This window comes from Chanos chanos, chromosome 9, assembly GCF_902362185.1.
Source record: "Chanos chanos chromosome 9, fChaCha1.1, whole genome shotgun sequence".
NCBI classification, from domain to species: domain Eukaryota; kingdom Metazoa; phylum Chordata; class Actinopteri; order Gonorynchiformes; family Chanidae; genus Chanos; species Chanos chanos.
In genome coordinates, this window is record NC_044503.1 from 22281048 (window position 1) to 22424210 (window position 143163).

Genomic DNA, 143163 nt, shown 5'->3' on the forward strand with positions numbered 1-143163 from the left:
AAGAAATTACAAGTGTTTTTTGAAGAGATAACATACAACGGTAATACTGATATTACTGAATATTTGCAATATCATCAATACACCCTGCGTATTTAAAACAATATAACTAGTAAAACTCATAGAAGGCTCAAAGAAAAATAAACTGGAGCTATTAAATCTATTTCATAAGACAGACCCATTGCTGAGCAAATGATACTCAACAACCAGATAATTCAATTTAAGAGGTAGCCTAGTCTCACAAGTCTTCAAATCTGACACCATGTGGTTTTATTTTTGTTGTGGTTTGTATATGAAAAGTTAACCAAACAGTCAGACTTGGATCATTTTTATATGCCCAGCACTGAACAACAGAAAAAAAAAATCATTAATGTGAATTTCATCGAGTGATTAAAAAAAAAAGAAAAAAATCTTCTAACAAATTCCAGACCTCCCTTCCTCCTCTTTCAATTCAAATCAATTCAGTTCAATTCAATTCAATTCATTTCAGTTTTTCGAAAACAAAATTCCAGTGACATTTACTGATGTAGCAACATGTCAACGAGAGAAAAAAAAGGACTTGGTAAAAATGTTTTACCAAGTCAATCTTGTCTCTCGCTCTCTCTCTCGCTCTCTCTCTTTTTTTTTTTTTTTTTAGACTTTTTTGAAATCTTATTGTGTCGCCATCAGAGAGGCAGGACTCACTGAAAAGAATGCAATGAATTTCCTGTTAGTGCTTGAGGGATATGCTTTGTTTTTCCTGTCTCTGGGAGTCTAGATTTTTTTTTTTCTTTTCTTCTCTTTTTGACCCCGCTGACTTCCCGTCTGAGTAGCTGCAGTGGTGTAAGTTAAAAGTCCTGATTCTGACTATGAAGTCTCCTCTCCCACCCTTCCCCAGTCTTGCCCCCCCCCCCCCCCCCCCCACCCCCCCCCCCCCCCCCCCCCCCCCCCCCCCCCCCCCGCCCAAAAACCTCAGAGGTCTAGGCTTGGGCACACGACCAGGGAAGTGTGCTGGTTTGTGTGTGTATTTGTGTGTGTGTGTGTGTGTGTGTGTTAGTGTGTGTGTCTGTCTCTCTGGGCTGAAGGAGAAGAGGATGGTTGGAGTTGTGACGGGATCATGCCATGCTGCTGGTGGGCGTGCTCTGTGTGCTGCCAATGCTAGCGTTGGCACTGCTGTTCTCTGATTGAGAGGGGTTGGTAGGCACTGGCTGGCGCTTTGTGAGACAGCAAGGGCAACCTAAAAGAGAGAGAGAGAGAGAGAGAGAGAGAGAAAATGTCAGCTTATTGCCATCTATACATTTTAATGTACAATAAAGAAGGTAATGGCACCATTTGCATTTCAGACTGGAATAAATCACAGATATAACATAAGGCAGAGCAGTTTAGCGTTCAGTTACAGAAAGAAGGAACGATGAAAGAAAGAGAGAAAGAAAGAGAGAGAGAGAGAGAGAGAGAGAGAGAGAGAGAGAGAGAGAGAAAGAAAGAGAGAGAGAGAGAGAGAGAGAGAGAAAGAAAGAGAGAGAGAGAGAGAGAGAGAGAGAGAGAGAGAGAGAGAGAGAGAGAGAAAGACCTGAAACATGAAAAAGTTTTCATTTCATTTCAGGATTTTTCCCTTTACATATTTCCTATTGAAAAAGATTCAGGATTTATCCTGATATGTATTTCCTGTTAAAAAGTCCCTGGATGTATTCCTATCCGTATTTCCTGTTGATAAAGGTTTCTGTAGAGTTGTAGACACTTTTGGAGAGTATTTACGGGGAGAGAGTTGTACCTGATAGATGAGCGGCAGTAGTGCCCATGTCTAGTGCCACCGGGTATCCTAAAAAAGCCAAACAACCTGTCAGTAAAGACACCTTACACACAAATTCCCCTCACAAAAGCTCAGATTCACAACACCTTTAACCTGCTTTATTGATTAATTTATCTATTTATCATTTTTGGGGTGATTTTCTTTCCGACACAAATTAATACAATAAGAAAGTGAATAAATTGACACCAGTGGTTGGGCTGTGTTAAGTCTTCACCTGTGTGGATATTTTAATCTGTAATAAAGTGAATAAATTGACACCAGTGGTTGGGCTGTGTTAAGTCTTCACCTGTGTGGATATTTTAATCTGTAATAAAGTGAATAAATTGACACCAGTGGTTGGGCTGTGTTAAGTCTTCACCTGTGTGGATATTTTAATCTGTAATAAAGTGAATAAATTGACACCAGTGGTTGGGCTGTGTTAAGTCTTCACCTGTGTGGATATTTTAATCTGTAATAAAGTGAATAAATTGACACCAGTGGTTGGGCTGTGTTAAATCCTCACCTGTGTGGATATTTTAATCTGTAATAAAGTGAATAAATTGACACCCGTGGTTGGGCTGTGTTAAATCCTCACCTGTGCGGATATTTCAATCTGTAATAAAGTGAATAAATTGATACTATTGGTTGGGCTGTGTTAAGTTCTCACCTGTGCGGATTTTAATAAACCACAGTGCTCCCATGAGAAGGACGCCGATGAGAAAGCCTCCAAAGGCGATGCCAAGGACAGCTGTTACACTATCAGTAGTACACTGCTCTGAAACACAAACAGTCAAACACATACACACACACACACACACACACACAAACACAGGCACACACACACAAACACAGGCACACATGCACACATATTAGCACAGCCCACAACAGTAAATACACTAGACAGAATAGGATAACTGTAAATGTTTTTTATGCACTGGGTCAGTACAAATACTGCATATATATATACTGTAATACACACAAGTACATCCCATATATGACTCTTTTAGCGTATCCATATAAAGGTCAATTCAACATATCAATACTTTCTACATAGCAAATATCGGTTTATATGTAAAGTCTTACATTCTATTCGCCCTAATAATACAAATCTATGTAATATTATATATTTATGAATATTTACTCAATTCTGTGTTATATAGATAAATTCATTAAAATTATCTATATGTATTTTTCAATATAACCATCATGCTTCGAAGAGTTAAATGATGAGGTCTGAAAGGTTTACACTGGAGTCTGTTTACATGCAGGTTAACTCTTCCAACAAGTGTGTTTCGATCTTTCACCTCCTCTTACTACGTTTTCTCTTGTGTTAACCACTGTGCTGTAAGGCCATTAGTTAGTATTGACATGCAGACACACACACATATACACACACACAAACAAAAACACAAACACATACACACACGCACCCTTTCAAAGGGCCTTTGTTTTACAAAGCACTGTCCAACTCACGCTAGCAATTACCCACTCACATGAAAACAAAACACTGCCAAGAGACTCTGGCAAACGTGGAGCCTGTGTCCCTGACACAACGCTTTTTCAACCCTGACACAACGCTTTTTCAACCCTGACAACAAGTTACAAAACGGGCCTCTGCACCACTCTGACGCAGAAGGCATACATAAACACATGCATGCACGCACACGCACGCACACACACATACACAAGGTTATGCTGAAACACAGGCTTGGCTGAAAACACGCAGAAGCACACACAAACAGCCTAATGGAGGAAAAACTACTCCATGGTTCCTGAGAAAGGATGAGGAAGCTAATCATCTGTCCCCTGGGCTGGATCCATCTTGAGACTTCCTGTCACCTGCCACTGCAACCAGCTGTCTCGCTGTCTAACTTGCCACTGCGACCAACTGTCTGCCTGTCTCTCTGTCTGTCCGTCTGTCCTGCTACTGCTACCAACTGTGTCTGACCTACCACTGCTACCAACAGTCTGCCTTACATGCCAATGCTACCAGCTGTCTGTCTGTCTGACCTGTCAATGTGACCAACTGTCTGCCTGTCCTGCCACTGCTACCAACTGTCTGTCTGTCCTGCCACTAAACCATGCATACAGTGACAGACTACAGAATGCACATCACAATACACACACCACATTACACATTACACAGAACACACACCACAGAACACACACCACAAATCATACTCCACAGAACACACTCCTAAATACACATTCCACAATATACACACCACAATATACACTCCACAAAACACACACAGCACACAACACACCACAGAACACACTCCACGATAAACATACCTCAGATCACACACCACAGAACACACTCCACAATACACACTTCACAAAACACACTCCGCAGTGCACACACCACAGAACGCACTTCACAGTACACACACCACAATACACACTCCACAATACACACACCACAATACAAACTCCATACACCCAATGCAAATCATGAACACGCAGAGACATCCCTGCATAACATTAATGTACATTGATTTACCATCAAAAATATTCTTTTCACAGTACACGCTCTGATATAACTGAGACACACACACACACATTTGTTTCCTCTTTGTTTCAGGGTCAGTAAACACAAGGCTCAGAAAGGCAAAATTTGCGATTTACCTATCTAATTTTACTCTCCTTCCTCATTTGATTTATATACATTTACATAATTTATTATCATAGTTGGAAAGTATTCCACTTGATGATGACAATGCAGACAAAGTATTGGGTTAACTTTGAGGTGAATTCTGAATTTGTAATCTACAGGAAATGGTTTGATTTGACTAAAAATGTGCTTTTCACTAACGATTTGAAAAATGTGGCCACCCACATAACAGTGTCCTCTGTTATTTCTGTTATATTCTAAATGTCAAGTAATAATCATGTTTTTCAGAATACCACACATGCACATATTTGTGTGATAATGAGCACCAGAAGGTTGTGGGGTTTTTTTTTTCTTTTTTTCTTTAGTATCTGGAACCAGATTCTGACTTACATCCACTTTGATGCTGTTTTCCCCCCAAAACAATCTTTATACTACCCAACAAAACGGCAGTTGTTATTTGAGTATCTCTGTTCTGTTTGAGAACTCCAAGCTGAGCAAACAGAAGCAGGAAGACAGACAACAGGTGTTAAGGAACACCATATCTAACCGACACCCCCCCCCCCCCCCCCCCCCCCCCCCCCCCCCCCCCCCCCCCCCCCCCCCCCCCCCCCCCCCCCGCCCCCCCCTCACCCCCCCCCCCCCCCCCCCCCCCCCCCCCCCCCCCCCCCCCCCCCATCACCACCATCACCGACACCCCCACCAAACAGGAAAGACAGCCCTGAAGAAGTTGCTTCCTGACTGGCCTCCCCACTGGCAACACAAATATGACCTCACAGATATCGTAACTTATCCATCTACTGTGAGAGAATTTGTAAATAAGCGTGGCCAATCAAAAAGACAACTGAGGTGACCAAAAAGCAGACCGTGTCCAACGGGAAAGAGACAGTTTCGCACGACTAACGGCGACCGTCGTCCAATCAGCGAGGTCTCTGCGTGCCTCAATTCACGTCATCTTTTTGTTAACGAGGAAAAACAAAACAAAACAAAACCAGAGAGAACAAGAACAAAAGAGAAAAAAAAGTTGTGACAGTGAGAATTCACAGAAGCTTTGTCTGTGTCTACTTCCAATATTACCTTATGGAGGGAAGAAGCAAGATTTCTTGGTGAGTTCCTAAAATGGTAGAACCAGCAGGAAACAATAACTTGTGGTCGCCAAGTTTGAGTTTTGTTTGCATAGCAGAAACCTGACTCTTCCTTTTTTTTTTTTTTTTTTTTCTTTTTTCTATTTTTTTGGGGGGGGTTTTTTCAGTTGTTGTTTTTTCCAGTAGCGTAAAAAGTAGGATAATGGACTTTCCTCCTGGCAGACGAAGAGGAATGCGTGATTTTTTTGTTCCTGACTCATCTGTCCTGTAACTGTCTTCCCCTTTGAAGAACAACACCTTCCCTCCTTTGTGTGAGGCTGACAATAGCGACCCAGGGCCTCGTGCTTGGACGGACCGCGCGCGCCAGGCTTCGGACACAATAAATCCCCTCCTGACTCATTATTTCTGATTGCAGTCACAAGGTCAACCAGCAGGCCTTCCTAAAGGAGAGGACCACACCCCAGCCCCCCGACCCAGCACAAACACACACACACACACACACACACACACATACACACACACATACACAAACATACACACGCACACACGCACACAAACACACACACACACACGCACTTCCCACTCCATATCCTGACATCATCTCAATGACAACGGCTGCCAGCAGTGACAGAGCTGCGTAGGAATGGTTTACATTTGGTAGAATACCATGGAACATTCCGGTTACAGAGAGGTATAATATTATTAGCAATGGTTTTACGAGAATGATGAGTTGTCTAATTGTCCCATTATCGTAAAAGTTTGGAGAACAAAGTTGAATTTCTATTTTTGGTTTTTAAATTTCATTCATGCCATGATATATTATTTTATGTTCTGAGTGTTCTGGAATTGCAGGTATCACACCATGGATAGCAAAGGGCTGAAGTTCAGAACCTAAACAAAAAAAGTTCATCGCCGTAGTCACACTAACGGATACACCAGTTTATAAATTGGGAGTCCAGAAGTTGAGTCCTAAAGCCATTTTTAATGAGTGAACTAATATACCAGTAAAACTAATCAACATTTTCCTATTTCCCTGCTGGCCAGGTCTTCTGCTGCAGCTCTTCTAGTGGTCAGCCCTGCCCAAAATCTGCCAAAGATGTCATCCTGAAAGGCTGACACAAGCAACACTGACATAATGCCCAGCCTCCGCATTCTTCCATATAGCTGTGTGTTTTCCCTGAGCACAGGACCCTGTACACATATTATATACACAAGTACACTCACTTTGTGAAGGGTTGTATGTCGGAATGATTTCCAGGCTTCTCCTTACTTTTCCAGCATCCCAACACAACTGACAGGGAAGAAATAGTAAGAGAGAGAGAGAGAGAGAGAGAGAGATACTGATTCAGCAACATTCAAGGCATTCTTTTATGAAGATGATGAGAGTATGTGAATGATTGCTATTAACCGTTGTCTGACCAGATCATTACCAGATCATGCAAAGAACACAACTGAGTTGATTTCTAACAGAGACTATTATATATCTATCAATCTGTAGGTTTACGATAGATTTAAGCTGTGTCTTATATCCAATGGATGGTCTGACATAAGAGGTGTCTAACTGTGGTTTTGAGAAACAGTTAGCCAAAACAGTTTTACATGTGACTTTCTTCCATTCATGGGCTGTTTACCAAAGCAGGTAGTTTAAATATATATGTGTATATATATATATATATATATATGTATGTATGTATGTATGTATGTATGTATGTATGTGTGTGTGTGTGCGTGTGTGCCGCACGTGCACGTGTATGTATGTATTTACACCCATCTTCCAGATCTGTACCTACCTCACCAAGGCACAGTGTAATGTCACATTCTAGGCTCCAGTTAGTAGGGCCCTGGTCCTGAAGATGCTGGAAGGAGAAGCTAAGGCGTGACCTGTTGTGACAGGATTTGACAAGGCAGGGCTCAAGCTTGAACGGCATGTTCTTCTCCACAGACAGAGAACCCTTGGAGCGGGCCGTGCAGTAACAGACTTTGACGGTCATCACCCACTCTCCATGAATCTCACTGGAAATCTTGAAGCAGGAAGAGTGAATGACAATGCCCACAGTGACTCAACTATACACTTATAATTCTGTTACTGACAAAATCTTTTTTTTTTCTATACAGTGTAACATTTACAGTACTCATAGAAGTGACAAATGTTTCTCTTTATTCATCTTTAAAACTAACAAGTGAAATTTGAAGCTTACTGACGAACTCCAAAACCAAGAATCGATCTTGTCAGACAGAACAGGTCAAACTATGCTCGTTTTTGTAAAAGTGTCATTTCATTTCAGAGCCCAGTATGTGAGTGAGTTCAGCTGTGAACAGACGGTTCAGTGAAGGGTGGAAGTGACCGCTTACCTCTGCGAAGAGTCTTTTGTCTGTCTGCACCTTTGCAGGGTCCAAAGGCGACTTGAAATCTGGAGAGGTGTACAGCTGCATCTTGAGATAGGATGGGGTAGGACTGGAAGATGCAGAGGTGGTCTGTGGAACTGTTGGCTTGACAGCTAATGTTACAGAAAACAAACAAATCAGCTTAGTTTAACAAAAACTATTAATCACTTTAAACTATAAACTATACCTGGAGTTAATAATGAATGAAGTAAATGAGATCGCACAAACTACAACAATGATATCAGATATTAGGAATAACTATTAGGCAACTGACCAACCAAATCATGTTCAAAGATTCCGCTCAACAAACAGTGTCTTTTTGATTTAGCCAAATGCATTAGTGAAACTGCTGAGAAACAAGCAATGTCCAGCGAAGGATATGTTTGACAATTGTTAAATCTTCACTGTCATTCTAATCTGCAAGCACATTACTTTAAAGTGACTTCTTCCATTTGTTTGAGAAATTTCCAAAAAAATAATGAACAGACATTCGTATAATTTAGTTATCTTTCTCCCTCATCACCCACTAAGTATTCTGGATGATTAGATGCATAACTTGGCATTTCTACAGTGGGGAAAGGAGGAGAACATGAAATCAGACAAAAACCTCCCTTTCTCTCTCTCTCTCTCTCTCTCTCTCTCTCTCTCTCTCTCTCGCCCTCTCTCTCACACTCACTATTTCTGACTAATGCATTCTAACTAACGCAGCAAACTTTTTGTAAAGCAAAATCTTTACAAAATTACCTGCAGTGCTATCTTGCTTCCCAATCACCACTCTAATTGCCTGACTCTCAGGCCGAATTTCGGAGTAAGTCGTGATGGCCTTGGTGCCGTAATACTCTTCCACTTGCTTCTTAATCTCCTCCGCACTGTCCGAAAGGTTCCTTCTTGGGGCAATCTCTAGGTCGTACAGCATCATTTTGTTGTTACTCTGGAGAAAAAAAAAAAGTCGAGTTCACGAAGTGATATAAGCGGAGATATAAGATCTTGTGTAATGCAGTGGAACAAGTTTTTTTTTTTTTCTTCTTCAAAACTCTACTGGTATTATAAGATATAAATTAGTGAGTAGATGCGGCTATAATGACACTGGAGCTTTTGGTTTTGCTGTAGCAATAATGCAGGCACTCAAATATGAATGTGTGAAATTTGATGATGGATGTGACACTTTATTATACATCCTTTTCCAATTAAGGAAAAAAAAATCAAGCTTTACGTTATTTAACACAAATTCTTTTCAGTATTCATTTCATGGTAAAAGTTTTCTTTAGGTCCCGTAGAACAGGCATCAGTCAGAGAAGACTGGAGAGAAAATGAGGGTAATCTTACCATTGGCTTTATATTAATGGCACTGATCTTCCACACAGTGCCCGGTGGTCCTCTTAGCACTAGTTTTGGTTCTTTTGAAAGAACATCCACGTAGACATACCTGAAAAAAAAATTAGACTCATTCCTTCCATTGATAAAACAAAGAAACAAACAAACAAACAAAAAAAACATATTTCCTGAAAAACATATTTCCTGAAAAAAAGAACAGATTTAAAAATAGATCCTTTAAAGGCTTTTCAGATTCAACATGTGGCTTTTTTCAGTTTGACTTCAGTTTCTCGATCTAAAAGACCATCTCTACAAACACACCATCAGCATGACTCTGAACACGACTCTGAATATGACTCTGAACATGACTGTTAACATGACTCTTAACACAACTCTGAACACTCATGAGACTTTCAGTCTTTTTAGCCAAAACAAGAGTTATTCCTCTGGAGAATTACTATGTCCTTCATATTCAACAGGCCTGTCACAATGTGTAATGTTCTGAAATAAACGGAATGGATCTATGTTAAAATGTAGCATTGTTTCTAAAGTATGTATTACCTATCTGAACATGGTTTGCGATCTGTACTATAAATGACACGAAAGGTATAAAGTGTCTTACCGAATGCTGACATCGTCCGGGATGTTAATAATATGCAGGTCTTCCCCTGGTTGACCGAAGCAGGACTTGACCTGCGACTTTGGTATGTCACGGTCCACATAATTTTTCTTAGGGGGCGAGGCAGCTGGTAGCTCACAGAGGGTAGAACCTGGCGTCCCTGCCAAATTATCAAAGATTACTAGACTTTTTCCAACATGCCCCAACTTCCTCACCCCAACACCCTACCCCACCCCGACCAGACTCCAATAATGCAGCATTTCCCACATAACAAAACTAGGCATAACAAAATGAAACCACAACATACAAAAAAAAAAAAAAACTCTCAATGGATAACCTATTGTCTCTCCATGCTTTATCACAGATCTTAAAAGGCAAGGTACATTCAAAGACCTAATATTAAAACAATATCGTGAGGGTTCTTACTGCGTCATTATTCTCATTTTTCTCCTTATTATTATTCTTCCCTTTAGGTCACACAGCAAACATGGTGCTGTTTCATGTTTAAAGGCTGTTTCATTCATACTTACATTAGTCACTATAACTGTTATATTTTTAATATCATTTGAGTCCATGTCCGGGACATCACATTAAAAAAAGAGAGAGAGAGAGAGAGAGAGAGAGAGAGAAGAGACTCACTATCTATTTCCGGGAAAAATATTGTTTTTGGTTCTCGTATTGTGGTAAACGATGTGATGCCACCAAATTCTGCTGTAGCCCATTGTAAAAGATCCTCAGTGTCTGTTGGCATGGTCAGGTTTTGTATCTTTTCCCCAGAATAAAATTTCCATCTAGAGTCCGCAGCTGTCTGTGAATTGAAGGACAATACATTTAAATGTAGATTTGACTGTTTAAATGTCTTTGTCTGGTATGCCAGTTAAATTATGAATCAGTTTGCTCACAAAGTCAAAATAAGAATTTCTACAATATGCAAATCCAAAAGAGAGCCACTGTACATTAATACACATAAGCAATGTGAATAAATCTATTTCTGTACCTTTTTTTCTACATTTTGATAATGCGATAACTTCTTGTTCTCATGGTTTTGTGTATTCACTGTCTGTGATGTCAGACCCTGTTTGTCTTTACATGTCACACTTCCTCAGCAAAGCCATAGACAGTTTTTGTTTGTTTTTCGGTTGCTGTCCATGGGCCCAGTAAGTTAAAATCATACTTCCATCACTTCAATCCAAGTTTGTCTGGCACAGTGGGTTTGACCTAATACCCGTTTCTCTGTTAGTGTATGCAGTGAAACAGAGTCCATTTGAAAAGGAATGTTTATTATGGTAGAGTGTCCATGAGCTGAGTTGCACAACCAGGTTGGAGCCAAAGTCTTTCCTCCGCTTCCTGACTGGGGACAGGAAATGAGACCTTTTTAACTTGTGTGCGTCAGCGGGGCCTGGCAGAGATCTGGCTTCCACAGCAAGCAGAAATGCATACTTACATCCAGCGGCATATTGCAAACCTACCTTTCTAGCCAGGAGCAAAACAGACCTACAGAATTCCATTCCGACAGACATGACGCTATGGTGCATGCATTGTTAAATTCAACACGATTTCATCGGTTTAAGAGCAGCAGGTTTATGATTCATTTTAGAAGAAGCAATGCTTTGCAGACTTATCAGAACAGCAATAAATCCTTGCCGGGTGACTTAGCACCACAAAATATGGAGTGTGGTGTGGATACCTTGGTTACAGAATCCAGTTCCACTCATAAATTAATGTCACTGGAATGTATGAAATGTTGCTGTGCACTTGAGTGGATAACTGTGATCCCACAAGGGAAAAAGAGGAGCGACCCACTGTCGGCAAAATTCAAGGAACTCAATATTTAATTAATCATTTTGAATCATTAATTTAGGAAACTGGGGAGAGGGGCATCTTGTAGAGACAAAGTCATATTTTAATGGTTAAGCAATTGATCTTATTGATCTCATCTCTACTCAGAGCAACCCAGAGCTTAAGACAGAGGACGAGAAGAAAACAATGAAGTCTGGGATAAAAGCTGAGAGAGGGTCAAGTAACTTCTGTTAAAACAAGGTGATGTCCCTTTCTGTGGAGATTTGTGCTGAGAACAAGGCAAAGCTCCGTGGTTGGTCAGTCCCTTTTATATGTGTGTGTATTTGGTCACAAGCAGAGCAAGAGGAAGCCTTGTCAATAGGGAAAGAAAAGCATCACAATGCTGGAGATAAGAAACAGAAGGAAGACAGAAGTCAGACAGTGGAGAAACAGACCTAAGGAGATGTTTGCGTCTAGAAGTTTAAGATGGTGATGGAACTCTAAAAGAGGATAAGCACACGCCAGGAAGTGGCTGGACAGGCCAGGCCAATTCACAGACAGATTCCGATTAGACTTCCTTCCCCAGACCTAATTCACAAGGTGATAAACGATCCAGTGATGGCAGAGTCCACGTGTCCTGTTGTCTAGAGTTGGCATTAACCCTACTGAAACCTCTCAGGGAACCCAAATTGAACATTGAACCGACAGCTATTGCCGAGAAAGGGGGTGGGGGTGGGGGTGTGTGGGGTTAAACAGAACGATTCTTTGACAAAACTTTCTGTGACATGTTTAGACAACAAACCAAACTCTGATAAGAGAGGGGGGTCAAGGTCATTGACCTCTCATTCTTTTCCACTTGGCTCTCTACATTTCCTGTCCTAGCCATTCAAGTCCCCAGCTGATGAGTTTGGAGAAGTGATAACAAACGGGAAACGTGTGTGGAAGACACTTGGACCATAAATCTGCGGCACATTTCGCACATTCGTCTACAAATGAACGGGGCCAGACGGCTGCACTGAGCAGACTAATAATAACAGCAACCTACCATTAGGTAAATGCAGATAAACTGAGCTGAACCCCCGACACCTGCCTGTCATAGCAGAGACCTCATCTTGAGTTCAGATCTCAGCACTACTATTGAGTGGGTTAGGAATGGCACAGAAAGCTATTGGCCATGTTTTGGGAGAGTCATTTACACAGTATTCTCCCTATCATCACACCTGATCAGGCTGCCTGTGCAGCTGCAGATGAATCTAACTGACACCATTGCCCCCCCCCCCCCCCCCTCCCCTCCCCAACTTAGTTATGTTACCATGGAGATGCCCGTAAGCTGAATGGTGAAAAGAGGTAATGGATGACTTGGTATGAGTCCCTCCAGGACTAGTGCACAGGTCATGTCATGCAGGGTAAAAACTGAGTAAACAACGGTTATACTTTAATATTTTTAATGCAAATCCAATGCATCTAAGATCGTTAACATACTGTCAGTGCCACAAAAATGTACAGGTCATAAGATTTACATATTTAGCATTAGATACTGAGTTCACTTTGTTTTCACATTATATAAATAAGTATCCACATAAGTAGATTTGTTCTAAGAACAAAATGTGTCTGCCAAACAATTAACTGCTAACTCGTCGATTTTTTGCTTGTTCGGAAAAATGGGAGGTTCGGTTACGGGAATGATAAAGGAATGAGTGCTTGAGTACGATAGGCATCATTGTTTTAAAGCTGAATTACTTTCACTGAATGTGTTGGACCTGTAGCTGAGTGTGATAGTACCCTAACCCTCACTCCAGGTCCCTCTGGGAATTTATGTGAGAGAAAGTGTTTCACAAGTGAAAGAACAGAACATTGTTTTCGATTACGGCTCATTTCCAACAACTGGCAACCGCATGTAAACAATGTCATTTATTTTGTGCTTTACTACTCTCAGTAATGCATAAGTAGGATTTCATAACTGCTGATGAAAAAGCATCACAACAAACACAACAGTGGAAAAAAAATATATTTGTGCCATAAATCCGTACTGTGAAAGAAACCAGAAAAAAAAAAAAAAAACCCAATGATAGCCCAAGTCTTAGCTGTACCTTAAATTTAACTTTGTATCCTATAATAACATCACAAATGTCCTGCTGAAGAACATGGAGTGGTGAGTATCGAAAACGTCATTAAGTACGTTTTTTTTTTTTTTTTTTCTGTTTTTATGCAAGAATATTGAAACTTTTAAATACACGCTCAGATTTTGCTTCTCCAGACAAAATTAAGGGGATGTAAATGAGGTTCTGTAAAGAAAAAAAAAAAAACCCTAATAAAATGCATCTCAATAAACGCTGCCACACTCACATTTTTTTTCCTCTGTCCTGTGCCAGATCTTTACTCCATGCCTGACAAATACCCATAACCATCCTTGTCCCCAGACTCCCAGGGGCCCATACACGCTAAAACAAGAAAGGTTAATTGCTTCTCCAAACTGGTCTCTAAGGTTGCACAGCTGGAGCTGGTCTCATTGTGAAACAGCTGGCACGGAATCCCATCTGGTCCATTTGAGAATAAATACGCTCCACTACTTAACATGGAGAGGCTCTAAACTACCCCTCCCCCCTTTTCTGAAGGATTTTTCTTCACATCACAGTAGGATTAAAGTAAAGCATCTAGATTATGGGGCTAATAATGGAAGCTGTCTTTTTCAATCTAGGTAGCCAATAATCAGTTACAATTACCTGTTAATTCTCTCCTTTTTTAAAAAACATTATCACATCATTTAACTTTTATGATCTGATTAAGTCTTATTAGCAGATTAAGATTTTTGCTCATTAACAGGCTCTATGTGTCTAAAATTGCCATAGTGAAATATTCTGATCAAATTTTACATATCTTTAATTGAGACCCATGACCCCATTTGCCTTTGGAACTTTAAATGTATTCAAATGTCACTGTATTCAAACCAAACCAAAATCTGTAAAAAATTATATTAACACAGACTCTGCATATTCTTAGCTGCCTGACTTTGTACTGCTGAAAAAATAAATTATTTCTATTGTTAAGAATATTAACTGATCCATATGTAAGGTAAGCTAATATTCTTTCAGTTCTCATCAGTACTCTAGTGCCAAACAGAGTGGACACAGCATCTCTCTGGAAGATGCACCTCAAAGTTTTGCGTTTATTGAATTTTCAGAACTTGCAGATCAGCAAGGCTAATGTCCATCATTCAAATACTGAGGTGCTTCTAGAGATAGACGATTTTTTTTTCTGATCAATTCCATTTTTGACTACGCAACAAATGCCTGTTCAAAGGTCCATCAAGTTTACCACTGTTTTTTAATGAAATACAAAAGGGTCCCCAGACTTCATTGCAAAGTTAGTGGCCCACTGCAAATCTCAGTCAGTCTGAGGGGTCTTTCTCTAACAACCCCAAATCAACTTAAACACAGAATCTACCACTTACCAAGACATTTGAAAGAGAGTAAAAAATTGTTGTGTATGAATAGTTTCGTTTTGTTAAGGCAATTGGTTTTCTGTGATGGTGTCAGAGCGCTAAATGCATGACAGAGAATGGTTTTTGCCTTACATAAATATTCACTGCAGGATCAGCCCCAATCACAGACACGTAGACATCCGTCTTTTTGCGGCTGGAGATGATCAGGTCAGATGGCCTGGCTGCTGTAAAGTTCATTTCAAATATACTGCTCCCCTGAAAAACAAAGAAAAAGAACAACAATAAAGTTATTGTTATCAGTAGCTTTTCCAAGTATCCCTCAAACAGGTCAAAAATTACATAAAATTCAATATATGACTGTATCAATAAATATTCATTCATTTTACAGTGATGTAACAAGTATCTCACATGCCTCTGGTTTTGTCTTAACTGTCTAGACATAAAAAATCCACATCCTTACAGTCCATATAGGTTGTTTTTACATTACATACAAGCTTAATCTGATCTGTAGCTTCAGCCAACACGCAATGTTCTGAGGGAGAAAGGAATAAGTGGCTATCTGGACATTGATCTTATCTTTGCTGGAACAATAAGCTGTTCTATGCATTATGTTTACAGTCTGGGGTAAACAACAAAACATACAGCTGGCAAAAACGAGCAGCTTCACTCAGTATGCAGAAGAAAATTCCCACAGGAGGTTATTTTTTTTCTTTTTTTCTTTTTTTTTTTTTTTTTTTACTTCCTGTGATTAGGAAGAAAAGAAACCAACAGCCATAAACATTTGGGGTTCTCTGGCGGCTTATTTTTGTTTTGTTTTGCTTTTCATTCGAGGCAGCCAGACATGCAGGTGCATTTTAGCCTGGACTCGATTAAGCTGTTCTGCTGCATCTCCATTCAAATACCCACTCATCCCTACGCTCTGACTCTTGACTCTGACCAAGAGTGTACACATTGTTTAGGATTCACCCGTGCAAACAGAGGAGACTGTTATCGATACATGGGAGGCCTTTATCAATAGAAAATAGAATTTAAAAGAATTTATCGGTCCAAAAACTGAGTTTACAAACAGCAACGACAACAAAAGCAAAAAACACATTATCCTACATCATTTTCATTGGTTAAGGGACTCAACAAAAATGATCATGTTTCATATTTATTGATGACGTGGTGAGTATTTGTTGACTGGTGGTGTGATCAGAATTACAAAAAATGCACAGCATTGAACACTGTAATTAGTGAATCTGCACAATAAACTACTCCTAAGATGAAAAGTCATACTGTTTTAATGAAGTTGTTTAGTCAGACCTTTTGACAGACCTTTTTACATTTTCGGTGTCAGACCGTTCTGTGTTACAAAACTTCTCATAAAAAGAACAAAGCTACTGTTCTTGGTGAAATTATCCAGTTTAGTGACATTTTGATGACTAATGGTCCATATTTCAAATGACAAATGGTTTTGGGTTGTTGTCTACATTTCTTAGAAATGATTTATTACCTGTTTTGCTAATATATTCCAACAACAGAGGAAAAAATGGTTTGGCCACATCATGCTAAAACACAGGAAGAAGTCATCTCCGAGGAGTCATTTGGACGTACGAATTACCCTCCCAAAAAAAGACGATGATGAATCTCCTCTACTAGCAAACCATATGACCATATGTGAGCTGGCAGAGTCACTATGACCTTCAACTATGATTATTATTTTTCTGATGTAACTATGCCACTAAACTGCCTTCCATTTTTATTTCAGCCCAGCCCAGCCCTTTTAGCAAGGATGAGCAACATATGGCCAAGACAAAGCGAGGATGCATCACTCATCTGGGGAAAAAAAAAAAATGAGGCAGACAACCCCATCCTGAGCTTCACGGACTGAGAGAGCGCTGTAGTGCCAGCTGCCTCAGTCCAGCCTTGCCCCATACCTACCCCTGGCATGGCACAGATATTTTTCCACTGGAAAAAAGTAAAAACAATTTACTCTCCAACAAAACACGCCTTCTAATAGCAATAGAGCACGTACTGAGTCCTAGGAGGATCTACTGGTACAGACGTGAAGTAGGTGCTCCACAAATCAAAATGTTGTTCATCAAAATTAAAAGATGAACTTTCAGAGAAAAAAAAATATCTGGTTCCTATTTTACACGTGTATAGATGTGTTTTCTCCTTTTTCAGCTGTAAGATTCTTGACTCAGCAAATGTCAGTAAGGACGTGTACATGACTACCATCTCTAAGAGCTGATATTTTTCCATACATTTCAATTTTGATTCTAGTTCTCATTAATTAAATGCTATATCAAACTCCATAGCAGCAAACCCATTTAATTCTACCAACACCACCAAGCAGTGTATGTCTTTTTAACATGTTCAGAAAGCAGTGACCAAAAGGAGATGAGGCAGGGGGGGGGAATGTAGTCCTGTATTTGTTGACAGAAGGTCTATCTAACAGTGAACAATGCTCTGAAAAGAAAAAAAAAGAACAATGGCAAGCAATGGCTGCAAAAGACACTTGAAATGTTGAGGATGACGTTGAGAAACGGTACAACGTGCTCTATTTTTGAAGGTAGAAGCAATTCAATACAACACCTTCACCTCTTTGAGAAAGCGCCTCAAGGCTAAACCTGCTGCATGACAACAGAAGCACAGAGAGTCCACGTAGCTCTTTCTTTCCAACCATGAATAAATTGACAAGCAGCAAAAAGTCCCTTATTCTCACCTCGTAATATCACTTCAGCTATACATTGTGAAGCAGACGGCTCACGATTTTAAACGTTTGTGAAATAACAAAAACTCAAATCTACTGGAGATTTCACTGAGATGAGATATGGAATGACTATGTTTTGTGGTGATCTTTGTCTCCTGATGGATTCTTTAAAAAGACATATACCAGTATATCATATGAGTGAGGCAAACATACTTGACAAGATAGTAATTTGGTAGAAAGACAGGAGACACATTTAATTTTTTTACCAGAGTTCACAAAGCCATTGCATGCCATTGGTTCACCAAATTAGGATGCATAAATTAAACATTTAGAGGCTAATAGGCTGTTGTTAAATTTATTCATTATTTGATGCCTTCCTTCAGAGGTTTCTGAGAGTGTTTGCTGACCAATATGTTCACCAGAGCTTAATTTGTAAACCACGAGGTTCCAGGACTTACTACAGTGTAGTGGGGGGTTTGGGGGCAACAGAGGTCTTGGGTACCAGAGCACAGTACAGTTAACTCTGAAATATGTGATAGGCTAAATAAATACATACAAGTACTACTTCACAAGCTTGCTCACACACTGTTTTTTCAATAGACTATAGGTCATTAACTCTTCCGAACTGTAATGAGAAAATAAGTTAGCATACTCATCCCCACCAGGCTAGACTGGTATTGGATCGCTCACTTTCCCCAACTTCATCTGAAGACTTTTCACCCCCACTGCGCCACCCTGGCTCCTTCTCTTTCATCCTCCATTTTAACATCTGCTACTGCTGCACCTGTACTGCTAGCATGGCCCTTTGCATGATCTGTGGCAAAATCAAACTGCTTGTGTTTGTTTCCGTTAGGTGCCACCAGGGGTTCCAAAGCTCTTGTGGCTTTTGTCAAAGACATTAAAAATATTACTTTGTTTCATGCTCGCTTTGTGGCTTTGTTTCAGCTAGCTAGCTAGGCAACTGACTTTTCTGGTGATAAAAACTCATTTCAATTTGTGTGGCTTCCCATGTTTTTGGTGCACATTCCTATTTTTCACATCAGTCAATGAAAATCCAGATATGCACAATGTTAATTAGGCTACTTTTGTTAAAATTTAAATAAACTCTGCATAATGAACTCTCTTTAGGTATGGTATGTTATATAGATTGCAGATCACAGGTCGCTAAAAATCAGAAGTACCAGAGCCAGGCTGTGCCCAGCTTTAGCATAAATTAAGCACTGACGATCACACGTTTGACGTTTGGCCTCAGTGAAACACTAACACAGTCACAGTATCAGACAGAGCAAAATATCCAGTAGTTCTGTCCTGCACGACACCATTAGATGCATTACGTACATGCTTGGAAAAGGCTGATTCATGGCTCAGGGTTTTGCAAGTAATGGCCTAGTCGCTAGTTTCTGGTTCTTAACCAAGAACATGATGAAACAGAATGTCTCAGTGGATCTGGACCAATGCGAGTTCGATGGAAGTCTCAGAATCAAAGTTCTGAGTCCAGGGATGTAACAAGAGTCTGTTGAGCTTATCCACTCCAAATCAACCCCTAATCTGTTTTCACTGCAGTGTGAACAGCTAAGATCATCACTATCTCAGATTTGCATGAATTCAAATTAAATACCAATGCTACTAGACAGGCAGCAAATTATTTTCACTTAAACAAAACACATCTTGAACTATGACAGCAGCATGAAAAGAAATCTTAAAAGAAATGTAGGACAAAAACAACCCAAAATAATTTACAACATTTTTTGGTTTTACAGAAGGTATTTCAAACGTCTTTGATAAAACAAGAAAGCTGATATAGTCAGCTATGTTTTGTTCATTTTTATGAGGGATGCTTGGGAGAAAAAAGTGATTTTGGAAAAGTGACCATCCAAAATTCTGCTTCAGATTTTGGAAAAGTGACCATCCAAAATTCTGCTTCAGATGTTTTATTTTTCTAAATATGAAATCACCACATGTTAAATTAAACTACAAGTGTTTATGTTATTTCACACTGGTCCAGATTAGGGAATATAAACACTATTGGACATAGTTTAACACTAGCCAATGTGCTGTGTAGGTTTAATATGAACTGTTGACTTGTTGGTCATGCAATAAAATGCAATATGATATTTCATATTGCATTTTATTATACTGAGTGGTCCACATAGTAAAAATTCATTTAAAAGGTCGTAACATTTACCAGTGATGTGTGAGTGATTTTCAGAGTAGAGATTTCACATCAGACATCATTTTGTCTGTTACAGAGCGCTTGTCTACGTGGTTTTTCACTGTTTATTTTTTTTTTGGGGGGGGCGGGGGGTGTCAGCTGAGGATAGAAGTGCATTTCTGCTCGGCTTTCATTAAATTGATCAACTGCTACCTGCTGCCACCAGCGTGCATCTGTAAGAAGTACCTGCAGAGTCGGAAGCGAGGGACTGCAGCGAGGTAGCGAGACCCCCCACCGAATTGCAAGCTACAACGCACACCCCGAGAACCATCCCCACCGCTGTGCTAATAAATCCCCACCACGGTCGCCCATGGTGATTCATGTTCAACAAACACACACTCCACTGAACAGACGGTTACGGAAGTCTATCCCAGTTAGTCGTCTACAGAGACATAAACGTCGACAGACACAGAGAGAAGGTGGGATGTTCTGTGTTTGTGAGGTGAGGTCCTATCAGCTAACATTTATTTACATTTATTAGTGATAATAATAAGTTATGAATGCTGGTATGACCACCACTGATGGCTTCCATGCATGCCTCATGAACTCTTTAATGAAAAATGATAACACCTGATGATTTGTGAAGCCCAAGAGAGCCAAAACAAGACTCTTTGTTTTTTTGTTTGTTTGTTTGTTTCCAACTCTTCTTTTATACAGTTCATAATATTATTGGTTTATAGTAATAATCAGAAATGCTATGATTACACAAACTCTCTATGCGGTGCAGTCGCAATGTAATGTGACACAGGGCAGAAACATGCAGAAAACTTTCTTTCTTGGGCCTTCATTGCTGAGGAAGTGAAGGATTAAGGTACTAAAGACCTATTAAAGAGGTCTTATAAAACATTAAATACAGGACTAGCAGGTGCAATTATTCTCCATTTCATTTTACATTATCTCTGAGATTGGCAATTTTAATCAGTAGAACACAGCTCTGAACCAAAAGTCATGCAGTGCCTTCACTTGTCTCTGCAATCACATGTGGAAGCATGACACTGAGGCAAACTTTTGGACTTTTCCTCAATGATGTTTATAGAGAAAAGCCCTCCCTCAGATTCAGTCACTCTTCATCCTTGCCCTCTCTACCTCCTCAACTCCTGTTTAGGGGCTAAACAATGTTCGTCGCAGTCTCCATCATTCGCCCATGCTATTTTTGTTCCTGTACTTTCAAGATACAATTGTTTTTCCTATACACATTTTCTGTGTGTGTGTGTGTGTGTGTGTGTTTCAGGGCTTTGCTGATGCATAGCAGCTTCCCGTCATTCACTGGCTCCTGCCCGCCCCTCATCCCCAGCCCCCCCAGACCAAGCTGGCTCCAGAGTTCCAGTCCAGGCTGGGAGCCAAGAGGTTGATGGGCCTGCCAAAAAGTGACATCAATGAAACCTGGAAATGCCTCCCCCCCTTTTTTTTTCTTTCAAATCTGAGTCCAACCCACCCCCCCACCCCCCCGCCCTCATGCCTACTTACCAAGTCTATCACTATCAAGACCAGAAACTCAAAAAGAAAAAAAAGAAAACACACACACACTCCAACTCCCCAACTCCACCTACCCTGTCACCCCCCCACACCACCTTGACCCCCACCCCTAACACCACTGTCACTTCCTAAGATGCCAGAAAACATACTCCACCATTTGTGTTTACAATCCTGAATGACCATTGTTGAGCACTATCAACATGCAGTTGTTTTGGAGTGAGTAATTCATCTTTATCACAAAGTAAGAACTTAAACCTGGAATGGAACAAAAATGCCACATATATCTGAAAAAAAAAAACTGTTTGATGATCCATCCTTTAAACATCAGAAAGTACTCAAATCACTCTTTTCGCTCTGTAAACAAAAATTTGTAATATCTCTCTTTTTTTTAATATATGAAAACAACACAAAAAAGAAGATTCATCTTGATAAATGATTTGACCTTTTTCTGGCTACTCAGAAGAACTCACAGACCTTCATCTGAGGGAACAGGATACGCTCTCTGTTTGGAATGCCCGAAAGCTTGCGTTACTTGCCAAACTCTTTTGTTCACTCAGAGTCTTACATGTTTCAATCTGGCACAGAGGGTACATTGGCTGACTACTTCTCTTAATCAAATTCAGATGACATGGAAAAAAAAATCATTTTCCCATTTAAATCTTTTGTTGTTTTGAGATTTAGGACAATGCATCACAGCCCAGCATGTTTTGAAATCTTTTCTGTGGGTAGTTATAAGCGTTCTCAGAGAAAGAGAAAGTTGGAGAACAAAAACTAGGTTTTTTTTTTTTTTTCTATGTGCTTGAGAAGTAGCTGACCTTGTCTCTCTCTCTCTCTCTGGGGCCCCTTTAGCGTTCATTAATCCAGTCATGGTGAAAAAGCCAGGCTCAGACACATACTGCATCATTCTGCAGATCTGTCCTCATCACCACACATAATACCAAGTCATTTACTCTCAGCTTGTCAGTCACCAATAATTAATTTTGCCCACTTTTTTTCCCCTTGAGTAAGAACCTTGTAATTCTCATTAAATTTGTACTGGTGGATTTGAATATGGATGCTACAGTCGTGATTAATACTTTTTAACCAAAAATCCTAACGCTGGTTTGCTGGCTACGCTGTCCAGTTTGGAAATAGCACCTTAATTTTTTTTCGGTCAGCTCTGGTGGTCCTCCTCTCACACTCCCTGTGTTCAGTAACCTGAGCGTGACTTGGGGGAGTCGTTTCTCGCCGCTTCCATGTCTGGCATGTGTTAGTACTTATCTGACCGGCCTTATGAGATGTCCCAACTGTTTACTCGCAGTCGCATGGGAAAGGCTGAGAGCTGGTCGTATGGTATCAATCTAACTCGAGCATACTTCCAGTCACCCAAGCTTTGTCCCTCAGGAACGTCTCGCTCACTTACAAAACATTCCAAGAACAAGTCAAGATTACGGTAGCTCACGGCAGCGTCCATAGGAGACATAAAAGAGGAGTCCTCTTGTAAGGATTATATGGTATTTTAACTCCTATACTGGGATGTTGCCACAGTAGGCAGCTTTTTGGTAATATAGCACTTAATTGCTTTGTGAAAGAAAAGCGAGTTAAAAAAGGTAAGTCATATCTCATAAAACTCATCTTAAGCATGTACAAAAGAGGGAACCAATTGTGAGTTCTGCCATAACTGGGAAATCAAACCTCTGACTGCATTTGAAAGAAATTACAAGTTTCCTTTATACTTTTCCTCTGACTGTAGTTGCTGCTGTCCTGTTTTATTTACTTATTTAGTTATTTTTATTTATTTTTTTTATTACTGAGTGCATACTAGAGGTTTTTGTTATGACAGAAACTGCAATAGTTTCAGCAACCAAAAAAAAAAAAAAACCAACACCATCTCACGTCATTTCATAGGGGAAGGAGATCCACTTACTGGTTTCAATTCCAAGCTAAAGATGTGTACTTCTCTTCCGTCTATGCTGAAGTTGGTCGAACAGCCGAGCGGCACTTCCTCCACAGTGATCCAATTTTGGTTCCCAGAAACATCCTTAGGCTCACAGATTGCATGGGGTTCTGTAGGACAGAAGAGATAATGTTAAAGAGACCAAACAACTTATCAGGGGCCGTGAGCAGCGGAGCATCTTGCAGTAAGCTATAGTGATTTCTGTTTCTTCTCCATACTCTATATGAGATCAGTTCAGTGTGAGTAGAGGGAAAAGAAAAAGGAAAGAATCCATTCGGTTAAATCACATGAACAGTCTGAATGAGTGATTTGTGAAGGGCAGTTTTCTCTCCTTAAGCCGGTTGCAGAGTCACATATGATCAAGAGCATTTGCCTGTTGTAAGGTATTACAGTTTTTTGTTTGGTTTTTTTTTTTTTTTCAATTGCTAACAAGCATCGGTCAGTACTGAAGCCACTTTTTCAAAACTCTTCATACAGTTTGCATTACCAACATGCATCTTGGCCAAACAGTTAATCTCACCTCCAAAACTCATACAACAAAACACTTCACACATGTCTCAAAATAAGCTCATTCGACCATAACACTGACAACAATTCTCACTCAGAAAGCATGCATTGGCACTCATAACACATTGACCTAAAAAATTAACAGGGAGCATTACAGAAATGATGAACTTTTATCTTTGAAGTCTGAATGATTTTTCAGATCAATCAGTATTTTATTATAGAATAAGAATAACACCTTTTCACTTTAATGGCTATAGAAAAGTATATGTAACAGGAATGAATCAGAAATGTGTAAATTTGCTTCAGTATCCTTTACTTTTTTTTCTATATCTCTGCATATAGTAATTTACAGTTTTTTACAATCGCTAACAAGCGGTGTACCTATACTTAAGATACTTTTTCTAAAAGGTTGAGTGTCAAATGTGTGAATTCATGGCAACATACTATCTAAAAGTGAATGAGTCATCTTTACTCTACAGAATTTATAGTAGAAAAAAATATAGTAAGTGACAGAATTGCTGCAGTAAAAGCTTGATTAGCAACATGAAACTGATGCCAGTGATCAACAAAACATCCAACATACATGACCTTTGGTCCCAAGTGTGTAAAAATCAAATACACAAATACAGTAAAAAACTCCTCTCCCTTGTTCAACTGTTCCTCTCCCTTGTTCAGACATTATTTTTTCTCTCTCTGCTCCTCTGTGTTGTTCTGTATCCACATTGAACAAAATCAATCCACAAAGTCCCCTTTTTGCTGTGTACGTACATGTAATTGAAAGAACTTCAACACCTGGCTATGTCTCCGCTTGAGACTGGAGTCAGCTGTGGTTGGTCTGTTTTACACAACTTACAGTAAATTAGCTATTTCTCAATGTTTCGGTGATCTTTTCATTCAAAAATGCTTATCAGCTGTTTCATTATAGTTTCTGAGCTGCTGTTGTTGCAGAAGTAAAGGCTTTATGCCATATTTAAGGTTTTGAACATTAGGTTTTCATCTCTTGCGTGCTGTGTGCAAGCATTTGAAAATAAGACAAGATCCATAAGTATTGGGTAAGCTTGTATGTAAAGAAAATTTAAGCATTTTAGAAATGTGTTAATTGACTGCATAGTCTGTGAAAACAACATAAATTGTGCTAATGGTATGGACCACAACAGACAGATGTTGTGCTAATTGTGTTTAGAGTTTTGAAAATGTGACTACACATTGGACAAAAGGATGTTAGTGACTGTAAAAAAACTGTATTGTGAATATTCTGCTAAAATTTTCTATACATTTCAATATGGTTACTGCAAAAATGCACGAAATTTGCCATCTTTCTGTTTTGAATGTGTTTTTAATAGTGTTGAACACAGCATGTTAGCATTTGAAAAATGTGCTGCAAATAATTAGCGTTTTGCAGGTGGTAGAGTATGAATGAGAGAAGAGTTCATGGATTTTGGAAAATGTGGTCATTGAATGCATTTTGTGTGACAGCAATGGAAAATGATTTACAGTCTGGTCCACATAGACTTCTGTTTCGCTGACTCTGTTTTGACAATGCAACTTTAGTTTTGACCAATGCATGTTCGCAATCGGAAAAAAAAAAACCTGTAAGTCAAAGGACAAACACCCTGGAGTTCCCTCCACCACTGATTCCTGTCAGAGTCACAAGGTCTCACGAAAGTGTCGACTCAAAATCCGACATAGACGCATGTTAGAGAATGCCAAGAATCATTTGGCAGTGTATTGTTCAAAAACCTCCAATGGAGACCTTCTGAAATTTATTTTCTTCATCTGCCCCTGTATTTTGTACCGACTCCCTGACCCCCACCCCTACCCCCCACCCCCCAAGGGAGTATCCTGGTCAATAAATACTCCAAGTAAACTGTGTCCTTCCTCAGGAAGAAATGGGTCAGGTGTCATTTCCTAGCCAATCGCCAGCAGGCTCCGATCCTGCCCTGACTGAATGCAGCCTGCCGAAAGATGGAGCGTCTGATTGGGCCTTTATCTGCTGTCGGTGGCGTCACTGGCTGGCCGGCGTCGTTGCTCGGGCGCGTTAAGATTTGGTCTGGATGTGCTGCCGCCTGGCCTGGGATTCTGTTCACTTAGACCCACTGTCTCCTGGCAACTTTTTTTTCTGTGTTTTTTTTTTTGGGGGGGGGGGGGGGGGGGCTTGTTTTCTTTCTTTTTTTTTCACACTATCACTGTGATCTCCAGACCGGCTCGTTTTCTCCATGACGACATATCAACGGATTTGTCACTCATTTACTCATGCAGACACTTCAAAATAAAAGTTCAATGATGCATCAAGGAAGTGACACTTTTTTGTTTGATTTTTTTATTCTATTGTAAGCACCTTTGTCTCAATATGACCAATTCAATGTGACCTAAGTGAAAAAATAAGCAACAACAAATGCCACAGATGCTATACATACACTCACAATACTATTCATTTGCCCCTTTGGCACAGTTCCTAAAACGTGTTGCTTTGTTTGAGCGATTAAAATGAGGACAGTCAGGAGATACTGCACAAGGTAGTAAATTTTCTCACATTTCTTGCCAGAGATGTTGTAGGGAGGAAAAAAATAAAGGATTAGCTGGTGGCTAGGACAACAGGAAGCAACACTGTTTGTGTTGACAAACGGTGGTCCTGGCAGAAGCTGTGATGTGATGAAAGGTGCATTAATAACACCTTCCTGTCGTGGTAAAGAAGTGAGCCTTGCATTTGTTTCATTTAGAGAATCTGATCCTCTTTGGTGAACTCTGTCCTCACGCACTTACTGTATGTAAACTCTCTCCGTCATGGACTTTCCTCTTCACTCTCTTTCTCAGGAGTCAGCTTCCTGTTGTGAGTGTGTGTGTATGTGTGTGTATGTGTGTGTGTGAGAGAGAGAGAGAGAGAGTGAGCGTGTGAGTGAGTGTATGTGTGAGTAATCAGATGTATTCTTTTGCCTCACTCTGAGGTTAAAGAAATTTGACTTATCTTAAGTTTGGTTTTTCCAGCTTGAAGTGTACTGATCACAATTAAGTCTAAAATCTGATTCTAGGTCCACAGAGGAGGTTATGTTTGAAGATAGAGCATATATAGAAAGAGATAAAGATATGAGATATATGGGTCAGACTGAGGCTATAACACATAACATATGTTGTGCAAAAGCCAGTTAACACATTGTCTCTGTCATATTTTAAATTACAGACATCACATTAGATATTTTCTCATTTTACGATAATTTGCACAGAATCTATTCTTATTAAACATTTAACCCTTCATCTTTGTTTGATTCATATCTGTGTTTTGCAGTCTGTGTGTTTGACATCTATACAATACAATACAACAGTCTGGAACTGTAGTGGAAGAGTCACTTTGATTGAAACATCAGCGTACCAAGAGGGTCTTCAATTTATCATGTGTATCAGTCCAAATATAACGACAAAGAAAAAAATAAACGTGTTTATCAGCAAACAGAATCAGTCACATCGAACATTAGTTGTGGTCACAGTGGACCCCCCGAGTCAGAGACGGAAATGCCGATGGCCCCTCTAAGTGTTTCTGTGTTAAATGAGGTATGAGCCCAGCTCTATTTTCCACAGCTCCATCTATTTTTTTTTTATCTATTTTTTATCTGCCCCTTCAATTTTCCTTTCCGCGCAAACAAAACGTTTAAGTCTGAGGATTCCCATCTGGTCCTGGTGGGACTTTATGAGGAGGATAAGTCAACCTCTATATCCATACATCATGCATTTTCTCAACAGTCTCTCTCTCTCTCTCTCTCTCTCTCTCTCTCTCCCTCCCTCTCTCTCCCTCTCTCTCTCTCGATGGTTTCATTTCTCACTGCCTCTGCGACTGCCTCTGTACTTTTTTTTTTTTGTACTGAAGTTGCGTGCATGTCTCAGCTCTTTCTCATCTCTGTCTCATTTTCCTGCTTGACCCCCAGAGCTGTCTGTGAGCCAAAGCAAATGTTCGGAGGACAACCATTCCCAAAGCTAATGTTACACTGGGAGGCAAAACTGTGCGTCACAAACGGATTGCTTAATGCTGAAAAGTCCGAAACACACACACACACACACACACACACACACACACACACACACACACACAAAGCACTCTGACACTATTCACCTCATGTTCTTAATAGTGACATGATTTTCACTGAAACTATTATGCCTGAATGAGATGTACAGACACAAGTCAGAAGCTGGTCACTGAGCTGTTTATTGTGTGTGAAAGTACTTCAGCGTTTTATGGAATAATTCTGCTCTGTGAACTCTCTCTCTTATGAAGCCTAGAACAGTTTAACTCCTTGCTCTGTTATGACAAATGGTCTAATTAGCAAGTCGGATAATCAATAATACATAAGCATTTGGCAGTCTGAACACTTAGGTTGTTTGATCAAGTTTGGCGAAACAGCACTGAATTCTTGCCATTACACAATGTTTACATCAGTTTTACCCCTTTGATCTGTCACCCTTTGGTTGATTCAACTGCTATGAAAAAAACAGCGCAGTCTTTCATATACAGTACGTTGCTGTGTACTACCCTAAACAGAATGGATGGTTCATATTGAATATCTCTCTTACGTTCAGAGAGGTTCTCTGGGGCCCATGTGCTCTTCCAGGAAGCATAAAATAAATGTGTTAGTTTAATCTTTGAGAATGAATCTCACATCCTCTTCTAAAAGGTCAAAGATAGTAATAAGAACATGGGGACTTATCAGCAAAACACAAACCACTGACTCACACCAAGACTCAAGAGAGGATTTAAACTAACCCTCTTCTTCTTCAATAAATACAGAAATAAATAAATGAATAAATAAATAAATATGAATCGTCTTGGCCTGCCAAAGCATGTCCATTTCTTTTCAGGAGTCTACTCAAAGTGAAAAAAAAAAAAAGAAAAAGTGAAGGAAACGGGCTAAGAACGGCCTTTTACAATCTGAACACAGCTGAGTGCAGTTTCTGTTGTTGTTGCTGTTGTTGTTGTTGTTGTTTTTGTTTCTTTGACGTGCAACACACTGGACAGTAAGGCTCACTCTTGTGATTAAATAAAGTGCCTTAAGAATGAAAAGTAGAGATGAACTGACAATAAACAGTAAACAGAGGAAAGATCAAAATCATGACATTGGGCTCACGTTGAGGCCCCATTAGATGTCATGTCATCAACAAATATCAGCTGATGTCATCAACAAATATCAGCTGATTCCAGCGAAGAGACAGACTTTCTGAGACCACCCTTACACTTCCTGTCCAAAAATAGCTTTTCTTAGCAATCACTCTGTCATGTAATTGGTGTCAAAGTTTCAACTAAGACACCCAATGTGAAGAAAAAATGTTGACTAAGAAAACTATTTCCTGTCTCGAAACAGTTTCACTATTATTCATTTTTTCTTCACTCTCATATGATTGGGTGTCTCTGTTGAAACCCTGATGCTAATAGGGAGCCCTAAGCTTGTGCTCAACTTTTGGAGACACATGTTAATATTTAGGTGTGTGTGTGTGTGTGTGTGTGTGTGTGTGTGTGTATGTGTGTGAGAGTATATTTCAGTCAGTTCAAGCTTCTGTTTCTGAGTAAAACATTGGCAGACTGAACTATGGAGGACCCCAAAGAGCTGAATTTGGCTCTCTCTCTCTCTCTCTCTCTCTCTCTCTCCTTCTTACTCCCTATCATCATTTAGACCAAATGGAAGATCCATCATGGGACTATACAGTTGGGCAACATTTCAAACTCAGCACTGTTGTTGTCTACAAAGGACAGCAGGGTGCAATCTGGATTCCAGGTTTCACAACACGTCCAAAAAAGACAGCCTTAAGACTCCATCACTCGACTTGGGGAGGGTTGTAGGCGGGCCAGCTGAAATGTTTGCCTCTAAGTTGAGGGTGGGGAGAGTCAGAGAGAGAGAGAGAGAGAGAGAGGCAGTCATGGAGCAGAGGGCTGGGGAGGGTCTTGGGCCGGCCTCAGCTCTGCACACCTATTGTCCCAGGGTTTCCGCGGCAGCAGACGGAGAGCTAACCATCCACAGGAAAACAAACAGTCTCTTATCAGTGGCGCACAGAGGCCTGCAGTGTCCCCTGGCCTCTAACCCTGGCGACTGCCTCTCTCTCTCTCTCTCTCTCTCTCTCTCTCTCTCTCTCTCTCTCTCTCTCGCTCTCTCTCTCTCTCTCTCTCTCTCTCTCTCTCTCTCTCTCTTTCTTGCTTTCTCTCTCTGTCTCTCTTTCTTTTTCTCTCCTTCATCATCAGAGTAATGTCACCCCCTCCAGACTCATCCTAGTCGTAATCAGAGTTATTGTCAGTGTCATCGCTGGCGCCGACCAAGTCCGGCCTGTCATGTCAGGATTAATCAGGACAGTCGTGAGAGATGTCTCTCACCATGCTGGTGTTTCAGCCTCTGGAAGCCAGTGGTGGAACATCTCACAGACAAACAGAGCAATGAAAGTCAGCAACGCAGGGAACTGGAATTTGGGACGCGAAACCTGTTCGTTTATCTTTCAAAGAAAGGAGACGGCTGGCTTTCGGTTTGGTGCCAGACTCCTGGCGCTTGTCTAGAAGTGTGTGATTCCACATGGCAAAGCTAAAAAGCCCCAATCTCAGGCCAATCTGCCGTCTACACACACTATTCAGAGTTTCTGTGAAGTTCTCCTATTTTTTTTTTTTTTTTAACCAGTACTTCTAATGAACTTCTAATGGGCACTACATCAGATCTCATGGGAATTTTCCTGCTAAAACATAGACTGCCTCTATTTTTTAAAGGCATGTCCAATTGGTTTAATAGTCTTTTATGTGCATATTTCTTAACATGTTAAGCATGTTATATCTTTACATGGAGATGCACTATATGTTATATATATATATATATATATAGAGAGAGAGAGAGAGAGAGAGAGAGAGAGAGAAAGCGAGAGAAAGAGAGAGAGAGATATTTTTTTACATATGCTGCTGCCTACATTGCTTTTTGCTTTCCATTTTCAGCTGTTTTTGGCCGTCTTTGAATTCCTCTGTGTCTTGAGAAACACATAGAGTCTAGACTATCACAATTTGACTGAATATAAACAATTTAAAAACAGACTGTCAAATGATGAGACATTTTCAGCACTCACCACCAAGAGCCCTATCTAACTTCCCCGGCATTAATTAGTGCAGAGGTTTGGGGAGGAAAGACCAATTTAGCGACGGCTGTTAGCCCGAGCAGATGGGCGCAGTCTTGATTCATTGCACAATGAGTGCTCACAATCATTCAAGTTTGATGTAGCTTCGCACAACATGTGCTTCATAGAATCAGCCTGAGACGATGCTGTCGTCCCCCAGCACACTTGGACTGCGTCTTAACGACAGCTGAAGCTATATAGCAAACAGATTCATCAGTAGATTTGGAAAACTGTTCAATTCCGAGCTGAGATTGACACCCATGGGTTTTTTTGTTTGTTTGTTCGTTTGTTTTTCACAGCAAGTTTTTATAGCTTGGAACTATTTTGTCTGTGTTTGAGTTAAGAGATACTGGAGTGATACACTGTCAAACAAGCATGTCTCATTAATGTGATAGCTAACAAACAACAGACAAATTATGCGCAAAAACCACTTCTGGGGGAGGTTTATGTTTGCCAATTAAAAAAAACAGCCCAAGTATTTTAGCTGTAACACTTAGTGCAAAACAACATGGGATAGGATCTACATTATGCTCAGCTCTTAGGAAGCACACATTAGTAATGAAATGAATATTTGGGTAGGTTATGAATAACACTTTCTTGGGCTGTGTACTGTTCTACAACCTGCGAGGGTTCCGTTCATCCGCTCGATTTTTTTCATAACCAGACAGAAGATATTTGTTTAAGGTTTTGTCCTGTAAATGTTTACTCTGTTAAAAAAAACTGCCATAAAAGGATGGCAGCCTTGAAATCGTTATAAAACTGTCACTGTTGTTTAATTACACACTTCATTACCACTTGTGTTGTTTATAACCTCACTCTAAGTGTGCAGTCCTTGCATAGTTTGTGTTATTGTAAGTCCTAGCCTTCCTGTGTTCTCCTGGTCTATCTTAAGCTTTAAAATAAAGGCATTTATGAGCTCTTAAAGGATTTTTTTTTCAATTCATTTGGATTAAGAGTCAGTTTAAGTGCTTATGGCTGTCAACAAACAACAAACACATTAACACATAAGCATCACTGTGCTAAGTGTCAAGTGGTAAATCACACACTGCACTCTTCTTAGGAAAACAAGTTGTGTCACAGCGCACTGATGGTAATCAACTCTGGAGCATCCACTTACATTTTAAAACAAGATGTGCTAAACACCAACATGGAGCCACTTACATAAATTTAAGAAATGCGTTCGTCGCTCGCAACCAGCATGTCTAGCCTCTGACTTCAAGCAAGCTTCAAGCTTTGGAAAGTTCTGTCAGGTTGAAAGGATCCTGTCAAAACTAGCGCATGTCATTTTGTGTTAACTGTAAACTGCATATAATAAATCAAAGATGAGGAACTGACAGTTAAATGCTGAATTTTGCTTTCACAAAGTCACATAAACTATTGCTTATAGCCAGCAAGTGTGGGCTTCAGTTAACGAAGTAAGCTCTTATTTCATAGGTTTATTTACAAACCTTTTAATTTTATTAAAGCTGTTTCCCAGAGCAACTTGAAATGATTATTATTTCTGTCAGAAGTCACACATATCTGGTGCAGCCTGCGGGTTGAGTATCTGGGTTAAGGGAACAGGAGCACAAAGCTGCCATGCTGTGTGGTTTGGCCATTTTCCTTATCATTACACTATTACCACTCATCTAGATATAACACTGTTAAACTATCAACAAAGACAAACAGTATCTATTGTGGCAAATAGCAACCAACTTATCTTGTGCCAGAAGCAGCCACGGAACTGTTCACAAGATACCACTGGCTGATATCTCAATATTAACTGTTATTATTAGAGTTCATTTGTATCTTAAGTATAATAAACCAAAACTGAGAACCTTATCTTAATCATCTTCACTCATCTGATTGTCTGAGAAGAAAAAAAAAAAAAAAACCTGAGGGAGGGGGAGAAAACCGTAACCCTGAAAAACATTGTTTTAGAAAAACCCTTATGCTGCTCAAAGTAAAGTTATAGTGAAATAATTAATGTCAGTCAAATAAAACCACAAACAAAGTCAATGACAAAGGCCGCTGTTACTCTGAACCACAGTCAGCGGCCAGAGATTTTAATCAAGCTGTTTCTGGACAAGAGTGAACAGATAAACAGTCATGGAGACTCTTCGAATATAGTTCTGTGATTGTCTGGCCTTAAAATAGTAAAAAAAAAAAAAAAAAAACACACATTATTCAAAACAAAGCAAAACAAAACAAACAAAAAAAAAGCTCTTTTAAACTTGGCGGTTTTCTAAGCAGACTGCTGAGCACTGGACTGCCCAGTGATAAGCCTGAGTAACACAGAGCCTTATCTGGCCGGGCAGCGGCCGCTGGCATGGACACTGGTGGGCTACGTTGGGCCTGAAGTTTTATCTCAGCCCACTGCTAATGAGGCATTCGGTGCTCACGCCACCACTGGCTGACTTGGAGAACATCCAGCTTCAGCCCCAGGGACGGAGGCACTGGTGAGAGGGGGGAAAAAAGACAGCCACCCACAGAGTAAAAGAAGACCGTGCTTGCTTAATTGTCTCGGTGTAAAGAGACGGGTGACAAACAAGATAAGCAAAGGTCTCCCGAATACATGGACATCTTTTAAAATGCCAGATAGGATGGTTTAAAGATTAAAAGCTACAGACGTAGGCAGGACAGCTTTGAACTGAAGTAATGTGGATTGTAAGGGATCTTATTTATCTATTATGGATGTTAAGTTATTACTATGATACAATTTACTTATGTAGTTCTTTAGTTTGAGGTCAAGTTTGAACAGACATAAGAGAATGAATGATGATGTCGAGCATGCATTCATGATGCAGGTGTATGCGTGTATGTGTGTCTGTGTTTGTGTGAGTGTGTGTGTGTGTGTGTGTGTGTGTGTGTGTGTGTGTGTGTGTGTGTGTGTGGGGTGCACACGCGCGCATGCTGGCTTCTGCTTTGATCCATGCCTTCTCACGTGAAAATGTTTTGTTAAGAAGTTATACCAAATATATATGTGTGTGTGTGTGTGTGTGTGTGTGTGTGTGTGTGTGTATATATATAAACTCTAAATGAAAAAATTCCATTGGGTCCTGTGTAAGCAAGCTGAGAAATCTACCATCTGTAAAATCACAGGAGAAATGGTGAGTCTGAAGACAGACTCAAAAAGAGGAAGGAGAGAGGGGAAAAAAAGAATGGCTGTCAAGGAAAAAAAATGGATTGTTAATTGCAGCGCTGAGATAGAAATCGGTCTCCAGGAGCGACAAGTGGTCGCGTCACTGGGTCTCCCTGCCACCCAGTCTGGCCGGCTGGTCGACCCCTTCAGCACAGTGGGAAGTGGCTTATTTAGGCTCTACACGCCATATTTAACACAAGGGGAATTTTTTTTTTCACTCATTCTGTTTTTTCCTCTCCCCATCGGTCTCAGAAGCCGTCTGTCATCTCTTCCTCTCCTCCAATCTCTCCTTCTTTCTTTCTTTTTCTTTCTCTCTCTCTCTCTCTCTCTCTCTCTCTCTCTTTCTCTCTCTCCCTCTCTCTCTCTCTCTCACTGTCTGACCCCTCCCCCATTTTTTTTTCTTAAGAACAGTACAGTTAGTTTGGTGCCACTGCTGTGCTATCAGGCAGTTACATAATGAACCTTCCCTGGGCACTCTTCCTGAGGATGTAAATCCCCAGCGATTTTCCCCGCAGAAGGCTTAGCAAAAAACCCTCCACCCGCCCACCGCCCGCCTTCCCTCCTCACGCTGTGCCTCTCCCTCCCACCCAGCGGTGGTCCTGCTTCCCTCAGAGCCAACTAACCAACTACCCCCCACCCAGCCATCCTCTATCCAGACTCTCTTTCCTCATCTCCACCAGCTTAATGACGGCATCGCCTTTCCCTCTGTCATCACACTGGCTGCCAAAGAGATGGAGGTGCTGCATTGGTCCCACTAGCAATAGCAATAGATAACCTAACAGCCATCTAACAACCAGCCTGGCCACAGAAATACTGAACTACTGCCAGCTACTGCCAACAGAGCCTCCGAAGGACCTCAAGAAAACCATAAAAACATCTTCCGAAAACCAAATTGAGAACCAATCACAACTTTTTTTTTTTTTTTTTTTCAACAAAGTGGATAAACCCTGAGGTTCAAATATGGAGGTCACATGGCAAAGTCTGGGGATGGTGGATATTAGCTTAAAGGCATGCAGTGGACATTGTTACAATATGATTTCACTTTATCCAAAAAGCGTCTCCTTCGCTCCAAATCAATTTTAATTTAGCTCAGCGATGGGTGTCTTAGCGAGTCATCTTGTCAAGAGTTTGATGATCAGCTCAGGTGAATCTGTGGAGCTTGTGTTGGATTGGTTTAAAAAAAAAAATGATGAGGGCAGCAGAGTGAATACGCTCAGTTCTAAAATCAATCCGAGCCCTGTACTTTTAAACCTGAATTTAAAGCTATTGATAGGAACGCTGTCAAGCCGAATAGATCCAGAGTAAGGAACGCCCTTTTTTTATTAATTGTTTATTGGGTCTCAAACCTGTCTGTTGAATTTCAATAATAGTACATCAGGTTCAATCATTGGGTAGCTGATTAGCTTAACTGGGTTCACTGATGGTGGAGAAGAGCCTATGGACTAGCGAATAATTTCATGAAGACTAAATGAAGAATTATTTTATCCCCATTATCACAGCTCTACTTGGGATCAAAATTTGGCTGAAAATATAAATAAGTAAACAACCAATACTCAAGCCATCAAAGTCACTGCATCAAATCCAATTACAGTCCCTATGAACTACACAGAACCAACCCGCAAATTCATACAAGAAGCCATCTTCCCCAGCTTATCAGTCTCTTAGGTAATTTTGAATCTTATCCTAATTTGGTGGCTTTGAATGAGTACACAGTAATGCACATCAGTGACACAGAGGAACAGATTGTGCTTTCAGATGGCAGATGTATTAATGGCAGAACCATTTCTTCACACCCATAACAGCAAAACTTCATTATAAATGCCAAATGAATGAGCAAATTACTGAGCAGTTTAAAATGAGATAGTTTCTCGTCCATCACTGCTCTAATACAGACATAACCAAAAAAATAAATAAAATAAGATACTAATTAAAACACTAATGATGCTCTCTATGATCTGTTTTTCATTAAAAATGAAGCAAGCTATTAAAGACTCTGATATTTCCACAGGTGTGCACTGAAATTTAAAGGTGTAAATTACTTTAATTGCTCACATTATGAAATCTTCAGACTAATTTTTCGAATATGCACCAGGGAAATGTGTTATGGGCCTTATCCTCCTCTAATTGAAAACCCATATTACAGCTTAACTCATTTGATTGTCAGTTATATTTGAATCATGATTACACTCTGTTCTCTTCGCAGTACAAACAGAAGCATGACAAGTACAACGTTTTTATATGTTACTGTCTGATACAGAAATGTCCATAAATTGTGTTAAATTGCAATCATACTTCTATTCAGTCTAATTGAATATATTTTAATATTTTAATGTAAAATAACTAAACTAACAATCAATGAGCAATCAGTCTGTTTCATAATCATACAGTACGAAAAATTGATTAGCTTGTCATAAATGCAGCTTAAAGGTCGCAAAAAAGCCATGTAAAACACACACACACACAAAGACATGTTGAATCTTCTGCTTAATCAAACTATTTAAAAGAAAGTGGCCTCACCTGAGATTGCTGTTCTGATACACAGCAGGAGCGGCAGAAGCAGAGAGATTCTCTCCATCTTTCGGTTGTATGTCCCTTCGTGCGAGGTGCGGGTTTTCTAGCCGGTGTCGAGATGGACACAGTGGGTTCCTGTCCGACAAAATGATAGCGAATGTCTGAATGGTTCTGTTTCAACGGGGGAGCCACAGCAATCCAGCCTTGACACTTCCTGAAAAAGCTAAAGAGGAGGAAAAAAAGAGAAAAGTAATGGGCAGTAGTTCAGTTTCATTGGCTTCTGTCACAGCTGTTCCAGGAACAGTTTTGATCTGCTTATGATGGTAAAGATTTGGACAGATGTTTGGGGCAATGATCCAGCTGGGAGGAGCATTTCTGAATGGTCACTTTGTACTCTATGTATGCAACTGTTTGTGACATCTAAGGTTTGCTAGAGAAACATAATTTCTACTCACTGAATCTTTGGTGAGTGGCCCACTTGGGGCTTATTCAAAGAACCTCACAAATCTTCAGCCTCTCTGTCATTGCACCTGAACAGCTCTCCCGCAGATGTATACGTAGGTACGTTATATGAAATATTCTCCCTTTTGTGGTCTACTAATTCTCGTTATGACAAGGTCCGGAGGGAGATAAGCCTGACTTCAACTAAGCGTTTCTGTTCCGAATCTCTTATCTCTGAAGGTTGCATAGTGTTTTATCCCTACTGATTCGTTGAAAAAGACAATTTCGTTTTTTTCTGCACTTTGTCGTGTCAATTACAAGCGGCACGATAACGCTGAGCTGCAAAGTGATCTTGGAATATATCCTCAGTCAGTGAAAAGTTGTCATGCAAATTCTGATTAGTTCTTTAACTTTAATTGGGCTTAATTACTACTTCACTCCAATTGGAATTGTGACACATGCTTAATGCGTACCGGTGTATGGTTTACTTTCATACAAAAACAATTCTCGAACGCGTGTGGACGGAGAACTCTGAGGTTATTCACTGGCCAGTGCCTCTGGCCGCCTCCATGCGGAAACGGTACGGCGTCTCGCTCTTTAAATAATATCACAATGCGGAGATCTGATAAGGGCGCAGACTGTTTGCCCTTATTGATGCATATATCTCGAAAGGAAAACAAGTCGTATAAACTATTTTCCGCACGCGAAGCAACAAAGTGCCATAGCCTACATCCTATGCACTTGATGATTTTGAATTGGAAAGTTTCAACGCTCTTTCAACCTTTGAAACGCACATATAATCAGGTAAAATGTCCATTCAACTTGGATAGATGGTAAACTATAACTGAAAAATATGTAAAACTGAAACCGTGAAAGAATATGAATATTGACATCCCGGACACATAAAACGGCAGTATATTTGAGTACACTGAAAGTTCAAGGCTAGTTAATTAACCTTAAAACACAATCTTCATATCGCCCGCAAAATAGGTATGAATGGCCTATTAAACCCGACCGCTACAGGGAAACAGATTTATATTAGCCGCAAGCACGTAAATTAACCTTGGCAATGAAGATTACCACCTCCGAGGTTACTGCCCCCCTATAGCACATTTTAAAGGAAACAATAAAGGTTTGCTCAACTGGCAATTTATCTAAACTGGCAATTTAGAGATATGTATCATGGCAAAATTAATATTTTTTGACAACAAAAACAGGAAACTCACATTTTAGAGTGGGATGTATCTCTCTTGATTTTGATAATCCGCACGGACAGTGGTCAATTTCGTAAACTCTGTTTAACTCTCAGATTTCGCCGCGCCGCTACAGATTTCCTCAACCACTCCCACAAGTTTCAACTGCCTGTGGTGTTCTTTAACGTCACCAGCGCCGATTGCCTGACCCTGGTCAACAAGAATAGTAAATCGTGCTGAAAGGGCGTCACAGACTAATGTCCGGCGAAATGCAGGGGAAAATGCTCAGAAATGTGGCTCATTTCCTAGTCATTTTCACTGACCTAAAAATAGAGTGTCTGATTGTACTGCCGTTCACTTTCTTATTTTTTTATAAAGTTATCGTAGTCACACATCCAGGCGTTTGCTTTTTTGATAATCGTATGCTGTTGGTCAGCGTTTTCACGGCTACTGGAAAATCTACATGTATTTTAGACGCTTCATAATCTGAGGTGATTTCAGTACAGTAGTTAGCTTATACAGTTTATATATGGTTGCTTCTGCTGCTGCTGTTATGATGGTGGCAGCAATGATGCTTGAAGTCATTCTCACGAAAAACAGTCTAACTTGTTAGAACTGTCGTTTAACATCGCCCCCCTACGGTCACACAGGGTATAATGGCGCAGATTGAACCCACGCATTGTTCGATCCAGAAAGCTTTTCCGCTAAGTCAGATTTTTCTTGCAAGACTTGTTGGTGTCAGTATACTTGGAAAACAATGCCCCGCAAATGGTCAGTAGCAACTGGGGCCAGGTAATAGATAAAGCGACGTTATATAGGTGTGCAAAAGAGGAACAGAAAAAATGGTCAAATATTGAACGAATATAAACGAATTATAAAGTAATAAAGTAAGTGAAGTAATAATAATATAACACACTGTATTAAGCATTATATAAGCATTTCGGTTTGTTCAGGACAGCACACGATGAGAGCGTGTAACAGGGCCTCCTGTCATAACTGTAAATTAGTGTAAGAATTTCGTAGTGCAATAATGGAATGAAATAATGTCCTTTACATTTGACTTGGCTTAATTTTACACAGTCGAGGGCATGTCAGTACACCGAAAATAAGACTGTCCCCAGTTACAGCCTTTTCTACATAAAGTATAAATTTCTAGATTCAAGATGTGCCCATTCATATTATATGCCAACCATATGGCAATCTGTGTATTTAATCAAACTCTTAAAGTTTAGGGGAAAAGAAGACACAAAAAAGTATCAGAAGTTCTCTCTGGGGCTTCCTCTAGGTGTTACAGAAATGTACGTGCGGAGAAGTCGACCGCTAATAAAACTTTAATCGTCCTTTAAGAGTTCGAAGATATTTGGAGGGGGGGGGGGCGACATACATAAGAGGTATGGAGAAAAAGTTATCCTTCTTCTGAGACAAAGTTATTCTTCTTCCATGAGTCAGTTTCCACTTCAGTTCGACATTGCTATACCATGACATAAAACCCGACCATATATGGCAAATCATCAAAGGCGTTACAGCCCTCGGTCTATAGGCTATAGGAAAACGACTAACACGTAGCACTAATCGCATTCCAGGCGGGTAAATCTGCACGTACCCACCAAGGCCCAAAGATGCGCGTGCCTCTATAGGCCTACATCAATGTCGCACTTCCTCTTCGGCTAGCGGAGAGAGATGTAGCTAGCGTTTGAATAACAGGAAACAATCCGCTGTCGGTGGTCTTCGTCTGTCATCGCGGTGGGACGTGGGTTCGAGCATGGTGCCACTTGTTACCATGTCATCAGCCGACAACGAATAAAACAAAGGGAAATGATCCGTGCGCCAGTTCTCAGGTTTCCTTATGGCTCTCTGTGGATCTTCTCAAGGGCACACAGTCATTCGTTGGAGATGCCGTAAGTTGTACTCATACTGTGCCTAAACAAACGGGCTTGACACACCAGGCGCTCTCATAACAATTACAAAACACAACATTTACTACAGCTGAAGAATATTCAAGTAAAACAGCTGATGAAACGCCAACAACATGAAAATTGTGGAGGTCAACGTTATAAAAAGGTATCTCTTAGACACCTTTTTGACACCTCAAAGGCTTTATCAACAGTCTTTAATTTACTTTCACCGCGAGGTAAATTTGGGTAATTTTCTCACATGTGAACATGTAACGAAGATCACCTCTTGGCCTCTCCTATCAGTATTGTACAGCTTCCTCTTTGGATGTCTCAAGCGGATTGTATTTCTTTTTCAAAGCTAAAGCTGCATGTTTTTTCTCCTGCTCTCTCATTGTTGTTACCTGATACGCTCCAGTCCAGGTTAACTCTGTGACATTCCAAGCATACGTGCTGTTCTAGGTTTTACCTCTGAAAGTGCTTACTGGCTTCTTTTCATAATTGAGACTCTTAGGGACACATCCTCTTGCCATAAGAAGGACTTTTCCTTTTCCTCATCCCAACAGGCAGGGAATAGCGAGTAGACTACTCCTTGGAGGATAACCCGGATACCTGTTGGAAAGTGTTTTTCAGCTGGTGGAAGTTTGTGTATACGTGTGTGTGTGTCTCTTTGTGTGTGTGTGTGCGTGTGTGAGGTGTGAAAAACAGGAAAGCAGCAACCTGTGATGATTTCAAGGGGACATTTTTTAATAACAAACATGATTTCAGCTTGTCTTTCTTGGTTGTTTAGTCTACGTTTTGTTGCCAAGGCGATGTTCTAACATCCACAGTTGTTTAAACATGAGAGCACACAGGGCCTTTGAAGACCCCTCACTACAGCTCTTTAGCTCACTTTGATCAAATTGGAGCAAACAAATTGTAATGCATAAAAACTGTGTGTGTGTGTGTGTGTGAGAGAGAGAGAGAGAGAGAGAGAGAGAGAGCTTCTGTATGTATAGGCATGTGTATTATTTGAAGGAATTACGAAACACATTTTGCACCAGAGATCTTAGAAGCTATCAGAGGAACAGTTCTTACATTATGGGATTTTTGGTTTGCTATCTGGAAAAAGATGTTAAAATGTCAAAGTCCTGCCAGCCTGTGGTAACATCAGTCATCTTGTTTGTTGTCAGGCCTAACACACACATAGAATTATTCAGCTGTACCACTGAAACTTACTGGACTTAAATTGCATGTCTGTTCAAAGGAGAAATGAGAGGGTGATTGTGTGTGTGTGTGTGTGTGTGTGTGTGTGTGTGTGTGTGTGTGTGTGTGTGTGTGTTTTATTTGTTTGTTTTGCTTTGTTTTTTTTCTGTTTTCTCATTTAAGTCATTGTTCCAGCTCAATGCCCTATCTTCTCCTTGGGCAGTTTTTTCAGGCCTAATTTAACTCCCCTGACCAGTGACTGAAGGTTACTGGGAGTAACTGAATATTAGTACCAGTTACCTGAGATTAGTAATGGAATAAATTCCCCAAAGGCTATGGATTCTTAATCTCTTTCTCAGTGACTTCAACTCCACAGGCTCTTTGTCCTGGCACATCTGAGTCCTTCTTTTCCACTCATTATCAAGTCTCTGAGTCGTTAAGTACCACTTGACAGTGCAAAGATTAATAAGAAAATATGCAAAGCTTTGAGGCCCCAAGAAAAACACAGAGAAACGCTGTTCCAGATGGCTGACTGTCAGAATATGCCCTCACTGCAGGTCACCTCAGCTCTCAGATGCCTCGTCTAAGCTGTCACTTAAACTTCAACTCTTGAATGCAGTAATGTTAATTAAAATGTATGACCATTTAAGCTCTTAATAGCTCAGAATGTTATGAAGACAGACAACAAGTTAAAATTATGTTTTAGAAATGGTACTGTTTATCTGTGTTATTGATTTTATGTTGCTTGTGTCTCACCATTGTGACACCTGTTAACAGTTTCTCCATTCATCCTTGACTCTTATGGCACTGAAAATTGTCACAGCTTTGCCAGTTATATAGATACAGAATTACAACAAAGATTAGGCGAATACTGCAGTTTAGTCAATAACATTAATTCTGGGAGGGATGAGTGGTCAATTCCAAAGAAAAAAAATATCAGCCCTCAGCATCTCTGTTGGTTTTTCTGAGGACAGGAAAAACGTGAGACGTGACAGGAGAAAGACTGTGTGATGAAGACAGGAAAAACCTGAGATGTGACAGTAGAAAGACTGTGTGATGAGGACAGGACAAACGTGAGATATGACAGTAGAAAGACTGTGTGATGAGGACAGGACAAACGTGAGACGTTACAGTAGAAGGACTGTGTGATGAGGACAGGACAAACGTGAGATATGACAGGAGAAAGACTGTGTGATGAGGACAGGACAAACGTGAGACGTGACAGTAGAAAGACTGTGTGATGAGGACAGGACAAACGTGAGACATGACAGGAGAAAGACTGTGTGATGAGGACAGGACGAACGTGAGACGTGACAGTAGAAAGACTGTGTGATGAAGACAGGACAAACGTGAGATATGACAGTAGAAAGACTGTGTGATGAAGACAGGACAAACGTGAGACGTGACAGTAGAAAGACTGTGTGATGAGGACAGGACAAACGTGAGACGTGACAGGAGAAAGACTGTGTGATGAGGACAGGACAAACGTGAGATATGACAGGAGAAAGACTGTGTGATGAGGACAGGACAAACGTGAGACGTGACAGTAGAAAGACTGTGTGATGAGGACAGGAAAAACCTGAGATATGACAGGAGAAAGACTGCGTGATGAAGACAGGACAAACGTGAGACGTGACAGTAGAAAGACTGTGTGATGAAGACAGGACAAACGTGAGACGTGACAGGAGAAGGACTGTGTGATGAAGACTGGACAAACGTGAGACGTGACAGTAGAAAGACTGTGTGATGAGGACAGGACAAACGTGAGACGTGACAGGAGAAGGACTGTGTGATGAAGACAGGACAAACGTGAGACGTGACAGGAGAAGGACTGTGTGACCTACCGCAAGCCTTTTAGACAGTTTGTGTTGAAAGGAGAAGGCAATTTGCTCAAAGCTCGGAAATCAGCACGTGGCAACTGCAGAAAGAGTTACATAAAAATTGGTTCTGTAACCACTTTGGTAATGTGCCTGTCAAAATGAAAAAGCAAAACTTAAAACTCCCTCTCTTTTTTGCCAAGGTCTGGAAACTATGTCTATTAAGTTCAATTTAACAATTAATTATCAAGACGGAAAGACTGATTCCAGTGCTCTTCAGAGTCAGTGTTCTTCAGAGACTATAAGTGAGATGCTCTTTCTGAAAAGCCACCAAAAATATTTTTGCAGTGGTTTAAGTTTTCAGTATGAAGAAATTCCTTGGTTAAAAGACTATTGGTACAGAAATGTTTATATTTTAAACATGCTTCAAGGTTTATAAAGGTTTATAAAGGAGTAATTTTTTGGATTTTTTTTTATGCACTCATTCAGTGTCTCATTCAGAGCACTGGAGTAGTATTTTGTTGTTATTGTTATTTTTATCTGAACATTACACAGACCCAGTCTAGGTTATCCTTTCATATAGAAGGTAATTGTAGGGAATGTACAATTTCTCAAAGGGAAGTGGCTTTTTAATGTTGGTATGTTGCTTATTTTTGTGCCTGTTTTTGTTTGTGCTAAACAAACAAAAGGTCAGCAAAGAGCAATGGGAAATTTATGAGATGTTACTTTTTGTATTTGGTCTTAGCAGTGAACACGGGCCATTTTAAATGCTCCCGTTCCATCTCAGGAAAAATGTCCTTTTCAAATGACACGCTCGCACTGATGTTCACAGACATGAAGCATTACACTTAAAGGTCAGCACATCACTCCAGTATAAGGCCCAGAGAATTACTCCACATTTTCCAGTAGGATCCAGTCCTTAATGCTTAATATACTGTGGATGATCAACCCAAAGCTGAAATATTCTACACACCAACTTCCAGGATTATAACCTTGAGTTACACACATGTATACCTGATGCAATTTCCTAAAAAACAACACAGTTCAGTCCCATGAAAGTCTAACACGCAATGTGAAAAAATGGTAAGATTTTGGGTATGTAAGTAAAACTAAAGCCTGCACATTCAGAAGACACTAGATTTGATGCAAACAACAAAACAGATTTGCAAACAGATTTGATGCCTACGTTCCTTATGTCTTCAAGGGTTTAGAGGCCATAGATGTTCAGACGGTGATCATAGATATCTTTCAGGCCTTTTACCCACCAGTAGGAGACAGATACTGCTGATTATGGTAAAGCAAAGTCACTCATTCTTTACTGGATAGAATAAAGAATGACTGACTTTGCTTCGTCCGTCAGCCAAGGCTCGCTTTACTTTTGTGCTTGTATTTGCCACGAAGAGGACCATGTGTGACACTTCCCACTGCATTATCGTCATATGTTCTGTCATGTGGTAGTCATGACAACACATGAGGTGTGTGTGTATGTGTGTGTGTGATAACATTCTTTTTTTGTTTCGTTTTGTTTTCTGTTTCTTAGAAAAAATAGAAAAATTTCAACACTTTTTGTAGTTTTTTTCCCCCTTTTGCCAGAGGCAAATTTGAAAGTGTTTCACAGTGAATTTGATTTTAATTTTAATTTAATCAAACTCAGGGCACAGACTGCACATTAAATCATTAAATTAGAAAGAAAATGGGTTTTCATAAAGGATTGTATCAGCGCCTGCTATCTGTATTAAAGCACTATTCTTCCTACAAATAATACACTCTCAATATGAGGCTTCCAAGAGAGTCAGAACTTCCTTTTTTTCAGAGAATTTATTTATATTTATTTTGGTTTAGACCTTCTGTCAGTGCTTTTGGTCTGATAACTCAGAATACCATCTGTTCATCTATTAGAAGGTTTATGAAATTATTTGATACCTAACACATGGTCTTGCTGAGATAATTAATGAAGCAACACAACTTTGTAAGTTGCTTATAATCAAAACACAGCCATTTTATAATCTAATGGTATTTACTGTATTTATACCTTTTATAAATGGCTATTTTTTTTCTATAAAACATTACAGCAAACTGCAATGGGGAAATTAGCAGTCCTAAAGGAAGTTGGGGCCACTAAGTATAGATACAGTTTAGAGATATTCACAGGTAGTAAAATGGAGAACGAGGGAAAAGGAGAGAAATTATACAAGAACTGTTTTTAAAACAGATTTTTGGATGTTTAATTTATGTTGAGATGAAAATGATTTTGACATTGTTTCTGGTAGATGATTTTTCTAGTGTCTTGTTTAGATTTACTAATGAAAAGCCAGAGACTAATTTCTGTTTTAAATTCATTATAATATGAAAGCAAGGTCTAAAATGAAGAATAAAGAAGTTGAAAAAGTGGACTAACAAACTAACTGACGCCTTTGTTTGCAGTGTACATAGATGAAACTGAAAGTAAGTTTAAGTGGACTAATAATGGAGTGATGAGTTTTAAACATGGTGCCTTAGAAGAATATTTGGTGCTGTGCATCCAATCAGCATCAAACTTTTGGAGCAAACTAAATCAAATGCACTTATGGATGTTTGTATTTAAACTCCACCTAAACCACATCATAATACCCTCCAGTGCTCATCTGGCAGTAGTTTTCTTAGTTATTGAATGAACCTTACCACAGTACCTGGAGGTTATTTCTGAACTGCAATTTGTCAGCAAAGTTTCGATTAGTGCCTGAAAAATACGTCAAATGTCATCAAAATTGTTTTTCTGTGACATCCGAGATGAGCAGAAAATGTTTAAAACATTTCCCTTGTGATAAATGTGTGACAGTGTTTACAGGAGACATTTTCTTTTGGCTTATTCAGCACATCATTATGCATCAGTTACGCTCAGGAAAAAAAAAAAACCTTTTTGTTCTTACTTTTGTTGAGCAGCAAAATCCAGAATTCGTCAGTCTTTTTGTGAAACGGTGCATTGTAAGAATGTAACTGGGAACTACATCTGCATGCACTAATGAAATTTCTGGGTCTACGAAGGTGCAACACTGTTATTTGGATAAAGAGAACATTATGACTATGTAACACATATTCTTTCCTAGTGTTTTTCTGTCCTTCAAACAAGATACACACTCTCATCTATTCTGTTCTCACTCATTAAAGGAGAACCCCAGTCCAAGAGGCAATTCTTTCAGCACTTACTCTTGCCTGATTTGAACATCATTTTTTTGTTTGTTTGTTTGTTTGTTTGTTTTAACTTACACAGCTATTTAACAAAGATGAAACTTTTGTGTCATGACCTCAATTTGTTATGTGCAATTGTGTACCCTTAAATATATCAACTAGTCAAGTACAATGACTTACTTTACCAGTCAGAGAAAAATAGGCACTGACTACACCTCTAAAACTACTTCCGTCTCAAAGCTTCCTCCACAATTTTTAAGCTCCAGGAACTTTCTCTCTGTCGTCGACACAGCTTTGCCCTATTCGTGTGGACTGTCAAGCCTGGGGTTTGTGTCAAGTTAAGACAGTTGACATTCAAGTTAAAAAAGTTTGAAAGTTGAATCACATTCATCTAGCCTGTGCTATTGGTGCTTTTCACTTCATAAGATCAAAGAGACATGTCTCAGCTGATTCATGGTGATGATAATATGAGCTTTGTCCTTGAGGTGATGGACATCTCCTCTTGGTTTGTCAGACACAGAAAAATGGTAAGCTTGCATAATGACACAGTATGTCATAAATCTAAGCCTGTCAACAACAAAAAAAAAGGTCTAGATTAAAACAGGTCTGAGCATGCTGGTGTTTCATCAAAGAGGTCTGAAGATGATGTTTAATGGTAGAGCAAAACCAATGTGGCCATCAATAACAAGGACACACAGGAAATACACACAAGCTTTGTCAGGTCACAAGACAAATATAATGGCACATGAGGACAGTGGTTAACTAGTTAACCCAGATGAATGAGGATGCTCAGACTGACAGTCTTGCTGGTGATAAGAGGGAAATGGCTGTAGCTGAGTTGGATGTGTAATCTGAAAGTCAGAATTTGTCTTTTAACGTCTTTAGAGTGTTTTTTTGGGGGGGGGGGGGGGGGGGATTAGACAGGAAAGTATTTGACAGGAAAGAAAGTATTTGACAGGAAAGAAAGACCAGAAATAAAGTTTGAGTCACATTAGCTTTACTTCAGGCCATCAATAGCTGCAGCAACGTGTTTGAACACCTCATCCACAGGAGGTTCAGAGTCAATCTAGAGACAGAAAGAGAAAACAAGTATTACACATAGACAGATAGATAGATAGATATTCTTTTTTGTCTCACAGGGAGTCTATGACGACACCATTTAAAATTTTGTTCATCAAACATGATATTTATGAAAAGATTTCACACCTCAAACTGATGCTTCTTTTCTGTGCTCACAAAATGTCCTATAGATTTACACTGAATCTCTTCTAGCTCACGTTAGCAGTTATCTAATATTCCCCTAGAGCTGGAATATCATTTCACTGTCTCTGGCAGCACTCAACAGTAATTCAAATTCTGTTCATCAAAAGAATAAAAAGAATAGAGAAACAGCTAGATCACAAGTGCCTCTATCAATTCCAAACCTCCTTCTGATTGAAATAAGCCTTTCAGAGATATCTCACTTACCGTTTATTATCCTGAACCAAAACCAAAGCTCTAAACTTTGCCTTAAACATGATCCTTCATGTTAAACAAGCTTTTTTTTAGACAGATTTTCAAGCAGGTGTGCAAGTACAGTTAAACGTTAAGTTTTTTTTTAATTGAGTTCAGTGTCAGGTGTAGATATTGGCACTTATTGCAGAGCCGATCCACCTTCCTCTGAAGTGCACTCACCTTTCTGACAATCCCGCGGCTCTCATAGTGAGCAATGACTGGCTCAGTAGCTTTGTAATAAAGGTCCAGTCGTTTTTTGATGGTTTCTTCATTGTCGTCAGCACGGCCACTAGTCTCACCACGCTTCATCAGCCTCTTGACCATGGTCTCACCCTTAGCGTCAATGTACAGCAGCAGGCTTGGGGCACCAATCTGGGTTTCAGAAACAACCAGGACAAAACCAAAGCCAAAGTCAAGACTTTAGAGCTCAGGAGAAAAAAATGGCTTTTAGTGAATGGTGTGACTGTTAGTGAATGTTGTGAACGGTGTGACTGTTAGTGAATGGTGTGACTGTTGGTGAATGGTGTGACTGTTAGTGAATGGTGTGACTGTTGGTGAATGGTGTGAATGGTCTGACTGTTAGTGAATGGTGTGAATGGTGTGTGGAGCTCAAAGATATAGATATTAATATAGATATATATATATGAAGACAGATATAGATATAGATACAGAGATATGAATATAGATATAGATATGAGGGTGTAGGTGTGTATGGAAGTTCAAATTTGCCTTATTGATCCATTGGCTTTCAGTGTGAGTAATACTTTTAACCTCATATTTGTCACCAAGCTCTGCACTAATATTTCCCATTGAGAGTAGAATATATGTGTGTATGGCTTATGTTATGTGTTTTTTTTATATACAGAATATATTGTATTTCTAATATTACCTATTAATATGGAGATATTTAACTGAGAATTTAGCATGTGGTACCACTGTTAAACTTCAAGAGGGGTCTAAATTAACACCAATAAGGACTGCATTTGAAAGCATTTTTCTACTGTTTTTCAGCTATCAGAACAGAGACAAGAGAAAGAGAGACATTTCATTGTAATACTCTATTTCGAGTGTCTGTGTGTGTATGTGTGTGTGTGTGTGTGTGTGTGTGTGTGTGTGTGTGTGTGTGTGTGTGTAGAAGTTCTACAGTTTGGTTCGTCATGCTTCCCACCTTCTTCTCAAATTCCTCGCCCTGTTTGACCTCCCTGGGGTAACCATCGATGAGGTAACCTTTGGATGTATCAGCCTTGGCAATCATGGCATCCTTAATCATGTCCAAGACTGTGTCCTGTCAAGAAAAAAAAAACAGACAGAAAGGTATGGTTCAAGACACTGGTTCGTTTTCACCATTCTCTCTCTCTCTCTCTCTCCCTCTCTCTCTCTCTCTCTCTCTCTATAAGTTATTTTTCCCCAGGCATCCCTGTTAGCAATCTGTCCATTTCTGCCTGCTCTTCTTCTCACTGTTCTCATTAGACCGCCCAGCAAGCAGATGTCAAAATTATGAAAAGGATTATCTGAGATGATTCGGAGAACTCTGAAATTAAGAAAAGTTCATTATTAACATTAAGTTCATTATTAACAGTAAGAAGTGTTTTAAATTAAAATTACGCAGACTGGAGCTATGTTAAATACTCAATCTCGATTGTTCATTTCAATTTCTAAGGGAGTTGATTAAATCTGCATAAACAGTCGACGAGCACTGTAATGAAGTCTTAATAATCACCACGTGTGCTGTGCTTCAAATTGCCAAAACAAACAAACAAACAAACAAAAAAACTCATCAGATTGCTCTCAGGCAGAGAGCAAATGGTGTTACCAGATCTTAAAAACTAAAATTCACAAGTGAAAAACCTACATATGTATGTGTGATATGAATGATACTTTCCAATGAGGATAAAAGAAAGGATGGAGAGGCAGAAAAAAGAGTGAATACACTGCTGATGCGCTGTGCCTTTAGGATATCCACAGATACACTCTACAGAACACTGAGACTGAAACTTTTATTTTGAAGCAGTTAGCTTTGTGTTATCTGTTGATATCATGTATCTTAAAAGATTAGCTAACTGCATAGTTAGCGATGTAATATTAGCCCACTAGCTAAAAATCTGACCAGTTATTTAATGGGGGGTGGCTCTAGTCCATAATCTAGCATATTTATGGCAAAGTTAAAAATCAGTTCTGCTAATATAGCTAAGCACAAAATATGCATGTCATTGTCATTTCAGTGATGTCTGGATTCTATCTTTCAAATCAGTGAAATAGGACTGGCTTGATGATTTGATGATATGGTGTACCTCATACGGTTCTTGGCTGACAGTAGTTTTATTACTATACTTAAACTCAGTATCTAAGGCCAGCAGAATGATTCAAACCAGAGTATACAAACATATTTTGAGGTAAAAAGACAATGGTGGGAAGAAAAAGAAAAATGGACAAACCTTTTCATTATGCCACAGGAAAACTGAATAATAACACAGATAGAGTTGATGAATAAACAGATATATCTATGGGCAGAAGTGTTGATAGTGTTAATTGATACTATAATGTATGTAGATGTAAAGTGGTGTGACAGAGTCTCTCAATGATATGACGACATTAATCTTCTTATCGAGCTCCAACCTCCCTGTAACACTCCTAATACTACTAAAATATTATGTATACCTGACAGACAGACAGACAGACAGACAGATAGATAGATAGATAGATAGATAGATAGATAGATAGATAGATAGACAGACTGGAATATAGATAAAGCCTAAGAAAAGTGTGGTGAAATTGAAATGCAGGTCTTATCAGTTTTGCAGAAGGCAGACTCACTAGAGGGACAAGTTCTCCTTTCTGCATGATGGCCTGAAGTTGTTTGCCTCTCTCAGAGCCGGAGGCCACTTCTGCACGGAGAAGGTCTCCTGAGGACAGGTGAGTGTAGCCATATTTGGCCACCACCTTCTCACACTGGGTGCCCTTGCCGGAGCCGGGTCCGCCTGAGGAAGGACGGGGAGTGGTGATTGGACAGTTGGACAAAGGTAGGGAAGCCATGTGAGCACTGCTTTGTTATATTGCTTTAGTTGAGTTCACTGGTAGATGAGTCTTGGTTTTCTGAACTTGGTGAATCAAGAGAACAAAGGAGTTGACTTTATTCTAAATTTTATTTGCTTCTTCTCAATTTGTCCAAATTTAAAAGTGTGTCAGACATCTGTGGAAAGATCTTGTCACCTCAAAACATTCTTCACACATAATTTCAAAGAGTTTTTTCACTTCACTGAAAGGACAAGAACTTGCTAGAATCATTTTAAGCTGAAACTGTGAAGCTTATTTTGAAAATTATTAATTATATTTAAGCAAATTTAGTCCATTTTAAGACTTAACAAGTATTGTATCCGTTTGTTTGTTAGTGAAGAACTTCCATTCTTTACACATTTGGAACGGTATAGTAGAATGTTTAAATAAATGCAAAATAGGAAAACAATCGATTTAAAGGAATTTTTAAAATTAGTTTGACCTGTGAAATTCTTTATACTTAAAACTCCTCCTGACACGTCATATTTATAATAGGCTAGACAAGTCTGTTAACGACTGCTCAGCATTGCTAATGTTTACAACCGACAACAAGGGTGAATGTGGAGGCAGAGGGGGACGGGCTCTCTATGAAAAGCCAGATTTGCAACTGTGCTTAACAAGCAAACAAGTGATGAATTTATTAATTTAACTTACCCACAACAAAGATGATCTTTTTGTCCTTGAGTTTGTCTGAAAGAAGACAACAAACGATTAAACAAACGATTGCAAACGACTGAAATGATGTCCTTAAATTCTTTAACTACAGAGTCCCTCGTTTGTTCCGTATAGTTCCAAAACAACGAAGCAAAGCATACCTTTTGGATCTGTTGAAGAACAAATCAGTGGTGCGGTTATACAAGTATTCCCCATTTTTGTTTCAGGGTCTCACTATCACGGCACTACATAATGTAGCTATAGCAAGTATGAAACTTTGTTCCGCTCACAATTAGCAAGTTCCACGGGCATGTTATTACTATAGTAACCGTTGGTAACCATAATGCAATGCCTTATCGGTTTTCGGTAGGCTTCTTCTCACTGAAAGCTGTGCGTAGTCAAGCACACACCAAATACCAATTCAAAGTTTGTGTTCAAATTTAGAGATTGTGACATGAGTGTTTTTGGACTGTGATCTTTAAAAGCAGACAGCGATACAAATTTGTTACATCATACGGTCGTGTCGTGCCCGCTTAAAGACGCCGAATTGTTAATATGCAGTCTGTCCAATATGCATCTGGGAATTCCCAGATCATCTATATATGAACACAGTGAACAAATCCGGCTGCATTTAACGCTACATTTCACTTCATTTTCCCGTTGTGGACTAAGTTTCGTAACTGACAAATAGCTTGTGCGCTGCAGCTGGGTCACTGCTTAGTTACCTGTTTTGTTAAAATTAGGAATGTGAAGTGATAACAACAGTTGAGGTTTGCAACTAACATTTTTGTCCATAGGCCTCGAAAGTTGACACTCCACCCAGTAACGGATCCTGAAGCACACCTCATGTCTTGCTCTTATTCGGTATTTTCAATCGGGCTGCTGTGAAAAATACCTCTCGGTTTTATCACTCAGAGTGCCACTCAGAGTTTGTCTTTTATAGCATTTAGCTGACAAGTCGCTTTACAAACCAGCCATCCGTAGAAACGCGCTCTGAGAAAAGGCAGTTGCAAAAGACCGTAATGTTTTACGTGTTACAGGGAATGCCAAATCTAGTGCTGCATCTGTTTTAATAATAACACTGACTCGCATAGCCTCTGGGCTTTTTTCCATTACAACTCGATAATGGAATTTTAAAAACAGCGTTATAGATTTTATTCTAACTGCAAAAGTCAACCCTCTGACACCCACATTATGATCCAAACGCGTGAAGTAATTACAATTGTTGTCCCTGCAACGGCTGCCTTACAGCTAATACTACCAGTTAAACCAGTTATGTAGAGAACAGTTTGATGTAATTATCAACTGTATTCACAATTTTAAACATGAAAATATCTATCTATCTATCTATCTATCTATCTATCTATCTATCTCACACATACACTCACTCACCCTAGAAATTGTTTTCATGCTACGTGCATGGAATGTCAGCTCACGTCTCTCATACCGTTGCAATATATTATATGACCAGTAGAGGTCAGCACAGACTGCAAAATTAATGCAAATTTCATTTGGGATCATGAACTACTTGCAATATAAACAGATGTTAAAAACCGATTTAGGCACAAATTAGTGACGGGGCATAATTTATAATTCTCTCTGCTCACGAAAGACAAGAAGATGATATTTGACCATGCACGTAATAATAGTTAATAAAATATGTTGTTCTAAACACGCATTAACAGTATCTCTTTTTACTTCAAGACCCTGAATAGTAAACTTAATTCAGCAAATGTCATTAACCAAAGTGTGAACGACAGCTGTGCACAGAGAATAAGAAACGCACTCACCTGCCATGACTGTATGTTACGTTAGGGGTATTTCTTCAACCTGTTAATGTAAGATGAAGAAAAATAAGAAGTTAGTCCTGAGTTAATTAAATAGATGAATGAGTTGGTATGATACTTCAAAAGATTTTATTCACCTATAGAAATTATTTGTTCAGACTGTAGTGCATTAAAATGTGTAAACATATAAGAGATTGGTAATGCAGAATGAAGATGTTTTCATGCTGCTAATTTCTGAGAATACTTGTAGTGTGGATGAATTTCTGTATTCCGTGGACCATGTTTATTAGTATGTAGATAAGGAGGTCATTTGAGTAAACATCATCTTAGAGCTAAAAGATGCACAATTGGCATGAAATACTGGATGGAGGTTTTTTTTTGGGGGGGGGGGGGGTTATAAAAATAAATAATTATTTTGCAGTCATTTACTTTTGTAAATGATCCTCTTATTATTTTAAAGTGACCATGAAGTTTGAGATAAAGTTCGTCAGCCAGGAACACTGTTGGACACTGAGGCAGTGTTTACTTGCTGTGCTGTGAACTGCTAGAACTGCTTCAGTTCCCCTTATCAGTCTATACCTAAACACAGCACAGTTCTCGCCTTGCTGCCTTGAGCTTTTGCCCCAGTGATAACTATCACAAAACATTTCACAACTCTACAGTGCGCATCCTGTGATGCCTCTACAACCACGGTATAGTTAACCAAAAATGCTCCTCACAGCAGTAAAAAAACTGCCCACAAAGCAACAATCTGCACCACAACTGGCCTGCACCACCTCAACTGTTCCAAAAACTTACTATACAGCATTAGGAATGAAAAGTACACTCTTAAAAGCAGACAGAATGTAAGTGTGTTGGTTTATTGTTATGCAGTAACAGTGCACATATACAACCTTCAGAATACATTTTGCCTTATACTAATAGTTTTGGGAACTATTTAGCTGTCAGTAGATCAGTTCTATAACAACGTATTACTTTAGTTCGGAGAGCACTGAAATGTACAACCAAGCCTTTTCCTATATATTTTGCCTGTCAGTATTGTCTTCATCTTTTGTTCCCTAAGCTGTTTCTAACAGTCCTCTGACAGCCGTGGTCACGCCGGTTTTGAAGTTTAAAGACACTCCCAAAGTGCCTTTATCCCAGTGTGAGATGCACAGTACCAGTACTGAGTGATTGGTGAGTGGACAGAAAGCTGAAATACACAGTACATGTGCATGTCATTGCCAGATGGGAAGAGGCGTTTGGGTGGACCAAAGACCTCTTAAACTTCACTCTACGTTCAGCGTGCCATTAATAGACAGATCTCTAAGACGTGGTCGTAGCAGACACACCCACCTGACGGCAACCAACTGTGCTGCGGTACATGACAACTACCACTACAACTCAAGTTATTTTACCATATGCTTAAATTCAGTTAGCCTGTCTTATTTTAGCCAAGAATAATTCCTCATATTAGCAAAAAGAAAGTTAAGTAAGGGAACCTTACTGTGGGTTGTTGTATTACACCTCTCTTTTCAGTGCTTCCTCAGAGACAAAAACAGTGAAAGAGTATCAGGGTGCGTCAGAGAGACATGTGAAAACACATCACTTCATGCATCTGAATGTACGAGTCATGTGACCGAAGTGACACCCATGCACCGTCTCTTTGACTGTGGAATGCAAATTCTGTGGTGGGGAGGCAGGTCTTAAACAAACTGGTTCTGCTTGTGCTGAACTTAGAGAAGTGAAATGACTACTGTGAGACACCAGAGGTAATAATGGACAGTGTCCTTCCGGAAACTGTGCCAGTCATCAGTTTCTTTACCACTAGACATTTATTGTCAAATTATGACATTTTGGTTCTCAGTGTGGGCTGGGTTTTTGTTCCTGTTGTTGGTTTTTTTTTTTTTTTTTTTTTTTTGAGCAATCAATAATTATTCCATGGGATATGTACTTTTAAAAAGAATACCTTGGTACGCACTGAAGGAAGGATTATTTATTCTTGAAGTGCTTCACCTGACAACACAACTTATTAGTGCTTGTCTCTAGTAAGTAGCTGAAGTTAGCTGGAGAAGGTCACAGTTACTTAAACATATTCATAGTTCTAGGCAAATGTGCAAACGGCTCTGGAGTGACATTTAGACCTCATGCCAACTATCTATGATCTCACTTCAAAGGATTCATTATCACTTTCCTAAACTGACTTATGGTCTGCGGCTCTGTAAATACAGTAAGCGCAGCAGTAGGTAAATGAATGATCTTGGCTGGCTGCCGTTTATTTTGTGTCCTCCTCCCTTTCCTCCCTTTGCAAAGTGTGAGAACATTTTCACCTCATTGTGAAATAAGAGAGGGCAGAGAACACAAGCTAAACAACAACTAATCAATCATTTAAAATAAATGTCTTGAATGAAAGTTAAGAGTTGTCAAAACGTAGATGCTGAAGTAGAAATTGGATTTAACTCAAACCCATAACTTGACACTACAGTGTGAGGGTCTCTCTCCCGGTCCAACATCAGTCATCCTGCATCCGTGCCATGATGCGCGAGGTGTAATATGACTTATGACTATGACTATGAATTATGACTATGAATATGAATATGACATGAAAGAGCATGCAGAAAGTGTACAACCTGAGGTCCTAACAGTGTACACAGTCAAGTTAAGAGCAATTGTGAAATTGCCTTTCTATCTCTCTACTTCCTTGCCTTTGACTCGCCGTTGACTAGATTCTTGGAATATAAAAAAATCTGGCTTTACTCTACACATGCAAAACATCATCAGACTATTACAAGCACCTGTGCACTGCATGGACTTACTGACAACACACAATATCATCAGAAATTTCAAAAAATATCTCCAATTGTAAGTTCTTCCTCATGACAGAAAATACATCCTTTAAAGTATGGCTTCAGATGTACGGTAAGATGTTTCTAAATACGAGTGTTTGTGTGGATTTTTTGAATGCATTTTAAAGAGTTTTGTTTTATTTTTGGTCAAGTTTGCGAGCAGCTGTGGGGCACTCACAGTTAATGTACCAACATTACAGTCGCTTCTGCAAAAATATGCCCTCAGTGGGTGAAAGGACTCGAGTCACATGACGTAAGTTTAACATTTGCATAATACCCATGGCATTGCCAAAGTGGTACAGCGGCTTGTCAAGAGAGCAGTTTTCACTTCTCTCACATGTGCATCTATGTGGAGGATACATAAGTCTCAAATAACTTCCAGCTCACCCACATGGGAAAGGGAGATCAGTTCCTGAGTGTGTCTGGTTTTATGTGTGTGCTGGTAGTCCCTTGGGTCACGTTAAATGTCACCCAGAAGGCCTGAATCATCACTGGCCACTTTGGGACCTTTCCCTGTCTGGCCAATTATGGTGACCACAACAACCTGTCTGGCGTGTGGGACCATCATCCTCATGGCTAGGTTATGTCAAATGACCATGTTTGAGGATTTGCATAACCACAGTGTGTGGTTGGATGGATGCATGCATGCGTATGTGCAACCGTTAGTGCTGCTGAGAGAGTGTTGCACAAATGAAGAAGGATACACTCAAACTAGTTCTCTGCTTTTAGAGTTTGTTTGCTAAACTGACTTAAGCACAATGTGTATACAATTTGCTGCAGCACAGAACAAAAAAAAAAACAAAAAAAAACTTGAAGATAAACTTCAAAAAATTACGTTTGTCATTCTTTATCTCTCAGAGAGATCAGATTGCCATCTAACAAAATGTTTGCTCTGAAAGCAAATGACCAAATAAGTGACAGTGAGACTGTGTGGAGAATGCAGTTTGTCATATAGTGTGTGTGCAGTGTGTGACCAATAAAGTCTTAATAATACTTACTTGGTTTTTGCTAGTTATAGTTAAAGGCTTCTAGGATAAAGTCACAATGCAGGATATACTAATGGAGTAAACCTGTATTAAATTTATTGGCAAAAGCAAGTCTAGTAACGCAATCAAGAAAGCTGCATTACCCAGCCGTGACAGTTTTTGCACATGGACACATGCACTAAATACAAGTGCTGTACTCAGCCTGTATTTAGCCACCCATGAATTCTATAAATTCTCTCACTTTTCACAAAGGGCCTTATTTTGTGTGAAATCTGTATGTTTCACCAGGGCGCAAAATTTGCCAACATTTACACGCAGTGTTACACCCTAGCTGACTGTACACCTGAGACGCATAACCACGACCTGGACCTTATAAAAGGTCTTTTTAAAACCCTTGTTGGACCAGTAGTCCAGAGTGTTGAGTTGCAGAGGGACTAGAGTGAGTTGCAGAAGGCTAGAGTGAGGGTCAGTTCTGAGTTTGGGGATAGCTTTCAAGAGAACTTCAGAAAGCAACTTGAGCTTTGAACGTAGTTAGGAATGTTTTCTATTAAAAGACTTTCCAAATAAGTCTCCAGATTTGTCAGCAGTCAAGAGGGCTTTCTCTGGTTACACTGGTGTTCTCCCTGTAAATTGAATTTTTACTTCTCCTTAATTACTTTTAATAATTGCTCTAAGCCAAACTCTACAGTATCACTTTAGCTATTGCCTTTATTAACAGTAAACTACTTGTCACAAGTATTTGCAACCTTCACATGATGTTTTATAATGAGCTCAGGAGCGAATTTGTAACTAGCTAATTTGTCTCTGAATACAGAGAAATTACATCTGAAATACCAAAAAAAGAAAAGGGAAACAAAAAGGCATGTAGGACATTATGTCTTCATTGTGATTGTTTGAGGTGAAGGGTTACTAAATCCACTGTACATCTAGTCAAAGCATGAGTGTAGTGTGTGAGTGTTGGATATCCTGTTTGTTTAAAAAATAAATGATGCTTTAACCACCAAGTATCTCTCCATTCAAATCAACCATGAGGGTCGGAAACTGCTCGGAACTTGCTTGCATGAGGACAGGACTCTGTGAGACACATGCTTATGTGCTCGTATCATAATGATAGTCATTTCTCTTTCTTTCTCGTATCTTCTTTCGTCCTGTCGTGGATAAACGTGTCTGGCCATTGACGGTGTGAAATGGCTCGATGTTCATTTACGAAAATCAATGAGAACTGACGTGATCGCTGTGGGGGGGGCTCTGTGTTATTGAACACACGTGGCACTGATGTCTGCCTGATCTGGAAAAGGGAAAGTTCTGTCACTGTCCCTTGTTCAAGATTGACTCAGAAACTATCTCGCTTGCTTCAGGGTTGTCTTCAATCATGCTGTTATTCTAAATAAAGAGTCAGGAACCTTTGCAGCTGTCCAGCAATGCTATGCTTACCATGACAGTGTGGGGGAGTGAGGGGGGGGGGTGAGAGAGAGAGAGAAAGAAACAGAGAGAGACAGAGAGAGAGAAACAGAGAAAGAAATCACTCGCTGCATTCTATGCACTCCCACTCGAAGCAAGTACTTGGAACACCACCTCTGGACATGTCTATGCTCTCTGTGTAGCGGGATAAGCGTTTAAGCTGTTGCTGTGGCAACGCCATCTGGGCTAAATGAGTTGTGTCCCTTTAAGAGAGTCAAGGAGCCCTCTCCCTCTGACGTCAGAATAGCTCGTGTGGAGAAATGGAACTGTCAATGTTTACAATGGTGCATGAAGCTACAACACAAGATGATTTAATTACGTACACAGTAAATTAGTACACCCAAAGGGTTTGGACCACGTGAAATTTTTCCTAACAATTCACAGTAAAGATTAATGTACACAAAGCCTCTTTAACCATTTGGCACTGTCCCTTCCGCTGTTGGACATAATGTCCTCATGAGCTGTAGTGATGCATTAAGGTGACAGTCACCAGCTTAAGAGGAACAGCTCATGTTTGATTCTCATATGAACACATATGGCCATTTGATTAAACAACATTTTATGTCATGTTCCAAAAACAAGGTCTTTACCATTGCCTGACTGACTGACTGACTGACTGTAGTATTGGTCTGTCACGTTGCTGCTGCAGCTGTCAAAACAAAGTATGAAATTGTCCCCATGTGACGCATAGACAAACAGCTGAACAAGAGACTGCTCTTATTCCATTCACAGTAGAGTCTCTGCCCCGTTTAAACTTCTCACCCCCAGATTATTCTGCTGCATCAGACAGACAACCAAGCAACTTAGAGAGGTTGTTCGCCCCTGCTGTCATTTAGCTTTATCCAATTACACTCTCTCTCTCCTCCCTCTTTCCTTCTTACACACACCATAAGCCCAATCTTATTTCCCCCAGTAGCTTCCTTTCCCCCTCGCGTCCCTCCTGCGCACTGACCTCTCTTGCGGTTACACGGCTAAGTCCGGTTTGCGTGGCTGTCAGTCCCTCTCCTGGCTCCTCTCTGTCTGAGCTGTGACCCTGCTACACGGCAGCCCTCCCCTCTCCTCCCTCGGCTTTATATAGAGTCCTGGCTGTTTGAGGAGCAGTGCATGCTGGGAGCTGAAGAGGGCGAGTGAGAGAGTGAGAGAGAGAGAGAGAGAGAGAGAGAGAGAGAGAGGGAGAGGGAGGAGGAGGAGGAGGAGGGAGGGAGGGAGAGATTGCGAAGGAATCCATGCCCATCCTAAACGATTCCTGAAGTAGAATGCTGTGGCATCTGTCTCAGCTGTTGCTTTTTGCTGTAATTTTCCAGGTGGCTGAGCGAAGCAGGGAACAGCTGGGAGGGGAAAGGGGAAAGGGGAAATTTGAGAGAAGGCGGGAGACTGATAAGGGGGCTCTGAATAAGAATGAGAGGTGAAGGGATGGGAGAAAACAAAGGACAGGGAGGGAGAGAGGGAAGACGAGAAATGAGAGAGGCAGAATCTGTGTTAGTGTGAAAGAGAGAGTGATGAGGGGAGGAGAATGGGAATGGGAGGAGAGAGGGAGAGAGGGAGGGAGGGAGGGAGGGAGGCAAAGAAAAGAGTAGAGTAAGAGAAAGATGCACCGTAGGTTCTGCTAGTGTGGAGGCTGTGTAACTTACGGCTCATCAGTTATTCAGAAAGCTCTAAACAGCATCCTCATTTACATGTAAGCAAATCCACATTTGGCTTTGGCCAGAATGAGTCAACGGTGATGTGCTGGAAGTTTTGATAAAACTGGTCCTAAGGAAGTGGTCATATCCGTGCATCTGCGCAGCCGTTTGAACTTTATCCTGCTGACAGATACCGCACTCTCATTTGGCTTTGTTCTTTATGCTATTCTATTCTTTCATATCTGTTTCTTTCAGTCTCAGAGAAACAGACATGAAAACTGCCATGTCTTCAGCAATGCCTACTACACTCTTTTTGTGAACAGTAATGTTTCATTTTACTTTCTTATAAAATTCAGTGTGCTAAGAACTGTGCTTTAACCCGGTTGCTCTGTAATTGTAAATGTTCTAATGTTTTGGTCATTTGTTATTGGTATAATAGTAGCGTATTATGATTTAATAGTATAGTTAATATCTGGGAAGTGGAGTAAGTGGTTAGCCAGTGGCTAATCATGAATCCAGCTTGAAACTCAGCACAAAAGTTCTCTTTGTTTGCTTCCTGCTTAATATTTACTCTGTTTTACAAGGCAACCACAAAAATGTTAACAGATATGTTTTCATATTCCCACAGGCCTTGCCCTGCCAAAGTCAATGGGACTGAAGGCAGCCGTTCCCGACTTTAACTTCCCTCACACAGACAAGTGTAAAATTAAATGCAACGTTTATGATCCAGACTTTGACTTAGAACAAAAGAGATGCCAAGGAGTCAATGCTTTCATTTCACAAGACACGAAACTATGAACATTTTAATCAACATTTTATTAAAAGCAAAGGGGGATAACCCCTAAAAACAAACAAACAAACAAATAAATATAAAAACATATGTACATTGTGGCAGTGACATTTAGAATTGTACCTTATGATTCTGGACTACATCTTTCCTGATTTCAAAGGTCAAGGACGGAACTTCTTTCAGTCTTGGTAAGCCATTTGTTGGAAATTCACAGGCAGGAAATTCAGAGACCATTTATTCTGTCAAATCTCCCTCAGTGTTTGCGAGGCGAGTTTAAGGATGTTGCAATCTGCATAATTTCTTCTTTTTTCCCCCCCTGCAGTTTAACACCTTTTAGGATTATAAATACCAAAGGGCAATTATAATCCCCCAAAACCTTCATTCCTCTACATTTCATATTCATTCTCTCTCTCTCTCTCTCTCTCTCTCTCTCTCTCTCTTTCTCTCTCTCTCTCTCAAAAAAAAACAAAAAAACAACCTCAGTTATGTGTTCATGGATTCAATACTAACCAAAAACAGTTCCTTAAAAAGGATCGTCTCAGCGAGGCAGTCAAATAGCACATTAATTATCACAGAAGCATGGACTTCATCGCTTGTTCCCACAGGTAAATGTCTTTTCGACTGGTATTACATTTGCTCTTTTCCCTCTCGCTTTTGTTATTTCCATACAGTGCTCCTGCACGTCTGTTTCCACCAATGGGAAAGCTGCTAGAGGCAAAACAGGAAGATAATGAAGAGAGAACACAAAGAGGCAAGCACAGCCGTCAGGCACTAATATTATCCCAGGACACACTCACCTTTACAAAACAACTCAAAGGAAACAGATAAGATTACATATTTTATGTATAGCCTTTTTTTCTTTTCTTTTCTTTTTTTTTCTATGCCAAACCTTTAAAAAAAAGTGCTTGAAATATTCAAATCTCATTCCCCCTCCCGCCCCCCTTGTGAAATCTGACCAGTAGATTACAATTTCAGTAACCTTAACCCACACTACCACAAGATGGCATTGCATCAGCAAAACTTCATTCTTCTCTTTGCAATTGGCAGACAGCTCTTGGTACTTTTTCCATCTTAAACAGATTTACACTCATCTAAATCCCAACCTCAATCGGCAGTTCTGATAAACAAAACTGCACAGGATCGGCACGAGAAAGTTTGTCAATACTATAGGGAAAAAAAAGTTTGTTTTTTAGTCACTGTTGGACTGCAGCTCCCATTTAGAGGCAAAAAGCACTACTGATCAAGCAGCAATGATCCATTTAAAACAAAGATCAATTTTTTAGCTTAAAAAAAAACACAATTTCTCATTCCTGTTCAAAGCTTGATTTAAAACCGTTTTAAATGTTCCTCTGTTAACATTACAACTTTAATATTTTGTTTCGCCATCATGGCCAAACAGATCTTTTCCTTTAGAAATAAAAATCAATAAATAAACATAGCGTACTGCACACGAAAATTTAAACAATCAAATGCTGGGAAAAAAAATGAATAGATCAGCCCTCTAGTTAGCGGAGTGAAACTGCACTGTGAGGTTTTTAACAACGAAAAGTCAAAGCTATGTTGTAGCGCTGACAAGGCTACACTGCAACTGCTAATGACACAGCTGATTACTAATACTGTTGTCCAAGAAAAAACAAAAAAAGTCTTTCAAAATGGATCACTCCTTCAGAACACTGGAAAATACTCAAGTTTTGAAGAGGATACAATCGGAGTCTGTAAAAAATAAGGCAGAAGACAGGAGGAATTTAGTGAAAGTTCTGCTATGGCACTCCCAAACTAAAACAAAAAAACATGTACCGTTTACATTTATTTGGATGTTTGGCAAGGGGAAAAACAAAATTAAAAAAAAGAAAGGAAAAAAAAACATTGAACCAGAGTTAATTTATCCCCTGTTGCAGTATATAACAAATCATGTCCACAGTACATGATCAAGTATCTGTAAGTTCTGATCAATGATTACTGATCATTCACGGCAAATGGGGCCAGAATAGTACTAAAATGTGCCCCTTGATCAGAGATAAGACTGGCATGACTCAAGCTCAGTCCCACTGCCACGTGGGCATCTAGAAATCTAGAGTTATCAATCGGTCAGATACAGTTGTAATGTTATGTAGATGATCCGTCTCCTCCAACACTGGTCAGATTTGTTCCTTTTCCTCCTGTAAATCTATAATGTACAAAACAAAAAAAAAGAGTAGAATGCTGCGTTTAGCTCGAGTCTCTAGAGCGGCGTTCAGCCTCTGCCTCAGGGTCGTCCTGTTCATCTGAGGGAAGCTGCACGCGTTGTTCGTCCATGCGCTTGGCCTGGACCCTCTGGATCAAGCTGAAAAAATCTTCATCAGGCACCGTCGGGGCTCTGTGACCCCCCTCAGGAGGGGAGCAACGCTGGTCATCGATTCTAGACGACTAGAGAGACAGACAGTCAGAGAGAGAGAGAGAGAGAGACAGACAGTCAGAGAGAGAGAGAGAGAGAGAGCAGGCAGAAGGTGAGGGAGAGAGAGAGAAGCAGAGAGAGAGGGGGAGAGAGAGAGAGAGAGAGAGAGAGAGAGAGGCAGACAGACATACAGATATAGAGATAGGGATAGAGACAGACACACAGACAGAGAGGCAGAGAGAGAGAGAGAGGGAGGGAGGAATACTGTCTCAGTTTCTTTGCTAGGTGTTTCAAAAGTTGTGCCAGCAAGGGATCTTCAGCAACTAGATGACTTGTTCAGTTGCCAAGATACGGGAAGATATTGGCTTGTGAAAAAATAATCTTAGATGCTGCTCCCAGCATACCATGTTGTGATAATTCCATAATCCATGACATTGTATTAACCTAACTGACACTCTGAGAAGCATAGAAACGTCACACCAATCATCTGGATGGCAAATTGAGAGGTTTCTGGGATTAAATTTGAAATTAAAAGGTGAGGAGAATACTTGGGCTCTACTTAGACAGTTGAGAATAATGATCCAACAGTGGAGCGCAGAGAATGGGTTTCCTCTTCACTGAGGTCTCACCTGGCACTTAATGAGCATGTTGAAGAAGTCATCGCTTGGTTCCTGAGGATCCGTGTCCCCACACAGGTGGCCCAGGTTGTTGTGCGTGATTCTCAGACCGGGCAGGTTACTAACACTGACCCTCTGGTCATCAAGGCGCCGGCTTTGGGAGCTGGCAATGAGGTCAAAGAGTTCCTCAGTCTGAGGAGACGCCATCAGGCTTGGGTCTATAAACAAGCAGACAAAAAGAGCATCTGTTTTACCTCAAAGTGTGATTCCATTATGACCACCGAGCAATTTGGAATATTTGTCATCTACTTGTGTTTCTAACAATATAAAAGTAGCAATATAATGTTTGGGAATGCTTATTATAATGCTTTATAAAGGGAAAGAATTGATATATTCATTAAACTATATTGTATTTTACAGCATGTTGATGATAGTTATTAAGAGCTACAGGAGAATGTAAGTGCATTGTCTGCAATTAAAGTCCTCAAACTTAAATGATCTTACTTAAAGCAGCTATTGTCAAGCATTAGGAAATTGTTTATGAATGTTAATAACTACCAGACTTTGTCCAGGGGAACTGAAACATGGTTGATAAAAGTCACTAACCTAGCATGTCGTTGAGCGGAGATTCTTCCGCACTCCTTCCGTTTTCGCCGTTGGCGGGCTCGTCTAGGTGGCAGCGCTGGTCGTCCATGCGGCTGCTCTGGATTTTGCTGAGGAGGTCGAAGAAGCAGTCCTCATCAGATGGGTCACGACCTAACTTCTGTAAATAACAAAAAAAACCAAAAAACAAACAAACAGAGGGGTCATGACCTTGCTTCTGTAATACACATAAAACAAGCTAAGCAGAGCTAGCACATGGGTTCTCTGCTTTTTAGCACATAATTCCACATGCTAACTAGCGGGTCTCTCATTTCCTGTTCGCTTCTTGTATCTTCAGGATGAGGCTTACATAAGATGTATGTTTATGGGTATGTTATGTACTCAGCATGAAAGTACGTGTTACATGTGGGAGAGGTTTTTTTTTTTTTTCACCCTTCAGATGTGTATGAATTCAGCAATAGTAACCCCCCCCCCCCCCCCCCCCCCCCCAAAAAAAGAGCGAAAAACAGTTTGGAAAAATTTCACAATAACAGTTACAGAAATAAGTTGTGTATTTGCTATAGTTAAAATATCATAACTGTCCATACAGACCATTTCTCCACACAGCCCCTCCCTCTCTCTTTCTCTCTCTGATCTTGAACACTCTTCAAACACTAGCTTATCTAAATCAGGGCAGTCCACCGTGCCCTGTATTTTATCTGACTGACCTTTAAATGAGCAGCTGGCTAATACACAAAGCACAGAGTGTGTGCTGCCTCTACATGACTGATTACTACCTTTTTATCACCACTAATATGCCACTGGCACAAGGACTCCACTGTGTCACATTCAGGTGTTTTTGTTTGCTTTTGTTTTTTATTGCTGTTGTTGTTGTCTTTTTTTTGACACAGCTGAGTTTTCAAACAGACACATTAAAGAGTGCTGATGAAATATGTCAAAGCTGTAACATTTATGTGAAGTAAATCATCTATAATGAGAGCACATGTTCTGTGAGCAAAAGATAAACACGCCTGATTCCAAAACATGACTGAGTGATAAGTAGATGATCTGTAGGTCCTCCGTTCGTCCTTTCTATGTGGTAGCTTAACAGAGCGATAAAGTGAGAAACCCCCGTATTACTTTTCAATGCTAATAAAACGGCAGATGTGTCAGTAACAGTCTGTGTGATGAACTGTGTACCATCTCCATCTGATCTGCACAAGCCCGTTAATCACTGGGGGTGGGCGGTGGTTAGGGGAGCAAATAGAGACCAGAGGCCAAGAGACACAAAAGTGCCAGAAAATCAATATTGCCTGCTAATCTGGAATTAGCCCCTGAACAAACCCCTCCCAACAACTGAACCCATGAATAAAATAACGTCATCGGACAAGGTGTATCGAGAAGAGCATTCCAGTGGAATAAAACATGAAAAACAATGCTGTCAGAGCAAACACGCTATAGCAAACATTAGAGGAAGACTCAAACTGTAGGTAAATTATATGCAAGCTAGTTTACCAAGAACAGTCGAGCTGATAACGAAGTTGTTCGCAATGAACAACATTTTATCTTTAACACAGTGGCCTAAAAATGACATACTTTTGAGCAAATGTGTTCTCCCGTCAATTACACTGACATTACATTGCAATTAAAAGAATATAGATTCAATTGTAATTAGGAAAAACATTTTGGAAAGGTGATCATAACAAATACATGGCAAATCATTGTCAAAACAGTCAGTAACAAACGAGCAATGAGCAATAAGCGGTACTTAGTCTGCTTATGTCCAGAGATCAGGCGAAGTCTCCACTGGAGCAGTGCCACTGACCAGTGGCTCCTCTCTCTCTCTCTCTCTCTCTCTCTATTCCAATAACTCTGTCTTTCCTTCTCTGTATCCTCCTTTTCCCTCTTTCACCCCTCTCCTGTCTGCCGTTTCCTTTCCCTCTCTCTCTCTCTCTCTCTCTCTCTCTCCCCCCCCCCTCTCTCTCTCCCCTCCCTCTGGCTGACTCTCTCTCTCTCTCATTCTCTTTCTCCTGCAGGCCATCTTTGTCCCACTGTGGGAAAACAACTCATTATGGATAGAGGGGGTTCCTCTGATGAAGGTCACATTGTGGAGAGAGAGAGAGAGAGAGAGAGAGAGAGAGAGAGAGAGAGAGAAGGGGGAAGGGAAAGGCTATAAAATGCTGGCACAAATAGGTAGCCAAAGCCACCACACATCAGAGTCCATGTATCCACCACTCACAGGGAGTCAGTCAAATGAATTAACCTTCGGTGACACATACGACAAGGAAAGACAGCTAGATAGCATTCAGAAACTGTCTTTTAAATATACCCAGAAGTATCATGCATAACAAATGTACTTACATACCTGGGGAATAATCACTCAGTCTCTAATTAGTCAATATAGTCACGTTATGCAGGTGAACAGATCATAGCCTTAGTGGGCTGAGGTCCATATAACATACTGTGTCCATATCAAAATGATTCTCCTCTCCACCTTTATGTACCTCTATATACTGTAGTGTGTAGTTCTCTCTCTCTCTCTCTCTCTCTCTCTCTCTCTCTCCTTCACGCCTGTCTAACTTTAAAGCTGCTTGGTCCAATTATTCAATTATCTTGTGATACAGTGTAGGGTGAGACACATAGAAAGGGGGAGTGAAAGAAAAGAGAGAGAGAGAGTGAGAGAGAGAAGGAGAAGGAATAGGCAGAGAAAGGTCTTTGTCAGAAAGACATCACAGTTGCTATAGAAACCTCAACCCCAAATTATAGCCAGTGCTCTGTGCACACACACACAAACAAACACGCATACACACATTCCCCTGCACAGCTCATCCCTGCTGTACATGAGTGTGTGTGTTTGGAATAGGGTCACAGAAAAAAAAGATGAGGTGGGGGGGGGGTGTTGGCGTGAGTCTCAGTTATGACAAATAATATCATAAAAATAGAGTTGAAGTCAGGGCAGGAACACACTCTTACACTCAGATACTATAATGTAATAATGTAATAATTCAGAGAAACAAAAGCAAAGAAAGAACAAAAGCGCAATAAAGACCAGTCCTTATTAAAGGGAAAAATTAATCACATTTAGTAAACAAATTCAATGTCACTGCTAGAAACCAATTTAAGAATCTAAGCTATCCTGTCAAAACATTCAAAAAATAATAGCATCAGATCTACCATCTTTCTTGCTGTGTTCAGTTCTATTTAACAATATTGTAAAGAGTCCCAGATCACTGAGCAGAACTGATTAAAATGTTTAATAAGACTAATATCAAGCAAAGACACAGTGAGAGAGAGAGAGAGAGAGAGAGAGAGAGAGAGAAAGAGAGAGAGAGACTCCACTTCATATACATACCTTAATTTACATACCATTAGACATTATATGTAAGTATAACTTGCAGATTAACATTATTTGTACATGGAAACTAACATCACATCCAAGAATTAATACATCAGAAAGAACAGTGACTCTTTCCCCATTACTGACTAACTTCCATGAATGTCCACATGACAGAAACCACAGTAAATCAGGCCCTTTGTCTTCACTTCACACAAGGTGGTGACTCAGACCAAAACATGTTCATGCCATTAAGCAGACGTCTGTTGTAGTCCTGCTGCTCTCGGAGGTCTATTCTCTATTGATTTTTGGGAAGCTTGTATTCTTAAAGCATAAAAGCCAAATGCTTGAGCTTGCAGGTAATGCTTTTCAGCAAAGCACTAGCACTTTAGGACTTAGATGATACCATGAGAAACAATTGTAGTCTCGAGAGCAAATCGTTTCTTAGGCCATATAAGCATTATCCGCAGAACATGCCATCCGTGGCCGCCGTCTACCAAGCACGATGGAGACGCCATGGCAACGCTAGGCCAAGTTGGTCAGAATGTATCGATTGCTCAATCGATCGTGTCAGCTTTCACAACACACACAATTTGACACACTACAGCCAAGGGTTGATGGACTGCTGTGCAAAAATTTTGACAACACAGTTTTTAACATATCTGAGAAAGAGTGAACATTAACTGAGACTAAATTTGCTAAAATTTGTAAGATCCTGTTGTTTCCTCCGAAATAATTTAGTTATTTTATAACTCTATATTATAACTCTATATATCATCGAGTTATGTTATAGAGTAACAGAATGTAAAAATTGAACTTATCATTAATGTGGATATAATACTTAGTTGAATAGTTAATTGTGTCATTTGTTGTCAAATGTTTATGAAGCCTTCATTAGCACATATGAAAATAGCCACTCTCGATTCTAGAAACTAAAGATAAGACTAATAAGCATCTGCTTACCGGAGGTGGTACTTGGACTGTGATGTCATCTGTGTCCACTGGAGAATCCATCCATTGTCTCTCATCTGATGATTGGCTGTCAGCGTAGCCCCTCCTCCTGCTGCTGGACTGAGACAACTGACTCTTGGACCTCCTTGAAATACTGTCCAGGTCATGGCCATCACCATTCTGTAGTATTCAAACAAATCACTCCACTCAGTGCATGACAACAACAGACGACACAGACAGTATACGATATCAAGGGACCTTTAAGTTAACAAACATCTTTTATCGTATCAGTACTTTTAATGTTTGTAATACCGAAGTTCATTTCTCATTATATTTAGACACCTTTACCTTTAATTGCCTAAACATGCTTGTCACAATTTTACCACTAGATGTCACTCTAGTAACTCTTTGGTGCATTTAATTTGGCTCCTGTATTTCTTCTTGACATTGTGCTTTTTCAAAGGCATTATTTGTTCATTTAGATGAAAAAGAACCTTGTTACTTAATCTGTAGTGTGTAAGCCCTGAAAAAGTTCCTTTGACAGTCATCTATTTTATAATTTACATAAGAAGTATCGAACAGATTTCACACAAAAAAACGTGCCAGGTGAAACGATGCTGTGTTAATAAAATTTTACCTTCCACAGCTCCACACTGTCCATGCTGTTTCTCTTGGTGAATTTTGGTCTGGCTCCTACACAGACGGAGAAATTGTGCAAATCATTTTAATGGTCTGTGTAAGGGAACTCATGCTTTTTAATGATAAAACCAAACTGGTGGCAATATGTCTGCACCAGCAGAAACAGCTACAGCAAACAGTCCTGATTACCGATAAGATCTAGTCACCAAGTGAATGTTGTTCAAGGTCTTGCTTATACTTAGACTTTTAGTTTCAGGTTCATTTGATACCAAAAGCAGTGAAGCACGTGGAATGAAAACTGTCATGAGAAGAAATATTTAGAGATGGACCATAGTGCTAAAAATGAGACCCAGGGTTGTTTGTTGGTCTGTAGCTATGCTTAAAATAGCTAAAAACTAGAGGACGTCACTGCACCCTCATGAAGACTTCTGTATATTACAGCAAAACTGAAACACAACATATGAGGCACACAAAGTAAAGCCAGTCAGATTAGTAAAGAGGAAAAAAAACCCTGCAAATGTGTGTGCTTCACATTCAAGTTTCAGTTATTTAATTATTGTTTTGCTGAAGTCATGGTGAAGCTTGACAGTCACATTTCAGGTATATCATTTCTTTATAGAAAGTATACTTCTAAACCAAATGAGTGAAGTTATTTGATATGTCGTCATGTATACAGATGTACCAGTCATTTGGCTGTGCTACTGCTGGCATTGCTCTTTCATTTATTAACAATGGGTCTCTGACTTCAGAGTGAAGACATGCTGAAAACAATATGCATAAGGATGTTAAGGTGGCTTTTGGGATTTGAGTTCAGGGAACCGTTTAGAAAAGTGAATGACTGTAATATCGCTCTCAGCTGTAAATTGCTTCAGGTCTTCTCAGATATCAATGTTTACATTCACACTGACTTTCTCTGAATAATAGTAATACTACTACTATGACTACTGCTACTACTACTACTACTACTAAAAATAATAATACAAATAATAATACAAATAATAATGTCTCTTGTCTCTCTATGAATGATTTTTTTTTATTATTTAAATGTGAGGCCTCAGAAGCATTATGAGAATACTTTATCATTAAATCCAAAGAGCCTTTGTGTTAGAAAAAAAAAAAAAAAAAGTTAAATGAAGCAAGAACAACACGAAAATGAACTGCATCTTGGATATACTGATAAGTTCTGTCCTTGGAAACTGATTCAACATTTCTGACCACGTCAGAAAAATACGAAAGCAGTTTTTATATTTAAAATGAACGCAGAATCCATAATAGTTTTTGCTGAATCCATAAAGTCAAATTATCCATGTGAAAAAGTGCATAGCTGAACAAACATCAGTCCTGTTTCGCTTTGCGTCTGCAGTTCCAGAGAACGACACATTAATGTATAACAGCACCATGGATATGCTGACAACAGATTCTCTCCCTAAGTTGTTTACTACTCTCAGGAATTGATTAGGAAGAATGTTCAAAATGTGGGTAGACATTCCATATTGAATTTAAGTACTGGCTGAGAGTGCATTGAGAGTAAGCAAATTTTTACCCATTACAACTGAGTCAACATATTGCAGGAGGTGACCGTACAGTCTTTCAGCGTAGTGCCAAGTGTTTCTGAATTTACATCACAGAATTTTGTCAGAACACTTCATGATGTCCAGAATACTTCATGAGGTCCGTGTACACGTCTTCTAATGAACATCATGCAGTTGAACTTTTTGGAGTTTACTTTAAGGGGAAGTATCAGTGTACTTGCCCAGACAAGAGATTCTCTACAAAGCCAAAAGCTTAGCACATCTGTTTCCTTCAGTCAGTAAATAACAGAACTGGACAATATCTTCTTTTTACCATCCATACTTTTTGAATGTGGTCATTCAGTCATGGTAGATAATAATAATATAGCAGCAACAAGCACTAAACAAACGAAGCCTGTCTGTTCTGATGATGACAAGAAAAGGTCCCAACAAAGCCATCTAAGATTAAAAAATAATTACTCAGCGCAGTATAACGTCACAGATACAATATCTATTCCATTAGAATGATCTTTCTGTTAGAATGTTCTAGAAGACTAGAGTCAGTCTGATCGCATGCCAGGGCCAAAAAATTTCCCCAACCACAGACTAGTCAGAGCGAAACTGCCTCCAAACAGAGCCTCCCTGCTTCAAATAAACAGCCCTCCGAGACGTATTCACACACATACACATAGAGAGACACCATAGCCGTTCCACCTGACCCACCCTTCCCTTTGGCCCGCCAGGACTCCACACATAGCCTCAGATGACCCCCTCATAAAGCACCTGAGAGCTCTGTCTGTATCTGTTAGAACTGATCCAGAGATAGCATTGAAAATCCATGTGTGCTGTGCACGGAGAAGCCTTTGTATTGTCTCTCTGATGATTGATTGCATGTTCCAGAGAAAGGATATTGTCTGTTTGGATGGGTTTAACGGATCGGCATACTTGTCTTTTTCAGCTGGGATCTTGACTGCGTCATGCATTATACATTCAACAACAGCATCGGGGCTCAGCTCAGCACTGTTCAAAAAATGTGTACATGTCGAATAACTAAATAAATAAACAAGCAAACAAACAAACAAAAGGGATTTCAAACCAGGATGCGATTTCACTTGGGCACAGCTAGAAACTGTCTGCACATATCCTCCACATATTTGGTCTGTTTCAGTCCCTTTTTTTTCTCTCTCACTCTCTTCACAATGGCTGTTTTTGTTTATCATAAGAGAAAGGCTATTTTTATGTCTAATCGCTTAAGTTTAAAAAAAAAAAATCATCGGCATTTCTACATAGCAAGCACATTCTAACATTACTTTTAATAATAACTGCATTTGACTTTGCCTCAATCACGCAGACTTGACCCCTTCATATGACTGTGAACTATATGCCTCTCACATTCACAAAGAGGTGATGACTTTGAGGGACAGCACGTTGGTATAATTAGCATCGCGCGGCTTGGCTTTCTCTGGAGGCAGCTTTATTGACGGGTGCTGTACACATTCCTCTTCTAGTTATCAGAGAATTCCTAACTGCCAATGCTTACAGCTTCTCCTCAGCCTGGGCTGGTGTGGAGAAATAGACTGATGTTTGTGAGTGTGTGTTTGTTACCACAGAGACGAATCAAATGGGAGGAGAGAGGACATAGGTTGAAGTGCAGTGCGGTCTTGGTTGGCCACAGCAGGGTAACCTTGTTCAACTGAAATTTGATTGCATCTATGCAGTAACACAGTAATTCTGTATTGAGTAGAGTGGCTACTGTATGTTTGTGCCCTTAAGGTCTTCAGTTTTGTGTGTTGCATAACAGTTGAGATTTAGAAGATTGCCTTTGCTTAGTAAACTAGCATCATATCTTATCAGTGTCGACTCTTGTCAGTCATAAATCCTTACACAGTGTCCTATTGCTAACATAATCTGATTTAACACAGTTTTCTTTTCTGAATCTTTTTTTTATGTGAAGCCTTAAGTGAAAAATCGGTGGCCTTACCCTGCATCTCAAACTCAGAGCTGCAAGGAGAGAGATCTCCCTCCTTCACCCCCAGGGCCTCCATCAGCTGCTCCACGTTCATCCTGGCCGTCAGCTCCCCGTTCCTATCGCCGATCTGAAGGTGATAGAGAGAGGAGGTGGGTAAACATGAGTACGCTAACTCAACTCACAGACACTGCCATATGCACGTCTTGCTTGGTAGGTGCCAGGCAGAGGCAATGGGGTAAGATGCTTATTTAATTAAATCTGTATGGCTGGGGTGTCTTTCGATTACACTAAATATGCCTGTGGGAGTATAATTCGGTGTGAGGGCCTCCTTCAATAGCTTGCGTAAAGAAACAAGAGTATTTACATCTTTTACAATATTCACAACCAAACTATTCACAACAGATTTGTTCATTTCAAAAAAACAAAGCAACATCAGTTTCCTCTCCAGAGATCCTGTGTGTTGAAAATGGCTCAGACAAACAGCTGTGCGTGTGAGTGTGTCATAGCTGTGTTAGCTGTGCTACATCAGTGTGAGTTGAGCCACTGCCGGTCGGAGGACTGCGATTGGTTGTCGTTGGCCACAGTGGTTGGTTATACATTCCAACAGATTTAATTTGTTGGCATTACACTGCAGTGACAAAACACTCACCTCTTTGGAGATCTCGAGATGTTTCCGAGCGTAATGCAGGGCCTGGCGATTGTTTCCTAAGGAGACGTAGGCATTCCCAAGACTCCAGCATGCGCGTCCCTCGCCAACCCTACAAAAGCAGAACAGTTGTCTCCTAGTGACCAGATGTCCCTATTATTAATAAAGTAAACTCTAATGCACACTAACCTGATCCATAAATCACTGTAATAAAACAAGATAACGACAGTCAGTTAATCAAGTGGCTTCATTTAAATAGTCATTACAGTAGGAATTTAAATGGCGGCAGAAGTGGAACTATAGTTTTAATACCATGTTTAAATATGCTTCTGTGCAAGCTGCTGTGCATCTTTTGGCCTTTAAAGATCGAAAAGCCACTGTGACACAGTGATATATTTCCTGGTGTGAAAATCTGGATTACTTGAGTCAGAGGCTAATTTTTCTCTGAGAAACTAAGGAGAAAATGTTTCAGTTAAGTGGTTCAGTTTGCGCAAGCTCGCCATTGAAGCTAAACGATAGAGCCTAAGGAGGACTATGTCAAGCAATTTGACTGCGGCTGAATTTCACTGATTCATACACCACCGTTTTAAATGTGTTGCGCTTATTTACTTCATAATTGAATGAAGCAAACATGTCGTCTATGTTAACTTCAGACATTTTTTCGCTGGCTCAAAAGGCTATCATATTTTCTGAAGCCATTCAAAATGACACGGTACACAAAGCTCAGTTGTACAAGACCTGGTAAAAAAAAAAAAAGGAAAAAGTCGAGGAAGACTGAAATCTTGGGTTGCACAGCTGTAGGTGAACGTGAGCAGTCAGGCAGGCTGCAGGGGCAGGTGTATACCTGTCATTCAGCTCCTGGGCTATGAGCAGGTGTTTGAGATGGTAGTCAATGGCCCGTTCATACTGCTGTAACAGCGTGTAAGTGTTTCCCAGACTGTAACACGCCTGAGCCTCCATCACCTGGTCCTTCAGCTGGCGAGACAGATGCAGGGTTTTTCTGTGATTGATATGAGGGAGGGAGAGGGAGAGAGAGAGAGACGGGGGGGGGTATGAAGAGATGAAGTGTGGTGTGGTGAAGGGTGTAAGGTGGAAAAAGAGGTTGCAAAATGGCACAGTATTTTAAACCGGTATTATTTGAGGCATGTAGATATTGCTTAAGCTATACTGACAAATATTGTAAGCACTTATTCTCCAGTTCTTAAGTGGTCTTTGTAGAACTAAATATTGCCATAGATAATGATCTAACATTCCCCCATGATCTGTGCTCTGTTTATGGAAACCACAAACTGTTTATCTGAAGAGATACACTTTGCACTGTCATTTAGCAAAGAAGTTTTAAACATTACTGATACAGCATTCAAATATTGTCTTAAATTATCTCTGTAGAGTCTTCAGAGGACCAATACATGTGATGCCCTCTAGGTGTCACTGTGGTGTCTGTTTACCTGTAGTACTCTGTGGCTGTGTTAAACTGGCCCAGGAATATGAGTGCGTTGCCTAGGTTACTGTAAGCTCTCCTCTCTGCTGCCTTATCACCAAACTCTTTGGCAATGGAGAGACGCTGGAAGACATGGGAAAAGGAGAAAATCTGTCATATAAAGCTGAACCTCTATTTCACATGTCACAGTCTTTTCTCTGTCCATATATGTTACTGGATCTATTCAGGTAAAATCAAACAGAATTTCCCCAAGGGGAGAATGAGATCAGAGATATGTTCAGAACTGTCATAACATAAGTTCATAATAATAAGTTCATCACAACTCATTCACATTGTAACTACACATGTAAATACAGCTAAATGTGTGTACGTTTTTGGGACCTTTTTAATTTTTAATAATTTATTTTAGTATCTAAAGAAGCCATGTTTAATTAGCCATCGGAATACTGAAATTTTGTGTGTGTGTGTGTGTGTGTGTGTGTGTGTGTGTGTGTGTGTGTGTGTGTGTGTGTGTTAGGTAACTCTAGCTTACTGGGGCTAGGGATAGTTGCGACCAGACTGCACGCTCACGGTATGGGGCTCAGAATTGGTGTGGGGCACAAAATCCAGTTCCCCACTAAGTGAACAATGTGTTTTTCCAAAGTATATTGTTGTTATTGGTAAACCAAAAGTGTCAAAACATTTCTTTAGTGAAAGTTAAGGTTAGGGTGAGGGTTAGGGATAGGTTAGTATTCTTTAGTTACAGGAAACTGGGAGTCAGTGGGAATTCCCCACTTAGATATGAATACAAACTTGTGTTTGTGTATGTGTGTGTGTGTGTGCATGTGTGTGTGTGTGTGTGTGTGTGTGTGTGTGTGTGTGTGTTTGGGGGTATCAGGGTAGGGGTGTTACAGTATACTCCAGGAAGAACAGATTTGCAAGGGTCTCACCTCTCTGTGGAACTTGATGGCCTCAACAAAATTGCCCAGGAGGTAATGGGTGTTTCCAAGGTTACCAAATGCCCTTCCCTGTGCAGCTCGGTCTCCTAATTCTTTAACTAGAGACAGGTTCATCCTGAGAGAGAGAGAGCGAGAGAGAGGGAGAGAGAGAGAGAGAGAGAGAGAGAGAGAGAGAGAGAGAGAGAGAGAGGGCATCAGTAAAACACTGTTCTCTCTCTCACTCTTCATTTGAACAATCCGTTGATAGTAATAGAGACTGAAACTGTCTTTTTAGTTGTGTGTTTCACTGTCTTTGCATGCACAAACTACATCTGAATTCCAGAGAAAAAAAAATTGGATCAGAACTCTAAATGCAATATGTATGCATGATTATCAAGATTACTGGCACCTTAAACCCAGCAGCGGAAAAAGCTCTAAATGGACTATGCGATTACAGTTTCTCTGGGTTAATCGCCTCTTAAACCTGCCTGTGTCCACTAGCTGTGCTGAGTAAACAAGACAGGAGGTGTTAACACTGGTGGACATTGGTGATTTGAGTCTAAATCATGTTTAAGGCCATGAGGACCTTTCTGAAGGAGGTGGTTGTTATGGTGATCGGTTCCATTTTGGGCTGCGTCGAGAGCCGGTGGCTGAATATGGACATGAAATGCTACTTCTGTACAACGTCAGGCCGTCTGCCATTCCAGCTCTAAAACATGCAGTACTTTCAACAGTGTGGCTTGATTTCACATGATTTATATGAGCTATGCTCCAGGCACTGTATTCACCTTTCTGACGCATTTATGTCTGATTAACAAATTCCAGGCTAAAGCATGCAGTGTCAGCTCAGAATAAGAGCCAGTTGATGGCTGAAGCAGAGAATAAGTTTACTATAATCATGTTCAAAGCTCATCAATGCTTGTCAACATAGTTACATGTCACCTGTCACCTAACATGGCTTGACATTTCTTCAACCAAATGACAACTGACACATGCCACTACCAAGCTTGTGTTTGCTTATAGTTCTTTAGCAAGTGATTATTATAACTGTTGAATTTGATATTTTAAAAGATTGTATCACATAGATTTATCATTATGTTTTAATACATCTTTATATAATTGTCGTGCGTATGTATGTTTTGGTTTTGTCTTTTGGGGGTGGGGTGGGGGGGGGGGGGGGGTAATGCTGTCAAAGTGAAAGTGGAGAGTTTGGCCTTGTTGATCCTGTTGCCTTAGGCACGGGACTCTGCAATGTTTTCACATCAAACACATGGTGTCCTGTACTTAGTGGAAACTCACAGCCTTACAGCTTCTGCTGTTTTCTAGCAAATGGGTCTCAATGGGGTTTACCACACCAGGTTAGGAGATGTTGTCATTCCAAACAATAAGCCATGCAAGATGCTTGGAAAGTAGCTCTGGCTTTATTTCACATTAAACGGATATCAGCAGATCTGTGTGTGTGTGTGTAATTTATAGCTGTGTACTTGTGTGTATTTTCTAACATCGGCCCATCATTGCTCTGACCACAGATATCAGCAAATAGTCTCTTAAAATGAATGAGACAAAAGAATGCCCCTCCCTCCTGTTCTCTCCCAAATTCCAAATAACCTAGTAAACTCATTAAGACTGTCATTAATTCTTAAAGCTGTCTTTACACAATAAATTAATTAACCTGGCTGAAGAAAGCTTAACTCACAAACAAAACATCTAGTTCACATCAGAAAAACCACCATCACTGTATCTTTTCACTACAGACTAGAGTAAAGGAGCATAATAACCTTGACAACAGACTCATCTGTCAATCATCTGAGGGAAACTAATGGTCGCTGGTGTTCTGTGGCACTCCTGGTCACTCATGAAGTGTATGAGGAGGCTGAAGTCAGAGCATTCACACTCAGGGACAGGATGTGCCATTGAATTGCGGAGCAGGGCTTTCGCCAGCAGCGCCACTTGAGAGCCTCTAGCTTTGTGTTCTACATAATTCCCATTTTGCTTCCCAGCATTCTTACCAACAGAAAGAGCAAAAATCCAGTCTAACAGCAAACGTCAATGCTCATGCTAAAAGCAAATGTTTTTCATTCTTCTGGGCAGCATTTCTGATTTTTAAATGCAAATTAATTTTCGTTTCTTGAACTGAGCCCTTGACATGGTTGGATACTCACTCGTAGAAGGCAGTAGCTCGCTGCAGAGTGTCTCTGACGTCAAGGGGAAGGTCACCGGGCTCCTGAGAACAACCCCAGAGCTGCTGCTTGCCCTTAGCATGAAACACATTCCCAATGTTGTACAGCGCCCTGGCTTCTCCCACCTGGAATAACATACAGAAAAAATGAGAAGTTTTCTATTGAAAGATCCTTTCCTACGACTCCTCTTAGAGGACTCTTGTAAACAGCCAGAAGAATAGAAGTGTGTGCATTTGCAACTAGGTGTAAGGTGTGTTACCACATCTTTTATGACAGTGTCAAACTATACCACAGACACAATATGGGTCTTCACTTTGAAACAACCAAAAGCATTTGGGTGGCTTTCAAAAAAAAAAGGAAATAAATAAATAAAAGCCACATTCTGCCCAGGGGAGTGTTCCAGAAAGCAGGTTTAGTGAAAAGTAGTAAGTAGTAAGTAGTAAACCTCCTAATAGAAGAGCCCCATGGCTTCATTCTCCTAGCAAAACAAAGCCATGGGGCTCTTCTATTAGGAGATTTACTATTTGTTCTCACTAGAGTTTTCACTAAACCCACTCTCTGGAATACCCCCTGGTAATCCATAACATGGCTTGGTCATCAGCTCAAGGATTTTCTGTCACCAAGAAAGCTCAGTAAGATATCCCTTAGCAGATATCCCAAATTAATTCATCTTCAGATGTAGATTCTACATATTACATATGATAGACAGCAAAACGTCTGTTATTTCAGGTATTATGGGGTTCAGGTATTCAGGTTTAATTGGCCGTTAAATCACAGTGACAGAGGGTTAAAATGCAGCCTGTTACCTCACTGTTAACTGGCGATTTTGTAACCCATCATCGGAGCTGATGTGATTGTTTTGACGTGAACAGTGGAGTGGAAAGAGAGAGTGGATCAGTAAGAGAAGGCTTAGCTAAGCTACCTGCTGATGTCCTGACATTCTCATATTGATTTCAGGATGTGTCCAGGGAGAGATAAGAAAGAGTTTATGGTCTTCACAAACATTTCCTAACAAGGGGTATGTTAATGTTAGGGCAGGACCTGGAGAGCTGGTTTATTGCAGGGTCCTTTCTGTTAGGTTCTAATTAAGGCTTTAAATACTAGATGAGATGACTCCAAAGCCACAAGTTCCCTTTATTCAGGAAGGACTTTGGACACCCCTGCACTAACCCTCAAATACAGTGTTCATTGGCATTTACCTTACAAGGTCCCATTCTAGAGTTGTATAACACTGTCATGGAAAGGCTTAGAGACAGATGAATGTGCAGAGCGATAGGATTTAATAACAGTGTCAAGGTCAAATGACTATAAGTCCAAACTCCAGCAAACACATTGCAGAAATCAAAGTCATAGTCAATAAACAAGACATGGTCAACACACAGAAGAGCTTACTATCACAACAGAGGGCTACACAAAGGCAAGTAGGATCCAGGCAGGGGTTGGTACACAAAGGATCAACACAGGTCGACAAGAAACTGGCTTAGAGATTCAGTGATACGAAAGACTTTGCAGCTGGCAGAAAAGGAGACAAGTGTACATGTGCAAAGAGACTAACTGTAACAGGACAAGGCACAGGTGAAACTAATGACTAAATAATGAGTTCAGTGAAGACCTCAACTAGTAAGCAGGCAGAGCCTATTGCTGATAGGTGGATTCAAAAGAGGGCGTGACCAACATCTTAATGACAGCAAAACTATTCGTGAGCATGAATATTCATATAGTCTTAATAACCTCAAAATAAAAGTTGTTTTAAGACAACCATACATGCCGCACAAAGAATTTCCTTTTTCAACAAAACCCACAAATCATGGCATTTTTTGATACGGTGCTTCTGTAGAGTGCAAGAAGCATCAGCTTACCTTGTCCCCTTGTTCTTGTGAGATGTCCAAGTGTCTCTGACAACACACAGCAGCTTCGTCATAGCGTCCAAGGACTTTCAAAGTGTTTCCCAAATTACCACTAGCCTTCCCCTCCCCAATCCTGTCCCCTATTGTCCTGTGAGAGAGAATACAATTGTTTACTTTCTCTTTATCTATATTAATTGTGCTCCAGAGAGACATTAACACTGATATTACTGGATTCTTTTTACTTCAACTCAGCACTTGCCAGAATTTTGGAAGTGAACTTCAATTTTACAATGTAGTCAGTCATCCAATAATGATTGCTGTTCCAATAATGACCTAGGATAAGGTTTAAACTTATCCTAGGTCCTTTTTTTTAGTTCATAAATGATGTTGCTCACCTGGCGAGAGTGAGATCATGGCGGTGGTACTCCAGAGCTTTGCCATACTCCTTGAGGTAGAAGTAAGCGTTGCCAAGCTGACTGTAGATGGCACTGAGAGTTTTCAGATCTTCTGTGCCCACCTTCACGGCGGCCTCAAAGAACGCTGTCCCACCTTTAAAATCTCCAGACTTACACAACCTTTCGCCCTCCAAGGCCAGCTCTAAACAAGAGGCCTCCATTCTAGACAGAGAGAGACAGAGAGAGAGAGAGAGAGAGAGAGAGAGAGAAGCTATTATTGGCATTCGAATATTTTGGCAGGAAATCATGAAAGATGTGCTCACAGAGTTTGATTTGGCCTTTGACTGTTTGGAGTTTATTGATATCTCTCTACAATTTTTAACCGCATCTGAGGATCAGCTGCAAATTGCACACTCAATCTCTGCAAGTTTTAACAAGTTTATAACAAGTTTAAAGTGGTTCATATTAACTCTTAAACAGCCAGGAGGTTATATTTAGTCATATGAGGACAGTGTAACCAGTCAAACAGAATGACAATGAGACAAAATATGACATTACTGATCGTCCAAGTAGTACGGCAATTATTTCAAATGTTGCCTCATATTACAGCGGTCAAATTGGACGAAAAAATCATTTTGTCCTGGTTGAAAGGAGAGAGCAGCAAGTCTAAAATAAAAATAAATAAATAAAGAAATAAAAAACATTAAAAATATTCCAATTTTGTAATCTCCCTGACCATTTTCATCTTCACTTTGCTGATATTGCCATGGCAACAGTAGCTCTCATGGTGATCAGCCAGGAAGTGTGGACATGTTTACTAAATGTCATCTGTCTCTCTCCCCTTTTCAAATATACAGTGAAAAACAGCCTGGTGTGAAAGCCATACACAAAAGGGTTAATGTTTGGCACTACATAGATATCCTTCTGTTTAATGTGTTAAATGTAAACTTGTAATTATATCACAGTCTGATGTATCAAGTCTTGACTGTCCGGCTGAGATAAAATGATTGAGATAAGAAAAACATTCAGTTGCTGCTAAATACAAAACTCCCTCTCAGATCTTTCCTTTTTTTCTGTGCAGTAATGCAGAGATGTGACTCAGTATGCACTACCGTCTCGATGCCAAATGCAGAAATTGTTAAAGCAGAAATGATTGCAGCCTACGGAAAGAAATTTTTAAGTGGTCTTGAAATTACTCTAAAGAATTCTGGTTTAGAAAAAAGAAGAAGAAGAAGAAGAAGAAGAAATTCAGCTGTATTTTCATCCAAGAAATATTCTTTTTTTTTTCTTTTCCTTGTCACTCCATATGAAAAAAAATGTACATCAGACTTCAACAGAAGTACTCTTGCTCCTCCACAGAATAGCATTCCTCTTAAACGCTAAACAAATTCATCACGAACATCAGGGCTTAACGTTCTGGCATAACCCATGACACAATGACAGAGAAAACTAACAGTGGGCACTAAGACCCTAGCCCTATGTCATTTCACATGAAACATTATGCTTCTCCAGCCTGCTAAGAGCAAATCTGAGTGCTGATAAGCTATCCCCGTATTAGCCTGGATCATAATCTGATTGGAGCCCACCGGCCATCTGTACCTGCGTTTCTGTTTGGAGCGAGTCTTCTCCACATACAGCCCCAGCTCCAGGTCCACAGACTTGAGGGTGACTTGGGGTCTGGGCCCGTTATAGATTAGCCGACACACGGCTTTCTGCGCCCCCGTGAGAGGGCAAGCCTCCGTAGACATGGAACGTCTTCTCTCAAAGTGCTCACGAGTAGAAAAACTCGAAAGTATCGCAACACCTGTTCACACAAAAGGTCTGGTGAACCAGGTTAGAAGGGGGCATGGAACGTTAATCCAACTCTCAGTGGAAATGAACGAATCTGACCCTCGGTGTCAGATGAGATTAAAAATGAACAGATGGGTAAACAAATTCAGGTAATCAAAATGACCTTGTCCCCATTTCTGCATAGAATAACCCTTTAAAAAAATTCTTTTTGAAAGTCCCACTGAAGACTGAATAAATTCTTTAAAGTTCACAGCGACAGGATGCTGATAAAACCCTAAGTGAAAAAATGCAGATCCCTCAGAAGATCTGACTCATCTCAGAAAATTGCCCTTTTCCTCCAATCATTAAAAATATCCAGTTGAAAAATCACATCTTTTCTCATCACCAAAACACCTAGATCTTCCAGGTTAGCTAAAAGAAAATGTAGGTTCTTTCTGTTCTGACCGCAATCTCTAGCAAAAGCTGATGGTGAGGGAGGTATCCCTGGACCCAGGTGTGCGAGTGGAGGTGTCACGCGTGTGTGGACTGCGAGAAGCAGGAAGGAGTCTGCTGGAGAGAATCTTGAATGACAGCTGGTGACAGCCTGTGAAGGCGGTTTGACACGAGCATTTCTCAGCAAGACAAATACCTTGGGAAGAGACGCAAGCTGCCCTAATTCTCCTGCCTGCAAAGGACACCCAGGGCAGTGCACTGTCCAAGCTAATCCAGTGCCTGCTAACCCTGACACATAGTCAATCAGAGGTAGAGCACAACAGAAGGGCATGACTGTGAAACAGTCTCCAGAGACTGCCCGAGTCATTTATTTATAATGCACAAGACAACATGAAGATCAATACGCAGCAATAAATGTAGCCAGGAAAATCACTCGCATCATTTCTAGTGTTTTTTTCCCCATACATTTAAAGTTGTTCAACTTCTTTTTTTTCTTGAAAGACATAGGTATGCGGTTAAGTTGTTTTGGAATGAAGAAATCAACCAAGCTTCCATCCAATAGGTTTGCATTGTCTCTCACAGAAATGCCACTTTGTCCATCTTTAAAATGTGCAACACACTAATGGTCCAACTGAATTAAAGGAATTGACTTTAACTGCTGGACAACAAACTTACTAAGTTTACTAGGAAAGGCATCATGTCACAATGTTTTGATATCACTTTACTTGTTGATATGGGCACTCCTTACAATAAGCGCTTTCAATGTGCTCGTTTTCTCCCGCTTAATCAAATATGTACTGAATTATATTATTGCTCTGTGGTCTTCAGAGAGAGAGAGAGAGAGAGAGAGAGAGAGAGAGAGAGAGAGAGAGAGCAAGACAATGTGAAACCATCACTGTCAAAGGAGAACTCTTCAATTTATACCACTGTATCTAATCCCTTGTTTTTTGCTGCATCCTTTTTTTTTTCTTTTAATCCAAAATCCATTCTGTGTTTGTGTCCTTGAAGACACGATTTTCAGATTATTGACATTAAGATTTGAAAATTAAAGATGCTATTTCATCTGAAATTTTGTCGGCTCGACTATAAAAACAGTAGAAATTTTCAGAAGTTAGCTGACCATACTTCACACTAACACAAAGACTAACACTTCACACTTACACTTTCAAGCTTCTTCACAGACAAAAAAGGCTAATTCTCTCATGAATTACCTATTGGCATAAATTTTATACGTTCTGTAAAGCACAACTGACAAAGCAAGTTCATGTGCAGACCCCTTAAAAACACACTTTAGCTCATGGGGCCTGCATACATTCAGAAAAGAATGGGCTCTGAGAAACAATAAAATTACGAGGCTCTCGTTTTGATGTTTTTTCATCTTCCATTTGAAAGAACTGAGACCAGTTTGACAGGTCAAAGGTCAGACCAGAGAAAGAAAGAGAAAGGGAGAAGGAGAGAGAGAGAGAAACAAATGTTATCACCACGATTTTGCAAAAACACGTGTGGAAGGCCCATGTTGAGTTTGTTCAATGCTGGGTAGTTGTAATGCTTTATGTTTACGGTTTAATCAAACACAGTGTACATAACTTTTCTACCTCGCTTCATAATAATGTCATCTGAGGCCCCTACTGACTAAAGTGAGGTTCATTTGAGATGATACCAGTCCCATAGGTTAATTCCTATGATGTAATTCCATATAATTCCATTTAGAGTATGCATACTGAAGTAATGTATTACTTCACCGTAAATAAAGCTTCCTGAGTATGCATACTGAAGTGATCGTAGCTCAAATTCAAATGACATGATAAGACAGCTGCTATATGTGTTTGTAATCAGATGAAAGAGTCAAAAATGTTAAGGATAACAGTATGTAACAGAGCAAGGGTGCTACCATGAATATTTAGTGCTAATTGATATTTACACGGTTTCGTTATATATCGACATTTCTTTCTATGACAGTTTGATTCAATAAAATTCTGGGTCTTCAAATTCAGGGAGTCCCCCTTACACAGTCAGTTTGATATATGCACCCCTGTTCCCCTTGTACCACCCGCTGGGTCCCAGGTCTTGCCCTCTCTTGCTGATCAGAGAGAGGCCATCCTCTTCCCGCAACTCGCGTAAGCTGTTTGATCTAAGCCTTTGGTGTGGACGAGATGCATTAGTTCAGTGCCTTGCTGAGATGATGAGAAGCACTACAGCGTACAAAAAAAAGGAGGAAGAAAAAAAAAAACCCTCGCCTGTCATTCATGCAGAAGGCCAAGGAGCTAATGAATCTTTCATGAGCGACAGCATCACTTTGAGCCTAGCCTCGTGATGTATTCAGTGTTTTGTTTGTTTTTTGTTTTTTTGTGTTTTTTTGGCTAAACTGACTGTTCAGCAGGTCAAACATGGTCTCATAATCCAGTTCCTAAGAATGTCTTTTTTTTAAGCCCTGTCTCTTGCCAGGGCATTTTTCATATGGCGTCAGCCAGCTGCTAAGGTTTTATACACACTTCAGCCGTAATTAGACTAAATGAGATGTTTCAAAAGAGATAAAATGTTATTATGTTAATCTGAGGTGAATACTGCACTAGAGACCTCACACGGAGAAAGAGAATTGTTCTGTAATTTCGTAACAAGTGAATGAAACAGATAAAAAAAAAAAAATCAACAGTTAACGAATTTTAAGTACTGGGAACTCGTGAGACGTCCCGTGAAATTGTTGGTTCGGATTATTCATTTAGTAATCCAGTTCAAATGAGATTTGGAGACCAGTGGGATTTAGAAGGAGCAAGCCAATTAGAGGACAGTACTGAGACGATTACACACGATGCAGTGGAAAAATGAAGTTGGTTGAGCGACTATAACAAAAACACTCAAGGAAGTGACGTACGCGAAGTAGCATATGAAAACTCAGTTACATTGTGCTTACACTGCACTGTCAAAGAGGTCTCTATGATACACATTAGATGTTCAGCAAACACCATATGGTTCCTCAATAAAACCTGTGTTTACCGTATACGTTTGATGGCAGGAATAGGATTGTTCGTTAGGGCATCTTACTTTAACGATGGAATGCTAATCCTGAACGCATGTGCTAGATACCTCATATAGTTGTCTTTTAACCCAGACCTCACTTGCACATATACTGAGGAGTTAGATCTTGATCGGATCAAAGCTGAGGCTGCAGGCTAAACTGCCTTCCAGATGAACCATCTGAAGAGCTACACAAATAGCAGCCATGCAGCTGAGAGGAAAGGAAATTTAGGTGGAAAGCAGAGATCAAAAGCAAGCCAAAGATGCCATGCTCTATTGAATAGTGAAATTGCCTCGCACTCCAAGTCATGGAAAATCAACAGGCCCTTCCCTATACGTCTTGACCAAAATGTTTTAAAAGGTTTAGTTTCAAAAACTTGGAAAGACTGAAGTCTGTGTGCTTATCACTATCAAAAGCCATTTCTTGTAGAATGGACGCCAAATGCTCGTCAAAACATGTGTTTGTGGTTTACCCTAGCTGAGAGAGCTATTTGATCTGTTAGTTTAATCCACTAAAGCAAAATCTAGTCCACCAAACAAAACAAAAATCACGTGTTTTAAACCTCAGGTCTGCAAAAGGCACATGAAGCAAAAAAAACAAACAAAACAAAACAAAACAAAACGAAAAACTGCAGCCTGAATAGATGTGGCGAACTCATGAGAGTAGTTCATCACACCTTTCACACCAAAAAATGTGTCACCTTTGTGTTTTACCTTCTCCAGATTCTGATGAGCTTCCACACCAGTTCACAAGGGTACCGTTGAAATTCTAGCTAGCATTGTACCAACAGTTCAAGACCGCATTCATTCTACCTAAAGGATGACCAAAATGTAGCTTTTCTTCATAAAAGTCCGAAATTTGTGATAAGTCCCAGTTTCTGTGCCAAATAGAGTCAGGAAGAACTAGCTTAAGAGGCTTTTTTTGTCAACATTGTGCCTGATACTGATGTTAAGCTCTGAACTGCTAAAGGAAGATGTTAGCCAAGATGGACATGGTATGAGCTCAGATGTTAGCACATTACAAATCGAAGATCAGTCTAATCCATCTAATTATTTAGCAAAAACAATGCAATTAGCCAGGGACAGTTTGATGGACGGCACAGCTGTCTCTATGATTGCATGATTGGACAATTTGTTTCCAGCGAGGTACAGAAAAAGCTTTTTGAGATTTGTCTTAAACTAAGGAACTGTATTACAGCCCAGAACATCGAGTAATTTTTAAAACCCACGAATTGTTATTGTGTTTGTGAAATAATTGGGCTTTATGCCAAGAAGGCTGTAATAACTTCTCCAGTAAATCTGTTTGCTCATAAAATTGATGTGTGTATAAAGACATCGCAGTCAAAGCTCCTCTCGTCAGAATTAAAGGTACCGCACAATGCTGGAGTAATCTGTTGGTGTGAATTCTAGCTGAGGTTTCTTAGCTGTCTTGAAGCAGAATTGTAACTGGGGCATAGTTTGATAGTGGCTTATTATTGATCAGTAATAACTAGATAGGAAAACATTGTGGCCTGCTGACAGGAAACGGGATTTTATTGAATTTATCTATATAACTATATCTGCAAGCAGGGAGGAAAGACAAGATGGATTCTCGACAAGCCCTAAGAGAGGCAGAGAGATAGATAGATAGAGAGAGAGAGAGAGAGAGAGAGAGAGAGAGAGAGAGAGAGAGTCTGGGGGCCAGCTGAAGCAAGGCTGGGGGTTTTACACCCTTAGCTGCACTCATTGTGGTAAAAGCACTGTTCGGACTAGTTTGCTCAGCTACAATAGTGGCAAAATGACATGCCTGTGGTCTTATTTGCCTAGCAGTGCAGTTACGACAAGCGCTTGGAACATGCTCTCACTGCCTGTTGACAAGACAGGTCTGAGGATAGCAGGCTTAGTGTAGACGACTGTGCCAGAAGAACAAAGTCTCGTTCTTTTCCTTGACAAAAATAAAATAGAGAGAGCCGTAAAAGAAAAACTTGTGGTTAGAATATCACCCCTGACTTGACAAATCTACACAAACATCCTAGACTTGCTGGAAGCCAAAACAGAAATGTGGCTAGCTGGCATTTCCATGCGTTTTGCTCAGACTGATCAAACCTGGTTAACATAGCTATTTGGTTTCTGTATGAAGTTCTTGGTTTCAACTGTACCTTCCCACACAGTCTACAAGACTTTGTCCAAGCATAATAGCCTAAGAATTCCTGCCGTTGCCTTAGGTTTTATTTTAAAATAACGTCCAGGGCCAGCTGTGTATCAACGGTAATAATTGTCAGTGAGGGAAATGCAGTATGGTAAGAAAACATTAAATCAAATGATTTGGACTCTTGCTTGACTGTGTTCTCTGTTGCTGGGCTCTAAGCACTAATCCAGACTTAATTAGAGGGAACTGGCTCCAGTTGTCAAGGAAACCAAAGAGAAACTCTACTGGAATGTTTTTTTTTCCTTCCTCTTCAGCTCCAGTAGCTGCAACATGTCAAGTCTCAGTTCAGATTCCATTTGACTCTGCATCTCAGGCTAATCGGCTGTTGCTAATCAAACTGAAGAATATTCCAGTATCAGTGCAGGGGGCATTATTGAATGTGTAAGGCATCATTAAATGTGAAATGTGTGCTCAAAACCAATGAACTCTCTGGGCACATCTGTTGAGCATAAACAACTTGCATTCAGCCGAATCAAGTTTCTCAAAATGCAAAAATAACAGTGGAAAGCAAGAAATATTTTAACTGCAAACCAAAAAAAGGCATTGAAAACATGTTATTTTTTTTCCATTGATGAAGAAACCACATTGCGTTTATTCATTGTTTACCCCTAGACAACTGTAAATTATCTGACAGTGCATTCATTAAATCAGATTCCCCAGTGTTGGAAAACACATTTATTTTCCTCATTTACATTTTAACTTCAGATGTCCAGACCCTTTGTCTGTTTGCTTTCATCTGCATACAAGTCCAGTAATGAGACCTTGATTGTGCATGGAGAGGAAACCATTGTTTTGCAAACAGAAACAATCTAATGTGTATTAGTGAAGGGCGTTTTGGCATGCTTTGGCGTTTTCACGGCGGGATCTAAAGCACAGGGCAGTGCATATGAATGGAGCTCGGCTTCTGATAAACATCCACGCAATCCTGACTGAGGTCTCAGATGAAAGGAGACATGGACTGACTACAAAACAAAGCTGAAACAAAAGGCTCCTTCAAAAAAAATAATGGGGTGACTCAGTGGTTTGACGTCACGTGCGGCCGGTGCCCGATGTATGCACAGTCTGGAATGCAGATGTTTTCAACCCCAAGCTAAAGACTTCTCTTCCAGTGTACCCGTCACTTGTGACTGTGTCGTGAGGTACTTTGAAAAGGTACCTTTTCAATAAAGGTACATTGCAGTGATGCAGGCTCTGTCAATAGCCATTAAAGTGGAAGACATTTAACTGTGCAATCAAATGTGTAAATATCACAGTTTGTTCCACAGAAGACTGAGCTGTGACCTCTGGGAATTTTGACTTCCAGGGATTCTGAATGTTAGTTCCTTTCTGTGATACCACTGGAATTCTTAGAGGAGTGTGACTAGCAGCCGGCATGGCAACACTCTGTGATGTCATAATGCCCTCTGGTGTCACGACGACAGAGCTGTCACTTTTGTCACCGTATGACAGTGGCGACCCAAAATACAATGTTTTTGACAGTCAGATAGAGCTTGTATGGCAACAAACAGAGCCAGATCTTTTAAAAATGAGATGGCGTTAGTAAGACTGTGTTTAGCTCAACACATAATGCATAGGCTGTGTAAAGGTGTTGGATCACACACCTAAAGATAGCAGATTACCAAAGTTCATACAAAAATGACATATAAAACTCACACTTAAAAAAAAAAAAACCTTTTTAAAACCATATCTTTCCTTTGGTTTTATGAAGGACTTTGAGGTTCAGGTCAAAGCTGATTCAATTTAGTGTTCAGCCAAAGCCAACTGTTTTCATAATCAACCTTGGGCAATCACTCTTTGGCCCCAAACACAGACCTGTTCAACCTGTGTAACTTTCAAGAAGAGATCAAAGCAACAGGGTAATAATGTGGAGATGTCACCGAACAACACTGCAAGACAGAGACTGCTGAAGTGGCACAACTGCTGGACACGTATGCAAAAAAAAAAAAAAAGGGGGAAATGTAGCTACACTATGACACACACAGATACTCCTACTCACAAAAAAAAACATCTTCATGTTTGATATTACAGGACAACACTTTCAGTATGAAGTGAAAAGCCCACTACTGCATTTACAGTGTATAAACATCTACTAAAATGCATGTTATTCCTGTGGGGGACTGAGAGAGATAGACAGATGGAGCTCACTCCCTTGCCGTGATACGCCATGCAAGCTTTAGCCCATGTCCACATGTTGTACGTCTCTGTTTGAGTCTGTTCTTTCGATCTACCGGTGCCTTGAAGCCGGCGAGGCAAGCAGGAGAAGAAACGGTTTTTCAAAAGAATGGTAAAGACTAGCTGGAATCTGGTTCACTCCGGAGGCAGAAAACAACCAGGCTAGCTCTTTTCCTACCTAGCCCCTCCTCAGTCAGCCTGCGAGCCGGCAGACCCTGCTCCCCCACCGCTACTTCTTTTCCTTTACACCTCCCCCCGTCTCTCTCTCTCTCTCTCTCTCTCTCTCTCTCTCTCTTGCTCCTCAGCCTGCTACTGTCTCCTTCCCCCCATACCCTGATGCCTCCTACCTCGAGTGGAGCCTCTTGCTGGCCAAGTCTTGATCCATGCCGTTTGCTGACTGAGCCATGAACAAGGTCCCGTGGCCCGTGAGAGAAATCCAGCTGCTAGATTCTTTCCCTTCCTCTGAGGGTCTGAGCAGCTAGCTTGCCCTCTCGCTCTCTTTCTCTCTCTCTCTCTCTCTCTCTCTCTCTCTCTCTTCCTCAGTCTATGTGCACAGCAATGGCAGCTGTTGAGGAAGTGAGGTGCTGTGCAAATAAACCATAAACAGTAAGCCCCTCCTACTGGGAGTGACATCAGAGAGCAGGAAGCAGTGTGTATATGTGTGTGTGACAGGGAGAACAGGAGGGAGAGAGAGGTTAACTGATGTGACATTCTTCTGTCTACGTCCACAGAAGCACATACTTGCACATTCTCAGCGCTGTGTACACACACACACACACACACACACACACACACATGCACAGCTTCTTGTTGCCCCCTTAGTAAGCCCCTCAGTAATGACCTAATTCTTTTGTATCCTCACACTGTCAGTGTATTATTTTATCCAACCTTCCCACACCCTATGAAAGCTAGTATGTGTCTTTAATTTTCAGTTCTAGTAAAACCTAATCAAATGTCTCTCATCAGATGTTTTCTGACTATACAGTTCACTCAATCAATCAGGGGTTGTTTGGGCTTAAGAGAAAGAGAGACAGGCAGAGTCTTGAGGATAATTACATGATTCAGACAACATGGCAAATTCACCTCTGACATGATTAACAGTGGCCTGGACTGTCAGCATGTCAGTGCAGACAAACAGCCAGTGACAGGGATCGGCTCCAAAAAACCTTCAGCACAGACTGTCATTTAAAGCTTAGCCAGGAGGGGTCATAGTTCATTGAGTTCATGGACTGACCAATACTCCTCCAGTAAAAGGCTACTGGTCCTCCAGTGCTCCCACCAGTGGATGTCCTAACTCGACCATGCCTAATATAATGTGACAAAGAAGGAGTGTAATAACATATTTTAATAATGTTTTATGCAATACACAAATAGGAAAAAAAGCAGTCAACTAAAATGATGAGATTTTTTTATCAAATATGTGTGGTTCAGAAGGACTTCAAAATACAGTAAAACATGTTAAAAAATGTTGTTTATGATGTGGAAGAACTGTCTTTTCAAAGACATAGATGTGCCTCTCGTATTTTGAGCAACTGTGCTTTAAAGTTTTTCTTTTTCGCTTTTTCTGTGTGCGTTGAGTAGCACTGTAAAACTAGATGATCTGAGAGCCTCAACAGGCAAAAATACTCAGCCAAAAATGAAAATTCAAGACGGTTAAATGCCTGTAAAAACAAAAAGAAAATACTGCAAATTATCCCGTTTGCCTGGCTGTTTGTTTAACATGTTTAACTTCATATTTTGGGTTATGCACTGGGTTATGTAAGCTGTTATATGTAGAGTTTACCATACACTGTGGACATAAATATTATTGTCTTGTGTAAGAATGCAGAGCAGCTTCAAAATGAAAAATACTTACGTAATTATAAAACACTCCTATTTAGGTGTGTGTTGTGTTTTCTTAGACATGTTGAGCAGCTTAATATGAGAGGAGATTGGAAGCTACCAAATGGTTGTCTTTTTTGTACAGGTGGAATTCCATCTCTGACTGTAATGGAGTGAATGAAGCTTGTAGCATATGCAAACATTGTTTCACTGACAGTCATTTAGCCTGCAGGAGAACAGGGACAGGACCTGAAGGGGCAGACAGTGGTAGCATTGTAGTGTTTTCAATGCTTAAAATCAGTGCAGAAACCAAATCTGTATCTAATAAGGGTATATCCAACCGTACAACCCAGAGAATGGCTGGAAGCTTAACTATATTACATACCACTCGTTGACAGACACAGTCTGATCACCGCTATTAGACTTGTTATTGAAGTGACATTTATGTAAACGTTCAGGAACGACAGATACTAAAGAGCCCCTATCTATAATTAAGTCAGTGCTATAGGACCCTGTCTTGCTGAAGCTTATTGACACTGTACACAGAGCTCCATCTGTTCTCTTTCCTTCCTTCTTTAGATAGAGGACACTAAGTTCCAGCAGCACAAGTGGTTGGACTGTCTCCTGTTATGCAAAGCAGCAGACTTGAGTCAGTCCAGATAGCAATGTGTCCAGTAAAGAGTGTTGTTTAGATCAGAGTTTCTCAAACCATGGACCGCAGACCTGTGCTGATCCACAGCGAGGAAACTGCTGGTCCGCAGAGCCCTGCTGCTGCGCCAGTCAAATTATGCTCGGTGCTTCTGTCACTCACCAGGTGAAAATTGCAACATTTTATTCAAGATTCTAGAATTTTAAGCAAGTTCTCACGGGCGGGAATGCTTAACATTCTAGAATCTTGAATTAAATGTTACTATTTTCAAAGCAGGAATTTCAGTCAAGGGGGCGGCGATCTGGCAGTTTCCTCGGCACCAGTCGCAGCCCATAGTTTGAGAAATACTGGTTTATATATCAGGATAAAGCATTGATTTGTTATCGATGTTCGCTCGATCTGTTCAATCGAGCGTTGATTTAGTATTGATCTCTCCCGTTATATTGGCCATCTGCTCAACATGGAAAAATCATCCAGGTTCCACACTGAGTCAGCACTGGTTCAGCAAGTACTGTGCTGACCAATGATTTTTTTAAAAATGTAATGACAACACAGATGAGTTTAAACGAATGAGGCGATGCCCCTTGGTCAGGTCTCCGTCATGCCCCATCTTTCATCAAATCCACTGTCTGATTTCACCTCAGACCCAAAACCTTAACAAGGGTTACATTAAGTCATGACCCCTGACCTGTCCCGTTCTATGCTGAGGGTTCAAGTCCTGCTGTAACAGCCTGTGTCCTCCCGTTCACCTACACACACACACACACCTGTTCATACACACTTATACATGCCATCACTTTTATTACAGTGTAGTGCTGCACTTGTTTTTTGACTATGACTTGTCTTACTCTTCATGATTATTATATTCATCTCAAATTGCTACCAAATCATTTCAGACTTTCCAGAGCACATCACATGTCAAAACATTGATTATGCTTTTATCTGTAACTCGTCAAATTTCTTTTCTTCATGTCAGGAACTGATTGTTTCTCTCAGAATTGAATAGTATGTACTCACTTACTTTGACGATCAAGACGGGATTCGACAGTACTAGCCTTTTCTAGTGTCTGTTAAAAAAGTTTCTAGACACAGGAGTCAAGCAGGTTGTTTGTCTCATAAAAGGGCTTTTTTGTTCCATGTGATGTCATTAATTGTGAGATCAGAAAACAGAAAGTCTTTTTTCACATTCTTGAGTTAAAATTTCGTCAGCACTCTCCCCCTAGTCCAAGTTGCGTGTTGCTGGCAGTTATTTGACAGGTATTGTGTGTGGTCTCTAAGCTGTTTACTTGTGATGTAAATTTTTGATGTTTGAGAGTTTACAGCTATAGAGCACGTGAAAAATGAGCCAACAAAGCTGTGACTGCTGTGTGTGTGTGGGTGTGTGTCAGTGTGTGTGTGTGTGTGTGTGTGTATGTGTATGTGTGTGTGTGTGTGTGTGTGTGTGTGTGTGTGTGTATGTGTGTGTGTGTGTGTGTGTGTGTGTGTGTGTGTGTGTGTGTGTGTATGTGTATGTGTGTGTGTGTGTGTGTGTGTGTGTGTGTGTGTGTGTGTGTGTGTGTGTGTGTGTGGACACCAGCAGGGGCCTTCTTAGTCACCTCTTTATTGTAATAAGTCACCACTTTACTGTAATAGTAATCATGGATAATAGTGTGTTTTTCGTATCTGTTCTGTAGTTCTTTTTTCTCTGTTTATTGCGAATGTCTTCACCAAAACAATATAGATCTTATCAGATTTTTCTTCCCATTGTTGATCAACATTGAACAGTCAACAATATGAAATATGTAAAATGAAAAACAATTTCTGTATGTCCACATGAGCTAACAATAAATGTAAAAGGGAGAATAACTCACAGATCTCGAGGAGTCATTGAACTGAAGTACTGTGCAAGCAGTTTAGGTTACTCTCATGGGTTCAAATCAAATACACTCTGGGAATTTCTGGAATAGTACACAGTGGATTAGTACAGCTCCCACCAAAAACCAAACCATGAAGACAAAGAACCTTTCTAAGCAAATCCGGAATGAGCTAGTTTCAAAGCACCAATCATGGGGAGAGTATAAAAGAAAAAATTCCGAGGCATTGGATATCTCCCAAAGCGCAGTAAAGAGATCCTATGTCCACTATGAGGGAGCTGGAATCTTACATGGCTAAAACGCTGTAGAAAATATGAATGCAATACCACTTTCCTATTTGCTTTATAAATCTCTTCTCTCGGGAAGCTTTTCACAACAAAAACCATTGCTGATGAAAAAAACACAGACATATCAAATCTCAGCTCTCTATAGTTTGCCAGAAGGCATGTCAGATTCCCAGTGGAAGGAGCCTCTGTGGTGTTAGGAGAGTAAAACCGACCTTTCAGGCGTTAACGTTAAGTGCTATATTTGTCACAGGTGTGATGTGGTCCATCACATCAAGCACACAGTGCCCATTGTGAAGTGTCATGACATCAGCAGGGTGCCACTGGCATTCTTTAACATGTCAGGGCCTGCACAGAGATGTGGGAATTTAAGGGGTGGGGGTTACATGGGGAGGGAAATGAGAAAAACTTACTGTTGTCTGCAAGAGAAAAGGATCATGGGAGAAGACTTCCAGCAGGACGGAGACACAAAAACCTAAAGCCAAAGGCCAACTCTGGAATGGTTTAAAAACAAAAATAGCTGACGTTCTGAAAGAGACGACTTGAACTTTGGACCTCATCCTCATTCGAGAACCCATGGCAGAAACTGAAAGTTGCGGTTGATTAATGGTCCAGGTCCAACTGGACTGAACTCGAGCTGTTTAGAACAGAACTAACGTGCCAAACTGGTCTCACAAATGATAGAAGAAAATCATATAAAGTTGTAATAAGTGTGTCAAATTTGTGCAAAATGCTATAAACAAGGTAATATGAAAAGTGGAAAATTGTTAAGATTAAGGCTGAAGACAGGGTTAGAGGGACAGCATAATCTTTCATGTATTACATTTCCTTGATTTTATTTTTTCTTTTCATACAAATTTGAAATGTTTTTCACAGTTTTTTTGTTTTTTGAGATACTGTATTAATTCCTGGGGGGAAATTTGGACTCTGCATTTATCCCAACTGGGCAGCGAGCACACACACACCCAGAGGAAACTGAATATTGAGAAATCACGTTTAAATGGCTAAAAAGAGTCATTATCTCATCTTGTTGATTGGCTGTCTTTCTTTGTAACAGTTTCTCACCAATAAATATCATTTATGTAGGACACACCTTTACATATTCAAACCAATTCATTTGTTTATTGTATTCATCAGTAAATAACCTTTATATTAACTCATACACTGTTGTGTTTGACTGACAGTCAAGTTTTTACACAGTGTCTGACATATTATGTCTAAGCAAAACTGCTTAAACCCTTAGCACTTCATGTAACAGACATCTTTGGAGATAGACATTCTGCACTTCAATGTGGTCTTTGTTTCTTGCCCTGGAAGACATGCCAGCGTAGAATGTTTCAGTTCAGCTGTCATAGATCATAGAAGATTTGGTTCATCGTTATGAAAACAAAAACAATACAGATCTCTGGAATCGCTGTGGTGGATTCTTGCATGGCTGTGGGACCCCTGGTTTGTTTGGATCTGTGTGGTCTGTAATTGTTTTCGTGGTGAGCTTATTTAAATGTATTTGGAAATAAATCAGCACTGTAAATTTACTCTTTCATTTTTTTTTTTTGTCTTTTTTTCTCTTTCCCGTCAGTGTCGTGATGAGTTTTACTCACTGTGGTATGCCTGTGCTGGTGGTTTACTTTTCTCTGAAATCTCTCTAAACACATCAGTCTTTCCCAGAAACCATGATGAAAACTTCCCAAATTTCAGACCTCATTTCATTTTTTTGCGTATTTACACAGAAAGTATCTACATTCATTTTTGCACAGTCTATTCTACCATTTTTTAAATGGCCTCCTCTGGTCTCATGGGCTGTATGGTGGCTCAGTGCTCAGTTAGCACTGTTGCCTCACAGTAAGCAGGCCCTGGGTTCGAATCCTGGCTGGGTTTGAATTGAAGAGCCATCCGGATACTCCGGTCTCCTCCCACCACAAAGACATGCATGCTGGGATTAGTACTCCTGTCAGTGACCTGGACAAAAGGCACTTACAAAAAGACCTGGAGTTGGCAGCTGCCCACTGCTTCCTAGCTCATAGTGTGTGTATATGTGCTTGCTGGTGTTCAGATGGGTTACATGCAGAGGCTGCAATTTACTGCTCACTGCTCAGTGTGTGTGTGACAAATAAAGTACTTCTTCTTCTTTTTCATACAGTACAGCTTAAACGCTAGAAATGTATAGAAATACCACAGACATGTAGACTTTGAGTCTGTCTCTGAGGCATGTCAGGGACTTTTACATCAGTCTTTAAATGTGAGCAGAAGATATTGAAATTCAATCTGGTATTTTATAGAAGGTCATTGTACTGAGGATCTGGTGCCATTGGGTCACTGATCTGGGTCATTGTTTAACCTCAGCATATCTGAATGTATTACAGTGGTCTCAAGAATAAAAGGTTAAAGGTTATCCCTGAAGCCTTTGGTCTCTGCGACCTTTAGCAGGTCATTCATTAATCTCCACTGCAGAGCAATCTGGCTCTCTTTCAGCATCTCTTCCTTAGCTTATGTAAGAACAGGCAAGAGGTTCCCTCTTCCATTGCTATTGCACCTGGCCTGTGCATTCCTGTTGGATTAGGGTTTTTTTTTTCTCATTTCTGTTTTCTGAATTAGATGGTGTTATATTTTTAAATGAGGATATTCTAACTAATGTATTGATTAAACAGAGCCAAACTGCACTTTAATTTTTTAGAGGCCATTTTCATCAGTAAGTCATACTTGGGGCAATGGAATGTCAAAGCCAAAACTCCTCTTGTATCAACCAGTCTCTCGCAGTTGTCTCCTTTGGTAATAGAGTGTGCATGTCTCTTTGAGCTTCACTGGGAGGAGCTGTGTTGCCATCTGTGGATGACAGAAGGCCCATGAGCTGGAAGCTGAAAGACAATGGCTCCCCCAAGTGGTTTCATTGTGGAAAGACCTCAGGAGTGACCCAGCCTCTGCATGTAACAGCAAGTTCTCTTATTTTTACAGCGGGAGCTAAAAGTTACCAAGGAAACAGGTCTTCTTTTTTTTTTTCTTCCTTAAAAGCATATTTACAAAAGACAAAACGCTTTATTCATCAGTGAGCATGAACGTTTTTACATGATTTATTGTGGTAAGGGCTGTTAGGTCCTCTGTCAGTCTCTTTCTGTTCTTTAGTTTTGTCATGGATAGATCTCCCACATATCCAATACCAAGCTGCATGTTTTACTAATGATACACTAAAGTAAATATCACAACCCTCCACAGTGGCATGATGAAAAGTTTTGGTAATTACTGTGATGTGAACCTACTCTGATACATTGTGGCTTATTGGCTACAGTGAATTGCACTTTATCCATGTGAGTGTGTGTGTTTAGTCACAAATTTCATTCTGCTGTGTTCTTGCGGTGGAAATTGAAGACATGGTTTTGGCCATTTGTGACCCAGATGCTGTCTCTGCCAGAATTACCCTTGATTTCAACCTTGACAAAAAAAAAAAAAAAAACATTTCAGAACATTCCATACCATTCTCCCACTGACTCTGGACCACACTGTGGTTGACACAATCTGCTAGACCACACCATAAAACACCAAATCACAACGTATCAGGAAGCCTCACTGCATGACTCTAACAAACCAAAACTCATATTATCCTAACCCACTATACACAGTCCTCACCAGAAACACCTTACCAAATATCAAGCCATGGTACACACTGTTAAACTGAAGTCGTTTTTATACTGAGAAAGATATGTATGATAATCCAAGCAGGACTGCATCTTTGAGAGAACAGTTTTATTTCATGGAGCTGACCAAAGAAAATTGTCACAATCAAACACAGAGAACAGAACACAGTATGTCAAGTTGAACTAATTGCTTCCCCACTGTTTTTGGGTGTCTACTGACCTGTCATTCACTAGATATAAGCACTTCCTGTATCAAATCTAGTGGGCATAAGAATATCCTTTAGATTTAATTGTGTATATTAGGTATGATGTGAGGAGTGTTGTTTACCCTCAGGATGGCTGCGGGGCTTTAAAACAATGGTGGGTAAATATCTCTAGCCAAGAATGCCAGTGTCATGGCTTATAGTTATAAACAATAGAGCAAGACAGCCAGCATGGTACTATACTACATCACACCACGTCAGACTACACCACGTACCAGTACATAGTAAAGAAATATACTTTTTTTAAAGAAATATGTTTTTTCTTCCCAATCCGATATACGTATAGCTCAAAATAATCTGTTTCTAATCAAAAATATGGGTCTTGAAGATCATCTTAATGTGCGATTACTATGTCAGTAAACACTCGTGTTGGTGGAGGGGGGGAGGGGGGGAGAGGGTGGATTGAAGCTCTCCTTATGCTATGGAAAAGTCAAAGACTATATTCCCAGAGATTAATCCTCCCTCACTTTTGAGAAATCACGCCGTCCCTCAACTGGGCTTTCAAAGCTGCTAGGACGCGTGGCTGGCCTCTCGATTCTTTTGTTCTGATGAATAGCATCTTGTGTCACATGCTTTTTTAAACACCACCCCCCCCTCCCTGCCCCCTCCTTCCTCTTTGCCGAGATCATAAGGAAATAATTATTCTTTATGCTTTACAATAATCCCCCCACCCCCCAACCTCCCAAAGCAGTCTATCAGGCAAAGTGAACAAAGGGGACAGGGAAGGCTTAAGAAACTCTTTATTTAATGAGTCAAAAACCTTCAGGGGCAACCAAAAAAAACATAATAAACATAATGATTCTGTTCTTCGAGCACGGGCGGGGTTAGCGGGTCAAACATTAAATACGTCTGAAGCCCTGACTTAAGGGATCATAACTCAGTGAGCCTGTCAAAAGCAGGCCTTCCTGGAATTCTGTCATTTAATATAGACCAAAGACAAGGCAACAGTATGTTCCTCTCCGATCTGGGCTGGGCTTTACGCCACAGGATTTAGGATATGAGACAATGAATACATATTGCCCTGTCAGACAAAAGACGCTGATATAACAATAATAATAATAATAATAATAATGATAATAATAATGATAATGATAATAATAATAGCATCATTATTATTATTATTATTAGTATTGTTGTTGTTGTTGTTGTTATTGTTGATCTGTATCCTATTTACAATGGTGGTTGTCGATTTTATAATTAAACGGATCTTATATCAAACTGTGAAGATAATTGTAACATGAAGTCAGTATCAGTTAGCATACTTAAATTCTGTAGATACCACTGAACACTTAATTATTCTCATGTCAGTGTTAAGTATGGTACAGGAAGAGAGATGGTGATGTTGTGAAAAGATTCTCTAACCTACAGTGAAATTTGTAAGTGAATGTTTGATGGTATAGGGTATCTGTACACCTAATGGCCTTTGAAAAATCTCATTAATGTGCACAGGAAACAGACTCCAGCAAATATTTTGATAATTGCAAATATTCAGAATAATGTATCAGAGATTTTTGCCCAAAATATTTTCCTTTAGATTTGACTGAAATTTGAACTGAAACCCTGAAATATGGCCTCAACTGAATCATTTTCAAATGAGCAGGTATCCAAAACACATAAAATATGTGTGTATGTTATTTTGATTATATTTCATTTTTCAAATATTTCAAAATATTTTATACAGTTTTAGTCATTCCTGTTAAAGGGATGAATCATGTTCAAGGTACCTGAATCTGTGACAGATTGGTCCACTAGTCGACTGCCCAGTTTTGTCTCTGCCATTACATAGATCCATTTCATTCAAAGAGACTGCCACTAGAGGGCACTCTAAGTTTTTTTGACCACAATCCAAAGGCAAACCGACTTCTCTCCCTGTTCTCTGTACATCAGGGACCTCTGCAGTAATCCACATTTGTCTTTCACAAACAAAACAGAGGCAAGCTGACTGAGGTTGTGATTTGGAGCAGCTACAGGAGTAGCATTTGTGACGTGGCATACACACCAACCAGTGACTTTTGGAGAGAAAAAGAGATTTTTCCTTTATGGCCAGACCAGATAAATATGTGGGCGAAAGGTGTTCGGTCCGTGGGTCAGTTTAATTAGCACAGACATAAAGATACTGAAGAAACATCCGCACAGATTAAGATATAGTCAAAGGATGCTGCAGTGTTAAGACCCCTTACTTTTTGGTATTAGCCACAGTTTAATATTAATCCATTTTTTTTTCCAAATTAATTAGTGATTTTGCAGTAATTCACTTAAATTAAAACTTTTTAAATGTAATTTTTACTACTTTGAGGGAAATAAACAAGTAAAAAGTATTTTATTTATCTTTATATGCTTGTCTTGGCTAGACTATAAACAACGTCAACAACAACAATAACAACAACAAACAATAACAACTAATGGAAGAATCCAACCCTCAACGAGTCTTTTAACTTAGGATCTTCCAAAACATTTCATTTTATCTGCCTATGTTTTTTTTTTAGCCGAAAGAAATGTGTTTAGAATCTAAAAGAAGTCTTTGGATTTGTTTTCCTCCAAAACCGTCTCAGAATTCCGTAAACAAGCGGTGTTTTCCTGCGAAGTGACTATGTAGATTTGTTTGTGAACCTAATCCTCGAGCTGTATATTGGGGGCTTTTGTATTGCGTTACATCAGAAGTCCACGGCTTATTACTGCCCAGAAGAAGAAAACTAAGACAAAATGAGATTTGTTTAAGCAGATTGGAGATTTAAAATGAGCAATGAAATTTTGATTTCATTTTTTTAACTGCCCATTCCCCGTACAAACAAGAACCATCTGTCTCTATTACCTTTCCATTAAAATGCTGCCATTCTTACTATTTGTTATTCTGATTCTTATTGTCATTGTGCCATGCGTGACAGACTTGCGTGACTGTAAGATCTTTTACTGGTCACCGGACTAACCAGTATGATCAGTAATGACCCTTTTAAAAATCACTACAGAATTTCACTGTGCTGTAACATAAGCATAATCAGAGAAGGTTTTTTTAGGGGCGGTGGGGGCGGGGGGGGGGGGGGGGGGGGGGGGGGGGGGGCGTGGGGTATAGTCAAGGCATACCGAATGACATGTCACCAATCTGTGTGTGTTTGTGTGAGTGTGTGTGTGTGTGTGTGTGTGTGTGTGTGTATGTGTGTCTGTCTGTCTGTCTGCCTGTCTGTCTGCCTGTCTGTATGCTTGCTTGTTTGTGAGTTTATTTTCATTTTGCTTTCATATTCAGTCTTGAATTCCTTTTTTGTAAGTTCTGAATGTTATCCCACAAACCTAAGGCTGCAATGTTGAAGGTTTGTGTTGCTTAAGCATGCGCCATACAGATGAAACTGCTTCTGTCTTTGCCATCTCTATACTGATTAATATATGTACTATGGAGCAGACAAACAGCTGTCAATCAAAAACCAATAATCAAAATGAATTGCTCTGTTATGATTAATGGCACACTGACATATAACATAACCCTTGTGACAGAAGGAATGGCCAATTTCTGGAACTTCTATTCAGAATTTAACAGATGTTAAAGCTGCATTAGCTAAGAGTGCCTTGTTCTATACTCTGCCTGATGCAAACACTAAATGTTCAACACACTAGATGCCTCTAAACGAGCAGAGAGGGTTTGAACCATCCAAACCAATTTGTCTAATGAGAAAGTATCCGCAAATCTTCCCAAAGCCCTGCTCTTGGGCACAAGCTGGGCTGGGGGAGGGGGGGGGGGGGGGGACTGAAGGCTTGAAGAGGCGATGAGCCAGCAAATCCAGTGTATTGTTGTCAGTTCTCCGTGCTGTATCTTTGGGATACATCCGAGGGTGAAGTCTTTTAGTCCTTCTACAAAACCTCTTAAAGCTCCCACTCTGCCCCACAATCCCAAGACGCAACGTGTGGCAGTGACCAATCTACATAAGCCTAATGGTCGTTCTTTTTTTTTGCCTGGCCTGGACCGCCTTCAGTGTTTGCTTTCTCTGTAATGCCTTTTCTGGTGACTCCAGTAAGCTGCACAGATTTAGTGTGCGGATTTGAAGGGAGAAGAAAAAAAAAAACAAAAACTCTTGTGTGATCGTCAGAGAGAGAGAGAGAGAGACTGGAGCTGACAGATCAAACTTAGCACAGATAAATTTCAACTGCGTTGCATGATTCTCCCATTTTACTATAATGCCCCCAAATCCATATTGTTTTTTTTTTTTTTAAATTCTTGTTATTATGTTTATTGTTTTTAGCTATCTTTTTATCTTCTTCTTATTGTGTTTGTTTTTTTTATTCTTGTTTTTCTCTCTGCTCTCTATCACATGACAAAAGGATTGCAGAAAAGAAATCGAATTGTTGTCCTGATACTTGTTCCATTTTTTTTTTTTTATCCCTTTGTAATGAAATATACATCTGAAAACGTGTATTCCTAAGGTGCTAATGCACATAATGCTCTCTGAACATTAGAATGAGACTTTTACACCCTGTTTGTTTAAACATAATTGTGAATGTGAAATCAGTTTTATTTTATGAAAAAAATGCTGAACACACATCTCAATAAATGATCTGCGAAGGGGCAGAGTTTGCTGAGATTCCAAAAGGTCTAGTTTTAGTCCGTCCTGTTAAAAGTGAGAGTGTGTTGTGACTGTTTTGAAATGTTTTTGTTTGAGTGGATAGAGAGAGATAATGTACGTTAGGGGTTTTCACCCCATCTGTCCTCCTCTGACCTGCTAGCATTGTCCAGCGCTGTCCATCCCTTCTTATGGTCCGGACAATCAGGTCAGGAACATTTAAATGTTTGTAAAAGAATACCCCCCCCCTTTCTCTAACTGAGAGAGAGAGAGAGAGAGAGAGAGAGAGAGAGAGAGAGACAGAGAGAGATGAATCACTTATTTACTAAATTGGCAATCCAATGGGACAGTTTTGTCACTCCTGACAGTTTGGGCACTCCAGAAGTGCAAAAAAAAAATATTTTCATAGAACAAGAAGAACTGTCCATGTCACCAAAATGTGTTGATATTTTCTGAGATGTAAACAGGCAGCCAAAACCTGGAGGATGAAAATGTTCTGTCAAAGTTCCACCGTCAAAGCTTAAAATGAGGACTGAATGGCAGAGAGTAATTTTAACAGTGTAGACGCAGGCTGGAAAAAAAATCTTAAAGACTGCGTTATCCTGATGGGGTTGTTTTAATTTATAAATATTATCTTTGATAACATTGTGTTACGTCCACCCTACTGTTATCGATACTTATGATACTTGCACTTCATAAACTCTTCTACTTTGTGTCTCGATATTAAGCAGCTCCCACCCAAATCAGCTGATGGGGAGTCTCCACTGTACCCTGTAAGTAAAATGTTTTGTCCTGTGTTAGAAATTACTAAATCATGCACCACTCATGCACCAGTGACATAGAAATTCCAATCACTTTTTTTTCTGATATTGATAGGTGAAATGTCTTAACTCCTGAATGTGTTGAAGGTGTGACCAAATATGACTGGTCGACCAGAGGATGGCAGCATCCTGTAGTTCTCCATACTCTGACTTGCATTACCTGTCTTCTGTGAGAAAGACCTGTCTTCTGTGAGAAGGACTCTGTGAACCATCCAGTGTTACACCAGGTGCTTTCCACTCACTCAGTATAGTAAAGTGGACCCCATCCTGAGGCAGTTATCTAATTACAGTGTGTCAAATCAGTCAAAGTACATTATGAGATTCTAGTTCTAGTTTGGCATAATATAGGGCATAGTATAATGTACTATGGCATAGTATAATCCATAGTATTTTCCAGTAATTTTAGTTTCAGAGTATTCTCAGATAAGAACAATAAAGTGTTAAAAAGTAGAAATACAGGAAATGTAAGCCATGTCAAATTTCAGTTCAGTTGTGTGAAATGATAGATTAGGACACAGTGTGCATTGTTTGTGTATGTGTGTGTGTGTGTATTTGGTTTGTGTGCATACATGCATGCATTGTGGCTGTCTGTCGGGATAGCGTTACCTTTTGACAGCGGCACGGCCGAGCAGATGCTGAGGGGGAAACACTGGCTCCAGTCTCGCCTGGATTGTGTTACTGTATGTTGCCAGGGAAGCTGCGGACAATCACTTGAAGGTTTCAAATTCAGCCTTCAACAGATGGAACAGTCGACAGCACCCCCCCCCCCCCCTCTCAAAACCCCCCAACACACCGTCAATACTGCCCCTCTTGGAGCCCAAGTCTTATCCCTTCCTGGTACCTTTCGCACGAGTAGAAAGTACACTGCCTAATCTGTGTGAGAGGGAGAAATATTCCCCTGGAGCACTATGACACTGGGGTTCGTCCTGGTTCAGGAGAACAGCCACGTCTTTTGGAAAGACTGTTGTCTCAGGTCTAGGTTTCAAGGTTAGGTGAAGAAGCTCCAGACAGCATGTTTGGGGTTAGGGGAGCGATTGCGTGATGCCCCCCTGGGGATGGAGAGGGTGGGGGCATGGCTTTACCATAGCTGCCAAGCCTGTTTGCACACCCTTGGCTCTTGGCCTACTTTAACTGAGGTGAATTAGGGACATGCGTAGTCTAGGGGCAGGGAAGAGGGGGGATTAAGAGCATATTCTGCCCCTCCAGAGTTTGGGATTTTACTCACACACACCCCCCTCCCCAGACACTTGAAGTCTGTGCGGGATTAGAGTAAAGAGCAAAGTAAGACCCACGCGTGTGTCGTGTCCTGGGAGGTCTATTCTCAAACAAAAGGGAGAGGGGTGGGGAGGGGGGGTGTGGAGGGGGGGGGGGAGAAAACAAAGAAAGCACAGTAATATAGGCGTATGTTTTTTTTTATTATTGATGCTAATGATGTATATGGCCTGGTTTTAACATGCTGATGAATGAGATAGTAGAAATGACTTTGCTTTGATCTTTTTGAACTGGTAAAGTCACCCATGCTTGTTGTTGTCTTTTAATAAAGAAATAGTTTGAATCTCCTTAGATTTATGCCTTCTCTAACTCAACAAGCACAGCTTATCTTACCAGATAATCATTTTCAAAGATGCACACTAAAGTACAACAGCTGCCTGAATACACAATTCTTCACAGTGTAAATATCAAAATGTTGTAATTACATAGTAATTAGAAGGATATAAGTGATTGTTAGGTCAAGTCATACTAATTAATTGGAATATCTTTGTCTAGTTCTTTCCTTCTGATTGCAAACAGCACAGGGTTTAGTAGAAGACCTTTTTCAATCTCTCTCCTCTTGGTAAGATTATGGTAAGGTTACACACATTTCTAAAGTCTATGTAGATAAAGGGTTTTCATGCCAGTGGGAAAACATGACCCTGTGTTAATGCTTTTACAGAGCTAGATTTTTGGGCTAGCCAGTAAACTTAAATTACCATTCTGACCAACTATGTCTCATCTTTCCTCCAACTGGACAAATCCTATTCTTTAACTTTACAATTACTGCTTGTTTGGTTAAATACTCGTGAACCAACACAGGGTAGAAGACCTAGGTCTGGAAACAGTCGTGTTACAGTCGGCTAGGATCTCACATCCACCACTTAAGGATTTTTCCTCCTCTCCCTTGACTGAAAGGGGCCCCCAGGGAAAAGAAGTCTGCTGGGTGTGTGTCTGACAGCACCCCCCACCGGCCCCTCCCACCGACCTCTGGAGGGTCCTTGGTTTGGCCTGGCAAAGGGGCTGCTGGCCCCAGTCCTCTAAGAAAATGGGTCACAAATCTGAGACTGCGGGGATTATACTGCGGAGAGTCGGTACGTCTCTCAGCCATGGTATTTAAATCCCGTCCCTGACCCTGGAAAAATAGAAAGAAAGAAAGAAAGAAAGAAAGAAAGAAAGAAAGAAAGAAAGAAAGAAAGAAGATTCCCTATTTGATCTAGATGACCCAAACATCTCCAACCCTACCTCTACAACTCTCCACTCCTTTTTAAATATCCCCTTCTTCATATACAGTGAACTAACTTTCCTTACTTAGCTTACAGTGGTGTAGGTTGTACTGCCTCTGCAATTTTCCTATCACGTTTTCCAAAAACTATCACATTGGGTGACACTTAAGTGTGATCAAATATATGAGGAATACAATTTCGGGGAACGTGGAGGGGGAGGGGGAGGGTATGGGGGGAGAGGGGGGCCACGATGCATGTCAACCCCTTGATGACAGCTTGCAGCTCTACCTTTATGATTTGCAGAGCGTTCCATGAATTGTTCTCTAATCAAGACCGGCTCAGGAATAATGACACATAATGACGACACAATGATGAATGCAAGCTTTTAAACACTCGACCTGTCTGATCTTCACACCAGCCCATTTGTCTAACACACGCTGACACCAAGTGTGATTAACAAGAGGAGAAATTGCAAATAATAAATACATTAATTCTGCACTGAAGTGATTACATCCATCTTTGGAGGAGTTTGGCTCCACATTCCAGCATTTCTCACCCATCTGGTCTATGATGACAGCCTGGTAAGAAAAAAGAGAGAGAGAGAGAGAGAGAGAGAGAGAGAGAGATGACACTGGTAATGCACAGCCCCAAAAATATGAAATGCAAGTGTGTTCAACATTTCAGTGCAGACTATAGGATGGTATAAGGACAAATACAAAGACTGTTATAGATAGAGAGATAAAATCCTATCATTTAACAGGTTCTACATTGCTTTCAATGGGCGACTTAACAAAATGGCAGCAAAACATTTACGTAGTTGCAAATAATACTACTAATAAAAAATGAAAAGAAAATGCTAAAAAAATATACACTATGTACAATATATATAAAACATTTGAGCTTGTCCACAGGAAAGACACCAGGTTAAAATGTATACTATAGCAGGATTATGAATTTAAAATAAATATTTCACATATTGATAAGTGAAACAGCATCTCATTGTGTATACTGATGGCATTGAGGCTTCAGGTTGTATATTCTGTTTTTCAGATAGCATAGAGACCATAGCTGGCATACAGAAGGGAGACTTTCAAAACACTTCTTCTTCTTCAGAACAAGTCTTTTTTGGACTACAATAATTCATGAAAGACTCCAGGTAATGGAGAGACATAGGAGGTGAAAATGTATTCTTGATGTTACATTCCCAAACTTCCCACAAAGCGTTGATGATGTTTACATATGGCCAGTTTTGAGGCCAGAGGGTTTTTTTTAAAAGCAGACAAATGGTCATGAAGCCACTGTGGAATCCATTAAGAAGGGTGTAAATTTTAGAACATGGAAACATCTTGAGAAAGCAGTGTTTACACCACTGCATGCTCTTGGCTGTAATCCTGTCACGTGAGGGAGAATCAGATATTGCCACTTCCACAAGATGGCCACCTGTACCATAACGGACCCAACACCGTGTTTAACAGTTGGAAACAGGCAATTCACAGGTGAGTTGTCTGTTTCTTTGGGCATTCCCCAAACATTAATCTATCCAAGTGTAGGGAAAAAGAGCAAAAGGTCTCTAACAGGAACACTTTACTTTTGTACCTCCCGGTTCCTGTTTTTATGTCTTTGTGTGTTTCAGCCCTGGTGACACAGTCTGGAAATGGCAGCCTAGACACCAAAAACCAGCCTAGACACCAAAAGCCAGCCTAGACACCAAAAGCCAGCTTAGACACCAAAAACCAGCTTAGACACCAAAAGCCAGCTCAGAGGGCCTCTTGATGTTTGTTGACACTGGGTGACATAGGTGTGGATTCAACTCTGTGATTGTTAGTTGTGTATTTTATAACAGCCGCTCTGTCCAGTGTCCATCTATGTCAACCACAGCTGTCTACAGTTCTTCATTCCTGATGCATTGTGATTTTCAATGACTTTTTGACAACTTTGTATGTTACATCCCTGCAGTTCAGAGACTGACTGTTTGGGCTCATAGAGAATCTGTTACATCTCTCATGTTGCATAGAAGCACTAGAATTACATACCTCTGTAAAAGAACCACCTTGGAAATCAGAACTGAAACTGACATTAAACACGAAAGATCCTTCGTAACCTCTCTGATTAACTCTTTTGATTCATTTTGTTTATGATTACAACACACCAGAGACAGAGAACTGCAGCCAACTGGGGCCACTATAGTTGGACACCGGAGGGAACAGCTGTAATAAAGTACACAACAAACAATCACAGAACTGAATCTACTTCTGTCACCTATGCTCAACAAAATCAACACTGTGAGATTCAGATAGTTGATTTTTATTGTGTATTCTACATCTATAGCATGAAAGTGAACCGCTGTGACTTAAATGATGTTGATGAAAAAAGCAATAAAACAGTCAGAACACTCCAGTGATACAAAAGTCAATGCTTTAAAACACTTTTGCAAATTTTTCCCAAATTGTGTAAGTTCAGATCCATTAACACTGCACATCAGGTGATCTAATTCACATACACAGCTGGCCCATGAGGTAAAGCATTCCCGTAAAGCTGAAGCTCCCTTGGTTAACAGTCAAAAGGCTTGAGTCTCCTGGCCTGAGGGACAATCCCTGGACAAAACCAGTCACTAAAGCTGGAATAGCTGCTGTTTATTAGCCTGATGACAATGTGTAGAGGAGCAGCTCTGATCCTCACAGGAGCAAAGAGCTCAGGAGCATCATGTTGGGGACTGTTTGACACCTCCCTGTGACTGCTGAGTGCCTTCTTTTGAGATGAAGTACTTCAGTTATACACACTACTGCCCCTTAGACCCAGTTACCCGCTTCAACCAAGTAAAATGTACACTGCAGTGGTGCATTGCAAAGGAGTACCACAAATAACCAGTCGATGAGAGCTTAGATAAGTCCAATACTGATAACCTCACAATAGAGTCACCTCACAAACGCTATGTCTGCAGGTTACGTAATAATGAAAATACACATACTGAGACAGAGGGGTTTTGGAATGATCATTTTGTGGGTATTGTGTTCTCCTGAGGTAAGCGAATCTGTTCCCTGAGGTACGTGAATTTGTATTTTCTTCCATTCCAGCGTAAGCCAGAATGTACAGAGGCTAGTAACTCTTTTAACATCACAACACCCTAAATGATCATCAAAGTAATCTTATTTAAATTGTTTCTCGAAGTATATTACCAAATTATAACAGTGTATCATAGACAACCTCAGTGTCTTTGGCCTGGCTCCTTCAGTGGCCATAAAATTTCTACGTCAAAAAGAAGAAAAAAAAAAAAAAACCTTGGTTCCCTGCAAAAAGACCACCTAGGAGCTCTGGCCACATCAGGTCAGAATCCACAAGGAGGGGACCTTAACTCTTCTTAAGGGTTTTGGCCTCTGACCTTTCACTCTGTGTCTTTTCTGGTGTTGAGTTGTCATGGAAGTGAAGGAGAGACACTTGAGGACAAAGCAAAACAAACCGCTACTGAACCACCTAAGGTCACTTGGGACCGCGACAGATAAGAGGCCTCAACACTAAAAGGACAAAAAAAAAAAAAAAGAAGAAAACTACGGGGCAGATTCCGAAAGGGATGGACAGTTGTTGGTTTGTATTGTTTGGGCCAGAAGAAAAAGTGACACATGTTGGGTCATAAAAGTGTCAGGGACCGAGCTAAGGGCCATTGTTGTGATGTCCAATCCAAGCTTTTGGCCTTTTGTTGGCTGAGTTGTACATCATTACCATTTCAATACTGGAAGGCTGATGCTTGCTACAAGTGGAATCATCCTTTGAGCAGAGCGTCATTCCCCTCAGCAAGGAGTTCAGTGTCGACTCCGATTCAGGAAAAGGGCACCCAGTCTAAAAGAAAAAGAAAAAAAAATAGCAATGTCTTAGGGCACAACAAATGTTTTGACATGTTGAAAGGAACCTCGGTGAAAAACACTAACAGAAAAAAGAAAAGTCGTTGATGACTCTGGTTCGTCACTGTTAGTTGGTTTCATCATTATTTTTATATGGTCCTTATTGGTGTCAGTGGAGAAGCATGTATGTGTGTGTGTGTGTGTGTGTGTGTGTGTGTGTGTCTGTGTGTGTGTGTGTGTGTGTGTGTGTGTGTGTGTGTGTGTGTATGTGTGTGTATGTGTGTGTGTGTGTGTGCGTGTGTGTGTGTGTGTGTGTGTGTGTGTGTGTGTGTGTGTGTGTGTGTGTGTGTATGTGTGTGCGTGTGTGTGCGTGTGTGTGTGTGTGTGTGTGTGTGTGTGTGTGTATGTGTGTGTGTGTGTGCACGTGCATGTGTGTGTGAGTGTGAGTGTGCGTGTGTGCTTGTATGTGTGTGTGTGTGTGCAGTGTGTGTGTGTGTGTGTGTATATTTTTTTCTGTTCTCTCTCTCTCTCTCTCTCTCTCTCTCTCTCTCTCTCTCTCTCTCTCTCTCTCTCTCTCTCTCTCTCTCTCTCTCTCTCTCTCTCTCTCCCTGTATCGTTCCTGGTCTTGTTTACTGTGCCAAATTTCATGTGGAGACAGTTACAGTGGAGAGGGCTTATGTGCCATCCCTCTGCAGAGAGAAACAAAAGGGCTCAATGGTGTCACCCGCTTGCCTCTCCTGCCGGTCTGTTGACCCCTTGAATGGCCAGTAGTTTGTTTTGAGCGGCGGTTGGAGGCAGAGGGAGCGTGCGGAGGAGCGGTTGGGCAGTTTAGCCAGCTGCTGTGGAAGCCACGACACGGCCAGCCAGTGAGACCTGCCAGATGGACACACTTTAGAACAATGAGAGCTGTTACCATAGCCCAGTCCACGAAGGGAGATGAGGCTATGGCCACTGGCAGACAATGTTTTTCTGTTGTTGTTTTTTTTTTTTCCTCTTGGCCATAACACTGTCTAATAGGGACAAAGCCAGTTCGGCACAGTTGTAGTGAGCATTCCTCTTCAGCCAGATGAGTTTTGCTATAAGTCAAGTATCATAAGTGAGTGGGCACGAGACATGTCAGGCCTGATTCTGCTTGAGGGACGAAAAAGAAGAAAAAAGAAAAGAAAAAAAAAAAAAAAAAGCTCTGCTAAATCTGGACACAGTGAGTAAACTGTGCAGTGTGTCTGCTAAACTCTCCCTAAAACAACTGGGTCTAAAATCTGGTGGAAGTCCAGACCCATTTTTACGGCCCCTGTTGCATAGTCGCTGATGTAGCAGACAGCAACAGGCTAAGTGCCCTGGGAGCACTTCTGCATGGAGTAACCAAGCCTGCTTAATGAGGCGTGTAATTCGTGTCCTCCTTCTCCGCACAAGGCGGGCCATTCAACTCCATGATTGATTGTGACAGCCACACAATAGAGACCTGGTGTCATAGGGGTAGCACGGTGGGGTGTTCCCCTCAACCAGACCCCTCAACCCATGGACACACACACATTCACACACACAAATGTTGCATGAACTTGTATGTAAGTATTATGTGCAAGTTCATGCATGTTTGTATGTGTACAAGTCCAAATACATATCATAGACCAAAAGTCCAAATGTTGATATGCATGGTAAAGCTCGGACGCTTTCATTATGATTCATTTGTAAAAAGAGCAGATAATAATAATAATAATAATAATAATGATAATAATGTCCCTGCCTTTTTAAGATATACTTCATTTTCTCTGTTTTGAATCAAAATGTACTAAAACAGGTTTTTGTTCCTCTTTATCTGCACATACCACACTGTGAACATTCACCTAAAAAAAACTATGCTAGACATTTTTTGAAACATTTTTAAAGGCATTTAATACACTGAAATAGCATGGAGCCAGGCTTGAAAATGTGGTATTCAGTAATACTTAACAAGTTAGTTGGCCTCCACCTGTGTTGAGCTGTAAACTGATTAGGGAGAGTAAACCAAGAGCCTGGTGGTAACTGAAAAAAAATAAAAGCTGGCCATACTGTTGCCTGTTTAATGACGCAAGAACTCAAGAAAGCCCACCTTGAGTTGCATGTAAAGATTATATCAGTTTACATTTTCTGCTCCATTCTGGAAGCTACCTGAGGAAGAAGCTTTATTAACAGGCTGTATTAAGCTTTTTATTGAAGCTTAATGTACACATTATATTAGACTAGAGTAATGTGATTTTTGGTGGTTTTAAATGTGATCTAGAACTTCTGACTTGACATCTTTGCTATTTTTAGCTTTCCTGAAAATGAGATTCTGGTATGACAACTATCTAGTTAAAATATGCATTTTATTTTATTGTAGAGTCTAATTAATAATAATTTATAATAATAATAATAATAATATTAATAATAATAATAGTAATAATAATAATAATAATAGTGATACAAAATCATGCAAACAATCTTCTTCATCATCTCCATCTCACCTGACTGATCTACATTTTGGAAGACATGATATCATTCTGTCTGGTGCCCCCCCCCCCCCACCCCCCACCCCCAAAAATGTAAGACGCATAAAGAGTTTTGATATTCATAGCTCAGAAATGCGCAATGGCTTAAAAGAATGGAAGGTCTACTCAGGCATAAAAACCCAGTTTTGATCTTTTCTCTCAGCGAATACACTCCAGTCGAGAAGAAGGAACTCAAGTGTCTCTCGGCTATCACAGACTTACGGCTGGCCTCGACCTCCGGCACAGGGGGGTGTGTGTACGGGGCAAAACACCACAGGCTTTTGTGAAGGGCTATTAAACCTTGATAGAGCAGCCTCTGTCTAGAGTGGGTCTCAGGTGCATTAACACTTTACCAATCTACTGTAATGATGTTCAGTTGCAGCGACCGTCAGAATAACAAACATGGGAGAGAGAGAGAGAGAGAGGGGAAGGTTTCAAAAAGACAAAGTCTAGTGTGTGTGTGTGTGTGTGTGTGTGTGTGTGTGTGTGTGTGTCTGTGTGTGTGTGTGTGTGTGTTGTTGTGTGTGTGTGTGTGTGTGTGTGTGTGTGTGTGTAAGTATGTATGTATGTTCATTGCCAAGTTGTGGATAGTGTATATGTCTAGGTAATGTATATGCAAATTTAAATATTATTCTAATATTCAACAACAAATTATACATTATCAAGATGGTGACCTACATTCAGATATCTTGGAATCTACACACTGTTTAGGCCACTGAGTGGTTTGCCAACTAGTTTGTTTTCCAGCTTATCAGCCTGTGATTCTAGTCTGTTGCTCTGAGAGTCCCTGATCTGTCTTGGGCAGCGATTCTCTTCCTCTGGAACTGGCTCACATGGAAAAACCCTATTACAGTTGGGAGAAAAACCTTACTAGGCAACAAAAAGCGACGCATGCTTTTCATTGGGAGGGTAAAGAAAACGGCAGATAATCTGCACATTCTATTGTGATGCATCTTTCCTAAGCTCCTTTAAGGATCCCATTGGTTTAGAATCCTTGTTACACTGCGTGGTTCTTCCAGATTTACATCTCTGTATAATCTGTATAAAGAGATCAAACTGACTTGCTGCCGTGGGATTACACGCAATAGAAAACTCGCAACCCGTGAGGAAAACAACTAACCTGCTGATATATATATATATATATATATATAGAGAGAGAGAGAGAGAGAGAGAGAGAGAGAGAGAGAGAGACATAAAATTGTGTCTGTAACTTGGCTCATCCCACCCTCTTCATCTTATTCCTCCTCTTCTTTTGTTTCTTCGTATTATTATTATTATTATTATTATTATTATTATTATTATTATTATTATTAATATCATTATTATTGTTGTTGTTGTTGTTATCGTTGTTGTTGTTATCATTGTTATTATCACTAGTATTAGTAGTAGTAGTAGAAGTAGTAAATATTAACTTAATCACATTATTAAAATATGCAAAATCTTAGGTGTGTAGCCCCAAAGCGTAAAATTTAGTCCCCTTCAGCCAGTAACACAGACATTTTTTGATCATGTCTTATTAATTGCAAGCATCGCCAAACAGGCTTTAGTCTCTGATCAGGTGCGTCATATTTCAAATCATTCACTGAACAGAAAATTTGACCATAAATATTGATGAGCCTCTGTTACGTTTTGAACTGCTGTTTTCTGAAATGAAATGCCTCGAGTTTAGTTACACATTATTTGCTCTCTACCGTATCGCACTCGAGTAGCTTTGAACGTGTTAGACACTGTAAAGGCAAATGCTGTGCCCTGTCCTTCCTCAGAGAAAAGAGCAAACATCTGAAACACTTAATAGTGTTGTCTAGTGGCTGAATCGCCTTGTTACTGAAGCGTATACGACCAAAAATGGACACGTACAATGTGGGGCATGCATAAAGTAGTGTACACTTGATTCGAAGATGGAGAGAGAGAGAGGAAGGGGCGTCTCCCCATGCAACGGGCTACAAATCTAGAAACTCCCCTTCAGGACCGTGGACAGGGCATAGACTTCTCACGCGCGCCACGCACACGTTCGCCTCTTGTACCTTTTGTTATGCTAAAAGGGACACCAGGCGCATTTGGAGGTCAGCTGACTCCGTTAATTGTCAGGAATTCCTCCTCCTCCCTCTACCTCTCTTCTGACACAAGGAATCAAACGGCAAGACGCTGCATTTGAAAAAGTTTTCTTGTACTGCGAGCACTGAGGCAAGATCCTCATGCGTTCTTTCGTTCGTTTTGCGGTAGCCTTGCCTTATTCTTATTAGAAACATTCGTTGTAAGGTGTTGAAGGACGAACGTTTAACTCCAGTTGTATGTTTAACACTGTTTTCCTCCAATACGCTGTGTTAAATTGGGGTCATACACATCCTAAGTAAAAATGCTGCTTGAACATCCAGGATCAAGTTGTCAAAATGCCGGAAATTACTCCAGATACAGTTCGGGGCAAGGTAAGACGTGTGTGTTTTAAAATATTCTCATTGTTCAATAACGATGGTTTAAGGTTTTTATTATTATTATTATTATTATTATTATTATTATTATTATTATTATTATTTGTTTTGTTTTGTTTTGTTTTGTTTTTTGCTTTGTTTTGTTTTGTTTTGTTTTGTTTTGTTTTGCTTTGCTTTCAAAGCAATATATAGGAGTGTTAACTGTACAATATTTAGCCTGTAGAGCTGTCAAGTGATATTGTGAAACGGCATGCCGTGACTAATTTAAGCGCAACGGAAGTTCGTCCTATAACTGAAGATGTTTGAATTCACTGCGTATTTTACTTTGTGTGAGCTATGGCAAAGTGGCCATTTTCTTATCCTTTTAGACGTAAAACGCTGACCTGCAAATATATATATATATATATATATATATATATATATATATATTTGCAGGTCAGCGTTTACTAAGAAAACAGATAGCAATATGACGATTGTTTCAGATATAGAACATAACCACAGTTACGTTTCTGGATAACAACAAGGAATGATATTATACCGCATAGCCACCGATTTAAATGTGTGCAAAATAAACTAGTACTTACGAAAAAACGTATTAATTAGTCTGTTTGATCCCGAAAACAGAATGGCTGGGTGTTTTCTCTTCCGTTTTGCGTGCGGTATATGTTATGAATATGTAATGAGAGACATTGTCAGCACATGGAACAGATGTTAAGCGCGTGCTGTCATTTCACACCATCGTTCACTAGAGCTCCGTAGTTCTTTGAGGTATCACCTCAGCCTGCTCAGGTAAGTTACTGCAGTCACAGGACAGACTTCTACCTTTGCCCTCTTTCAACCTTCGAAAAAACGCTCAAGTATCGAGTTTCCTCGAACAGGTGTCGCACCTGACGTTAAGCCAAGTAAAGGAGGGCATTTCATTTGACTAAAAGTATGGTTTTATGAATGATTTCCACTGTTTTCCCATATTAACATATCACAACACCACGATTAATTTATTATAATCAAGTAATTAGTCATCAGCCACCGATTTAAAGAGATGATCTGAAAAGCCACAAGTGAGTTTATTGATGAATTTCGCGGAGTCGAGACTTTTGACATGCACACTACTGTTTCAATCATTTTCTTAAAATATTACAGTTTAAAATGTTTATTTATTTAATCACTTCTAAATAATTTTCAACCAACGTCAAAATTTTGTGATGGCAACAGAATCAACCATTCCTTTTCATGCTGAACAACTATTGGGGGCAAAATACATTTTTTTAAACGCACAGAATTCTGCTTTTAACACAGCACTTTTATTTCGATTGCTCTGAAGCTCCAGTGTAGAGATTTAAGTTAGCATCCCGTTACAGTATTAAAGGAAATGACACCATTGTGTGGATCACAACAGAATACACTGGTGAACGTAACTGTGAGACGTTTATTTTAATATTCTCTTTTTTGGAGTTTCGTAATGTAACTGTAAAGTGGGTGGTCTTGTTCTGATGACCGTGATTTTCGGATTTTAAAAGCTTTCTGTCTGAAATTAATGGAATAGTGATGGTTATTCATCTCGGCAGTGCTGTGCGTGCTGATTTTGCATGTCTCATTGCAATTTTTTTCATCTTGATAGCGTAACACTCGCGATTTTTAAAAAATACACAGAGTCAGGAGACGCCAGAAATTGTAGTCTTAAACAATACACAACGAAACATCTAAAATATAATGTTAATAACCCACCATTTGCCTGAATATGTCAGTGATGAAATTTCATTTTAAGACCGATAAGATCGGAGGAGTTGATTCTTTGCCTTATTAGAAAAGTATCAGAAATGTCAGAAATATCCATCTTTCCGAGGATAAAATGTACACATCGTTCTAAAATCTGATCTTTTCCCACGACAGTAACATCCTTGATCATAAGTATCGCTCATAGCGCCCATTAATGTCAGCCCTACCCCTGAAAAGTGGAAGATCAATAGGACATAAAAAATTATAAAGCTGAAAAGTAAAGGGAAACATTGATGCATCCCGCACCTTTCACCAAAATGCGTTTCATATACTGTGGAAATACAGGCAAATGGGGCATTGATTTTGAATTCATCATGGCTCCAGGCAGCGGTGGCACTAAGCTTGATTTCCCCAGGCGCTCTTTTGCACGGCAGATCAGTGTCAATAAAATTCATCTGGGTGTTGACTCGATCAGCATTTTATTGAACTGCCAATTCTTCCCCAAAGCAAACAGTTGTCTTTGCCAAGTCGAGGTGGAGATATGAAATGACCCCGCGTATGAGTTTATGCAAAGCGTGCCTGCAAAAATTCATACGAGTGTGTGTGTGTGTGTGTGTGTGTGTTTGTGCGTGCGTGCGTGCGTGTGTGTGTTAGTGTGTGTGTGTGTGTGTGTGTGTGTGCGTGCGCGCGTATGTGTGTGTTCCTGACCGCATGCGTGGACGTGCATGCTCTCTCACACATACACTATATGTAAACATACACGCGTGATAGTGGGCTTACAAAGATTCTCCAAATTTGGTTAGCGTTGCATTTGAGCCAGCAATCACGGACAATAATAGTCGTGGGCGAGTAGTTAGGCCTATGTGCACACTGCTTTCAGAGAAATGTCAGCAAGCCTTTGTTGCGTTTTAATGTGTTTTTCTTAACAATATGAAATCGGTTTAATCATTTCTGATTAAAAATTCACCCCGCCAAAGGCAGAGATGACACCATATTGACTGTAACACCGTCATTACTACAAGACTGAAATTTGAATTATATTCGAGTGTATCAGGAAATGGCAGCTTTATGCTGGCTAAGCCCAGTTTATTTTTTATATTAACAATACGGATTTATTGTGGGGAAAAAAACAGATTATTCATTCCCAACACGAAGTTTCACAAATAGGCTATGTGAGATATTGCAGCCTTCCAATGTGTTTCTAATTAGACAAATTAAACGATTCAATATAACATTTCGCCACAAAACTAAATTTGTCTCTACTGAACAGTATTACAAGTTGGTAAGATCATAATAGGTTACAAATACGTCATGTCCATATGAGGTATCCAAAATACATTGACAATCCTTTTAACCAAATATTCACAAAATATTCATGAGATGAACGCAGATTAAATAGCTTGTATCGAACATTTTCCCCTATCACTTGCCGTCTAGTTTGTACATTTTATTTCTCTCTGCTTTACCCGATTAATTAAAAAGAAATATAACACATTTCAACATATTTTAAGCAATGTAAGTAATAACCCAGTACTACACGTAACTTACCGATAATGATTACATACCTTTCCAAATCAGTACTCACTTTCGATACAAACCATTTATCTATATTTTAACATCAAAACTAGCAAGAAACAACAATTAAAAACACATATAAAGAAATAACAAATGTAATATCTTTTAAATATCATGCACCAGCGGTCGGGGCACACTCCTCTGAAATAATATTTTACATTTAAATATGACACATTTATCGGGTCTTGTAGCCAGGTGAATGTAAATGAAACGTATAATGTAGTATGGGGGGGGGGGGGGGGGGGGGGGAGTCCAGCATCCTTTGAACGTTATTCCGAAGTTGTAGCCAGGTGATGATGATCTACCTCGTTCAGTTTCAACCTACTAGTCTCCACGGTAACGGGCGGCGTAATCTATTGCGCAGTACACGCCACACCATGCTGTGAACGCACACGCAAGTACACTGCTGGCGGAGCACTGCAGTTGTCTTGGTGACATGTCGCCTACGATTTGTGCTTAATGTGTGCGTCGCCGGAATAGTGATAAAGGAATCGTTTTGGTCATAGGTTAGTGCCTGCAATAATGAACAATGGACCATCGTAACGAACGGAAATCACCGAAAGACGCGCTGAACAACACGGAGATGCTTTTTGCTTTGCTGACGCAGAGCGAAGAACTACGCAAAGGTACGCGTTATGGCGCGTTGAATAAATGGAACTCTCATTTCATTTCACCTATTGGCTCTTGTTATTGAATTAAAACGTCTTTAAATGTTCTTAATATACATAGTAGTTTCGAAGCCCTCCTCTAATTTCACGTGGTTGTTCTGCATTCTCTATAAACAGATCTCCTTTTCACTCATTTATGCCAACTTTTATTCAACCCTCCTTTGCGTTCAACACTCTTTTGCATTCTCTTTGTGCATGCACTCTTTTGCATTCTGAAACTTTTTTCTATATGGTCGATGCAAAATGGAAAGAACTGAAAAGTAGTCATGTACGTGTGGTTTAATATCTCTGAAATATTTTCCAAAAGCGAAAACTATTCCTTTTTTTTCTGCCACGATAATACCTCTCGGTTCTCTGGCTGTATCCTAATACTGTGGATTATGCCCAAATCCGTACTGCGAAGGATTAAGACAAAAACAGTGAATTTACGCACTGACATATGTCTTATCTTTTTTGTTTCAGCAAAGCACAGAGCAACTTTTTCAAGGGTGTTTTTCTTCACGTTGCTCGGCTCCACAATCAGAAGTAGATAACATATAACAATATGGACAGATCAGTTTCTACTCTTGAGGACGTAAAATGTATTAACCTGTGTGGGCTCGTCGCAATTTTAATTAATCAATGCTCAAAATATTAAATGGGAATTAATCTTCTTTACCACAATTTAATTCTCACACTCCTACAATCAGGTGTGGTCATTTTGGAGCAAAGTTAATTTCCATTTCGTTAATTTCCATTTTCCAATGTCTAAACCGATTTTAATTTTTTTTGCCCACAGATTTCAATGTTTTCCCGAAAGATTAATTCCACGACAGATCGAGATATATTGACTTGAGACATATTGTTTGTGGTTAGGCCTAGCTGGCCCTTTGAATAACTAAGAAGTTTTGTGCACCTGTTCATGACGTATCTTGCTTGCTTGTGTGTATGTCCAGCAAGTACTGCCAGAGTGGAGCGCTGCATTAATTTTTCATTAAAGGCCTGCGAAATGTGAGTCCGTCGTCGGATAAAATGTACTCGCGCTTATTAAGTTATTGTACAGCGAATTGATAATATCTAAAATCATTTTACTTGCATATGCTCGGAAGTAGAATCTAATTGGGATTTGTTTACATTTCCACGATGATCGACCGAACTAAACTTAGTCCTGTGATTTGTAGTCAGATGTACAGAGGTTTTGTTTGTATGTGACATAAAAACAGGTATGCTTAAAAAAAATTCTTGCGGCTGCATTTTTCGAGAGATTTTACAGTCCAGTTATCATGCACGGCTGAATATGGACGGAAATCGCTACGATTTCCATATAGTTTGTTTTCAAGAGCTGGTAGTTCCTTCTGCTGTCTGCGTCTGTTCCTTATGCACTCGAGAGAAGCACAGTACTGGTGATATAGGAAAAGCCAATGAGGTCTTTTTTTGTTTTGTTTTTTTAATTAAGCATAGAAGTATTTGTTTTAATTTATGTTAGATAGAAGACTGTATAGAATACTTTCGTATTCTAAAGATGACATGTTAAGACAACGCTTTGAACCAATATATACGGAATGGGTCACTTTGCGTGCATTTGTTGCGCAGCATGTAATGTAATGCCCTGGTTTTGATTTTTGCCTGAAGGAAAGCGTCTGTGTGCTAAGAAACAGGGAGAAGGTCTGTGTTTATTTTGAGTGAAATTAAATGGACCTATTTCTGGACAGCCATAGCTCTACTTGGCTTTTGTTGGGAGGTCAAATCAAACATAACTCAGAGTTTAAAATCCTTCAGCTTACAGAGAAATACTAAGACTGTCTCTACCTGTTTAGTTTTATTTTTCGTCCGTTGTTTGCCTCCCAGATAATATAATAAAGGTGAAGCTAATCACAGCCTCAAAGGGACACGTGGAAAGAAATTCAAATCTCCACTTCATACTTCTGGCTTAGCGTTGTTGAAAAAGAAAAAGTCTAATTTGTGCATTTATGTGAGGTCCGAGGTCAATTTAACATAAGGCCTACAGACTGGGACATATACTGGGACAGTAAGATTACCAATCTTCAGCATTTATTTGTTTTATGAGACGACCTGTTGTTTGAAAGATAAATTGTATGCCAGTTTGGTATTGATATCAAAAGACGAGATCTTGTCTCCCAAATGGCAGCCTCTCGTTAATCTCGGTTCAAATTCATATATTAATAACTGAAAATAGGGGGGAGGGAGTGTCTGATAATTATCCAGATGAGTACTGGTGTATCTTTAACGACTTTTCTTTCCTTTTTATTTCTCTTTCCCCAGACATTCCTGTTTGCGCGGGTTGTAATCAGCATATTGTGGATCGTTTCATTCTGAAGGTGTTGGATCGCCACTGGCATAGCAAATGCTTGAAATGCAGCGATTGCCAGTCTCAGCTGGCTGATAAATGCTTTAGCCGAGGTGAAAGCGTATACTGTAAAGAAGATTTCTTCAAGTGAGTTGTCCTGTTTTTGGATTTTCATTCATAAAATGTTTTTTCTGTTTAATATTCTGTTTAATGATAGGCTAGCTAAATCGAAGCGATCCCAATTTTTGGTATGAGGAATTTAAATATGCCCGTTTATAACGGCCTGTATTTTGACCCTGTTTCTTCTAAAAGGAGATTTGGGACCAAGTGTGCAGCATGTCAGCAAGGTATTCCCCCGACACAAGTCGTGCGAAGGGCACAGGACTTCGTGTATCACCTGCACTGCTTCGCGTGTATAGTATGCAAAAGGCAGCTGGCGACAGGCGACGAGTACTACTTGATGGAAGACAGCAGACTCGTGTGTAAGGCCGATTATGAAACTGCCAAGCAGAGAGGTGAGTCAAAAAACCATACCAGAGATTATACACTTTTGGCCAATTTTCCTAAAGTGAAGAGGTCTCGTGTGTACATGAACTGGATTTCTCTGTGTAAATACAGCGTTTAATGCCAAAAGACAACTTTTCGTAAATGTGTCTGTATAGAAATAAGTAAAATTGCGCCAGCATGCCACAAATATATATACCTGGTCACATTTCTTGCTTTGCAAAAAATTCTGATTGAAGACCGAGTCGCTATAATAAGATGAGATAATAGTTATCAAGCAAATTAATTATGAAACAAATGTTTCCGTTTCTATTTAATCAATTAATGATTGTTTGAACTGAACATAAAAAAATCGGCGTACCTTTGGAGGGCCCCAGATCAAAGGAATTCATATGAAAATTAATACTTTTAAATGAATGACTAATTCAAATTTGATATTAAATAAAACAGTTATTTGAAATGCCACCTAAGTTTTGAAAAATAAACATTGAGAATTCACTTTCGAAGAGTTTACATATAGAAAATACAGGTTACAATTTTTTTGTTATATAGGTTAATTTTTGTATTTATTCTTCACAAGTATAGACAGCAGGTCTATAACGCAACGTTTGCTGTATTTTCTTGAAGCTTATTTTGTTTGACATCAGGAGGAGTTCTATCAAAATCATGTAATTGTTTTACTTCTTTAATTCAGTGACCCTACATTGATTGTCTGCTTTTAACTGTGAACTTAATCTTCGCGGTCACGAGGTCGCACGTAAACATTTGACCCACCTGGGCTAATTGCGTACTTGCCGGCCTTCAAATCGATAACCTGCCTGCGCAAAGCATACTCACATACAAAACTATTTCCAAGGATAAGCTACGTCCCCTGGACCACAACATCGAATGGCATCATGTAATCAACAGTGGTGACCGTCCGACATGCCAGCTTTCGAAGCGATCTAAACTCATTAGCCTACTTCTAACCAGTGAGGTGCTCAGACAAAAAAAAAACGTAAATCGTGGCCAGAATATTTCCTGCCCCAAACGTTCACAAACACACATAGGCTACATAAACAATATGTTGCATGTTAAAACTAAATAATGTTTGAAATACTTTTAATAAACTCCTATTTGTTGCAGATATATGCACGAAAATACAGTTTAACTTAAAATTTTATGAAAGAAACTCATGCCTTAAACAAACAAAAACAAACAAATAGCCATTGTCCGATACCTTTTATATGATAAACTCAGAAGCTCAAATGCACCACCTGGTAATTCACACAGCCCAAGTTTTAATTCAACCAATAAGACCAAATCTCAATTAGACTACGCTAGCTAGTCAGACCTACTATTTCTGTCTTATTTATTGTGAGTCTTTCAGCTTCTTACAAATACACATAGATATAAGATATCCAAATTCATTGTGCAGTTTTGCTGTTTGCAAAGCCGAGAATTGTTTACAACTAACTGGGGCCATTCATAAAGATAACCACAGACGAATTTATGAAGGCAAAAAACGTATCTATTTATTGTGTTTCTTAAAACAAGCTGGTGATTTGACTGGTATTTTTAATGGGCTAAATTGATATGAAAAATTGTATCAGAAAGACAGACATTTTACGAAGGGTAACGTAGACCAGGCTTTCATAATTTATCAGGTATTAAATCAACAGTGAGGCTGTCCGATTTCCCCATGGTCTCATGGAAACAGAAGCAATTTTATCTCCGTGCCAACGACTATCGCACTATCAAATCCTCAAACTCGCCGACTGCTTCTTTCATTTCATTTAATAGCGATTGAGTTGTATCGGTCATGCCAATGCCAAAAGTGTGAATTAAACTAGGAAATGGTTCATGTTTGGCCTGTTTGAAATATGATATCATACCATCCGATGTATCTCTTGTGTATCATACCGAAACGTTAATTCTGTAGATACTTCTCATAAGCATTTTTGTACATATTTCTGCAGAAGCGGACTCCACAGCGAAAAGGCCACGCACGACCATTACAGCCAAACAACTGGAGACGTTGAAAAACGCATACAACAACTCTCCAAAACCAGCCCGCCACGTCAGGGAACAGCTATCTTCTGAGACTGGTCTTGATATGCGAGTTGTGCAGGTAATTCTTTCTTTCTTTCTTTCTTTCTTTCTTTCTTTCTTTCTTTCTTTCTTTCTTTCTTTTTTTCTTTCTTTCTTTCTTTCTTTCTTTCTTTCTTTCTCTTTCTTTCTTTATTCTTTCTTTCTTTCTTTCTTTCTTTCACGTGTAAATGGAGTTCATTTAAATCTAGCCTCACAGACAGTGGTCAGGGCAAACTCGTTAACAGTACTAAAAGGGAATCTTTCATACTGTGTCCATGAAAGACCAGCTTCGGTAGAGTGCGGCCGTATATAATTTTTACGCATTTACAAGGACACTTAAAGTAGGTACAGGAGGTTCTTGTTCTATCCATTAGGGCTATTTACCAAGGGTGTCTTAAAACGAAAAAACAAGATACTTGTAGATATGAAAGGTTTGTGTTGAAAAGGCTTTGGCAAATTAATATAACTGAATCAAATATATGTGCATAAAGAAAAATAATTTAACAGACATTTTTACATCTCCGCGATTACATCGACATTCCAATCGTATTTCGTTTCAGTTTTAGGGTGTTAATTTACGCACTGTGTCCATAGTGAAATTTGAATAATTAAAATCAACTTCGTGGGTGTACGTGGCGGTAACGTGGAGGGTAACCTGTCTGCTCCGGGGGTTAAGGACAACTTGTAGCTGTCTGGAAGTTAATTACGTCAACGATAAATCTTCGTGCGGGCTCTAGAGCCTCACCTTTAATGTTTAGTCCTACTGTTTCTGTCCCCCACCCCCATCCCGTACATGGTTAAAGGGATGCGAGACGTAGCCCCTGGAGAGTTAAAGAAAATTTATTTATCTCAAACACGATTTTTTTCTTGTTATGAATAAACAGCACTTCCTCGCATTATCGTAATTTTAACATTTTGGGGCTTAAATATTGTTTTAATATTATAGAAGTGTCTTTGAGAAATGCTCAGAAACACTTGTCTCGATTTCGGTAAGCAATGATACAAACCTGAACACACTTATCAGATTTGTGCTTAACATGTTCTTTTACCTGAAGGTCACTTGAATGCCATTCTCAAGCACTGAACAAAAACAACAGTCAGTGTAATATATCCTGAAGGCTTAAACATGTGGTGAATTGATTCTCAATTTGCCTTTAGTAAGACTAGGACAGGTGGTCTGAGATCATTTCAAACAATGTACCACACGTTCATCCTGGGCAGGTGTGGTTTCAAAACAGAAGAGCAAAAGAGAAGAGATTGAAAAAGGATGCTGGGAGGCAGAGATGGGGGCAGTACTTCCGCAACATGAAGAGATCCAGGGGAAGCTCCAAGTCAGACAAGGACAGTATCCAGGAAGAGGGCATGGATAGCGATGCCGAGGTGTCTTTTACAGGTGTGTACACGCACATATGCGTATATCTGATATAGAGTAGGCCATGTGCACTTCAGGTTAGGACTGTGACAGATATTTAACAGACAGATGGATGCCCAGAGAAAGAATTGGGAAGCACTGGTGTTAGCAGTTTCTTTGACCACACAACACGTCCTTAACATGTTGACCAGCTTATATGTTCTACGTGATGGGAAAAACATAATTTGTGGCCATTTACTTCAGATATTTTTTGCAGTAATAAAATGGTTGCTTTTTAATCCCAAAGCTCACATTCTCCTCTCCCTCTCTCTCTCTCTCTCTCTCTCTCTCTCCCCCGTTGATACCTCATTCTCACTCTATGTTTCGGTCCACACAGACGAGCCTCCCATGTCGGACCTTGGGCACTCTAACGGTATCTACAGCAGCCTAAGTGAGAGTTCACCCGCCCTGAGCCGACAGGGGGGCGGTCACCCCTCCTTCCCCCTGGAGCATGGTGGCACTCTCCCCTCCCAGGAGCCATACCATGACATTCGAGCCAGCAGCCCTTACGGTTTGCCCCAGTCCCCCAGCTCGCTCCAGCCACTGGCCCGTCACCAGCCCCTTATCTCCAGTCTGGTCTACCCTGACTCTGGTCTGCCAATTGTGGCCCAGGGTGGGGGTCCAGGCGGTATGACCCAGGGTGCAGTGAGGATGATGGGCGGGCCCAATGGTCCGAGTTCAGACCTGTCCACAGGAAGCAGTGGTGGATACCCAGATTTCCCCGCCAGTCCAGCATCCTGGTTGGATGAAGTGGACCATGCCCAGTTTTGATGGCGAAGACAAGACAGCCTAAAATGAAATGCCCAAGTGAAATGGAAAAGCAAACATTTTCTGGAACGTTCTGCAGCAATGAATGAAATTCAAGCAGAAAAGTTGGCTCTTCCATCACTTGTTGGTTTCGTCTTCATTTTTTTGGACAGCTGCATGAGCTGAGAAGGTGAAAGAGGGCTCTCTCAGACTGACAAATACCTTTCATAAATGGACAAGAGATCAAAACTGACCAATCAAAATGCAAGGAGTGGTGCAGTGCATCAAAGACACAATGTTAAGTTTTTACCATGAGGAGTTTGGACTAACATCCTTCTGCCTTTTTAGTACGTTTAACAGATAACATCTCTACATTTAACACACAGAGAAAAGGTTTTTGTTTTCTTTTAGGCAACATTCTTTGTCCCTACTCAAATACTACAAAAAACGTTACCAAGATGCCTGGAAGTGTATCAGTTTGGAGCACAAGTTGCTTTGAGAATATTCTCATATTTCATCGTTTGCATGGGCACACAGAGCAGGATGCAGACGATTCAGATTCCTGTTGGGACAATGCCCCTTAACCATAGTGTACATAGATATATGGCTGACTTTGATAAAGCAGACACTTGCCAGCTTTGGACTCCAAAGGCCTCCAATCATCATCTCCTCTCTTACTGATGTTTTTTAAGTGTGACATCACAGGTTTTTGGTCCAAAAATGTGTCCAGTTGTTGCCAAATGTCTATACACGGTATATTGCAATTTATCATTGTGGAGTTCTATATTTTTATACAACATCCGTGGACAACGTGAACACAGAACATTTTGGACTTTGTACATTTGAGAAACAGGCATAGACAAGTCGTAGCTGTGGTCTATTGCTATTACATAGGAGTACCTCTATGCATTTGTGTGTTTTCAGATGTGTCTTGTTTGTTGACTCTGTTGAAACCGGCTGGGCCAACAGGGCCCAGGCATCTGTAAGTGTTTGTTTATGTGGAAGATGTTTTATTGTCTAATTTATTCTCTCTAATGATGATGATGCTGATGATGCTGATGATGATGCTGATGATGATGATTAAGTAATACAGGTCTTTAATAAATTTGTCAGCAAAATAGATCACTGACCACTCCTTCTTGACTTGTTTTGGATCTTCTTCATTTTTTGAACCATAGTCTCTGGAACCCAGTACTGTATCTATATTTATCTTCATTCATTTGCTTGAAAGTGGCAGACTGTGTGCTATTCATAGCCATTCTATTGAAATGTATGATGTTTTTTCTTCCCCTGAAATGAAGTAGTCATCTGATCCAAGCAGGGGTCTCTTATTCCAATCCAGTGGGAGCTTGACGGGGTTTTTTCAAGTTTGTTTTGTTTTTGTGGGGGGTTTTTGGCCATTTATTTCTTATTTTCCAAGATTAATCGCATTGATCTTATATCAGGCCCTACATAATGGACCACAGGCAATTGAGAGATCTGGCTGACTCCACAAATTGCCAGTCTGGCAAGTCCCCAAAGCCGTATCAAGAGTTCAACTCCTCTTTAGTTGAGAAATTTGATGCAGACGGCAGTGCAACATGTCGATTTGGAGATAAGCAGGCCTTGTTTACCCAAATGCCCAAACGGAATAGAACAGGATCTTCAATCCATTAGTTTGGCAAGGATCAGGTGATCACTCTCCATCAGCAACCCCATTGTCCCCTTCATCATTCAACTATCCTCTCAGCACCCCACCCCATCCCCACATCTCCTACCCTCTCTTACTCTGGTCCCCTCATTGGTTCGTTTATTCAAAGTCAGGATCAACTACATAGAAAAAGAGTTTGTGCATACATGTGCTAATGAATTACAGAGAAAATATATCAAATTTCTCTTGGTTGTGACAGCAAAAAAAAAAAGAAAAGAAAAGAAAAGAAAAAAGAAAAAAAGCTGCACTAAATTCTATGTGAGGACAGATTTGCAGAGCATCCATTTCTGAATTCTGATGACTCACCTGTTACCCATCAATCATCACAGACTACTTTGTATCATAGACCTCATCCTCAAGCCTGATGTATGTATGTATGTATTTATTTATTTATTTAAAAAAATCAGAGTAGTGGTGAAAAGAGATGGCATGCTGAGGGGAGCAAGATTTGCAAGGCACGGTATGTGGTAGTGGTAGCTTTTGCCTCTAACTACTACTGATGCAAAAGAAATCCAACTGCATGTTAACCAGTGTCACATAATTATTGCGATGTGCAGCTTAGTTCAGGAATTAACAATAATAGTACAATAGAAACTGTGTTTTGTTTAAGCTCAGTAAATGTCTATACCAAGTTGCTGTACCTGACACAGATCAATTGACTGATTTCTGAGAAACCAGTGGCAGGAAACCAACTCTACCAGGAGGGTGCTGTCAAACAAGTCTTGAACAACAAGGCTACTAAAAACTAGCAACCAAGAAATCTGTACCATTCAGCCGCCTGTGGCTATTTTTTTGGCCACACAAATCTTCAATACCTTTAATAACAGTGCGGAAATGATAGAATTATCCTCCCTCAATGCATTTCAACAGAATCCCTTCCATTGTACAGAACCTTACTTAACTTTGAGACCTTACATGTTTTGTTTGACCCGAGCAGGTGACTTCAGTATACTGGCCCAAAACAACAGATGTCCTGTTCTGGGAGCAGCAGTTCCCATCAGCTATGCTTACTGCTATTGACAAGACTGACTCTATATCAGCGCTTGGACAGCACTTCCACAAACATCTTTGTAACTCAAGGCGTGAGAGAGTGAGCAAGAACAGCCAGACAGAAAGTGCCAGAGCTAATCTCAGAAGATCCCAACGCTGGTCAGTTTACAAGGCAGTTTCTATGCACAGCTACAAGCGCATTTGTCAGCGAGATTAGCGCCTGTGTTTATTAGAGAAACAAAAGAAGAGTTTCTAAGCTGGGTTTTTCTTCTCCCTTTCTTAACACGCCAGACATTTCCTGGTGACAGGTGTGAAGAATCCGTCGAAACAAGAGCAGAGATTTCAACCCAGATGGCCCTAAAGTGAACTACCAACTGTTAAACAGGAAAGATTATCTCATCCACTCTCTCAGATTAAGTTGGACACCCCATTGCTTTACTTATGCAAGTGTATTTCTTTTTTTTTATCCACACACATCAATGTGACAGGGAGATTCTGCGATTAAATTAACTCTGGTAAGTGAATACTGTCTTTGTGATAATATAATAGTGCTCTTCTGGTGTGTCCCACCTGTAACTACACATTATACATTATTCAGATGTTATCTTTGTTCCATCTTGAACGACCTGTGAAAGTACATCCTTTGTTTAATATAGCGGGTGACAGACAGACATTTTCTGGCTGACAGTGGATTTAATATTTGACATGCATCCTGTGAGGTCGAGCCTGAAAGTGAACTAGGTGAATCAGGCTTTTGAAAAATGAGACATATCTTTGTGTTAATTTCAAAACTACAGTTGGGCGATTGAAAATAAATAAAAAGTTCGGGGTTTTTTTGGGGGGCGGGGGGGGGGGGGTTGTTTGTTAGTTTTTTGAAGAATAATAGGCCTACCGATACACTAAATTTGAGCAGAACTTATTTTGAAAATGAGAAATTATCTGAAAGTCTGAAGATGTTCAAACCCCTTTCTTCAAGAAAGTTGTGAGTCTCCTAAGCAGGTAGAATCGCGACCTTGAATGTTCTGTGTTCGGAATCTTGCGTGTTTGCATCAACTGAACAAGTAGCTACTACACGAAGTAGAGCCACAACGACACATTATCATTTTCCCTTTTTATTTAAATCATTCTACCTATCCATATTGAGGCCTACATGGAAGAGGTCGCCTCTTTGTCCTGTTAACGGTGTGCAACGGACAGGAAAGAATTACTTCTGGTAATTCGTAGTTGCTCTTTTTGTCGTAATATTGATTCCATGCGAATAGTGATGACATCATCCTCTGGACACGTACCACATATAAAGGAATAATTAAAAAAAAATAGACGTTTAAACGTTTTTGTTTTGTTATCTCCATTCAGATGCATGAAAGCACGTCGTTTAAATGAAATACTGCAGTTCAGCAAGAATTGAAAATAACTCATGATAACTTATGATAACAAGATAACTTGTACTGCAGAATATACACAGTCAAGATCCATTGTATGGAACTGTTTACCGACTATGCTTTAATTTGTTACAGACCACGCCAAGTCAATCATGTAGATATATTAACTTCTCCAATTGTAGTTTACGATCTAATGGCTTGTATTCGTATTTTCTATCTATCTATCTATCTATCTATCTATCTATCAGCCAGGTGATATCATTGATTTATTGACGTGAAAAAATCTTTGTGACGGCTACACTAACAGCAGCTTTTTTAAACACTCTTTGTCACCCCTTTATTGTTACATGGCTTCCAATTTCTTAACTGTAACATGTAATGATTATAGCCAAAAGGGAGGCTATATTTTGTCTTCTCATGTAATATGTTAAAAAGTCAAAACGCATGTTTCGGGCAAATCTGGTACGTTGACAGAGCTTGTCAGCGGAACTGGGATGTACAAAGACACTGTCGCTGTTTTCCAGCGGGGTCCCAGCAAGATCCGAATCGAAGTGTATGCGGCAGTAATGTCTAAAACTGTAGTGCCTGTGTTTGAAAAAAGTTAGAAAACTAGCAGGGCATTAATTATCCAATTAAGATGAGATACATGTAATCAACCTAATGTTCTTCAGCGAATGTTCATCACTGCTTTTCAAAGAATGTCTCCAATGTTTCTCCGTCGCACTGAGCAGGCTGCTTACGAACGACTTTCGACGCTTCCTAAATGAGTTGTGCCCGTGACTGAATTGCACGCTGTTTGTTTGTTTGTTTGTTTGTTTGTTTAGCGATCACAACGTATGTGGAGGAATAACTATGCCATATCAGTAAGTCTACGCTGGACCTGAGGCTCGGCCAGTATCAGCTGGTCAGAGTAAATCAGCCCTGACAGTATCACTTCCCACGGGTACAACACGTCACTGCCACAATTCAAGCCTAATAGAGCAGCCCAAAAGGGGAGGTAAAGGGGTGGGCAGAGGGTGGGGGTTGTGGAACAAGGCGACTGGTGGCCAGTTTTGAGCTGATGGAATAAGGGAGGGATTCTCAATATTACCCCCTAGGCTCTGGTGAGCAAACAATCAATTAACACGTTTGGTTAATGCGTAACAAGATTGGCCCATCGTCTTTAAAGGGAGACCTTAAGGGAGATCTTCAGAGGTTGTCTTACTGTTTTTGTGCCAAAATCTGCTTCCGTCTGAACAACCCTGAAGTCCAAAAAGAAACCAGAGGTTATTTTAGGGTCTGCTTTCCAACAACGTCTAACATTTTGGTTCAAAATGTGATTCAAAGAGGCACTTAAATATTTTATTCGATGTAACTAACTCAAATGATGGCAAATAGCGCGGTTAAATGGTGTCTGTCACTTAGATGACAACGCAAATGTTGAAGTGACTATAATTTCTTTCCACAGAACATAACAATGTCATTCTGATAAATACCACTACATAACCTTAAAACCTAACAACATCATGGCTTTTCTGACGAGGCCAAATTGTATATATTCTCTGATCGCATCTATAGAAAGAAGTTATTCTCATCTATATGCAGGTACACAGAATGCACTCATTAATTAAAAACTCGCTCATAAGAGATTAAACATCATAAACCATATTGCTCATAAACACGTTGACATCTATCCAACTGTCTCTCTCACACACACACATGCAAAACTGTAAGCCTAATGATATGTTGGCAGAAGATCGTAACATGCACACCATCGTAATTGAAGTCAAACTAATCGGCGCACACATTAGTACGGTTTTACTGATGACTTCAAAACCTATCCATCACAAATCCCGGCTTCCAATTATCCTCCCTTTAAATAATAATTTCTTCATTATAAAATTAGGACATTAGTTGAACAGGATTCACATGTGTATTTGTTTGGAGCCCATGCCGACATTATTTTCTCTATCATATGTACTGTAAATCAAAAAGAGAAAGAAGAAAGAAAGAAAGAAAGAAAGAAAGAAAGAAAGAAAGAAAGAAAAAGATATACACAGACACGCATACACACACATACAGTATATATATATATCTTTTTGTATATATTTATATATATATATATATATATATATATATATATATATATATACAGAGAGAGAGAGAGAGAGAGAGAGAGAGAGAGACCCTTAGTTCTTGTATATATACTAGTGCGCCTGATTTGGGTAATCAGGCACTTGAATCAGGTTTCTCAGTGCAGAGCTAATCTAACCATGCGGAAGTCTGCACAAATGAGTTAGGGAACACTTATCAGCAGGGAAACAGCATACTGTGCACTTCAGGTTTGTTTCAAGGATATTTTGTTTAGAATGAGCAAAACTACAAAACTGACACTGTCAAATAAATTCAGACAAGGAAACCAAGATGTTACTTTTGTTTCTGTCATGTGAATGTAGTTAAACTATCAGACATTTTCACACAATATTAGAAATAATACATCTATCCGTAAGTATGACTAGAACCATGGCTGCAGAGGAAAACAGAGTCTAGGTTTGGTTTTCTCAACATAGGCACATGCAAAACTCAAGCTTTGCTTTTTCCTTAAATGTATTGTTATTGGATACAAATGGTTATTTCATAAACAGAAAAACAGAAAATAGGAAGACAGTAAACACAAGGAATTAAAGATGTTACATTACAAAATGACTGCACACAACAAATGAAGTTAACATAAAAACCCAGAAAGACAAAGATATATAAAAAAAATGACCCCATTCCATTCATATGCCCTAAAACACATAGAGCAGTCTGAGAACCATGAAATATCAAAGAGAATCAACGAGTTTCGGTTCTCTGTGGTCCATTATGGCTATAACTGAAGACACGAAGCTTTAGCGAAAGCCGCTTTAATGACCAGTGTTTCTGTGCAGATGGAAGCAGGGGGTAGAACATGTTGATCCTGTGGTCTCAGGCTTGAGCCGTTACAGTAAGTTTGTGTTTGATTGCTGTGGTGGTGAGGTGTGACAGGCAGAGAGTGGGCAATCCAGTAATTTTAGAGGTAGTTTGTAATACCATCAAAAGTTTCAATGCAGTTGGTCGAAGTTGCTGGACATTGTGAAAAAAGTTCTTTGATCCATATCGGGGAGCAGACTCGATCTCACTGGAGCAGAAAAGAACTTTTGAGAAGTTTGGGCTGAGCTGAGATTGCTTTGTTTACATATTCCCGAAGGTTCTATTGAAGGAAATTCAAAAATGACAGCATTCTATTGGTTAGAGATGAATACATAGACCGATGCAACACCAAAGCATTTCTATGTCTTTTCTGTGCTCACAGCTCCACTTCTGATGATTAGCATAAGCTGAATAAGCCAATATTTTGACAATTCAGTAAATGTTTTCAAATAAACTGTCTTTAAAGTCACAAGACATGTATCATATTTACTGCACAATGCGACCTTCCCTAATAAACCCATGTAACTCACACGTCGCAGCTTCGAAAAATCACCTCTAACGATTCGTTACTTTATCACTTTATGTCAGAGTTTTGGTTCAGACTGTTGTGGTTGAATTTATGCCAAAAGTTGGAAGTGTGATTCATCTTGGTTTTCAGTGAATAAACACCCAGTAATCATACAGATAGTTCCTCAAATGAATAATAAAGATGTAATGATTAAAGCAATATCACTGAGCAATAAGGATTTTTGCCTTAGTGATCTTAATGAGTATAGATCAGTTTAGACAGGTCACAGAAAGTTGTGTTGAGAGAAATAAGCAACTGGTGATGCTTATCCACAGTATTCTGGCAATTTCTGTTGTTCATTTTGTGTTCCTGGCTTTGCTTATTAATATTACTGCTAATTTACATCTAAGTATGACAATGTCCACTATGAACTTAAAGTTACAAAATCAAGTGACCAGATTCAGAGAGAAAAGCTACAGATATAGAGGAGTATAGGTTCTAAGCATCTATCGGAAATGATTCGTTCGCACAGTCATTTCTTGTTAGAACCTGGAGAGACATCCATATGGGATAAGCAGTGAGCGGTGTGTTATAATAAGAGCTTATAAAAGCACCAGTTTATTTTCCAAAAGATGGAATAATCTCCCACTATCTCATTAGACCCCTCTCACTGGGCCCCTGCAGTCCCTCTGGGCTCCTTATGTCTATGGAGTGTTAACAGCTCCCCAGGGGCCCGTGTCTGGCCCTGAAAGACCTGCACTGCTTACAACCACAGATGGCTGCAACTGACGCCACACTTTTCAATTACTGCACATGGGGAAAAGCCATTCTTCACTACTGCTGAGCGACAGAATGTGTGTGCAGACGTATGTGTGTGTATGTGTGTGTGTGTGTGTGTGTGTGTGTGAAAGATGGTGAGGGTGACTTGCACACTCTCTCTCCATACCAATCCACAACACTGTGGATCTATGTAACATCTATTGTGTTAATTTTCTTTTGTTTTACTTTTCTCCTTCTTCTTCTTCTTCTTCCTCTTTTTTTTTTTTTTTTGAAGAAAGTACATACCATGTCTCTGCTCTTAAGGACATACAATGTCCTGTCGCTTGGGACTGACTTTGATAGATGCTGCAAACCAATGATAAATCACCTGGTGGGTTTTTGGGGCTCGGGTTCTCTGCATCTCTGGCCCACGCATGTCTGCTCTGAGGTGGGCTGACGGAGATGGAGACTGGTGGGTGGTTGGAGGTCTTTAGGGCACGAGCTCCACCTGACACCCAGGCGTAGGCTCGTTAGCATTTAATTTAAATATGACATTATCACAGCTGTGGACGGGCCTAGTGAGGTGGGGAGCGATGGGGGTGGGGGAGGGTCGATAAGCTCTTTAAGACTTTTATCCCCCCCCCCCCTCCACATAGACCCTCCACCCAAATGTGATTTAAGAGGTCAGTTATTTGTGACTTAGAGCTGTTTGAGGGAATTGTGAAAGGACACAGTGAGATTCTCAAAGAGGAAAGGTATTATCTAGAAACAGAATAAACACATTACACTGATGTTTTTAACAGAACTGAGGGTTCTTTTTTCCTATTATTTTATTCAGGTTAAGTGTGTTTGTGTGTGTGTGTGTGTGTGTGTGTCGGGGGGGGGGGGGTGACTAAAATATTATGTGATAGTTATAGTGACTAAAATATTATGTGTTTGAATTTACAACCAATTTTTCAACAGCCATTTAGGCGGGACAAAAGAATATGTCTGATTGGATAGTGCAGTGCTTTGCTACGAAATATCTATCAGCCAAACAGCCAAGGCAAAGTATAAAACAGTGTATTTGGGACTATTGCAAATGCCTAAGAACAAGTGTGCTGAGGTGGAGTCATTACTCAACCCTTGTCCAGGACTTTGCACTATTTAATTCCATTGACGTCTTTCCACTGATGTCACAAAAGATCACTGTATATCAAATTTTATGATCAATGTCCCCCTCTATCCTCAGCTTCACTGTGGAGCCAACCTCCAGCCATAATCACACTACTGAAGCCCTGTGATTTTTACTGGCGAAACTTAAATACAATAAGTATACATCTTATTTTAAGTGTGGATGTTTTTAGGACAGCACTGTGGGTATGGTGGACACCTTTTGCAAATACTCTATTGCGATTGGTCAAGACATTATTGGGAGTGTGCATTGATTCTGTGTAGCCACACCTACCCATGTGCATATACCTGTGTAGAACAAAACAAAAGAAAAAAATTAAAGTAAAACAAAAGAAAAAAATTAGCATGCGTATCACTGCACCTTAGAAAACCATACAACAGCTAAACTGTGGAAGTAATCCAATTTATCCCTCCACACATGAGTGAAATGACCCAGCTGACATCCTGATGGGCCTAGCCATTCCTATCTCACAAGACACTGGCTCCAGGACATATTACACGTTACACATTACACATTACACATGTCCCGTGGCTATTTTCTAATGAGCCACTTACTCTAGTGCATTATCTCCTTTCCCCCTACTTTTCTGAGCAGTAGAGAAAAGAATTGCTAATAAGAAAAACTTAAAATACTTCAATTTTGGTTTTATCATTTGGTGAGTGCAACACCCTGATAGTCAGAAGTTTCAGTTTTCTGCTAAAACAAGTGGAGAAATCGTTTATAAAATAAATGAAAAATAAATCATTAGACGTCACGGTACTGTATAATCATTTGTCATCTGTTGAAGCTGTGGTTTCGACCCAACCCTCCGTTCCTCAGCTCTGCATCCTTGTTTCTGGAGCCTTTAATATATAACATGAATGATGTTTGCATTCTTTGCATGTAAAAGTATGCATAGCCCTGCTGCCCCCCCCTCCCCCCCCCCGCACGGTGCATTCATTTATGGCATTGTTGTGTTCATGGTGACAGCAAATCAATCAACAGGCTGCAGTCAGCCTCCAGGGCTGCTTTCATTAGACCAGAGCAGACAGTGGGGCATCACCATCACGGTAGATGAAGGCAACAGCGAAGGGCAGACACTGCCTCTCTCTCTCTCTCTCTCTCTCTCTCTCTCTCTCTCTCTCTCTCTCTCTCTCTCTCTCCCTCTCTCTCTCTCTGTCTCTCTCTCTCTCTCTCTGTCTCTCTCTCTCTCCCGCCTCTCAGTCTGATTTGATTTTTTTTCTTTCGTTATGACTTACATTTATATTTTTCATCTGACAAGACATTTGAAAACATGATGGATTTTTGCCTGTTGCTCATATGTTGAATTTTTTCAACAGAGATACGTTTGGCGGGGAAAGAAAGGGGAGAGAAAAGAAACAAAACAATGTGCTTAAGCAGAATCGCAGAGATCCAAAAATTAATCCGAGACATAATAAACAGTCTGCTATTGTCTGATGCTAAACTTAATGGTAGATGGCCATTCATAGATAATCATCTAAATTCCCTGTTTATTAATGTGTCATAAACATGAGAACTTTTTTTTTTTTTCTTTTTAGCCTGGTGTGGCTTCATTTCCACGGCATTAATCCAGAGAAGATATGAGGGACCCAAGGACACGCTTGCTGCTCCATCACCCAGTCCCAGGTTAGAGCATTTGTTCTCCCAATCCATTGTTTTTTTTTTTTTTTTTTTTCATAATTCATGTCAGGGAGATCGCCTTATCTCAAGAGGAATGTTCGGGGGGTGGGGGGTGAAGGGATGGAGGGGGGGGGGCATGGCGTTAATCTCCAGGTCAAGATGTATTTATTGAAGATTAATAACAGAACAAGCAATCTCATCATGCACTCTATGATTTTATAATTTTTTTTTTCCAAAGGGGATCGGGGCCACAGACAGAGGTGGAGCCATCACTGCTGGAGCTATAGATTTTTTTTTCAGATACTGACAAATATGTGTAAAAGGCCTGGGGGGGGGTTCTAGAATTTTTATGATATAAGACAGATCTTAAAACCAAAGAAATCAAGACTGCCTGTCAGAAAAAAACGGATTTTCTTTTGTGAATGTTGTAGAACTAAGCTAGCAGCAAAGTGGCTGTTTTGTTTTTTTGTTGTTTTTTTTAATAAAGAAATTATGATTAATTTTTGTTGTTAAGTGTTGATGTACCACTGTGAAGTGATATACAGGTGAATTGGTACAGTAGAAGAGATCTTTTTTTATTGTTGTTATCCATGGTAAAGTATTTATGTTGTTTGTCTGTAAATTTGTCTGTAAAAATACCTCTACATCTCTCCAGTCCAGGTGTAGACAGTTTTCATGTTTCAGTAGTTGCGGTCTTTGTAATATTGTTATTTAGTAAGAATGATTTGAAAAAAGAGTGCTAAAGGTGTTCTCTATTTTAAAAAAAAATTCCCATGGCTTAATAACAAATAAACAAATAACTAAATAACCAAACAGGTACACAAGCTCAGCCCAGCATGTTCAAGACAAGGTTGTGTATCTAGAATCTATTCCAGTAATATCTGCTGCTTCTGCACTGAGGAAGGATCTTAATATAAATGTACATGTCTTCTTTTCTCCTTGTTGTATGATCATAACATGCACTACTGCCCACCCACCCCCCACCCCCCTCCATATTTCAGTCTTCTTAAAGAGGACATGGCCCTCATGCTGTAAACACCCATATGTTAATTTCCTTGAGCACAAATGGAGAGTGGTGGGGGTGGGATGGGGGGATGGGGGGATATTTTCTTTTCCTGCCATAACAAAATTGCCCCCCCCCCCCTCGAATATTGCATATGTAGAGACCTTGCGTCCATCTCATTGTCCTAATGGAAGTCTTGCGTATGTAGACGAGTGCAAGAGAGTAAGAAGAGGAGGAGAGGAAGAAAGGAGAGGGGAAAGAAAAAAAAAAGATAAATTTCTCCGAGGGTAATGGTTCAAGGTTCAAGGTTCAGTCTTGATCCGAATTATTTATATCCCTAATAAGTGAGTGGATTGAATAGATTGGCTGTCCCTGACCCCAGTGTTCATAGAAACCCCATCCCAGTATATCAGGCTCGGAAAGGCAGGCAAACGGCGGGAAGTCGCTGGAGAGACTGAGTGCATGGGTGGGAAACTCAGAGAAGGAACGAGCGTGAAGTGTAATGGCTAAGGGAGACGGGGAAACAGCGTCATTTAAAGAGGGAGAGGGGAGTTACTCCATATTTGCATTCCATATTGAAATGAGGAGGAGCTCAAGGGTACGTCAAGGACAGAGGTGCATTATGGGCCAGGTAGAGAGCTGCCTGGAGGACTGAAAGCAGGAATGCGTATAAGATTTCTTCAAAAGGATCTTAAGATCGTTTCATTTACTTTTGAGAATGGAAATATATATATATATATACACACACACATATATATATATATATAAACACACACGCACACACGCACACGCACACACACACACACATATATATAAATATATATATATATAAACAACCAGTGATATGAAGCTAACAGTTAATAATCTCTACTTTGATTTGACTAAAGCATCTAAAGTGTATCGAAATGCAAAACATCGCTGTTGTCTGTACTTTTCTTTAAACAAGTTACAGTCTCCTTTAAACCTGGATTTGATAAATGTCCTCACTATTATTCCATTATGAAAAAAAAAAAATGCGAATGCAGTGGAGATGAGTCTTTGCGGCACACCCCTATGCTACACTGTGAAACAGGTCCAGACCATAAGAAAACGACTACACGAAGTGTTGGAGCCTGTCGTCCGCTCCAGTCTTGGGGGTCAAGGCGTATTTAGCAGTCATTTTCAGACATTATATATATTTACATCTTATTGAGGGATCCCAGGTGACTGCGCAGTTCTCTATTTTGTACAGCCACGCGTGGAGAGGGGGGGCGGGGGGTGGGGAGGTGGGGGGTGGGGAGAGAGCAGGGAATTTATGGTGAATAAATGCACAGGTTGGGCTGTGTGGCAGCTCTATTGATCAGAGGAGCTTGTGTAGATTCCATGGCCCGATCTCTGACCCTTAAATAGCAAGTGAATCTCAATCCAATAGACTGGAGTGTCTCAGCTCAACGGGCCAAGCCAGCCCCCCGCCACACACACACAGTCACACACACATACATATACTCACACACACACACACACACACGCACACACACTCACACACAAGCCCAGGGCTGCAATCGATCGATAGCAAGCAGCATGATTTCCACATTATGGATTGGCAGGCACCATATTAATAGAATGGCGCTTGTGAGAGAGAGAGAGAGAGAGAGAGAGAGTGTGTGTGTGTGTGTGTGCACATGTGATTTAAATTCTCTGGAACTTGTTCTAGTTTTTCTATGTCTATGTTTCCTATGTTTACATTTTCTCTCTATGATAATAATAGCAATAAATAAATAATATTAGTAACAATAATAACAGAACAACAACAACGATAATATCAATAATACTGACAGGTGCGTGTGAAACTATAAATTCATCTGCCAATAGTAATAAATTTTCTCTTCACAGAAAACACATTTTGTTTGTTCTTACACAGCTCCAGACCCTCTGAGACATTTCTCAAAGCTATCATATGATTCACTGATTTCTCAGGTTATAAGCAAAAAATCTCACACCACCAGTTACTTTCACTGTTTATTCAGTAATCACAACTTTAGCAGGACTAACAGGACTTTAGCATAAGCTGTTCTGTTGTGAAGCGTTGTGGCACTGACTGAAAGAAGAGAGTGAAGAAGAATAACAGTGATGGCCCGGGAGAGGAAGGCTTTTTCAATTTATTACTTCACACATTTTACATTATTAATATTAGCACTATTGTATTAACATTATTTCCAACAATAATAATAAGAATAATGATAATAATAATAATAACAACAATAACAATAATAATAATAATAATAATAATAATAATAATAATAATAATTTTTATGAGAAAAACAGAAAGAGCTTATACAACACTATATCATTTGAAAATCCAGGTTACACTGACAGCCACAGATATTTAAAACAGTGTCTGTCTAAAATCATATTCAGTTACGATCTTTGGTCCCGCTGCAGGTGTTTATGGTTTTATTGCAAAATATATATTTTTTGTGGGAGTAAATGTGTAAGCAGTGCTACATTTTGAAATCATTTTTCGAAATTCAGTGACGTACTCAGTGAATATTAATACTGAATAACAATGAACATTATTCAGATCAGTACTACAGACTGAAACAAAATAACTGTATTTGTTGTTATGGTCTCTAATAAATATGAATGTCCGTATTAACTAACATGCACAAAACGAATCTTGGAGATATTCAAAAAAAAAAAAAAAACAGGTATCATCAACTTAAAAGCATTACTGTCAATAATCTGCAGTGATTTTTGCCTTTCTACTTATAAAAGAAAATCCCTGACTTAAGTTATACCTTTTAATCTTAATTTAATACTCTTTGCTTTTTTTTTTTTTAAGCCAATAGTTCTGTGGGGTCATGAAGAGAAAAATATCGTTGAGCGTTTTAATACACTACCATTCATTTCACAGTCATTATTATAAACGAATATATCAAAAGAATAAAAAAAGAGAGAGAGAGAGAGAGACTGTTTTGATAGGAGAAGCATCTGCATTTGAAAGTTAAACAGATGAGCCTAACATTATTCTGAAGTGAATCACAACTATATTCTTTTTTTTCTTTTTCGTTTCCTTTTTTTTTTTTTTTTTTACCTCGGAGCTATTTGATCTCTCTATCCCCTCGCAGTTCAAAGGCTGGTCTCCAGGGACTCTTCCCAAGTTCAAAAGGGCAGACGGCACAATTGCTTGCTCAGTGGGCAGCATCAAACACACCAGTTTTATGTCAGTCCAGTGGCTTTGAGTAAAGAGCTGTACTGAGTCAACCCATTTCTTAATAGAACTGGTTCCCCTCTGGTTGTCTTCAGACACAGAGCCACACATATAAGCTTGATTCTGCACATTCACAAACATAGACACACACACCACACACAGGCACGACCACATGCACACGCACACACACGCACATTCACGCATTTACTTTTAGTGAAAAAGAGAGACAAATCTGTGATTCTTAAATGCTTCAATGTAAAAGGGTCATCATTCTCTGTTTAACAGGATTATGACAAAATATATCTGTGAACGACCACATACTTTTTTTTTAATAATTTAAGACTTAGTTTACCTTAAGACACAACATCCAAAGAGAGATTGCAATGCATTTGCTGTTGTGTTGTGTGGTGTTTTGAACAATAAATTGATAGTCACACTCTCTACACTCTATTCTTTAAGAAAATACTGAACGTAATGTAGTACACCTTCATAAACCACAATTCTCTCTCTCTTTCTCTCTCTCTCTCTCTCTCTCTCTCTCTTTCTCTCACACACTTTCAATTTGTATGTGGGATGGTAAAATGGGAGGTTATGTGTATTGTGTCCCTGTGAGACCTGCGAGCCCTGTACGTGTGTGTGTGTGTGTGTGTGTGTGTGTGTGTGAGTGTGTGTGTGTGTGTGTGTGTGCTTGAACCTTGTACAAAATGCCTGATTGGATACCAAACCAGAGTTTCATATAACCCTCTTTCCCATTTCTTAAAATATTATAATTATTGAAATTGTCCTTTCTCATTCATTTCCATATGGGTAACCCCCACCTGCATAAGCAGTGCATGTTAAATCCACGCCACTTTCTCCCCTCCCCATTACTGAGAGCATGGATTACTTTAATGTTTGTCAAAGGTTCTCCTTTTTATTTAATGCCTTGCTATTCTTGGGCTGTCCGCTTTGCATTGCCACTGATCTAGATGTTCCTCTGTTTACCCATATGGACACACACACACACACACACACACCACACACAACACAATACATGCAAGGTTGTGCTAATAAGACCCTCCTGACCCCCCCTTCTTATCCCTCGCATACACACAACCTTTTTATGTAATGAAATTACAAGGGCCCATAAGCTCGTTCTTGTCCTAGAGTTATGGGGACGCTTTACATAAAATTCATATCGCCGAGCATTGTCTGGGATTCATGTGATCGTGCAGATTTACATTTTCAGCGGTATTAAAGAAATGAGGGTGGTACTAATAAAAAAAATAAATAAATTAATTAAATAAAATAAAATGAATAAATAGATAAAAACCTGCAAACGGACTGCCGGTTTGGCCGGTTCCGTCATTTCGAGATCCTGGCAACCATAAATCGCGAGCGACTCCCACAAGTCAGCTCCGCTCTCCTCAGCTGCTCCTCAGGCCTCTCCCTGTTTTCAGCCCGTAAATTAAAGGCCTTTCTGTGATTTGTATGCACGTGCTGGGGTCACATGCCGGAAGCCGCCAGCTCACACGCTAAGATCATTTATACACACACGGATTTGCAACCAAACCACCAATGCTTCATTCATTTCCCATTCATCGCATATAAAAAAAAAAACAACTGCCTCTAAAGATTGGGACTGGGTGAATTAAAAGCTATTTTTGCCCAGTTGTTCATAATTAACAATACAAAGGCACAAACCGTGTTACTCTCTTTTGTCTGGAAAGAAGAATTCTGTTACGGCACCTTTCTGGTGAGGGACGTGGTAGTTCGTCCCCGTCAAGTCTAGATTGATGACAACAACGACAGCAACACAGATGGATCCTATCTCTGTAAAGAAATCACACACTGTCACCAGTATATCCCATCAAATATATTTTTGGTATA

General features: G+C 40.0%; 4 protein-coding genes across 4 annotated transcripts; 1 reads left to right on the top strand and 3 right to left on the bottom strand.

Moving 5' to 3' along the window:
• Nucleotides 1–929: 929 nt before the first annotated feature.
• On the bottom strand, nucleotides 930–38312 carry eng (endoglin). Its single transcript, XM_030785299.1, has 14 exons — nucleotides 38251–38312; nucleotides 36590–36806; nucleotides 23293–23432; nucleotides 15133–15255; nucleotides 10419–10587; nucleotides 9783–9939; nucleotides 9173–9272; nucleotides 8591–8777; nucleotides 7814–7959; nucleotides 7252–7482; nucleotides 6686–6752; nucleotides 2433–2540; nucleotides 1748–1795; nucleotides 930–1228 (listed from the first exon to the last, which is right to left on the bottom strand). The coding sequence occupies exons 2-14, from the start codon at nucleotides 36645–36647 to the stop codon at nucleotides 1092–1094; spliced, it is 1671 nt and encodes a 556-aa protein (XP_030641159.1). The 5' UTR covers nucleotides 36648–36806; nucleotides 38251–38312; the 3' UTR covers nucleotides 930–1091.
• An 8947-nt stretch (nucleotides 38313–47259) lies between these two features.
• Nucleotides 47260–59548, bottom strand: ak1 (adenylate kinase 1). The gene is made up of 7 exons (XM_030784841.1): nucleotides 59493–59548; nucleotides 53272–53311; nucleotides 51482–51517; nucleotides 50588–50751; nucleotides 48942–49058; nucleotides 47954–48145; nucleotides 47260–47345 (listed from the first exon to the last, which is right to left on the bottom strand). Exons 2-7 carry the CDS (start codon nucleotides 53276–53278, stop codon nucleotides 47277–47279), a joined length of 585 nt encoding a protein of 194 aa, XP_030640701.1. The 5' UTR covers nucleotides 53279–53311; nucleotides 59493–59548; the 3' UTR covers nucleotides 47260–47276.
• Nucleotides 59549–61017: 1469 nt separating this feature from the next.
• Nucleotides 61018–90464, bottom strand: gpsm1b (G protein signaling modulator 1b). Its single transcript, XM_030784671.1, has 14 exons — nucleotides 90301–90464; nucleotides 80356–80577; nucleotides 79973–80108; nucleotides 78096–78238; nucleotides 75946–76069; nucleotides 75024–75139; nucleotides 74420–74575; nucleotides 73579–73687; nucleotides 72942–73056; nucleotides 69448–69503; nucleotides 68823–68990; nucleotides 64550–64706; nucleotides 63956–64161; nucleotides 61018–63358 (listed from the first exon to the last, which is right to left on the bottom strand). The coding sequence occupies exons 1-14, from the start codon at nucleotides 90357–90359 to the stop codon at nucleotides 63161–63163; spliced, it is 1965 nt and encodes a 654-aa protein (XP_030640531.1). The 5' UTR covers nucleotides 90360–90464; the 3' UTR covers nucleotides 61018–63160.
• Nucleotides 90465–114996: 24532 nt separating this feature from the next.
• lhx3 (LIM homeobox 3) lies at nucleotides 114997–126071 on the top strand. The gene is made up of 6 exons (XM_030784591.1): nucleotides 114997–115066; nucleotides 121291–121462; nucleotides 121628–121830; nucleotides 123778–123929; nucleotides 125111–125282; nucleotides 125638–126071. Exons 1-6 carry the CDS (start codon nucleotides 114997–114999, stop codon nucleotides 126069–126071), a joined length of 1203 nt encoding a protein of 400 aa, XP_030640451.1.
• Nucleotides 126072–143163: the final 17092 nt, after the last annotated feature.

Coding starts and splice junctions, on each gene's coding strand:
- eng (XM_030785299.1), bottom strand. CDS start 36,647: ATGGAGAGAATCTCTCTGCTTCTGCCGCTCCTGCTGTGTATCAGAACA. Junction 6,753..7,251: donor TTACACTGTGCCTTGGTGAG/GTAGGTACAGAT, acceptor CTTCCCTGTCAG/TTGTGTTGGGATGCTGGAAA. Junction 1,229..1,747: donor TACTGCCGCTCATCTATCAG/GTACAACTCTCT, acceptor CTCTCTCTCTCT/CTCTCTCTCTTTTAGGTTGC.
- ak1 (XM_030784841.1), bottom strand. Junction 50,752..51,481: donor AAAGATCATCTTTGTTGTGG/GTAAGTTAAATT, acceptor GTCCTTCCTCAG/GCGGACCCGGCTCCGGCAAG. Junction 48,146..48,941: donor GCGAGGAATTTGAGAAGAAG/GTGGGAAGCATG, acceptor TCTGAAACCCAG/ATTGGTGCCCCAAGCCTGCT.
- gpsm1b (XM_030784671.1), bottom strand. CDS start 90,359: ATGGCTCAGTCAGCAAACGGCATGGATCAAGACTTGGCCAGCAAGAGG. Junction 73,057..73,578: donor ATCTCGAGATCTCCAAAGAG/GTGAGTGTTTTG, acceptor TATCACCTTCAG/ATCGGCGATAGGAACGGGGA. Junction 63,359..63,955: donor ACATGCTCATTAAGTGCCAG/GTGAGACCTCAG, acceptor CTGTCTCTCTAG/TCGTCTAGAATCGATGACCA.
- lhx3 (XM_030784591.1), top strand. CDS start 114,997: ATGCTGCTTGAACATCCAGGATCAAGTTGTCAAAATGCCGGAAATTAC. Junction 121,831..123,777: donor TGAAACTGCCAAGCAGAGAG/GTGAGTCAAAAA, acceptor ATATTTCTGCAG/AAGCGGACTCCACAGCGAAA. Junction 125,283..125,637: donor TGCCGAGGTGTCTTTTACAG/GTGTGTACACGC, acceptor CGGTCCACACAG/ACGAGCCTCCCATGTCGGAC.